This window comes from Dermacentor albipictus, unplaced genomic scaffold (assembly GCF_038994185.2).
Source record: "Dermacentor albipictus isolate Rhodes 1998 colony unplaced genomic scaffold, USDA_Dalb.pri_finalv2 scaffold_33, whole genome shotgun sequence".
In the NCBI taxonomy this organism is placed as follows: domain Eukaryota; kingdom Metazoa; phylum Arthropoda; class Arachnida; order Ixodida; family Ixodidae; genus Dermacentor; species Dermacentor albipictus.
Genome location: NW_027225587.1, coordinates 2347910 through 2492088, shown reverse-complemented (window position 1 = coordinate 2492088; position 144179 = coordinate 2347910). Strand labels below are relative to the sequence as shown.

At 45.7% G+C, this 144179-nt stretch overlaps 2 protein-coding genes and 1 long non-coding RNA gene across 4 annotated transcripts in view; 1 reads left to right on the top strand and 2 right to left on the bottom strand.

Moving 5' to 3' along the window:
* LOC139052758 (chromosome-associated kinesin KIF4A-like) overlaps window positions 1–12681 on the bottom strand; it is a 104673-nt gene extending 91992 nt beyond the window's left edge. Inside the window, exon 1 of one of the 2 annotated variants that reach the window (XM_070529822.1) lies at window positions 12559–12681. The gene's annotated coding sequence lies outside the window, so the exon portion shown is untranslated. The remainder of the gene's footprint in view (window positions 1–12558) is intronic. The other variant, XM_070529825.1, reaches the window with a different exon arrangement.
* Window positions 12682–53380: 40699 nt separating this feature from the next.
* Window positions 53381–105687, top strand: LOC139052761 (mitochondrial amidoxime reducing component 2-like). The gene is made up of 8 exons (XM_070529840.1): window positions 53381–53712; window positions 58303–58572; window positions 68073–68255; window positions 90517–90664; window positions 91773–91919; window positions 91993–92054; window positions 103222–103293; window positions 103361–105687. The coding sequence occupies exons 2-8, from the start codon at window positions 58328–58330 to the stop codon at window positions 103503–103505; spliced, it is 1002 nt and encodes a 333-aa protein (XP_070385941.1). The 5' UTR covers window positions 53381–53712; window positions 58303–58327; the 3' UTR covers window positions 103506–105687.
* Window positions 105688–125004: 19317 nt separating this feature from the next.
* Window positions 125005–132708, bottom strand: LOC139052772 (uncharacterized). The gene is made up of 3 exons (XR_011510052.1): window positions 132021–132708; window positions 130814–130906; window positions 125005–125273 (listed from the first exon to the last, which is right to left on the bottom strand). It is a non-coding gene; the product is annotated as an uncharacterized lncRNA (long non-coding RNA).
* Window positions 132709–144179: the final 11471 nt, after the last annotated feature.

The following is a 144179-nucleotide window of genomic DNA, read 5'->3' as shown; positions in this document are numbered from 1 at the left end:
TGGCTAGGTGGTCTTTTTTTCTTCTTTTGTTTTGCATGGAGCGGGGGCGCAAATTTTGAATTCGTGGTAAGCGTGGTAAACGTGCCGGCTTTGTCTGGATCTGGCGGTTTCCCTCGTTGGGCCTGGGTGCTAGGCGGGACCTGTTTGATAGGCCTATGTAACTATCTCAGCTAGCTCTTCGAAGTGATTTGGCGGACGTGCTCGTTGAGCCTGAGGAAGTAGGCCTAGCGATGAAACCAAACAAAGGGAAGGCCGCGGGGGATGCGGAGCAAGTGCAGTGCGACGAGTGCCTGCGCTGGTGCTCCCTCGACGAGACCAGTTTCCAGAGCTTAGCAGACGCGGAAGAGTCTAGCTTTACGTGCAGGCTGTGCGAAAAGGTCAGGGAAGCAGTCCAAAAACTGGAAGGAAATTGGACAGCCAAGTTCGAGGAGCTGAAAGCAGACCTGAAGGAGGAGCGGGAGAGGCGGTTAGCTTTGCAGGCGAAAGTCGCCGAGTTGGTCAAGGTGGAAGCGGTGCAGGCCACGCAATTAGTAAGAACCGTGGCCGAGCTTGGAGAAGAGAAGGAAAGGAGAGCAGAACTGCATAGGCGTCTCGATGCGCTTGAGACGCGCGCAGCGGAGAATGATGGGTCGGGACACCAAGCCGGAGGCAAAAGCACAGAAAGTAGGGTAGACCCTACATGCGAAGTCGGGGGCAGGGTGGCAGGGCAAGCGGTAGTCAGCTCGCCGCCGGTGAATCGGCGTAGTTATAGCGAAGCAGCGCAACACGCCCCGCGGGAGGCGACGCTGCAGCCACAGGAAGCCGGGAAGCAGGGAGAGGTAGGAGAGAGTGAAAGGGTGATCATCGCTGGCGACTCAAACATGGCTGGGTGCTCAAAAGCAATTGTGGAGAGGGTGAAAGGCGACAAAAGAGTGGCGGTAGGGACATTTCCAGGGCAGACACTGGGTTCTGTCATGGAGCGAGCAAAAGAAAAGCTCACGGAGAATGCCCACGTGCGCAACCTTGTCGTAGTAGCAGGTGGGCTAAATGACGTCCTGAACAGGAAAGGGCCAGGACTAGCCCAGCGCTTGGCGAAGGGGGTGGACGACTTGCGCGAGCTATCCCCTCAGGTGCAGATCGTGGTGTGCACGGTGCCGGAGGTGCCTGTGCGTGACAGTCACGTACAAAGAGCCGTAATGGCTGCCAATGAGGCAATATGGAAAATGAGCCGAGAGAAAGGCTTCGAGGTTGTCGAAGTAAACAGGGAAGTGAGAAGTTGTGGTGGTTTTAAACGAGATGGGATCCACTTCAATTACAGGCTAGCACGAGAAGTGGGCTGGCGACTTGGGGGTCGCGCTGTTGCTTTTTTAGGGGGCCCGCGGGCGCTCGGGAGGTCAGAGTAGGTAGTAATAAAGAAGGTCCCCTAGGGGAACAGCAGAAGAGCATCGCCGTCGATAAGAGGAAAAGGAGGAAAGCAAGAACAAGAGCTCGCCATGCAATAGGCTACATAAACATGCAGGGCGGCAGAAGAAAGGAAAAGTGGGCAGAGATTGAGGAGCAGTTACGTAGAGAACAAATAGGGGTATATGCGGTTACAGAAACGCACCTTACAGACTCAGAAGAGCCGCCACTTATTGAGAATTATGTATGGGAAGGGTGCAACAGAACTAAGTCGGAAAGAAAGGGAGGGGGAGTCGGAATGCTCATCCATCAGGGAGCCAAATGGAAAAGAGTAAATTCACAATGTCAAGAGCATCTTTGGTTATCAGGTACAATGAGTGGGAAAGAAACTTAGCTTGGAGTTACGTATTTGTGGACCGGAATAAATTGCACAGAGAAGAATAAAGAATTAGTAGAATGCATAAGCGCTGATATTAGGGGTTTCGGGAATGGTGCTGAGATAGTCCTATTAGGTGACATGAATGCCCACATAGAGGATTTAGACGGCTATACCGACAATAACGGGAAGTTAATGCTAGACCTTTGCGAGCAACATAACCTCGTGATCGTGAATACAGGGCCTAAGTGTGAAGGACAGATCACGTGGGAAGTGGGAAACCGGCAATCGACCATTGATTACTGTCTGATGACAGAAGGAATTCAGGATAAGTTGAGAGAAATGGTCATCGATGAGGAAGGGTTTAGCAGCATAGGGAGTGACCATAAACGCATCATTTTGAAAATGGGATATGTAGTTGGGAAAGAGAGCAACGAAAGCAAAATGGCCAGCCCAAATTTGAACGCTGAACAAATAGCAAATATAGTCACTAGAGTGGAGGAAGAAATTGGCAAGTCGCCAAGTAAGGGGTGGGAATATGGTGAGCTTCTAAGTGTAGTAACGACAGAAATACGGAAAGAGAAACAACACGTTCAATGGAAAGGAAAAAAGAAACCGAAAAGCTGGTGGAACAAGGAGATACGAGAAGCGATCGCCGAAAGACAGAAAGCATCTCGAGAGCACAGGCAGGCAAAGAAGGCGCAGTTGCCACAGGATGAAGTAACCGGTAAATGGGAAATATACCGGGAGAAAAAGTCTATGGTTCAAATACTGGTGCAAGCAAAATTAAAAGGTGAAAGTGAGAGTTGGTTGTCAGAAATACGTGAGAAAAAGAAGGCCGCACCTAGAATATTTTGGAATCACATAAAATTATTAGGCAGGAAATCAACAACAATACAACAACATATCCTAGACGAAGATGAAAACAGACTGGAAGGAGAAGCAGCAATAAATTACATCCAAAAAGTAACAGCTGAATCTTTCCAAGGCAAGGACGAGGTTGTATTTGAAGAGAAAAAGAGCATGAAAGAGACCCAAGGGGGAAAGGAGCTAGTGCTTACAAATTTAAACTGGAAGAAAGCGGAAGAGAAAATTCCTAAGCGCACAGCCACAGGGCTAGACGAGGTTCCCGTTAGGCTGATAAATGAACTGGGACCAAAAAGTAAGGAAGCTCTCGTGAAAGCAGTTGAAAAAACTTTAAAAGATAGACGAATACCAGACAGTTGGCGACAAAGTAGAATGAATTTAATTTATAAAGGTAAGGGGGAGAAAGACAGAATTCACTCGTATAGACCGTTGACCATTACATCGGTAATATACAGGCTAGCAATGCAGGCAATCAAATTAAAGCTTCAAGCATGGGCAGAAAATAATGACATTTTGGGAGAGCTTCAGAATGGCTTTAGAATAGGTAGGCGTTTGGATGATAACTTGTTTGTTCTTACTCAGTGTATTGAAATATCAAAAGCAGACCGTTGTATGTGGCCTTTTTGGACATTACAGGAGCATACGACAACGTAGACCGCAGCATTTTGTGGGATATTCTGGAAGGGGAAGGCTTAGGTAACGATTGTATACAGCTTTTGAGAGAGATTTACCTAGAAAATACTGTTTGCGTTGAATGGGAAGGGATGAGGAGCGCGGAGAAAGTTCATATCAACAAGGGACTGAGGCAGGGGTGCCCTTTATCCCCGCTGCTGTTTATGATGTACATGGTGAGGATGGAGAGGGCGCTAGAAGGAAGTAATATCGGGTTTAATCTCTCATACAAACAGGCAGGTACAGTAATAGAGCAGCAACTCCCAGGTTTATTTTATGCAGACGACATTGTGTTGCTCGCAAACAACCAAAGTGATTTGCAACGTCTGGCTAATATTTGTGGACAGGAAGGCAACAATTTAGGTTTGAAATTTAGTGTTAGAAAATCAGGTGTTATTGTATTCAATGAAAACAGTGAACAGACAGTGGAGATAGAGGGCCAAGAAATACCTCGGGTAACAGAATATAAATACCTTGGTATATGGATAAACGAAGGCAACGGATATATGGAAACACAGGAAAAAACCATAACAGTCAAGGGGAAGAGAAATGCAGCCATAATGAAGCACAGAGCGCTATGGGGATACAATAGGTACGAAGTCCTCCGAGGTATGTGGAAAGGGGTAATGGTTCCAGGACTTACTTTTGCAAATGCGGTTGTTTGCTTTAAATCAGGGGTACAATCAGGACTCGACGGGAACCAAAGGTCAGTGGGTCGCCTCGCATTGGGCGCTCACGGGAAGACTACAAATGAAGCTGTGCAAGGGGATATGGTCTGGACTAGTTTTGAAGTGAGGGAAGCTCGCAGTAAAATTGAGTATGAAGAACGGCTGAGGAATATGGAGGAAAGTAAATGGGCTGGGAGAGTGTTCAGGTATCTGTACAGGCAAAACATTGATTCACAGTGGAGGAAAAGAACTAGGAAGCTTACCAGCAAGTATGCGGCCTGTGGGGTGGGCAACACAGCAACAAAGAAGGTCAAGCGGAAAGTCAGAGAGGCTGAATTAATCTCATGGGTGGCGGCAATGGAAAAGAAACCTGCCATGAGTAACTACTTAAGGGGAAAAAACGAAATTAGGAAAGAAACCATTTATGATAACTCAAAGGGAAGCTCATCACTTTTCGAAGCGAGATCGGGATGCCTTAGAACACGCACGTATAAAGCGAGATATAAGAAGGAAGAAGAAGCATGTGCTTGCTGCGGTAAAGCTAGGGAAACGACGGAGCATATTTTATTAGAATGTGAAGACATCTATCCAGCGGTCGATTTAGGCACCACTGGCCTCCTTGAAGCCCTTGGGTTCAGCGGGAGCAGTGCAAAAGCAAACAGGTCCGCAATAGACATCAGTAAGAGGCGATTGGAGGATTGGTGGAAGAAAAGTAGGGAAACGGCAAAGGACGGAGACGTACAAAAGCACAGTTCGCAATAGGGTATCAGAAAATTTGGACGTGGTAGTTCATAGTGTTTTTTTTTTTTCTCATGGGTTAACCTAGGTAGGATATTAGGCAGCATAGTAGCAAGAGCTTGGGGGCGCAAGCCACCGCCCCGTTCCAAAGGGGACGCTCATAACATCCATCCATCCATCCATCCACCGGAACCGAGGAGTGTCCCCCCCCTGATACTGGCTTGGGTGAAAGCGGTCTTTTGCATGGCAGGTATACGCACGGCGGTCGGTTCTGGCGTTTGTTTTCGCGGTCGTGCGCTCTGTTTAGTATAACGTGCGTATCGTACGTGGGTAAACGGTTCTGTGAGACGTGCTGAAGTGGTTTAAGGCGTTATGGCCGGAATTTCTGCTGGCGTTGAGGTGGACGGAACACGCAGCGCGATGTGTGCGCGCATATTTGAGCTTGCAATCAGCCTCGGAGATCAATTGTGTATTTCTGAATGTTCTAGTCATTAATGTGACCTTATTGCAGTATTATCCTCTAATTCTAAGCTGCGGTTTACGAGCCATGAAACATACGCGATGATCGTAACAGCGTGGGTACCGTTCTGCTACGATAGGAGCTGTGATGTTAAACTTTGACAACCGTTCAAACTGTTCGCTGCAGGTTACATTGCGTGACTACTTGGTTCGATGGATGAGGTTTTTGCCCCTGAATAAAATAGTTTTGGCAAGTAATAGCCGCATACCTTACAGTCTGAATTAGGCTTGTCCAGCAAAGGGACTGTTTACGAACTGCGCGAGCATCCTAAGCAGTGGTAGGTGCTGGATTACATATATCTTTGTTCTATATACCGCATGGTCCAAGCATACGGCATCAACGGTTATATATTTATAAACGTTGTGCGGCGTGACTATGCGAGGTCCTATTGCGGCGTTAGCCCGTTTTCTCTTGCTCTTGAAAGATGATGATACCCGAAATATTTTTGTCGGTTGTGTTCGTTCCGTTCTCTACGACGCACTCACACGTATTACGAAAATTTTGTCCTCAAAAATAGGCATCGCATTCTTTTTATGCGATCCCTCTCATATATTATGGCGGTATACAGGCCAAGAAGGCAATGCCGGAGCGTACAGCTTACATATATGTATCGTGCTGGTTCACCAATCGCATTGATCGCTGTGTTGAGCAGCGCCATCGGCCTCATGCAGGACGGCTAGCGTAGACATATGGTAATTTGAAGCCTTGAAGACTTGAAATTGAAGCCTTGAAGACTTGAAATGCGCGAGAACGATGCCGGCGCATCACAAGTATTTGATAGCGCCTGCCGCTTAGATGTTTCGTGGTTGCTTTAGGTTGGCCGTACACGAGCATGCGCTCTTATGCTTTATGTTTTACTCCCTACGCCAAGCGATCAGATAGTGAGCAGATTTACCTTTTCATGCTGCTAATACAGAGACACCGCTTTCCTTTGTTGAATTAAAACCGATATAAGCAAAATAATTCACAACACATACACACACCGCGACTGATAATGTGCGTACACCGCGGCTGATAAAATGCGCCACATTTTTGCGTCCCCAAGAGATATTTCCGCCTACTGTAGTTACTGATGCACCGAAAGACTTCCCTGACGACCTTATATGAACGGACACGGCGTAAATTTCACAGAGTACGATCTAAAACATAAAGAAATCGTTCCGCAGCACGCGACAGCAATACTTTCTAGCAGCCCCGCGCCGGATCGCCCACGCCAGAGAGGAGGAAAGGCTCTCCGCGCGCCCTATCCTCCTCGCCCGATGAAACGGTGGGGCCTTCGATGACGTCACTGCACCGTATTAACGGGTGCACTTTCTTTTGCTTTCTGACAGTGACTGTCTTTTTAGCGGATTGTCGCTGTTATCGCTCTGTCGTTCGGCGCAACATACGCCTGTGGGGCAGTCATCCTATCATCTTTGTTTGCGTCTTATTTTGGCGGCCATGATGAAGTCAACGCAAACTATGTATATTCATGTTTTTTTCGAGTGCGTCTGTGAATCTGCCGAATGATCGTTTAAAAAGTAAATTATAGGGTTTTACGTGCCAAAACTACTATTTGATTATGGCGGGGCCTCCGGAAAATTTGGACCACCTGGGGTTCTTTAACTTGCATCTACATATAAGTACATGGTTGTTTTAGCATTTCGCCCTGATCGAAATGCGGCCGCCGTGGCCAGGATTCGACCTCGCGGCCTCGCGCTTAGCAGCCTAACACCTTAGCCACTAAGCAGCCATGGTAGGTACTGACCATTTCTGATAGGGCTAACGGTAAGCCTAATGTCAAGCCTAACGCTAAGCCTAATGCTAAGCATAACGCTAAGCGAACGTAACGCGCACATCACGGTGTGTGACCGCAGTTGCGCCTTCACTTGTGGGGATTGAGGAATGCGCCGGCGCCATTGCGAGGGCATTCACCTGTTCTGCCATCCCTACACCTCACCCCTTTCCCACTCGCGGCCGGTTGTCAGCGGTGGCGCTCCACTCGTGATGGTTTGCGGTGGCGGCGGGGCGCTGACGTCATGACGTGGTCGGCTGTCCGCGGCTCTCGGCGGGAGCGTTTCTCTTACCTCAGGGATCTCAGTGGGTACGTACATGCTTCCTCTCGTCCGCCGACACCTTTGTGACTAGGACTTGAGCTCTCGCGCACGGTGCCTTAGCGCATGCGGGGAGCGCGTACTTGTGTGTTGATCCTTATCGGACGCTAAGCCGAAGAACGGGTGCCTAGTGCTCCCGCGAGGTCTCACCACGCCGAGCCGCACTTATCGGAGCTCCAAGCGGAAGGAGATTGCCCGAGCTCTCGTAAGTTGGCCCACTAATTATCACGAGAGCGAGTGGCATGCAGCAAGTTAAGCCCTTGCGGCCTGAGGTTGCGCGCAGCGGCGTGCTAGAGGCTGACGGCCCTGTGGCTCGGTAAGCTCGAAACCACGGTGGTCGGTACTCCAGTGAGACCCTAAGATCCCATACACTGCACTTGCGTAATGACAGTAACACGCCTTCTTGGTTAACATTGTACTTATGTGTAATATCAAAACGAAATTGCTATTTAAGTTCGCAATAAACGCAACAGGCTGAACGGAAAGAAAAGTGTCTACGGTGAACTACCTCGAACGTCAGCTCAACGCAGAGTACAGACGCCGCTATTCTTCGTGGTCGACACCAACCGGATTTAAGCTGACTGTTCAGTGGTGGACGAAGTCATCTCCCTGAGATTACCAGTTACCCTTTACCCCGATTCCATTATACCTTGCCTGCGAACTTCCCAATATCATGACTATCTAATTCTCTGCCACTGTTGACACCTCTTTCTCTTTTGCACTCACAGTGGGTCTTTTAGATTTACTGACCCGAGACGCGTGCCAACATGCTGAGACTTGGACAGTCCCGGGAAGTACCAAAGCCACCTAGAAAAAAATGTAAGGCCTCCGCACGCCGGTGTGACGTCACGCTAGTCGGATGGGCCGGACAGTCGACGCCGTCGGCGTCTCCGCGCCTAGGTTCGTTGCGCTTGCAGTGTGCCTCTTTGCGCGTCGCGGATACTATGGCATGAGAAAATTAGTGCTGTCCTTAAAGTGACAGCAACATATAAATTCAGATGCTTCGTTTCCAAAGCAAGACACGTATAGCTGACGCAAAAAATAAGGGGGAGCCGCTGGTTCACTGCAGTCAACACCACCATAGAAAGCATCGTTCTTTCATACCTTCCTTAGATTACTTGATTGGCAACATTTTTGTTTTTTGCGTGTATCGCAACACGACCTGCCTTATTGTGCTTCTGATGTTTGGTCGGGACTAAAACAAGCAAACTGCATGCTGCTTAGTCACTCAACTTTAGACGGAACGAAAGAAAGAGGAAAACTGCATATTGAAGACACAGAATATACTTTATTCACAAATGATAAGAGCTGCATTCAGAAACAAACATTTTAAATCTTCCATATACAATTATCATTCTCACTCTTGCATTGCGTAAAACAGTCCTCGCTAGACACACGAATATCGAGGTTAATTTGATTGTGAACATTTTATCATTATAGGGTCACGCACAACTAATTCTCAAATAGAATAAGCTTCCGTCTTTGTTGTACCATTTCTTGTGGTTATTTTATTTCCACCCTCCTTGTTTGCTGGCCTTTTTAGTCTTCATAAAATACTGAGATAATGGTGAAAAGTAAGTAAAAAACGAGAGGCCTACTCTCAGTCCTAAAGGAAAACATTTAAATAATGAATTGCGGTAGCATGGAGAGTTCGAATCATAAACAGGTAGCACAATGCACTCAAATAACATTTGAATGGGCCAAAATGCTGGGTTTCAATTTTGATAATGTAGGCAAATAAGTCCTAGCTACGCGACAGGTTTCTTTTTACAAGGGTTCTGTGAACACAAACGTACGTAGATGTTCAACAAAACAGAGCTTCAAGAATAAAAAATAAATAATGCGAAACATCCTGGGCCTTCAAGGTCTGCAATTTTCGGTCGTTCTTGGCGTTGCGTAATTTGTCGTTTTCTGTGCGGCACAAGTAGATCAGCAGTGTATTCGCTGCAGCACTTACAACATGCCCCATTACCTCCTGTGCAGGATGACCGAAATCACACACATCGACATCCTCAAAGTCATGAAGGGTAGCGAACACAAGGCCGACAAGAGTATCTTTCTGCCTAGGAAAGCTGAAAAATTGTACCGCATATTCTGGTGTCCTGAGCTTGTCCAATATAACTTCAGTAAAGAGTACAGCATTAACTACAACTGCTCGTGGAAACTTCAGGCCACCCCTTGTTATCTTCGTGATTAATGCATTCTCAGGGTCATATAGATCGACGTCTTGCATCACAAGGCTTTCACTGCAAGATGCGCATGTCAGCTTTTCTAGAGCTGCATGGGCACAATAGCCGGCAACATAGGTTTGGTCTGGTAGCCTCGACGTTTTTTTCTCAATGTCGGAGTCGGTCACAGTGACTTGAAACTGGCCGTTTCCTGAATGTACACTTGTCTCCAACGTGCTCGCGCTCGGTGGTAGTAGCATGTCCAAATGTGGCAGGTCCAGAACCTTCTGCAAACGCAATTTGTTTTCAGATTCATATATCTGCCTTATAGACACACGGTAATTGGCACCAGACAATTGCCGATACTTTCCAAAGCGATTTTCCAAGCTATCAGTTTGAAATTTGCCCAAAAGGACATACTCGAAATGAAGCTCTTCGAGATAGTATATGGCAAGTTCGTGCAAGGCGTGGGTAGTGTGGCTGAAAGCTGTGTGCGTTTCACGTGTCAGGCGGCCATTGTCATGTTTGAGGCTTCCCCAGTGATCAAGCCATTGAACTGTTCTCACTAAGAATTCTAGAAGACATGACGGTGAAACTATTGGACCTTACAACTGATCTCGCAACCGCTGTCCCTTTTTTGGCGTCTTGACGTTAATAATGTTACACCAAGTCAAAATGGTGTCGACATATTGAGATGTTTCCTTTGCATGCTGAAACGTTGCGACACCCAGAGCAGCAACAGTAGATGAGTTAAAAATCTTTAAGGCCAGTTTAACGTTCTGCCGTTTTATGTTCGAGGGGTTCAGTGCCTTCAAAGTGAGCGTTGGTGCTAGCCTCAAGAGCTCATGCTTTTCAGCTTCGTGCAGCTGGCATAATACCTTGAAAAATGCTGTAAGTATCTTTGGTTCAGCCTCATCACTCTTCGGTTCAGGAAAGTACATGAATTTGCCAATGTTTCTTTGATTCAGCCAGTTACTTTTTATACACTTTAGTATGTGAACTAGGTCCACCACGAAAAACAGGGGTCGTGATGGGTCAGCAGGATGCTGGTAAACAATGCTGACACTTGCCGTCTTAGCGAAGTAGCACAAGGCTTTTCTGTTGACAGAAGTATTGTCCGAGATCACTGCGATTATTCTAAAACTAGATGCCTCTAGATCAAGAACAATCTTCCGAAGGAAGTAGTGCAGCGCCTTAGCAACGATTTGTGCCACAGGAAGAATGTGTACAACATCCTTGTTTGAAGAAAGCAGGCTCTGTATCATAAATACGTGGGCAGTTTTTCCTGCAGTCGATGAATTTACCGCAGCACCAGTAACAAAGCCAGCCTTGTAATAAAAAAATGATTGAAGGTGGATCTCATCAATCATTAACGTTACAGACTTTTCATGCTATTTATATGTTCTTACAATACGCTTTGCATAGGAAAGAAAGCTACATTCTTGCTGCTCCGTTTCGTACGATGAAGACAGTCTTCTGATCGTATCAGGATGCGGCATCTTAAGCTTCATCGAACTTCTCAGGAATCTATATTCATGAGGTGAAATTGTGAACAAAAGGCTAGCAAAAACTCATAAATCGGGGGGGTATCGGCCAGCATCATTCAAAAGAAGATCAACTTGACTCTTCAAGAATTTAAGCACTTCCAAATGCCATTCTTGCAACTCGCGTGCGAAATGTTTTCCACTTACTTCCTCTAGCAATGTCGAAACCAATGTCAGTAGATGACGGGCCTTTTCAGAACGCTCAGTGCTGATACCCTTACGTGTCTGTTCGATCATGTGTAACACTCTTTTCAAATCTCTCAAGTCGCACAGCTTTTCAGGAACTAACACATCACCACACTTCCTCACACCCGTTTCACCAAAAAATACTTCGACGCGCAGGTCTGTGGACACGATCACCGAAGTACGGACTGCGGGAGCAGATTGAAGTGACAAGTCCAAAAAGAAAACCTTGGAGCCCTTGTTCAAAACTGTCCAGAAGTCCGAACACCGAAAGCTTGGCAAGGCCTTCAGCAAGTCCGCAAAGCTACCAACCAGATTTTTGGCGTCCTCTTCTGCTTGGGTTGGCTGCAAAAGCATTATTGCTTTTTGCAAATATGTGGCTTCCAAGCGCGCTCTTCTGGCAGCCGGAGCTTCTCGAACGCAATCTTGCGGACGCGATAAATAGGCAGGGCAATTGGGAAACAAGCTCGGAACTGCAGTTTTCTTCAGACGGATGTTTTTCATGGCAACTTCGACCACTTTCCTGTCTTGACGTCCGTGTAAGATGTCGTCTTCAAGTAATCTGATGGCAAGAAATGCTTTTCACAGGGCTGAAACAAAAAAAAAACAAGCCGTTACAGGTATGACGCTCGACGAAAATGTTGAATTTACAAGCGCGTCGACAGGTGCAGAGACCCATCTATTGTGCACGCATGCACGAATGCATTGCGCACTATGCTGACGGATCCTATTCGTCCGGAAACCCAGAATAACAATAGAGGGAAGAAATACTTACCACTGTGTACTTCGTTGGCGAGAAGTCCTTCCGAGGAACTGCTCTCGTCCATGCTTCCCGAGTGGCTCGGTCAGATGGGAACTTGTGCACTCGGACACTTTGTCCTCCGTCATAATTGGACTTGCAGTTTGTTACGCAACAACAGCCAGGCATCGTTGCGCCTCCGTGTACGACGAACCACGCACAATTGAAGAAAAGCAATCGCGGTTACGGTGCAGCATTCCCCACCAAAGCCACCAAGCAATTGCTCCACGCGTTGCCGCTCTAGCGTTGCACCCACGGAGAACGCGCGCCGCGTTCTAGAAACGCAGCGCTCCCCCATCCACCGCTACCATCCGACTCTCGTGACGTATTGACAGGAGAGAGGAGGTGATGCGGTGGCCTTACATTTTTTTCTAGGTGGCTTTGGCAGTACGGGATGACAAATCAAAGAGACCTTTGTGACAGACCAGAGGATACCTGTCTGAGTGCTGTCGCATCAAGGCACAAAGACGTAAAGGGCGGGCTGCTGCTCTCGATAACCTCAGCTTTCGCTGTAGCAACGCGCCGAAGATTGTGTGCTACGATGACCTACCTCTCGGAAAGGTTAGAGGTGGGTTCTCGAGGCCAATGATGGCGAGGTTGAGAGCACTGACGGCGACCGAGACGATCGAGCTTGCTGCCGCGTTGCTGTCACTGCACGGACCTCGTGAGGCTCGTGACTCGCGTGCATCATGCACTGGTGCTGACTTCACAGGAAGTGGCACAAACCCACTACGGGCAATCGGCCGGCCTACACTGTAAAATAAGTTACGCCCTTAAAATTGAATAAGGGTGTGACTTCTTTTATAACTAACACTTTTACACCATTTTGGGCACAAGGAGGTGAGTTATATTCCCATTTACGCCCTTGTTCACTTTTCAATGGCGTAACTTATTTTACAGTGAATAGCGGCACTAGAAAAATGCGCTTGTCGTTTTATGGAGCTGACGTGTAGCGGTTTAGTCCAAGGCACTAATTTGGGCTAATTGGCCTGTCACTGTGAGATACTAAATAGCGCTAAAGATTTTACTTGGGGCAAACGCGATGTTGCCTGTATGGCCGGTGTGACGGCTGGCGTCTAGCACCTCGTGCAGAAAGGATTTTCACCCACCATGCCTCGTCGAAATGAAGCGTGACTTCCTAATTCGCCATGGTCATCTCGAGTGTGTGCCGGCCTGGCGGAAGCCCCGCAGTGTCTTCAGGCCTCTTTTGTGTGTGTGTGTGTGTTCGTTTACACTCCGCCGCTGGCTGCACGCGCTGAGGCAGTGGGCAGGGACGCCCATTTGGTGATCGCTTTGTCTGAAGGGGCAAGGTTCTGACTGGTGTTGTATAAGTCGCGGGTCGCTTTTTTGGTCGCGACGATAGACTGCATTCTTTACAAGCACTGCTCCAGGAGGGCACATGTAACCGACAAACGGAGGCCCCAGGAGAGCGCACCTGAGGCTATACTTATTGGGCAGCAGTTTCGCATGACAGGTAAGTAATTGGTGAAGGCGGGGAAGCAGAGTGTGCGCCTGGCCCTCAGTGTCCCTGTACGGCACCCAAAACTTTCTCGTCCGCTTTCTAGCACGTCGGCGTCGCACAAGTAAAGAACAAATAAGTATTAGTGTTCACAGTCACCAGTAGCTCCTCGTCCGTATCCGACATGCCTAAGCGTGGCCGGCAGTGGTACAAAGAAACACAGACACTTCCGATGGAACACGATATGGGCAGAACGGAGAGCACGTTGTCACGAGAAGTATTGAATGGAACGAGACAACGTGGGACTCTACGGGCCGTTGCCGCGTGTCGCAAAACGCGACGGTGGACTTGCCCGCGCGTGTCTGCCGCACGGGCACTTGCCGCGTGCGGCGTGTCGCGCGCGTTTTTGTCGCTAGTGTGGACGTATCTTTACAGAGCGCAACTGAATGCGTCGCAGTTACAGGAAAAAGCACGCGCGAAAAAACAGGTGCACGCTGGATTCTGCAACACATTGATTTTAAAGGTACTGCATCAAGACGGCAAGTTGGGTCAATGGTTCGTTGCAGTGCAACACAAGACAAGGACAAAGACACGGCGCTGTGTCGTCGTTTTATTTGTATGAGAAATATTTTCACGAGAAATTAGCACTAGAATATTAGAGTCATTATCGAACATACCACACGTTTCTGCGACGAAGAGCTATCTCCGATAATGAAACATGGGTGATTCGCAATAAAATGTTTCAGTTATTTCTTTTTCTGACCAAACTTTATATTGGTGGCAGACAGAAATTTACGTGACAATCTATAATACGATTAACCGCGAACAAACTTTGAGTCATGGACTTTTATTAAATTATGTGACTTTTAGGGAGATGTCGTAATCGTACAAATTGAAGTCAGCCAGGGGCCCTTTAACGTAAAACTATTCCAATATGTTTCTATTCCAATCTCCTGACGTCAAATTTGCGTAACCACCGACGCAAGCTCCGGGCGGTCACCCACAGGGTTGTCTGTACAGACCAAACACTATCCTCGTTCATAGGTGGTCACTTTTGTTTGCTTGAAAAACGAATAACATTGCCTACACTGAGCGGCTTGTCGTATCTAATTGGCTGACAAGAGGCGAGGAGAACGTTTAAGTGGAGAGGTTTCCGCTGGGGCAGAGCCAGTGCACTGAAAATCGGTAACCGGATAAAGGGGGTGGTGCCGGCGTCTGCGATTGGTCGGCTTTCCCTTACTTAGCGTGTGGTGGCTGGTCGAAAATCGCGGCGGCATGCAACGGAAGCTTAAGAATGACGCTAAAACTTACACTCAGCAAAGAAAAGTTGGCAGAATGAGGTGGTAAACGTGCCGAAAGTGCTCGAAAACGCTACACGGCCACGCAAGAAGTTTTATTATATGCAAATGCACCCATGCTCTCCGCCATGCAGGTGCAAGTAGCCAGCATCTCAGCGATCGGCGGTAGCCATCTTTTATTCCTTTCGGGACGGGGCACCCTGCGGCTATTCCGAAGAAAATTCAGCTTTGTTCGGCATATTAATGCATCTTTATCGCTTACACGTCACTTTGACGTGGTGAGTTTGTCCGGTTTTGTGACGTCGCGTGACAGGCAGGTGAAGTGGGTGGAGCCGGAAAACTTTTTACCCATAGTCGAGGGCTAATGGCGAAAAGGGGTCGAATCAGAAATAACTGTTTTTCTTTTTTCTGTCAAATCATGCATAATCAGTGTGTACACATATCAGATGGGGAGCTATCGCGGTTTTCGTGACGTCGCGTGACAGACAGGTGGAGTGGGGGTGGTCGAAAAAAGTGTTTGACCAATCGTGGATGGCTGATAGCAGAATTGGAATAGAAAAGTTTGGAGTAGTTTTACGTTATAGCGCCCCACAACTCAAAGCATTTTTTTTTTTTGCTAGAAACGTTCTATCTACATATAGAGCATTAGTTTCGAGAAATGCGGACTGAAAAATGTGCCCGTGAAATGACATATGCTGTCCCAGTTAACATTTTTTTTTTCGTACTGGACTTTCCTTATAGTGCGGAAACTTGAGAAAGCACAGACGCCGAAGTTGAAAGGGAGGGATACGAACTATTAACGCGCACGCGAAGCCACGCCCCTCCCGCGTTTTTTTTGGTTTTTTTTTTGCATTCGCAGAAGGGCTGAAATCCGGGCCAGTTAGTACATACTTGAAGGAAAAAAAAGAGTAAAAAAACACAGAGGACAAGAGGAGAGGTTCACACCACAACGACTGGAGTGAACCTTTTGCATTCGGCCCTCATCGGAATACGAACGAAGATCGAACCTTCATCTCGTGCTCGAAGCAGGAAGCTGTAGCCGTGGACTGAACTATACGTCTGCCGCTGCGAGCGGACATTCAAACAAACAAACAAACAATAACGTCTCAAGTGCAGCACCTGCATGATATAGTATGCCTAGTCGGCTAATGTCACGCGCAATCACTCGAAAGGGCACCCATGGGGCACCTGCCACGCAAAAGAGTGGCGAGAGACGCCCATGCAGTCGATAAGATACAATGCATGATATAACCCCGGGTCGACGCTTGGCCAGCGTCACGACTCGTTAAATCGTCGTTTGCCGGCACTTTATTAAAGTTGTCCCTATCCTATCCTATATAACGCATGACAGACACAAGCCGCAAGTGCACGCTGCTGCCTATTTCGAAGTATAAGAACAGGTTGGTGAGCTATAACGGTAGTAAATTGGATGAACGGTCCATATCCAAGCAGGACTGGTCGCGTTTGAGAGAGCTCAGTGCGCCATAATATAGGTATAATTTGTCAAGCTAATACTTCGTTCGACACGCATAGGGCCCACGAATGACGTGAAGAGACTCGGGCAGCAAGACAGAGAGATATCCGACCTATCCGACCCCTTTGACGTCGGCGGATTGGGTCCGTCGCAGGAAGTTGAGAGTGAACCCCAACGATCGTAGAGTGCGGCGAGCTCGGAGCAGTCTCGGGCGCCACCAGTAGGGGCAGTTGGGGGGGGGGGGGGGGGGGGGTCACTTCTGTACCTAACACCATTTGCAAAACAAACGGGCACACTTTTCAATAGTGAACGAGACGATTGCGAAAGTACACCGAACGCCTACTTGCTGTAATATACGTATAAGTTAGGCATGTAGGCTTTTTAATGCGTTAATAAATGTGACTTGCATATTTGGTTACGTCATTTCTGCACCTATATATATATATATATATATATATATATATATAGCAGAAACTACATATATATAAACGTCAGAAACAAAAATAACAGAAGAAATGAGGAGACAAGATATGTCGCTATAATTGGCGTTATTTTCATTTCTTTGTTTCTGTTGATCCGCACCTGACATCTCCAGGTAAGTACGCATATATATGCTGAACTGTCACCCGCAAAGCCAGGTCATTTCAAGGTCACTATCATATGGACCATGTGAAGATCATTTTTTAGCTATACGTGTGCTAAAGGCACGCCGAGTTAAAGAAGACGACGTTCAGTAAGTTACAGATTCCAATACAAAAGTGTGCAATGCAATACTGTAACGACACTCGAAAAGGGAATAGCTCTACAGTCGAACGCCTCTACAACGAAATAATGACATGACCTATAGAACGAAGGGTTCCTGCGTATGTCCCGCCGAAATTCCTATTCTTCATAATTATTGTGAAAGCGTCTAACAGCGAAGACCGCTTCAACGAATTGGCTTGTACAGCGAAGGAATTCAGGCATCCCCAACGGCTGATTTGGTGTTTCTATGCGAACACACAGTTGCCGCTGTCCTCCGCAGCCGCTATCTGAGCCCCGGTGCTCACAAGGAGAAACGGTCGACGCAACAAAGACGCGGGAGCATGCCGTGAGCCTCGGTGCCGTGTAAGGTAGGCTGCGGTCGCACATTTCGTCGGGCGAAGTGTAAAGAAAATTATCAACCTCTTTCACAAAGTATCGCTTGAATTCGTGTTAAATATAGATGCATTCTTTTGCTTACCATAATGCGCTTTTCCTGGCACTATTGCGAGTGGTACGGTACGTCCTCTTTACAACGAAGAGGCCTGCATAACGAAGGATTTTGGAGCTTCCAAGCGCTTTTCCATAATTGTGTCTGACTATATAGTGAATATTAGCGTTTTACTGCAATGACGCGAGGAAATCTGAGATGAAAGAATTGCGACAATTTTCGCATGCACGCCAGTGCAAGGACTGCAGGTCAAACGCTCAAGTTTATTTATATATTTATTTACAGACACTGCCAGCCCTTATACAGGGCTATAGCAGGAGGGAAATACGAACATTTACAAATCAAATATTTTGTACATGGAAAATTGTACATAGAAACACAAAAAGGGACAATAGATTAAAATTAATAACACCAAGAGGTTTTTTTTTTATTTGTTTCCACAAGCAAGGAGGTACATGGTTGTGGCGGAAAAACAAGGGGAAAAAAGCTGCGGAGAAGCAGCTTGACTGGCCCCAGGTTCCGTTTACAATGGCAGCAGCAGGGCAGGTGGGAAACGGTAAGGGAAAAAAAAGAGAAGAAAAAAAGGATAGAATAGAGAGAAGAGCAAAAGCACTAAGGGCAAAAAATCACTAAGTACAACGGTACACAGTCAAGATTGGAGGAACATATCACGCAGATTTTTTGCGGAACAAGTCAACACATCGATATTGCATCTGGTAAGATCATTGAGTAGACTGGGCAGCCAGTGGCATAACATTTGCTGGCCATAATTAGTCCGAAGTTGAGGAACACACCAAGTCTCAGGAGCTCGAGTTGTGTAGGGGGTTTCTCGTTTTGTGAGATTAGCGAGAGAGCTGAGGGCACCAATATTTTTCTCATATCTTCTGTAGGTTGACAACAAGCGCAGGTTTATTAGGGCAGGCAATTTAAGGGTTTTAAGCGCGCTGAAAAGAGGAGCAGAATGAAAATCACAAGGCTTATTACAAATGACACGAAGAAATTTCTTCTGGATTACAAACAGCTTTTGAATATTTGTGGCTGAAGTTGTCCCCCATACGTGGGAGCCGTAATTTAGATGACTGAAAAAAGGTGAGTTATAAATCAGCAATTTCACGGATTGCGGCAGGTATCTAAAGGAATAGACAACATCCAAAACCTGTGACAGTTTGCCGGTGAGAAAATCTACATGAGAGCGCCATGTCATATCATGATCAAAGTGAACACCCAGACATTTGATTGATTGGACAGCTTCAATAGTACTGCCCAGTTGAAAAACACAACAGGAAATTTTAAGAGTCTGTCGTATTTTGGGACGTTGTTTCTGTAGTTCTGTTGCCTGTAGTTCTGTTGCCTGTAGTTCTGTTGCCTGTAGTTCTGTTGCCTGTAGTTCTGTTGCCTGTAGTTCTGTTGCCTGTAGTTCTGTTGCCTGTAGTTCTGTTGTCTGTAGTGTGACGTCCTGTAGTAGAAAGTTGTGTAGTTCTTGATCAATATTTAATTAAAAATTGACAGAGACATCCGTAAGGTTATGTAAATTTGTTAGTACAAAAAAGAAAAACATAAAAGTAAAAAAAAATTTAAAAAAAAAACGTCTTCGCCTAGGATTCGAACATGCGACCTCACGATTCCGAGCCCGGCATCTTACCACTGCACCACCCCTGACATGCTTTTGGAGTGTACGTTTTGGCCATGTGAACAGTACGACGAGCCGATGCGCTGATGTTTACATTTGCATTTTGAGAGCCAAGATCCGCTATCACTCCACCGCGTCAAGTGCCGCATCTCTAGAAGAGCAAGAGTGTTCGTACCATCGACAGGTACCTCTTGCAGTGCTAGAACATCGATTTTGATGTACGATATCCTTATCAAATAAGAAATTCAGAAATAGACAACGTTGACTTTTAGGGTTATTACTGCTAGTTTCGACAGTTGTCTCTCGTTCTTTACACTTTTGAGCGCGCATATAATTCGTGTGTTCAATGCAAAATAGCTACATGAACATTCGTGGATGAGAGTTCTTTCTGACAGCATACTGGCTTCTCACGGCAGCACTGTACCAGATTAATGAGAACCGAGCGAGACAGCTTTTCACGCAACTTTGTGGAACAACCCAAATCTTCTTTTCCGCTTCGCATAAGCTTGTGAAATATTCCTGTGAAATTAACTAATGTGTCAGTGTAACAGCACATGGAAGTCCACAGGCCTGTGTGCCACATCTTACCAAAAAAAAAACGGATACGCAGCCATTCCCGCGGATGGTATGATTTTGATCAGCGGCCGATTTTGAGGAGGCCGGTAGGGCGTTGGTGGTGCCGCGTCGTCACGGTACAATTATAACTATTCGCCACGTCGACTTTATTACCGGTGTCGGTGCCATCAGCATTGCCGGCTTCAGAGAAGCGCGATTGAATACCGCGCAAGAGAAAAGTACAGTGTACACCACCGATGCGAAAACATACAATTTTAAAGGACAGCGACGGAAAGCGCTTCTGTTGCGACTTCGGAACTCTTGGCCGTCGCGACCGAATGTTTCTGCTGCGACGTCAGAATTGGTGTCGTAACGTCGGAGTCGCTGTCAGGATATAAAGCTGTTGTTCCGACTTCAGAACTCTTGTTGTCGCGACAGAATGCTTCTGTTGCGAAATCAGAATTTCTGTCGTAATGTCAGAAATGTCTCCCAATTAAGAAATGTCAACAACTTCTGTCGTACAACAGAATTTCTGTAGTTGCGACAGGAATTCCTTTTGCCTTTTTCAACCGGGCACTACAGAAGCTTGTCGCATCACACAATTTCAGTGCACTTCTGTTGTCATCATTGGGTACATGTTGCGGCGATAGGTTTCCGTTGTGAAACAGTTCTCTGTAGTACAACAGAACTTTGTCCATTACTTCAGGAACACTTCTGTTATGACAACTGGAGGCCTGTTGCAATGATAGGCTTCTGTCGTACAACAACATTTTTCTGTAGTACAACAGAAGTTGGTCGCATTACTTCAGGAACACTTCTGTTGTGACAATTGGGGGCCTGTTGCCACAATAGGTTTCTGTAGTATTTCAACAGCTCTCTGTAGCACTACAGAAGTTTTTCGGGTTACTTCAGGAACATTTCTGTTGGGACAACAGGGTGCCTGTAGTGATGACAATTTTTTCTGTAGTACTACAAAAATCTGTTGTAGAGCTTCAGCTTTCTGTTGCAACAACAGACATACGACAGACTGTACTTCTGTAGTAGCAACAACAAATGTCTGTTGTACATCAGAAAAGTCTGTCGCTCCATCAGGAATCTGTAGTTACTACAGAAAAATCCTGTTGTACAACAGAAATTTCTGTAGTACTACAAAAATCTGTTGTAGAGCTTCAGCTTTCTGTTGTAACAACAGACATACGACAGACTGTACTTCTGTAGTAGCAACAACAGATGTCTGTTGTACATCAGAAAAGTCTGTCGCTCCATCAGGAATCTGTAGTTACTACAGAAAAATCCTGTTGTACAACAGAAATTTCTGTAGTACTGAACACAACCTCTGTTGTCATTTTCAACTGGGTGGAGTTTAGGACAATATCTCCAGGTAGCACGACATTCATATTTCTTGGATGAAAGAGCAAGGCTTTGGTTCTTGCGGAGTTGATTGTGAGACCATTTTCAAGGGACCACTGGTGTACTTTCGAGAGCACGCTGTTAGCAAGTAAGACCAGGTCATCCAGACATTTGGATGAAAAAAGAAGTGTGGTGTCATCGGCATACATAATGTACGTTGTGGCAGAATCAATGTTAATAAAGTCATTTACGAAATTATTGAACAAGAGAGGGTCTAAGATGCTTCCTTGTGGGACACCCACATGAACAGGAAGGACACTGGATGATAATCCATTTACATGCACAAATTGCTTTCTGTCATTCAAGTAAGATTCAAGTAAGCTGAGAGCAATGCCGCGGATGCCATAATAAGTTTATGAACCAGAAGTTTATGATCAATAGAATCGAAGGCTTTAGATAGGTCGACAAAAACGCCTAACGTTAATAAACGTGCCTCAAAATTTTCAAGGATTAGTTCTTTCTGCTTAAGGAGTGCTAGTTCAGTCGACATGAACCTGCGGAAAGCGTGTTGATGTGGGGTTAATAAGTTATGTTTGTCAAGAAAACAGGATAAACTACAAAATATTATCTTCTCTAGTCCTTTGGAAAAAATCGGAAGTATGGAGATGGGTCTGTAGTTCGAAATAAGTGTTTTATCACCTTTTTTTAAAAATCGGAAGCACCTTTGCCACCTGCATTCTTTTTGGGAATTGGCCTTGGGAGAGACAGATATTGTAGATATGAGCAAGAACAGGTGAAATAATATCAAGTACGTAGCTAACAGGCCTGATTTGCAGGCCATCAGCATCACAGGCACTACTCTTACTCAGGTTACGGAAAAGCAGTGTTATTTCATGTTCATTAGTAGGGTTCAAAAATATTGATTCCGCGCAATGAGTATCTATAAATTGACAGGCACTCAGGCTGGCAGTCTGGTGACATGTACTGGTGAAATGATCATTAAAACAACCAGGAAGCGCATCACTACAGATTTCCTCACCGTTAATGACAATGTGCATCTCGGGTGTATGATACGGTTCTCTGTTTGTTATAGTGCTTAACTTCTGCCAAATATTACGGCCATCATTTTGGCATCTTAAAAAGTTCTTTTCAAAATATGAGGTACGAGCCGTACGTAGCTGTTTTGTACGGAAGGACCTAAATGTTTTCAAATCACCAGGATCTTTGGAAATGATAAACTGGTTAAAGAGCCTAGTTTTCTCTGTAATTTTTTTAAATAGGTCATTCGTGACCCACGGTTTGCGAATTCGGGAAGCGCGAGGCTTTCGTGGACGGAACGGAAAATGTTTCTGATAGCACATGCTAAAGATGTCAATGAACAGCTCATACGCGGTGTCAGCACATTGAGAATAATAAACACAACTCCAGTCAACTTTACACAGTTCTTCTCGAAAACGGTGAAGGTTATCGCTGGTGATGGTTTGAAATACAGGAAGACATTTGTTTTTATTTTTTGATTTACGTTTGCAGCTAAAAAAAATTGGCATGTGGTCGCTGATGTGATATGAAAGAACACCAGATTTGATATCAGCCTGACCGCAATTCGTGATGAACAAATCAAGGCATGTTGAAGTATCAGAAGCGACTAGTAGGGGAACGTATGACATTACGGCAGGCAAAAGAGTGCAACAATAGCTCAAAATCACGCCTCAGGACAGTGTTAACACAAAGATCAATATTAAAGTCACCACCAATGATGATATTGTACTGGAAATCGGAAGTGTGTTCAAGAAGCCTCTGAAGGAATAGCAAAAAAACAATCGGAATTTCCATTCGGTGGACGATAAAATACAGAGTAAATTGTACGCGCGTGAAGGATTGACAGCACTTCATAATCATTAGTGACGCAGGAAAATTCCTGAACACACTTCACGTTGAGGCTGTTTCGCACTAGCATGCAGACACCACCGCCACGTGAAGCAGTTCTAGATCGAATAAAATAATCATAGTTCGAGAGCTGCCAGGGAAACAAGCTATGGTGGTACCACGTCTCTGACAGCATAATAAAATCAAACTTCAGATCCAGGCTGCTAAACATGGCGTCAAGTTCAGCTGTTTTGTTTTTCGCCGACTGACAGTTTACATGAATACAACGAACAGATCCTTTGTGCGCAGGTCCTACGAACGCCTTTAATTCGGAAGGAAAAACATAAGGTTCGCATAAGGATGCCATTATGATATGAAAGAAAGAAAAAAGTGTGTGTTGCTTGGACCTAAAAGACCAGCTTATCAAGGTCTGCCGCGCACTTTATTAGGCAAGCATTCTGACCCTCTTCTTTCCTCCCGAGGACTTTGCCATTACGGTACCATGCGAAGCGGAATTTATTGAGACGCGCCCAGTCCTTCGCAGTCTTCAGAAGCATTCGGTCCTGTGTCGTCAGATTTTCCAGCATGAATGCATCGGGCACGATACCTGGAAGCTGTTTCTTTTTGGCAAGCCATTTGTCTTTTGTTGACTGGCGAGTAAAACGAATGATTATGCCCGGGGTCGTGTTTCTTGATTTTAGTCTATGGATGGCGGAGACAGTTTCCTCAGTTAGCGGAGCTAGTTCCAGTTTAGACGCCATGACGTTTAGCTTGTCCATGAGCGATTCGTCTTTGTCTTGCTTGATGCCATGAATTTCGAGGTTAAGCTTTCGACTATGATATTCCAGGTCGTTAACCGCGGCGCGGAAGGCCTGCACTTCGATGCTTGCGCACGATGCCTCAACTTTAGTCACTTTGGCAGCGAGCGTCTTTATTTCGCCATCATGCTTGGCAAGGTTCACAAGGACATCATCGTACTTCTCCGATAGCAGCTTTACTGATGCCTCGATTTCACTAACAGTTTGCTTGAGTGGGAGCAGCTCATCAAGTTTTTTGTTAATTTCCAGGAGCATGGTGGCGATCGAGGCATCCTGCCCCTTACAAACGGCGGAGCTGGCCTTACTACGGCGGCACGAAGGGCAGCGCCAGGACTTCCTAAATTCAACATCATTGGACCGAAATTTTTTCCTGGTTATTCCCGAACAATTATGACTGATGTGAAAATGTCCCGAGCATTCGCATCAAAGCAGATACTCATCATTTGCCTTAATGGCCACATCACATTCATCACAAACAGAATGAGACATTCTGACGGGCGTACTCGAGGGAGGTTGGTTCAAGTGATGCAGTAACAAGTGAACAATATAGACAGAGAACTAAAACAACGGGCAGCAGCAGTGGCAGACTATCCTTAGTCGGCTAACTAAAACAGCGACGGCAATCACCAACCTGTAACGACAGTAGAAAATGCTCGAGTGTCCGTTCGCCGCCACTGCTGCTGCCAAATGGGGAGGTCATTGCAGTGACGCCCGTATTTGTAGACGACGGTGGCGCCTTTCACTTCCGTTGTCGTGACGCGGCTATCTGCGGTGAGCAGATACCGGCAGCAGGATCAGTAGGTGGGGCGGGCCTTGTTGTGCTCGAAATCCAATCTGCACACGTGCAGTGTGCGGTGTAGTGGAGATCCGGGCAGCTGAATAACTTCAACACGATGCGACGACTGCGCACTGTAACGACAGTAGAAAATCCTCGATTAGACGAGTGTCCGTTCGCCGCCACTGCTGCTGCGGCCAAATGGGGTAATGGGTGGTGGGAAATGGGAAATGGGTGCTGCTGCCAAATGAGGTAACAGCATAAACCGCTGAAGATAACATAGATACAAAGTAAAGTATATTACGTACAAACTAGGATATCTCCAATGTGTTTTGCGAAGAAATCAATTGATGAGGATGAAACGGCTTCTTCCGACAGGGAGTTTCATTCTTTGATAGCTCTTGGAAAAAAGCTATTTTTGAAACAATCGTTATGAATAACAGGGGGACGAATAAACATTGAATGACGATGTCTAGTGGCTTCACCGGAATGAAATTAAAAAAAAGTTTGAATACCTAATATAAACATAATGATGAATTATTAGGTAAAGATGTTTAACTCTTTAATATTTAGTTCTAGCCTGTAATGTCGGTAGGTCTGCCTGTATACACAAAGTTAGAAGGGGAGTCCGTCCGCCGATATTTATTGAATATGAATCTGACTGCCAGAAGCTGTATTATTTCGATTTTTGATATATTTATAGCATTGTAAGGGTCCCAGACAACCTTAGCATATTCAATTATAGGTCTAATTAATGTTTTATAAGCTAGTCGTTTTGTTTCTTGAGTTGCGAATGGTGAATTACGCATCAGACACCAGAGCGTCTTGCTGGCCTTGGCACACACATAATGTATATGGCGGTTCCAGCGAAGATCACTTGTGAAAATCATGCCAAGATACTTATGCTGCTCAACTCTTATAAGTTCATGATTATTAATAAAATAAGAGTAGTTTAAGTAATTTAACTTTCTAGGCACTGTCATAACTACAGTCTTTAACGTATTTAGCACCATCTGCCATTCATCACACCATTTCTTTATCTTTTGTAAATTTGCGTGTAATTTAGCCTGCTCTCCTACTGTATCAATTTTATTGTATATAATGCAGTCATCTGCAAAGAGCCTGATGGAAACGTCTATTTCATTCGGGAGGTCATTTATAAATAAGAGAAATAAAAGGGGGCCCAAAACACTGCATTGGGGAACTCCCGACGTATCACCTGAAATCTGAGACCTTGTACCACTAATTACGACGTATTGCTCGCGAGAAAGAAAATGGTATGAGAACCATTGCGTAATAGCAGCATTTTTTAACATACCATCAATTTTTCTTAGTAGTTTACGGTGAGACACTTCATCAAATGCCTTCCCAAAGTCCATGAAGATCATATGCGTCTGACCCTGAGAGTTAATAGTTTCTGAAAGATCATGGGATAATTCGATGAGCTGAGATGTTGTGGATAGGCCTTGACAAAAGCCATGTTGGTGGATAGATAACAAGTTATATTCATTAATATAGTTTAACAGATGTTTCGAGATGATATGTTCAAGTATCTTTCAACAGGTACTAGAAATTGATAAATGGCGCTAATTTGCTAATTATACTATAGCGCTTTATTTAGTTGCAAATTATACATGAACGTGTGCTACCCACTTCGCGGCGCAAAGCGTACACATGCGAGTCAGTTGGTGGTGGTTAGAGCCGCACTATCGCTTCCTTTGCTAGTGTGTATACTTAAAGACATTTGCAATAATAAGGCACGCCCACTCAGTGACAGAATGAAGAGAATCCGCTTAATGATGTCGCGCAGTACTCGCAGCGTGAGGCTGGTGGCACGTACGTTTGTTACAGGATGCGACGTCCATCCGATAGTTCACGACGTCAGCCTGAGAACGCATAAGTGCGGAAGGTCAGCTGACCGGGAAAAAGGAACGACACGGCTGCGAACTTTAGGCGTTCAGAGTAGCAAAACCATTATAACAGGTGTTTATCCTTTTTTAACCCTAAAAAAAGACAAAAATTGCCGCTGGTATAGTAACGCGGCATAAATTTTCTTTTTGAGCTGGATTACTCGAAGAAGCGGACGTTACTTGCGCGAGAAATATAAATGCGTAATTGACGAATAATAATTTTTCTTTTAACAAGCTAGTTCTGTAAAAACTTCAGGGCGTATATATTGCAGTTTGGTCATTGAAGCTGATGGGCTTTGAAGACGCGTCCATTTGAAACGAATATCTAAACTGTGTCAGCTTCATAATTTCTTCTAAATATTGCGAAGTCCAATTCGTTAATTGCAATATATGCCCTAATATGATTAGTGAAGTGTTTATTAAAAAACAGTACATGTCGATTTCTCAAGCAAGTAATATGTCGCCCATTTAGAGCAATTCAGTCAAAAATAGTAGTAATAACCCTCTATGGCACAGTAAAAGCAGTATTCAGCACTATCCTCTTGTTTTTGCTACGAAGCCTCGACAATCGCTACATCCCAGTCGTACCATGCAGGCCAAACTACACCTACGCGTGCCAGCGCGCGACAGCTGGCGGCCACGCGCCTTGCGTTGGCCCCTCGTCGCGAGTAATGGCGGTTGGAACCGACAAGATGCGCGCAAAACGCGCGCCTAGCATTTGGTTGTCTATTTTCGCCTTGGTAGACATCGCTTCGTTTTACAGTGAAGCTGTTTATATGGACCCTGTGCCGTCGTTGTCGGACTTCGCTAAAAAGGGGCTACGTGACCTAGAGGGAGAGGAAAAGAAGAGCAGCTCAGCAGGAGAGAAAGGGGCTGGAGTGACCGCTTTCCCTCTGTGAGAATGCTATCTTATACGCGAATCTTGTACTTATCACATGGTGCATTCTTGGCGATCGAGCCAGGTCGGCATCGAATTTGTCGACGATTGACTCCACCCTGCCGTGAAAGAAATAAATGTTATTCTGGCAGTTTGCGGGCAACGAACAGTGTCCAGTGCCGGCAGCCACGTCTATAGACCTCTCCTGGGGTACGTCACACCACGCTGGCGACGTGACGTCACCGGCACACGTGCAGTGAACCTGGTTGGCAAAACATCGCCTCCGCCAGCGCGGTTTGTGCCTCGTGGACGCTTTTTTTTTAATTATTATTTTCGTGACCCCACTCTGGTCAGTCAGATTAGCCGTATTGTGTGCCGGAGAGCATCGGTGTGTGGTAAACGGCGTGATGTAAAACTGTCGACGCTGGCTTTTTAATTGCAGCAGTTAACAACATGATGGTTTATGGCGCTCAGCAACATCGCCTTTTCTTCCGAAATGCACCACGTTTGTTTTGACGTGATAAAGTGTGCGGGAAAAAAAAGCGACAGTATGGGCTCATCTTTGCATAAGGAAACGGAGCACATTGCTGTGTGGATGTATGTGTCCTGTAATGCGCGATTAGCAATGCGTCATGTTTGCGAAAATGTGGACGTGATGACATGTAATAGGGGCAGTCTTAGTGACCAGGCATCGGCAGAATTTCAGGGCCCGTCATTTTTGTACAAGTGGGAATGAACGAGACGCGATGACCAGGGAGCGCGTTTATCTCAGTGTCGTCTGCGCTGTGTGGAGAAAAAAAAATTGTTGCAGCATAATTTATCGGCCCTAAAGGTATGACTGTAAATGAGCTTCTCGCATTCACGGAACGTGCGTGCGCTATAAGCATGTTTTTTACCGTTGCCGCAGCTGCTGTGTACGCTTCGCCACGGGGATTGCACAAAAGGCGACCCACTAACCTAATCACGCTTTACAGCGGTTATCAGGGGTTTTAGCTAAAACAGTGAACTTTCTTGTTTTATTTCTTTTTTCCTATACTTCTCTTTACGACAGAAAATGTGCGCTGTGATGATGCGCATAAACACGCAAAACTGGGTCTTTTTGTCTTTCTTTCTAAGTTTCTCTCTCTCTCTCTCTCTCTCTCTCTCTATATATATATATATATATATATATATATATATATATATATATATATATATATATATATATATATATATATATATATATATATATATATATATATATAAGGTTTCTCTATTTGAAGCTCTGTTAGCTTCTGCTCGTCCGCCTTGCGCCTTCGGATCTCGTTCCACATTTCTACGATTTCCTCTCGCAAGATCCGTGCTCTCAATCGCTTCAATGATGCTTGCTTTCGTCATTTGAAGCTGAACTTCAACGCCTAGCTCTTCGAAAAGGGATATGAGCTGAGTTCTAAGCAACCATTTCAGATCCATCGCTTAAGACTGCTGTGACAATGCCTCGACCTCTACCCAGAAGTACCAAAACACACGCTTCTGCGGCAGGTCCCTACCAGCCACTAGGATTACACCTCTATCCAGTCATCCTGGTCACTCAAAAGAGCAAAGCCAACACTCACCAGCCCTGAGCTATTCGTCACTGTGATCTCGGTGTGCTGTCGTCCGTCATACTTCAGGCTCGATCCCACCGCTCGCCATCCAGTTGTTGCGTGTGCCGAGGTAAGCGTGGCCGGCAGGAGGTCTGGACCCCACTTCACGCAGAGTCAGAGACGAGGAGAGATTTTTTGGTGAAGAATTCTTTATACAGTGTTTACGTGTTGTCGTGGTTATCAGGAGAGAGCAACAGAGCAGCTGCAAGCTGCTTAAATAACACCTCCCAGTCCCCAAATTCCCCATACAGTCCCTAAGGACTGACAAGGTCGCGAGAGAGTGGGTCCGGGCAGCTTCCGTGGTCCCAACGCCGCTTTCAGTGGCCGGCGCCTCCGGGCACCGCGCTGCTATGCTAGCCACCATAGCGCTGCGTCGGCAGGCCCATCTGGCGGTCGGTCGGAATGGTGCGCCGGGCAAGTTTTATGGCCCGGCATAGGACATAGGTAAGCAGCTGCAAGCCACGGGGTCAAAACAACATAGCCCTCTTTGGGCGGTCGGTCAAAGTGGTGCCCCGGGCGCCGCCACGCGAAAGAGGGGGGCTGCATTGCTGCCGGCACGAGGAGGGGCCGAATAGCAGTCCGTGAGCCGGCGGCCGCTTCCGTCGTTGACGCCGTGCAGCCGCGAGAAAACGCGAGCTGTGCACGTAGTCGTCGTGTGCCCGAAGCGGGCACCATGCAGATGAATGCTGCCTCCACGGTCGACACACGACAGCACTGGCCTCCCGTCAGGCAAATCCCAGGGCACAAACACAACAACCGTTTAAGATTACAGTGTAAGTAACAGTAAGTACAGTAAGTAGACTCATGTCAACGCAATGCAATTTTTTTTCTTCCGACGGCCACGCATGTAAGCGAAGTGTCGTTTCGGCACAAGGAAAATGTTCATCTCCTGTGGTAATATATTCGCTTTCGAAGAGTAATGTAATTTTTGTGGCTGTTTGATCTACGGAAGAGGCATTCGTACGAAATCACCATATGCTGATTTAAAGGCGCCATGCACTTGGCGACAACGCTACGTTGTTGTACTAGTAAAATGAGGATGGTTACTTTCTGAGCGCAGTTCATAGATACCGCCACTTCAGAAAATAGCAATATGCAACATTTTGGATCGTAGCCGCTTAGATACAGGCAGCGTTCCCATGCAGAGAACCGGTCGGCTGAACATTTTTTGCCAACCAGCGCCAAGATGGGAAGACAAATCCCAGTGACGTCACGCTGAACCAATCCAACCAATTGTCAAAACGATTGCAGCGCCCGCATCTCCAGTGGCAAAACACAGAAAGAAACCTTACGCGCGCAAAAAAGAAGAAGAAAGAGCCGCTGGGAGAACCGCAAAAAAAAAAAAGCACAGCGTCCTCACCACGCGAAGCATGCAAAAGCGACAATGAGGTGAGGAATGGTGAAACAAAAGTTCTACAATATAGACTGCTTGCGAAGTTTGACTTGCATGGTGTAACACTCGGTGATTGGAAAGGACGGTGACTGTTTTTTTTTTTTTTTGTGAGGCAGCCGATACCGATATTTATCTGCGAAGACAGCTGTGCTCGCACCGCGCTTCTACGCGTTCGATCTGTCCTGCACCATCTGCGCATGCGTGAGCCACGAGCTTTCGCGTGCCGGCAAGCGAACGTGTAGTTTAGCCTTAGGACATCAATTAATAGCATACCCTCCGATTTGGTTCTGAAAAATACGTATGTTGTCAAAGGGATTACTGTGGCCGCCTTCATCGCGCAAGGCAGCTGAGTAGGGCGCAGTACCAATATGATTAAAGGTGCCCTCTGGACAGGCATACGTAACGCATCTTTTTCATTGTGCACGCAATGCCGAGTAGCGACCGTCAATATATATATATATATATATATATATATATATATATATATATATATATATATATATATATATATATATATATATATATATATATGCCAATTATCTATTGCATACTTTGTTTCCTAAGCGTGGACACGTGTCCCGACCTAACCTTTGTCAGGGGCGCTAAGCAAGTCGAATGGGAGAACTTGCAAGAAAACCTCGGCAGCGACCACTACATCATCAGGGTCAGCACAGAGGCAGAAATCACCAGGAGGAAGATTGGCAAGGCAAGTCTAACAGACTGGGATGCCTTTAGAGTCCACTGTAAACAGCTAAAAGGGGACATAACCTCGGCAGAGGATTGGAGCCATCAACTCAGACAAATAGGAGATCTCTACACAAAAGAAGTGGAACGAACAGAACAAGCACCAGAAGTGGACAAACGACTCCTCAGGTTATGGGAGGCACGACGAGGCCTAACCAAGCGGTGGAAGCGTCAGAAGCTAAATAGAAAGCTTAAGAAGAAAATTGCCGAAATAACTCAGCAAGCAGAGGAGTATGCAACGCAGCTGGCAAGGCAGCAGTTTAGTACCTCACTGAATGGCACCCTAAGCACAGCCAGAACATGGCATATCCTCAGAACACTCATGGATCCGAGCAAGAGCAAGGCGGAAAGCAGCAAATCCATTCAGAGGTTAATCCACCAGTATGAAGGAACAGAAGAACAACTGCTCCAAGCAGCACGGGAAAAATGCTACGGAAAGATCTCGATAGAAGGCTACCGAGGCGACTACCAGGGTGACGAAAACTCAACTACGGACCGACCCATCACAAGAGAAGAGGTCGTCGAGGCTGTAAGGGCTGCAACAAAGAACACAGCAGCAGGGGCGGACAAAATCCGAAACTCGCTAATTCGAAACCTCAGCGACGAAGCAATTGATCAGCTCACCCTCTACCTCAACAAACTATGGGAGGATGGCAAAGTACCAGCGGAGTGGAAACACGCCGTAGTGGTGATGATTCCCAAACCTGGCAAAAAACTCCAAATTGAAAATCTCAGACCAATTTCGCTTACATCATGCCTAGGCAAGCTGTACGAAAGAATAGTGACCCGAAGAATCCAAACGCATCTTGAAGACGGAGGATGGTACCCCAACACCATGTTCGGCTTCAGGGCAAACTTGTCTACCCAAGATATCTTGCTACAGCTAAAAGAAGAGGTACTCGAGACAATGCCGAAACACGGGGAAAACGTGGTCATGGCCATCGACATTAAGGGAGGATTAACACCACTAATTAAGGGGGGATTAACACCACTAATTGCGGGAAGAAAGTCCATGACTATATCAGAAGCTTCCTAACCGACAGAACAGCGACAGTAGGCCTAGGAGACCTACGGAGTGACGCCTTTCAAACGCCATGCAAGGGCACTCCGCAGGGCTCAGTAATCTCGCCAGTACTCTTCAACATAGCGATGGTCAACCTTACCAAGAAACTTAGCAAGATCCAAGGAATCAGTCACGCAATGTACGCGGACGACATAACGATCTGGACTAGTCAAGGCTCACTAGGGGATAAACAAGAGGCACTACAAGAAGCTGCCACCTGCATCGAAGAATACACAAAGCGAAGAGGCCTCAGATGCTCCACGGAGAAATCCGAACTCCTCAGGGTGGGCAGACACCCCACTGATGCCCCGCTCGAAGTAGGGCTAGAAGGACAGAACATCCCGGAACAAAAGATGATTAGAATCCTCGGCATGTGGTTGCAAGGAAGCCGGAAATGCAGCCACACAATTTGCCTGCTAAACAAAGCAGCAGGACAGGTGGGCCGAATGATTAGCAGAGTGACACACAAGCGCACAAGATTGCAGCGGTGGCGTAGAGGTAGAACACCCGCCTCGCGTGCAAGAGGTCCGTGGTTCGAATCCCGGTGCCGGCAATTTTCCACCGGATTACAAAAAAAAAACAAAATCCGCGTGTTGACGAAATTGCATAAACAGGCCTGGAGTGTGGCCTGATCCCGGTGACCAGAACCGGTAACGCACTCCCTCACCAGAGCAGGATTGGCCACCCTGGTGCAGTACTTGGCCACAACCTCCTATATGAACAACACAATCAAACCCCGGCCCTCAGTCCCCAGCAGCTGCGAAGCAACTGACCACGGCGGCGGTCAGACCTGCGACGCTGCAGAGGGTGCTAAGAATCACTGGCTCCGGACAGGCCGCCATTGGAATATGAACCTGGCAACGTTTAACGCTAGAACGTCATCTAGTGAGGCGAGTTTAGCAGTGCTATTGGAGGAATTAGAAGGCAGTAAATGGGATATAATAGGGCTCAGCGAAGTTAGGAGGCCAAAAGAAGCATATACAGTGCTACGAAGCGGGCACGTCCTGTGCTACCGGGGCTTAGCAGAGAGAAGGGAACTAGGCGTCGGATTCCTGATTAATAAGAATATAGCTGGTAACATACAGGAATTCTATAGCATTAACCAGAGGGTGGCAGGTCTAGTTGTGAAACTTAATAAGAGTTACAAAATGAAGATTGTACAGGTCTACGCCCCTACATCCAGTCATGATTACCAGGAAGTCGAAAGCTTCTATGAAGACGTGGAATCGGCGATGGGTAGAGTGAAAACTAAATACACTATACTAATGGGTGACTTTAATGCCAAGGTAGGCAAAAAGGAGGCTGGAGACAAGGCAGTGGGGGAATATGGCATAGGCACTAGGAATATCAGGGGGGAGTTATTGGTAGAGTTTGCGGAACAGAATAATATGAGGATAATGAATACCTTCTTCCGCAAACGGAATAGCCGAAAGTGGACGTGGAGGGGCCCGAACGGTGAGACTAGAAATGAAATAGACCTCATACTCTGCGCTAACCCTGGCATCATAAAAGATGTGGACGTGCTCGGCAAGGTGCGCTGCAGTGACCACAGGATGGTAAGAACTCGAATTAGCCTAGACCTGAGAAGGGAACGGAAGAAACTGGTACATAAGAAGCCGATCAATGAGTTAGCGGTAAGAGGGAAAATAGAGCAATTCCAGATCAAGCTACAGAACAGGTATTCGGCTTTAACTCAGGAAGAGGACCTTAGTGTTGAAGCAATGAACGACAATCTTGTGGACATCTTTAAGGAGTGTGCATTGGAAATCGGTGGTAACGCCGGTAGGCAGGATACCAGTAAACTATCGCAGGAGACGAAAGATCTGATCAAGAAACGCCAATGTATGAAAGCCTCTAACCCTACAGCTAGAATAGAACTGGCAGAACTTTCGAAGTTAATCAACAAGCGTAAGACAGCTGACATAAGGAAGTATAATATGGATACAATTGAGCATGCTCTCAGGAACGGAGGAAGCCTAAAAACAGTGAAAAAGAAACTAGGAATTGGCAAGAATCAGATGTATACGTTAAGAGACAAAGCCGGCAATATCATTACTAATATGGATGAGATAGTACAAGTGGCTGAGGAGTTCTACAGAGATTTGTACAGCACCAGTGCCACCCACGACGATAATGGAAGAGAAAGTAGCCTAGAGGAATTCGAAATCCCACAGGTAACGCCGGAAGAAGTAAAGAAAGCCTTGGGAGATATGCAAAGGGAGAAGGCAGCTGGGGAGGATCAGGTAACAGCAGATTTGTTGAAGGATGGTGGGCAGATTGTTCTAGAGAAACTTGCCACCCTGTATACGCAATGCCTCATAACGTCGAGCGTACCGGAATCTTGGAAAAACGCTAACATAATCCTAATCCATAAGAAAGGGGACGCCAAGACTTGAAAAATTATAGACCAATGAGCTTACTGTCCGTTGCCTACAAACTATTTACTAAGGTAATCGCAAATAGAATCAGGAACACCTTAGACGTCTGTCAAGCAAAGGACCAGGCAGGATTCCGTAAAGGCTACACAACAATAGATCATATTCACACTATCAATCAGGTGATAGAAAAATGTGCGGAATATAACCAACCCTTATATATAGCTTTCATTGATTACGAGAAAGCATTTGATTCAGTCGAAACCTCAGCAGTCATGGAGGCATTACGGAATCAGGGTGTAGATGAGCCATATGTAAAAATACTGGAAGATATCTATAGCGGCTCCGCAGCCACCGTAGTCCTCCATAAAGCAAGCAACAAAATCCCAATAAAGAAAGGCGTCAGGCAGGGAGATACGATATCTCCAATGCTATTCACAGCGTGTTTACAGGAGGTATTCAGAGACCTCGATTGGGAAGAATTGGGGATAAAGGTTAATGGAGAATACCTTAGTAACTTGCGATTCGCTGATGATATTGCCTTGCTTAGTAACTCAGGGGACCAATTGCAATGCATGCTCACTGACCTGGAGAGGCAAAGAGAAGAGTGGGTCTAAAAATTAATCTGCAGAAAACTAAAGTAATGTTTAACAGTCTCGGAAGAGAACAGCTGTTTACAATAGCCAGCGAGGCACTGGAAGTCGTAAGGGAATACACCTACTTAGGGCAGGTAGTGACTGCGGATCCGGATCATGAGACAGAAATAATCAGAAGAATAAGAATGGGCTGGGGTGCGTTTGGCAGGCATTCTCAGATCATGAACAGCAGGTTGCCATTATCCCTCAAAAGAAAAGTGTTTAATAGCTGTGTCTTACCAGTACTCACCTACGGGGCAAAAACCTGGAGGCTTACGAAAAGAGTTCTACTCAAATTGAGGACGACGCAACGAGCTATGGAAAGAAGAATGATAGGTGTAGCAGATTGGGTGAGGGAACAGAATGATAAGAAAAGAGCAGATTGGGTGAGGGAACAAACGCGAGTTAATGACATCTTAGTTGAAATCAAGAAAAAGAAATGGGCATGGGCAGGACATGTAACGAGGAGGGAAGATAACCGGTGGTCATTAAGGGTTACGAACTGGATTCCAAGGGAAGGGAAGCGTAGCAGGGGACGGCAGAAAGTTAGGTGGGCGGATGAGATTAAGAAGTTTGCAGGGACGGCATGGCCACAATTAGTACATGACCGGGGTTGTTGGAGAAATATGGGAGAGGCCTTTGCCCTGCAGTGGGCGTAACCAGGCTGATGATGATGATGACACAAGCGATATGGCATGAAAGAGCAGGACACACTCAGGTTGGTCAACAGCCTGATAGTCAGCCGGGTCACATACTCACTGCCGTACCATTCAATCACCAAAACCGAAAAAGAGCAAGTGAAGACCATCCTCCGGAAAGCGTATAAAACAGCTCTCCACCTCCCAAGGAACACATCCAACGACAAACTCATGCAACTTGGAATCAGCAACACTTTTGAAGAACTAAGGGAATGCCAGCTCAACGCACAAGTACGAAGACTCAGCAATACAACGACGGGAAGGGCGCTCCTGACAAAGCTAGGTCGGGAAGTAGAAACATCACAAAGTAGCAGGGCCACAATACTAGACCCACTAAGAAAGAAACTACGCATACAACCTATCCCTCGCAACATGGACCCAAACCTCCATGCGAGTAGGAGACAGGCTAGGGCAGAGTTTTACGAAAAGTCGATGGGACATCGGGACAATACAGTCTATACCGATGCGTCCCTACACGCACACAAAAACAACGCGGCAGCGGTAGTAGTAAATAATCAAGGAGAATTAATCACAGGACTCACGGCCGAGGTGGCTAACATAACCGAGGCAGAGGAAATTGCTGTCGCACTGGCAGCGGAAGAAGGTTATAGAACAGGAATATCGCTCAATATTCTAACAGATTCACAAGAGGCGTGCCGGAGCTATATAAGAGGCAGAATAAGTAACACGGCGCTCAAGATCCTCAGCAGAGTTCCAATCGCTGAGGGACAACCCACACATAACATTATCTGGATACCAAGCCACGCAGGGATCAGGGGCAACGAAGGGGCGGACTGCCTAGCTCGAGGGATGACCAGCCGAGCAGGAACGTCAACCGCCCCAGAGGGGCCACAGATCAACTGCGCGAACAGCTATTCAGAGCTATTAAACCTCTATAAGGGTCTAAGATATCAATATCCGCCACCACATAAAGCATTAACAAAGGAGGAGGCCGCAGGATGGCGGAGACTGCAAACGGGCACCTTTCCAAACTTACACCTACTAAGTAGGATGTTCCCCACGCAGTATAGCGCGACCTGTCCGTGGTGTGGAGCTAAGCCAACATTATACCACATTACATGGGAGTGTACAAGAAACCAGGCATTCCACAAACACAAAACACCAAGTGCGGAGCAATGGGAGAGCTGGCTCACCAGCCGCGAGCTAGAGACTCAAAGAGCTCTAATAGCGCACGCGTGCGAGGCGGCCCGGCTCAGTGGAGCCCTGGACTAGGGGCCCATCCATGGCTGAAGAGGACTCAAGCTTCAAGAATGAAGACTTCGGCCTCGACCCGCTAAAACCTTTAAAGAGTGAATAAAGTTTTCCATTCCATTCCATTCCTCGAAGCTAGGAAGAAAAGGAAAACATCGTCACGTGTCAGTGCTCATTTGCGGAAAGTGCAGTTTTTAATACGAAGACAACAGGGAGAGTACATTTTGCTTCTGTCACGTGTTCCATTCTTCTCTGTGCCCTTAGCCTTCTAAACGTTTGAAAGGTTGTGACAGCAAGTTATCACTTACGATATTGCCTAAGCTGATCGATGTATATGTAATTACTGTATGCTCTGTTTGATACCATTTGTATTCTATGGACCTTTACAGCACCATGTTACAGTGGACTGTGACCATATCTATGGGTGCCGCCATATTTGTTCACGTGACAGCGCCCACCATTGAGCGCCTTCTGACCGCGGCGTCTGCACGCTTGTTTACAATAGCCATGAAGGCCGCAGGCACGGCTCATTCACTATCCGCAGCACGGCAGACAGTCACTATCCCGGCCACTACGATCAGTAATGAGTGGATAGACGGCACAAGCCATTGGCCAAAGCTGTATAGACCCGCCGTGTGGGCTTAGCAGTTATGGTGTTGCGCTGCTAGGCACAAGGTCACGGGATGAAATCCCGGCCGCAGAGGCCGAATTTCGATGGGGGCGAAATTCAAAAATGCCCATGTCCCGTGAATGGGCACGTTAAATATCCTCACGTGGTCAAAATTAATCTGGAGTCCTCCACTACGGTGTGCCTAACATTCAGTTAGCGGTTTTGGCTCATAAAACCTCAGAATTTCAAAGGGCCCTTCGCCAGGTCTGGTCACGTGTTCGTGCTGTGACGTCGATCGTGGTGACACGTAACTTCGAGAATTATCTAAGGTACTTCGAGAATTATCTAAGGCAGCATCTGTTATTTGTGTAATATGTTACTTGAATAGATAAAATAGACGGGAATAGAAAGAGAGATGTACTTCCGTTTCGGCTGCTTGTTCCCACGTCGTGCAGTCGCGCGTGCAGAGAGCGAAACTGTCATTTTCTTCGGTGTTCTAGCGCGGGATCATGCTCTGTGGTCCGCTTGTGTCTGCCTCAGTATTCGTGTAGCACTGACTTAGACCGCTAGTAGCTGTCCTCGTGCACTGCGCGAAGCGAGACAGCAACTCGCGCGCGACGCCGTCAGCGAAAGTGCGCCGCGCCGCGAAAATAAAAGAAAAGCGAGGAGAAAAAAAATGAAGGCGGGGCCCGTGACGTAGGCGTCACGCGATCCTTTGAGGTCCGGTGTGAGAGAACGCATGGAAGGAATTTCGCTTGCGGAAGCTAGACGGGGCAAGTGGAGAGTGCATCTCGTTGGGCAGTGGAGCTCACCTCCTGGAATCCTGGGTTCGCGGCACTGAAATATTTCTATCTCGGCTATTAATGAGCCGATCTGAAATTTTTTTGTGGCAGAACGCTCCCTAGAAGACACGTAACAACTTCCAGCGTATAGCCGAAGTTTGCTGTGTGGCTTGGTGAGGGGCCCTTTAAAGCTGCAGAGGCAGTGTAAGTGTACTTCTCATTTATCCGTTTCGTCTGCACTGCAACCTTAATATGCAAGCTTGTCGGTTCAAGGCGGTGAATACCCAACGTGGTTGCTCAGTGGCTATGGTGTTAGGCTGCTGAACACAAGGTCGCGGGATCGAATCCCGGCCGCGGCTGCCGCATTTGGATGGGGGCGAAATGCGAAAACACCCGTGTACTTAGATTTAGGTGCACGTTAAAGAACCCCAGGTGGTCGAAATTACCGGAGTCCTCCACTACGGCGTGCCTCATAATCAGAAAGTGGTTTTGGCACGTAAAGCCCCATAATATAATTTAAGGCGACGAATCTACCAGCCTGTTTGCTTTTATCCTTTACATTCTATCATTTAAAGCTGCATATTTATAAGGCTCTTATGGTACGTCTTACGCCTGTTGTCGTTAGCTGTATGCAGAAAACCTGCGCTCAGAAATAAGCGTGTGCGTGCGCGCTCAGAAAATATATGTTTACGACCTTCTCCGACGGCGCTGCATGGTTGGTTCCGGCCGCATAATTCTTGTCGCCGGAGTTGATCAGGTAACTTCGGAATGGTTTTCTGATTATCTACAGTGCAGATTAAAATGTACCCGTGAACAAAAATGCGTTGCAAGTGACCGAGCGATTGCTCGCCAGTCTGTTTGATTTCCAGCGCAGAAAGAAAACTCGCGGTGCACCCGCCTATATTGCACTTTTGACTTCCTTGTGATGTAAAGTAGAAGTTGCTCGAGTATATCAGTCGCGCTTGCGTGGGGAGGACATAGCGCTGGCTTGCATGCTTATCGAAGTTCAACATCGCGTGATTTTTTTCGTGCGGTGACGATGACATTGGGCCTCTTCGATTTTCGGAGTTCTGGCAGCTCGCTGGCAGCCAGCTAGTTCCGGTTCTGACAGGAAGTCACGTGGACTGGGATCCCAAGATAACCCGAGCCTGCCCGAAGTTTGCTAAATCGAACGCCGGTACAGCTGGCCAAATGTAAACATGCTACCAGCATGGCAGCGCCCGGCGAGGCCGACGCGCGCTCGGCGTAGTCGGCCTACTTATGCGTTGCCAGCTTGAAAATATATAGTTGCATTCAGGGATACGATCACTCTCGCGCGATTTCGCGCGACTCGGCGCTGGACGCGCACTGAGCCAACCTCGCCTTGCGCAACGCAACAGATGGCCTCCGACGCGGCGGATGACAAGACGCGAAATCGTAACTGTATCCTCGAACTCAATAGCTGGAGGATCCCTGCTCGCAGCGATCCCGTCGCCCACCGGCGACATTGATGAGTTGGCGTTGTGTCATCACAAGACATGAAAAAGCAGGTTATCGGGTACGTTTCATACGCATAATATTTCGCGCCGACCTGCTTAGGCTTCGATTTCAGAAAGTTTGTTGTGGCTGATTGTGCTTCTCATTTTGACCCTAAGGAGCTGGGGACGCGGCTGGCGCATGAAAATACACGCCGCCTGTGACCAGCGAAACGTTTCACACGAAAAACAACATTGGTCGCGATGATGAGAGCAATAAGCCAATGTACGTGTGTCTAATGTACCGAGTGCAATCAGTGTATTCTTAGATCAACAGCCTGCGGTTCGAAAACATATCGGTTTCGAGCTGCCACCTAAGCATACGACGAATAGACGGAGCGAGCTGCAAAGCCTTCGCTAACTGCAGAGAAAGGAGATATATACATACGTGAGATATGTGAAAAGGAACGCCACCAGAGAAAGACGAACCCAAAATGTACCGCAATGTGTGAATGAGCGTCTACAACTTGCGTGGAACACGATGCAGATAACATGCACGCACGAGAGCGCGGCGCGCTGTTCACCGCCGCGAAGAAGCGATCAGGGGACCCACACACAAAAGCTTCAAACGGTTCACCACGGCTCGTATCACACCGCTTCGCGATGCGGAACGGAGCGTCAGCGCCTAAAAAGATGACGCTAGAAGTAAGGAAATCCGAAAATGACCGTATACACAGTTGGCTGAGCGAGGTAAATTTAAGTCCTCAAGCGCCCGCGTTGCAATCCGGGAAGTCCCCGCAAAGATGGCGGCGAGAGCCCATCTCCTCTTTTAGTCGTCTGCTAGCCAGAGAACTTCCGGACAGCAGCCAGGCCAAAATCGTCCTGGCAGGTTCTGGCAGCCCGCGGGTAGCCAGAAGTGGGAAATCGAAGAAGCCCATTGTGTATTGATGCAGGTGGCGACCCTGGCAGTCACTGCCGGCACTTTGCAATCCAGCGCTGGTGCTCACCTTGTGCAAAGGTGTGCATGACGAAAGGTCGTAAATACGGTCACTTCGATCGTTGTGCATCTGACGCGGATGAAGCTCGCACGCAGTATCATCCCCCACATTCAAGTCTGTGTCGCAGTTCTTCCTGTTCACGAGCAAGAGACTACAATGATGTCCTTTTGACACGTCCACTGCCAGGACATAGATATCCTATAGGGATGTGTGGAATATGTCTTGCGGACGTCCCTCGCATGACCATTTGGCCACACTTTCCGTGCCCTGCGGGCATCCTTTGCATGTCCACAACGGGCATTACGGGACTCGCTGCGTACATATGCGAGGGCCTTTTGCACAGTACTTGCCATAATCAGTGTCGATCACGGTCGAAGCACATGCTGCATAGCAGGTGCAACGGGCAGACCGCTCACGCACCAAGAATACGTACATGCGCGCTGACGTTTTGCACACTCGCACATATGCGGAAGTGCAGTATACTCCTCATTCTTCTAGGCCTTCCGCCAAGCGCTAGTGACTTATTGAAATAACTGAAGTTTGCAAAGTAAATTGCGTTAAAAACTTCGTAAACTACCGCGTTCACACGAGCTGCAGACACAATATCTTCGGATTGTAATTCGTACACGCACAAAACATAATTCTGCTTATGAGGAAACTTCAAGAAGAAGTATCAATTTAAGGACAAATATTCACGTATATGCCGAAAAATGTCCACATGGGATAATCTTGGCACATCCATGGTAGAATATCCGAAGCAGGTTCATGTGCGATATCCTTAATTGGGGCATCCATAATAGGATACCCAAAACGGAACGTCCCGTGGATGTCCTATATTTATCTAGAATGGTGCATGGAAATGGGGACATGATTCGGAGGTGCTGTGGACGTTTTTATTGGGCGACGGAGCACGCCTTCTCTCTGCTCTTCCACATTAAAAAAGAGTACTGAGCGATTTCCGGCCTCTCGCCAGAACGTTTCTGGAGCGACGAACGGTGACTGGTGCCTGCTGACTCTCGATTCCGAAGGCGTTCAATGGAGGCGGGCTTGAGGCTGCCCCTGGTGCGCACACTACTCGCTGTAAAAGGTCTATAGCGTTAGAAACGCTTAAATTTCATTAAAAAACAAACAAACAGACTGTGGGATTTTACGCGCCAAAACTACGATATGATTATGAGGCACGCCGTAGTGAGGGACTCCGGATGAATTTTTACGACCTGGGGTTCTTTAACGCACGCCAAATGCACGGTGTACGGGCGTTCTTGTTTTTCACCCCCAAAGTCAACACGTTCTTCGCTAAACAATGCGTAATTTTTTAGCTCGAAGTAAAGCGTAATATGCAGCCATATTTCGTTTCATTCCTTTTCTCGCAGAGAGGAGCTAGACGATGTGCTGTAATTGTTGGGGCGCATTGTGCAGTGGTGACACGTGACCTTTCGCTCCTGACGAGTGATGGATCGTACGCCACCTTTCGGCCATGACCACGCACGATACTACTTCGTCATGTAGTATCGAGCGATAACAAGCAGATGGTCCATGCTGTGGTCTCTGTCTCGCGCGGGGCTCCATCGCGGGAGTCACCCGTACCACCTTCGTGGGTCCGAGGATCCGCGCCCTCAGGGAGACAGCACGCTCAGCCGCGTGTGTCTTGTGTGCCCGAGGCGAACGCTCGTTCGGTCTCCACTGGGATCCAGACAGAGCGCCGCAAGAAGGCCCATAGTACAAGGAAGGTGCTTATTGGACGACTAAATTGGCGTCGTCTAACCGTTGCACCCTGTAGACGCGGGGCGCCTGAGCCGGAGCTGCCGCAATTCAAGGGTGGCACAACAGTGTCAGAAAATGCTGTAACACGCCGCCATACGGCAGGATCACTTCCAACGACTGCGTTACCAGGGCAGTGTTCCTTCAGCTCAGTATATCTCCTCCGAGGGTGACCCGGCGCAGAGACAACGCGCGTGAAGTGAGCCCTGTCTCTTTGACGTAGCCTCCACAACGGGAGCAGCGAATATATGTGCACCCGCCTCGGTTTGAGCATGCACTCGGCAGGGCCGGCCAACAAATAGGGTTGGCCGGGAGAATCGTGTCGCCGTTCGAGAGCTTCTCGCCGCTCCCCCGGTCGACTCGAGCGGCCAGGAAAGAGGGACGTGAGTTCCCGCCCAAACAGACCAATCGGATGAGCCCCACGTCTGTTTTTTAGGGACGGACAGCAGCAAGTGCTTTAAGGCGCGAATACACTCCGACGTAACGCGCGCGCGCGCTCGTCATGGCGACGTTACGTTGGCGAAAACACGACCCTTCACAGTCCGGCGGCATCTGGCACCGACGCGACCGGCGGCATTCAGCGCGCTCGGAAGTCGTCGACGTCGTCCGGCGCCGAATGCAACCGACTGCATTTCGCGCCGACCGCGCCGAGCAAGTTAGCGCCTAGCGCCCTCTCTCGTCGAGGTAGAGACTCACTACTCGGCAGGCTGAGCCAGAACGAGATGGCCTCTTCCAAGAATACATGCCCGACCTGTGCGGCTCCGAAATCGAAAAGTTTCTGGACGCCGTCAAGCAACATCCTTGTCTCTACGACACCAAAAGTATGGACTACCGCGATGCGGAGCGGGAAAACAACGTGTGGGAGCAGATACGCATGTACTCTGGCCTCTCAACAGGAGCGTCAATGCTACGGACGTGTGCCGGACATGCATATTTGTTTTCTCTGTTTCAGTCGAAGAGTGCCTGAAACTATGGAAGCGGCTGAGGGACCTGAAAGCTATTGAAGCGACGAAAAGGAGTGGCAGCGGCTACGTGGGTGTTTTATGTAGAGAGACCTGTTCCTCATGCGACGCAGACGAAGCGGGAGACACACGGTCCGATTCGGTGTCCGATCCAGCGTCCGACGCGCCGGAATCGAGGTGTTTTGCCGTGCCGAAGCGCCGGATCGGACGTACCGTTGTCTGGCCGCAGCCAATGACAGCGCGGCTGGCATGTGACGTTCTCCGACGTTCCCTCCACGGAGGCGGCGCTGGCTGGCCGGTTTCTCGCAGTGTTTTTTTTTTTCCTTGCCTGCTGCAGTTTGTTTTCGACAAGAAATAGTTACCAGTTCAGTAAAATTATCTCGAACGTGTGCCTGTCATGCAAAGCAGCGCCTAGTACACTAGCACTAAGCTAGGGTAGCCACCCTAACTAAGCTGCTGGCGAGATCGGGAGCCGCGACGCGCGAGAATTTCGCGGGCAGACATCCCACACCGACCGTCTGAGCGAGGCTGCTCGCTTCGCTTGAACGTTTGCCCTTCGCAACGACTGCGTCGAGTAAACCAATTGTATTTAATTACGGGCGACCTAAGTGTACGGTGTTAATTGTTTTGGCAAACATAAGAGCTCTTCGACGAGCTCGGGTTGGATCCTAAGCGCCGTCTGCCTAGCTAGGCCTACCGGCCCTATCGCTGGCTTTAGCGGAGTCGTCAGTGGACAACGCGCCTTCGTGAAGTGTTTTGTCACTCGCAGGGGCATAATTTTATTGACACTGCAGGGTTCGCGTAAAGGCCTGAATACATGGAGCGAACTTTCACGACGATGTTCGGGCGGCGGAAAATCAGCCGCGGCGCGACACCGTATGTTCGTCAGGCTGCGCTACATGGAGCGAAGACACGGCGGCCGCCGCCGGCGAGCCGCTGCGTTGTTATCAGTGTGGCCAGGCCCCGTACACTCTCAAGTTCAACTAATGGCCACAGAGGGCGAAAAAATCGACCGCGCGCCGCTGCTAACAAAGCCGACCTAGTAGCATCACCTCGGGATTCGTTCGTTAGTTCCAACATTTCCCGGTAGAGGCGTCGTAATAAGCGCAATTTTATCTTACAAACTTTCTCTTACAATTACCGAAGCATTTTCTTTTACATAAAAACAGGGCAAAATTATCATTGCTAATTAGATATTGTACTCTTTGTTAGTAAGTTTATTGTTTCTTCGCCATTATGAACGCAAATAGCGTTCAGCATCATCGATCTTTCACGTGACCTCTGGCCTGGATTTAAAATTTTTACCGGTATTTCCGAGTGCACGGCGGCACGGATTCATTCGTTCGTACACTCAAGACTGGTTGCTTCTTTGTTTCTAAAACTAGTTTCTTGCGCTTCTATGTAACTTGGGGTGAAGTTACGTGTTTGCAAGCGGACATGTAAGCCCGGCAGTTGGGTTTCGGTCGTGAGCCATTCGGAACAGGTCTGCATCGAAACGGGAGCTGGATTTTGCTGCGGCTGACAACGGCAATAACGGTGAGTCGTTTAACACCGCTGCTTCAATCGTTATATAATATCTGTCTCATTACCTTCCAGGCGGGCACAAGTTAACGAACTAGATCCTGCATTACATATGGGCAGTGAGGATCTCAGTTGCTGTTTCCTAAATAAACCTTTACTTGCGAGGCTGTCATTTGGTTTACACACACAACCAGGAAAGAAAGAGCGATATCGGAACGCGCGTCTCATTTTTCATGTTATTGTAGCCGTGGTTGTAGGTGACTGAGTAGCCTTATCAATATACAGATTAAACTTTTTTTCGAGTCGGCCGGCAACGTCTTTCGTCCACAAAACCGAATAATCCTTTGGTAAAATGAAGTGAAAGTACAGAATTTAATGTATTAAACAGTTGCAAGCATGATACCCATATTTCGTACTTGTTGGTTCCAAATGTTCTTGCTGTTCAGATTGGTTTACCGTAGGGAATTTATTTTTGCAGTAGTGAAGCGGTGCATCACGTTCGTGGAGAAAAATAATGCATCAGTTCTAATAGCTTCATGACTTTCATGCATTTGCTTGAGTAACTAGCAGTGTGATCACTTCTAGAGCATAAATGAACCCACAAATGTTCTCATTTGTGATCTTAATAGTACTTGCGCTGTTGACATGCATTGTAGTTAGGCAGACATCAATTTTATGGGCAATAGCAATATTTATTTAACATGCTGCTTAAGCACCCTAGAATAGACAGTGTACATTTGCATGTGTTCTGCAGTCGCAAATCATTACAACATATATGTCACACCTTTTTGCATTTCATATTGCAAAACTTTGCTTTTTCAATTTCTGATTCAGTCAAAATTTCTGTTCCAGACATGCAGTAATGAGGACGGCACCAGTATAAAGCAACACACTCCACGCACTAAACAGAAGCTGCTGCCTGCTACGACAAGGTCATTGTGTGGACATTGGCTACTACTACAAGGTAAACAACATATGGTTCAGAAATAAATATGTTTGATCTATGCTGTATTGGCTTGCCGTTTGCAGCAGATATGAATGTTTGTTCATATATATGGTTCAGTATAATTGGTTCGAACATATAAAACCCACATAAATTTGGCTAATCTGTGCTATATCTCACGTGTCACCGTTTTGCCCCAACAGAGTCTATGCCAAGCACATCTTGGTCATCACAGGAGCTCCTATCTGCACTAACAGGAAGGGGCTGGAGCCGAATTTGCAAGGCTTTTACACCAAGAACAAAGAAGCACATGCACAAGAATATGGATGAGATATCAAGTCTGCAAAGGACTGTGTTAAGACTGCAAAGAGCTTCAGCCACCATTCCACCAGCACGGACATTTGGCTGAGTCATCCAAGTAACTCAAAAAGGACTTTCTAGAAATTCTTCGTCTTCAGATGCACCTGCAACATCTGACCAAGCACGGACGACGCTGGCCAAAAGATTGAGTTTCATCAGTTCGTCCTTAATCAGCTTCCAAGCCATGTTAATTCCGTTTGTGCGAAGTGTAATTTTTCTTCTATAAATGCAAGCTTTCTCATTGCCCATTTTTGTTAGAGGTTATTCATCCTCATCCAAATATAAAGGTCAACCTTTATATTTGGATATTTCGCTGATACTTAATACCAGTCACTGTCTAGCAGCCTAACATATCTGTAGCAGTATCTTCTAGTGTATGTTGTCATGCGCAATTACTCTCCTGAAATAGCTGATGCAGCATCGGCATGCGTCTTGCATTAACCTATGCACATGTGCTATGCACCATTTTACTTTTCTTGGTGTTTTTAGCCTTCAATGCTTGCAGAGCAGAGTGGCTTCTCTCTTGAATGCAAGCTTTCTCATTTTCCATATTCCTAGTCTCGTTGATGATTGCTCCTCTTCCTTGATAGCCTGGGTCTTTGTGCAAGCTACAGTGAAGTGATTGATTGCAGAATCTGGTTTTGCTGCCACACTTGGTTGTGGTAACTGTGTTACAGATGTGGGGGCCTGGTCAGTTGCATTGGTAAGCAGTCCCTCGAGGTAAGCATTTGCTCCTGCAGTCCGCAAAGCGACATAGACTCCCAGTATACACACACCGTAACTGGTGCGCCCCGTTCGTTCTGGCCTGCTGCAGCCATGGGCAAATTGTGCTTGTGGCCTACCTCGGCCATGATTTGCTCAAAACGGAGACCAGCATATGTGCTTACATGGTTCGAAGTGTATGAAGTTGATAGCCGTATGGGTGGAAAGGCCCGCAAGAATGGCTGCCGAAGGTGATGCCCACAAAAGCGACTTGTCCACATTGCGACAAAGTGGGACACAAAGTGTGAGCCACACATAGCGGCCCCCGAAAGAAAATAAATGTGCAGGTTGGAAAGGAGTTAACGCTAAAATGCCGGGTGGTCCATGTCGCTGTGTTGGTTGCGGCAGCAGATGCCTGCGTCACCTGATTGCTTCGCAATGGAAGTTGCTCATCTTCAACGGCAACTGTTGGTTCAAACAGGTGCAAGGCTCTGTCCAATCTGTTTGTACCGCAGGTTGTCGCTCGTTACCAGACCACCACATGTGACAAAGGCAAGCATTATGCCTGTAAGATGGTTCGTAGCCAATGTATAATGTATTGTCAACCTCAAGCGGTGACTGATTGCCGTTTAATTTTGCTGTTATGTCACTTGGTTACGGTCGCAGTTTTATGTTTTTCGAATATTGCTGCCTGGTCGGTTGCACTGGGAAGCAGCCTCTCGAAGTAAGAATTTGATCCTGCAGTCTGCACAGCGACATAGACTCCCAATTTACGCACACCGTGATTCGTGCTCCCCGTTCACCCTTTCCTGCTGCAGCCATGGGCAAATTGTGCCTCTGGCCTTTCTCGGCCGCGATTAGGCATGAACGGAGACCAGCATAAGTGCTTACATGGTCGGACGTGTATGAAGTTGGGTGGAAAGGCCCGCAAAAGTGGCCGATGAAGGTGATGCCCACGAAAGCGACTTGTCCATATTGAGACAATGTGGGACACCAAGTGTGAGCCACATGTCGCTGTGTAGGCTGCGGCAGCAGATGCCTGCGTCACCCGACTGCTTTGCACTGCAAGTTGCTCATCTTTAACAGCGACTGTCGCCGCAAACAGGTGGGACACTCTGTCCAATCTGTTTCTGCTGCTGGTTGTTGCTCGTTAGTAGACCACCACGTGCGACGAAGTCGGGCACTACGCCTGTAGGTAGGCAGCTCAATGTACCCTAAGAGACCCGTGTATGTGAATGCTCACTGTTGCCATATAGTTCGTCGCCAATGTATAACGTATTGTCTGAACCTCATGCGGTGACTGATTGCTGTTTAATTTTGCTGTTATGTCACTTGGTTATGGTCGCAGTGTTATGTTTTTAGAATATTGCGGCCTGGTCGGTTGCACTGGGAAGCAGTCTCTCGAAGTAAGCATTCGCTCCTGCAGCCTGCACAGCGACATAGACTCCCAATTTTCATGCACCGTGATTCGTGCTCCCCGTTCGCGCTTTCCTGCTGCAGCAATGGGCATATTGTGCCTCTGGCCTTTCTCGGCCGCGATTAGGCATGAACGGAGACCAGCATACGTGCTTACATAGTCCGATGCGTATGAAGTTGATAGCTACATGGGTGGAAAGGCCCGCAAAAGTAGCTGATGGAGGCGATGCCCACGAAAGCGACTTGTCCATAGCGAGACAATGTGAGACACCAAGTGTGAGCCACACATTAGCGGCCCCCGAAAGAAAAGAAACGTGCAGGTTGGAAAGGAGTGAACGGCTAAAATCTGGGGTAGCCCATGTCGCTGTGTAGGCTGCGGCAGCAGATGCCTGCGTCTCCCGATTGCTTCGCAATGCAATTTGGGCATTTTTAACGGCGACTGTCGTTGCAAATAAGTGGCACACTCTGTCCAATATGTTTCCGCTGCTGGTTCTTGCTCGTTAACCTGACCACCACGTGCGACGACGACGGTGAGCCGTTTACGAGCTCGCGTCAATGATTCCAGCGTATCTCGACATGCAAGTTTTATTTCTGCTATTGCACGAGGATGTACACTGCTTGTCTTCTGCCAATAAAGTCGCGCGTTCTGTTCACTCACTTGTGGCTTGTTTGTATGGGCGTCAGTAGAGGCTCTTGGCAATTAGAACGCACCAGCTAAGCGGCAGCGAAGGCATTGAGGCATGCCGCATAGCCTGCAGGGCAAGCACGGCACGTACCAGCGTACGCGACCGGCAAAAAACGGCCATATTGAATTTTGCGCTAAAAAAAAAAAAGTTTGCACTTCCGCTTCCGGATTGAGCAACGTCATCTGGCGTCCCCGAAAGTTAGTTCTATGCGCTGCCGCTGCTTATTTTCGAACCACTGCCAAAGGTACAGTTTCCCTTCTCTAAAGTTGTTCTTTATTCTATGGTGTGGCTAGATGAGGCAAAAGCGCTGTAGTGAAACACATGACAAAAAAAAAAAACTTTAACGACAACTATTCTTGCTTTTGAATTGCGGAACACTCTAAAAACGCGTAAAATTTTGTTTAGAAATGTCCCACAGGATGGCACGCTTCTGAACAACCGAAATTAATTTGTCGTTAAATTCCAGCCGCGCCTCTTTGAATACCACGAACACGAAAAGCGGGAGACCACCGTGAACGATAGAGCGGGATCGGCATACACGGACAAGCGGGGAAGCCAGGTCGGAAGTCGGGGCGGATAGTGAGACCTGATTGGCTCGCTTTGGGGCGCCGCTCGTTTGCCGCTTCCGGTATCGCCGACGCCCGACGAACTTTTCTGCGCCAGCTGGATCGGCGGCGAACGACGATTTCTCCGCCGCCGCGCGTCGCGCGTACGCCGCCGGGCGTCGAACGCCGACTATTCGTCGCATATTCGCTCCATGTATTCTGGCCTTAAAGCGAAGCCGTGTTGTGCAGAGTTTATATTGCGTTTCTGGACGTGGCTATGCAGTCAGCTGGGGGGGCTGGATCTGGGCGGAGCTTACGCGCCGTTCGGATGCACGCACCGTGTGCCCGAATCGTCATATGCCGCATGCCGGAGCATGCGGCGCCACACGTTCGATCGGACGCCGAAATGTTTCGTCTTGCGGAATGTGTCTGCGTCCGTGCGATCGCCGAGCAACAGTCCGGTCCGCGGTGGTAATCGCTACCGACAGAAAAAGCGCGCTAAAAGATTTGTTTCGATGCTCCACGACAGGCGGCACGGAGCGGCGCGGTGTTCTGCGCATGCGCTACTCCAGCTGCAGGTGCGCGGTGTTGTACTGTGTACTGTAGGGGGACGGATTTACGCCCCGTCAGGCGTCAGGCGCGCGCGGGCTACCGTCAGGCGGTAGCCCGCGCGCGCGAACTTCGAAAGCTACTTCGCCGAGATTCGGCCCCTATGGTTAAATCGTGCTGGGCTATGGCGCAGCAACGAAGTGAGAGAACGCAATCCCCACAATGCGTAAAATGAAATTGGCCATACACCTTTATCCTGCAATTTCTGTATTTTCCAAATAGTTGGTCGTGGTGTCGCAAGCTTAAAACTTGAAAAATAAAGAAAGAAAAAGAGAAGGAAAAAGGAGGCCGCAAGTAATTTCCTCACTTAACGCTCCGCATACTCTAGAGCAGAAAATGATAACAGGCCCCAGCTTTGGAAGCGCTTGGGAAACACATTTCTGAAGGACGGCGCAGTCGTGATACACACATGCACACACACTTGCGCCGCAGCGGCAGCAGCTCGAACCCCCCATAACCGCAGGCAAATTGTTTTTTTTTTTAAAGAACAGGAAATAACTGTTCCAAGTGTTATACTAAACGAAGTCGACGCCAAGATGCGATCGTTTTGCCAAATGTGAGCAAGGACTGTGCCGCGGTGAACGCGAAATCTTCTTTTCGACCACGCTCAGCGAAATATTCAGGACCCCCCCTCTCTCTCGTACACACACACACACACACACACACACACACACACACACACACACACACACACACACACACACACACACACACACACACACACACACACACACACACATATATATATATATATATATATATATATATATATATATATATATATATATATATATATATATATATATATACGAGAGGAAGTCTAAATGTAAAGGGACTTTTGATGAGAAAAGGTACATTTATTCTAATTATAGAAAACTGATACATACGTTATTTTTTACATAACCTCCCTGCACTTCAATGCACTTTGCCCAACATTTGAAAAGCTTTTTTGATTCCGTCGCAAAAAAAAGTTCATTGGTTGCACTTCTAACCAATTTTGCACCGCAATAATGACTTCTGCATCGGTTGCAAGTCTTCTTCCCCAGAGCGCTTCCTTCAATGGTCCAAACAAATTAAAATCGCTTGGAGCCAGGTCTGGACTGTATGGCGGGTGTTCCAGCAATTCGAATCCCAACTCCTTTATTGTTTCGGCCGTCCGTTTGGGAGAATGTGGCCGAGCGTTATCTTGCTGCAGGATGACACCTTTTTACAGTTTTCCACGACGTTTGGATCTGATTGCATGCAGGTTTCAGTTTTGTTCCCAACACATCACAATATATAGTTCTCACTGTTCACAATTTCGCCTCATGGGGTGAAATGAACGGCTACCACACCTTCCATCTCCCAGAATAGTGTTAGCATAATATGTTACCAGCTTATGGATAACGTTTCGATTTCTCAACTTCTGGCTATGATGAGTGTTTCCAAACCATGCTCGCAGCCTTACTTTCCGGTTCGTGATTATGTACCCAAGTTTCATCTACAGTTACAATTTGCTGTGAAAATCCATCTCCTTCGCGACGATAACGGGCCAAATGTTTACGAGAGATGTCCAAGTCTTCTGCCTTATGCTGCTCTGACAATTCTTTCGGGACCCGCCTTGCACACACTTTCCGAAAATTGAACCTGTCGTGTAAAATGGAATACGCTGAACCATGGCTGATATGTAAAGTATTGACGATTTAGTCCACTGTGATTCGTCTGTTTTCCATCACCATACCCTCAACGACTTTCAAATTGTTCTCAGTCGTTGACGCCGATGGGCCTGCCCGATCTTTCCTCGTCAAATAAAGTTCTTCCCTGTTTGAAACGCTCTATCCATTCGCAGATCTTGCTTCGCGATAAACAACTGTCACCATACTGCCCTTGCATTCGACAAATATTTCCGCAGGTTCAACACCTGCGCAAACAAGAAGCGAATCGCTGCTCTAATTTCTTCCTTGGTGCAGATCGACAATGGAGCTGTCATGTTTTACAGTCTACTACACTCTCACGACTAACGCGGGAATAAGAGTGACACGTTCTATAGAAGTGTTGCAGGCGACTCTAATTCAGCGCTGGATACTAGCAGGGTTACCAAACCCTAGTGCGAGAAATTTCAAAATTCCTTTACTTTTTCACTTCCCCTCGTGTGTATATATATATATATATATATATATATATATATATATATATATATATATATAATTTATTTCTTTGAGCGCGCAGTATTTTTCTTTCAGATTGATACCAAATGACGTATTCAAATACGAGCGAAAGCATCGCATTGACTTCTATGCAGAAGCGCGCGACCGCCCACCAACAGAAAGAGCTCTTCCGTATGCTCGATCCGGCTTGACGTGGAAATGACACGGGGAGAGGCTATATCTCACTAATGTTGCACTTATATCACTTGAACGCGGCAGCGAGGTGTTAGCGCTCGTAGATGCTTCTGATACGTTTGTTGCACGCACCTAGCCCGCGCCAAATTCGCAAAGTTCGCCTGATAAGTGATGCATTGCTGCAAGATTTACTTAACCAGAATTTTTTGCAAGAAGTACAGTGGCCAGAAATATTAGTTACAGGCGATTACCGGAGGCGATTTGATTTGAACAGTTTCTTTTTTTAAGGGTATTAAATTTCCACCGCTACTTGAATAAGGGGATGCTTGGCTCCTTGCGACCACTTCGTTGCTGGAATCTTCGTACGCGAACTCCTTAGAGGAGTCGACTACATGAATGGGGGTGAGCGCCAGCTCATGAAAGAAATAAATAAACTGATCTTTCCAAGAAATTACGGAAGTATGCGGAAGAACGCACGCAGCAAATTTCATTGATATCCGCTGACCTCGAAAAATTGCCGGAGTTGCGATGCCGTCAATTAGGTGCAGGAATTACTCAAATAGTCGAAGCTTGCCACAAGTGAAAAGTTCAATGATGATGGCATGCCTTGCGCCCAGAGCAAGTCCTTGTATTTCTCTAAATTCAAAGCAAAGAAAAAAAATCCTGTTTGGTTGGCGAAGACCAGTTAGAAAACGAAAGCGAAACTGATAAGTCGAGCATTTGACAGAAGCGCCACAGTACCGCGGGGCTGCGGCAGCATCGGCGCAGCGGCGACAGGGGCGGGATCTGTTGGATGCTGACTGACGTCGTTTACGCGCGCTTTCGTGTTGTCATTCTGCTGCGAAACTCGAAGCCGCCGAAACGTTTGAAGCGACAGGTTATTTAGAGCATGAGCCGAGACATGGGGAGGGGAGGGCACTCCACAAGATCCCATGCTTATCACAGAGGTCCCACTCCTGTTGTAGGTCTTCGAGCTATCGTCCACTCGCTCTGAGCTGCACCCCGGCGCGCGAAGGAACGACAGCGTTTTTTATCCCTGTATCGCAAGGACAACTTGTTTACGCGAGTGGTGTTGAAGGATTGCGGTGAGTTCAGATTCCTCCTTGTGTCACTCCTGCGACTTTACTTGTCGTAACATGCTACATGTGGCCAAGTGTACGCGATTGTGTCAGCTTGCTTCCTTCGCCTCTTGGCATACGTAACCGTCGCCAACTGTGTCCCTGTCCAGTACCTCGTAATTTATAACGGCTGTCCTCATTTCTGGTTTCCATTAGTTGTAACTGGTAGCAAATAGCTGTGATGGGGGGGGGGGGGGGGAGGGTGGTAATGAGGTCAGTTGCGCGGTTTAAATTGACCCTGACCAAGGAGGCACGCAGCTAGCTTGTAGACGTCTACCTTCCAGCTTGATTTAGTTTAGGTCACAGCTAGTAGCCGTCTTCTGTAAGCTGTGCTCTATATCTAGAACTCTACAAGCCAGCTGGTAGCTTAGCTAATGCTCCCTCCCCTTACGGCTAGTAGCCACCTTGGGAAGCACTGCTGTAGCTGCGGTGTAGACATTCAATGTCCAGGCTTGGTCAGCCAGCTTCGCAGGTGCTATAGTTAGCTCTACGTACCATGTTTACGATCCTGTGAGGCTGAATTCATATTTTACATGTCACTACAAACGCACAAGAAAAGCAACTACAGTAAAATTTTCACTTTAATTGTGGTCAGTGTCTTTCTTGTACCAAGTTAATTTCCAACCAGATGAGCTGTTGTCAAGCCCTTGATTTCATGCCACTAATATTGCACAAATACCAAACTGATAATCATTTATTAAAGTAATAAATACAGTGCAACAAAATGCTGAAATCGTTATTCCAAAATTCACAAAGAAATGTATTTGTGCTCTCTGTATTGTTCTCCCTCACCTTGTAAACTGCTCCTTGTAAGCTGCAATACTACAGTTCTTACCTAGCTCGAGCAAGTATAGGCATTTCTAGTCGTCAAATGGTGTCGGCACTCACCAACTTTAATGTGTACCAAACTTGGTAATGTAACATTATTGGAGGTTTTCATACAAAGTATGACATATCTGCCACCATGCATGTGCAGCAGAGAAAGGGGGATTTCATTATGCCTCTTTATTTTTAAGAATTTAAGATACAGCTTAAATAAGTTTAGCAGTTCAGCCTAAGCACGCGCTGAGTGCACATAGTACATTGCAGTCCAGTCATTTTGTACAGCCATTCTCAAAATTTCAGCACCATGCTTGTAAACAGTTCTACATTTTGATAATCTGAAAGGATCATTGTTTTGATAGTAGGGGGTGAGTATTGCCTGACATTACGCCATACCATGCATGTCGGCTGTAGCAATTCGCTTAATAAGCGTGTCTGTGTGAAATAGTGCCACAAATGTACGATTCTATTTCCCTTTTTCCACAAGCCATCAGTAGGTTGAACTGCGTGTGCATCTTGTGTACCAGTAGACTTTCACTGGTATGAAAATACATGGATCCATATGCAGGAGCCACATATGCCATTTCCACGAACGAATACAGCCAATAAATACCGCTATCATTTCAGGTAAACTGTACTCTAAACAAATGGTTGCATGCAGTATTAATGGCAGATGAACATATTGAGTGAACATTTTTTGGAGAGCGCATATTAAGGAGGATAAAACAGCATGCATAAAGGCTGTTTCCTGTCTCTACACAGACACAGCCTTGCATAATGGCTTATATATGCTTAAGGGAAGCAGTAAACACTGCAGTTTATTTCATAAATGCAAGTGTGACTCAGTGTGGCTACTATGCATGTGACTAATAGAGTGGGTCCTTAGTAATTGCAACTTCTTTACAGAGAACTTAGAAATCTGAATTGTCATTGTAACAGAAAATAACATTGTCTTAGTTAAAATGGTAATAGAAATGTTTATAAAACAGGTACAGGGACCAATTACCTTTTTTGAGAGCATCACTAAATATAGTAGGCTTCATTTTCAAATAAAGGGGGGGGGGGGGGGCAAGCAGTGCAGGAATAGAACAAACTGAGACTTGACGGAATCGTAAGCTTAAAAGGCAGTAAAGGCACATTCACAATTCTCTCTTGAATATATCTGCCCAGTAACCAATGTTATAAAAGACTTACTTGGCTTAAATAATGGCTGAAAAAACTATACTATTGTCTCTCACACACACACATGCATGCACACGTACTTATACAGACACAAAAATAAACTAATAAAACTGATTTGGGGTGCTTTCAAAAATTACTACTTAGAGTGGCAACTGAATTGTGGCTGGCCTACCACAAAGAGCTCATTGTGGGCCCTGGAGCCATATTTTGATTAGGAGGCCCACCATTTACACTAACCAGAAAGACTTGATTTGCATGCTGGAATACTTTGTTGCAATCTTCTGTGGACAACTGTGACTACCACACAGAAAGTTGGTTGATGAAATCACAGCTACAGAATGTCCTTTGTGCCACCTCAGGGAAAGATGCAGCTGCTTACACAGGGATTGGCAGGCTCAGTGGTTTCTAGTATGCTGCACGAGTTAAAACAAGACATCAACAGTGCAAAACAAATTGTGCATCAAAATTATTAGTCTTTTAAAATCGGTTACTGCACCTAGAGAAATTCATTAAGGGTGTACTGACACAAAAACATTGTGCCCCGGCCCTACATTTATGATGTGCAGCCTCAATTCCCTGAGTAACACAAATAATTATTATATCACATTTTATACAGCTAGTTTAATATGTGCTTCAAGTGCAGCACTATTTTATCAGGAGACTAATCTCATCACCGAAACTATAGTTGAAATTCATGTGGTGTCACAAACAACTCAAGCATGTGACAGTCGACTCAGTGCAATAGTTGATGGTGATATACACTAAGTTCTTTGTTGTACTAACGTCAGTTCAACGAACATTTATGAATAACAAACTCTTAGAAAATCTCCGCCGGTTTTCTCATGCATTCTAAGCAAAAATCTTTCACTTAAATGAATTTCTGAATAGTGGAAATTGCACTTGAACAAACTTGAGGCTCCTGGTGGACAGTAACACCAACTACAAACGGAAACTGCTGGCATAAATCCAGCCTTTCGTTCCTGTGCGAGTGCAAGCCGAACAGCAGGATGAGGTGATCGACCCAGGGATGTGGACAGAGGTCTGTCGCCAGCTGTATGGTGACAGCAACACTTCGATTGAAGAATATGGACAGTGACAGTGAGCTCATTACCTGTGCTGAACTGTGCTATTTCCAGTCTTCGTGCACTTTCTGTGCCAGCACATCTGTGTCAGCATCAGCCACTTGAATATTTTTCAGAATCCTTTAACTTGTATCACTGGACAATATTGCTCTGTGACTAACGCGGGCTACCGTGTCTTCAAGAAGATCCCATGACTGTGGTATTGGCCTTCGCAGGCTTATATTCTGCATTCTGCCATGTACAGCAAGAACGACTGGACGGGTCTGTTCCATCCTCTCGCTTTCTGAAAAAGAAGTTCAAGCTAATTCTTCCTCTTCGTTTATTGTTGCACAAAAGCTTGCACAAGCCAGCTTACATTCTACGTGCTGTAGGTAAATAGTGCATGCACATTTGCAAACTGCCATTCCATGCATCTGTTGTAAAACATTTAGTAGATTTGCTGCGTAGTACTTTAAGATGTGCACAGGTTTATGACCATAGCTTTAAACGATTTTGAAAGAGCAAAGAATACTTTGCCTAATGTATGTTTATTGCGAGGCTCAAATACGACCTATAAAGAAACATCCCCAGTCACATTTCTCTCACTATGATCATTGTTCCCACCATGTGTATGGTTGTTATGCCTCTCCAATGCATGGTTGTCACATATAGATTCATTGGTATGGGTAGCGCAAGAGATTGAGACGAAGAAAGCCAGAACAACAAGCACTGCATTGTCACCTCGATGCTTATGAGTCGGTTGCAGTCCAAGTGGTACTATAGATAGCTTGCATGTCACATCATGGACACAGCTTCTCACCATGCTGGTCCTCCAACGTGGCAGCCAGGATAATGTCAGCCATCAGTGTATTGTATTCACTGCCACAAATAAACTGCTTCAATGTCATAGAGACGTGTTTGGAATGCTGACGCCGTCTGTGCCAGAACCATGGCAAAACTGGCAGAACCATGACATGAGATGCCAACAGATGCAGCTTCTCGCAGTTCTGGTGCTCCATTGTGGTGGCTAGGATGACGTCAGTGCAAACTCATATATATGCAAGCTTCTTTCTCTTCTCAAGCGAAGTGAAAGTGAAGTGTCTTCCTACCACTGCTGCACTTAGTGATAATGTACTGATTGTGCTTTTAGACAGTGGTGCAAATGGAAATTGCAAGAAGGGTCTGAAGGAGATGAAAGCATGCAGTAGCAGCAAGGTCACTCCCTACAGAAAGCTTCAAGACTTCACTCTCCTGAGTGGAGCCTTGAGCTCTTGCACTGATTTGACTGTTGGATTTCAAATCCCTTCTTACCTACTACTTTTGAAGCCAGCTATCTTTGCTGGGTAAGAGTGTTTCATAGTGCAGCACCCAAAGCTGTCTGGGTACCATAGTGTGCTTATGTTGAGAGCCACGGTTGCAGTATTTTGCATGTAGTAAAGTATCCCAATGAGATTTCACGCAACCGTTTGTGCTGACATGAAGGTGTGTGCAGGTTCTGCGTTTGAAGAAACTTGGTCATGGCATCTTCAATCCTGAGAGCACCCCATCTTGGCACAGTTGCCTTCACAGCCACAGTTGTGGGTGGGGCGGTCGCAGCGGCGTCTTACATTTGGCTCAAGCGCAAGGCTGCCGCCAGCAACTTTGTGCCTGTGGCTCGTTTGGTCAACATCACCATCTACCCTATCAAGTCCCTTGCTGGCATAGAGGTGCCATATGCTGACTGCACTGTGGCTGGGCCAGTCTACAAGGGGCTCAAGGACAGGTGATTATTCCATGCATTGCAGCTCTGTTGCTGAGCTGTTGCCGATCTGTTGGTGGCTGTACTCGGCAAAAGCAACTTCAAGTGACACATAACACACTTCAATTACATACAACTGGCAAACAAACATGCTGATCTTGGGTGATAACACCAGTCACATTATTGTATACGCCTCGTGCACCGCCCATAGAGGCGCCACTGATAGCCACCTATTGGGTGCTCCCAACAGTACCAGCGGGAGCAGTAGCAGACAACCCTTTGCCGCAAGGATGGCTGAAGTTCGCGGTTGCGATTTCTCTTTTATTCAGGTGCCAGACTGATTCTTCTGTGGTAACAGCTGTAGGGAAGACGCAGACCTCTGTGGAAGCGGGTATGGACACAATGTTACTGGCGTTTGGGACAACATGGTCCACATATGTGCCAGGTGCATCCCGCAGACAAACGCCAGGAATCCCATTTACACGAAGTGCAGCTAATGTTAACTAGCAGGTAAATTTTGTTGAGTAATGCGATGTATTGATTGTTTTTCTTAAAATTCTACCCTTACCGTAATGCTCCTTCTGTACATTAATAATAAGCACCCGTCGTTAGCGCAGACTTCTGTCAAACAAATCCGCACAGTGCAATGTCTGCATATGCCGTTGTGATTTTTCTGCTGATTAATACATGTGACATCGCCGAATAAGTGCAGTCAAAGTCGCCTCAAGAAGAGTAATTGCAAATTTATTGATGGAAACGCGTACACTAGTCAACAAAGTCACCAAACGCACGGGTTAATAAAAGCGCGTGTTAGCGCTGTACTGCCGCTGCAGTTCTTGCAAATTTAAATTCCCCAAGGGAGCTGCTTGGAAACGTACAAAGCTAAAGTCCGATTAACTTTCCAGTACTTTTTTCAAAATGTTACTAGATAGAGGTGCCAGACAATATATTTAAAGGCAGAGCAGCACCAGTAAAAGTAGATGAGCGCTGGCGGCAAGGCCGGGTTTAGTGTTCTGTGGTGTAAGCGTAATAAAAAAGAATTAAGTTGAGTACAAAGTTCACATGCAAGAAGGGACTACGTTCTGAAACAAACAAATCAGTCGGCTTGCTAAGTTTGCTCAGACAGTGTCGAGGTGTGATGACTTCCCAAACGTGACGCGAACTTTGCAGCGAAAAATGGAACAAAAATACCATATGCAGCAACTATTAGCAATTCTCGCCCTGAAATACCTATTTTCTGAACACATTTTCCAAAAAACCACAATATCTGAGACACCTTTGGGTGAAAAGAATAAAGCTCTTAAAGAAGCACTTGCTTGGTATCATTCTGATAAGACACAGCCTGATTTATACCCTTTACAAACGAGGCAGGGTGAAAACCTCGAAGCTGAAATGAATCAACAAGAGTTATTCATGAAGCAACTAGCAACAGTTAAACATGTGTGAAGCCACGCATAAAATATATGTGAAACATTAAGTGCGGGACAGCTGGTGCGAGGATTTATCGAGTCACATAAAAACAACAATTTCAGTTCTTGCAAACTGCAGTAGCTTTAATGTACAACACAATGCACTAGTGCAGTCGTGCTGCCTAGCTAGCGCAACGCGGTAAAGAAGCGGAAAACAATATAAGCAGCAAACGGCATTCCGAACTTTAGCAAAATGCCTTTAAACCACATGCTGCACTGCAGACGAACTTCGCCGCTTACGCGTCTATGATCGAGTGGCACGACACTGGCAACAAACACTGGCAAGACAAAGGAAAAGATGCGAACAAGAAATTTCTCGCCGAAGCGACGATCCATTGCTACCGTTGCTCTCGCCGATGAGGCCTGGGGGCGCGGGGGTTATTAGAAGCGTATCGCTGGCACGTTTTTGCCGGTATTTGAGCCCCCCACCCTGCAACAATTCTTCGACATTCCTTGAAGCTTTGGCCACCCCACACATATGAAGGGGGTTGCCTATTTTGCTCCGAAAACGTGAATAAGGCAGAGAAGCACTATCAACTGCACAACAAACTACGGCGCGTGGCTGGCTCGTCCCCCGTGTGTTTGGCGCAAAGCCGCCACCAATGGCGCGTCCATCGGCGTGCACTACGCGTATATTAGTGATGACTCGAAGCCAGTGCATGTAATTTTTTGTTGTACTGGTGCCACGTATTGACATGGCAAGTCACTGATGAGCCATCAAAATCCTTAGGAGACCTTTGCTTGTCTATTAGAGCCATATTACACTTGCGTTTACTTTGGAAAGACCTGATAGTAAATTTTATTAAAGCCGATCTAAGTGTGGGAGCTTATAGCAAATATTGGATATAACAAAAATATCTTTGTGTTGAATGGGACTTTGTTTTAACGAGATTCGACTGTAACCTACTTCATTTTGTTCATAAGTATTGTGAGGGCTCATAAATAGCATGTGGGCATGATTTTCAATGTGCACTGACAACAGTATCATAATGTATCGGTGTGTACAAGGTGAAGTATGACGTTCATGTATTGTGAAGACGATTGAATGATGGTGAGGTATGTAGATTAAAGTGCATGACATATTGTTGCTTGGAAGTTGTCTGGCCTTAGAAGTACCCAGCTGCAAACTGAATCCCATATCTTTCTCAGGGTCTTAGTAATTTGTTTAGTTGTGTGTGTGTAAACCTGTGTGTATAGTTTGGGTATAGCTTTTCAATTTATTACAAAAGCAGTTTCTTTAGAGTGGAATTGCTCGATGCAGAAATTTTACAAGTGTAATCCAACGGCTAAAAACATCTCAGTAAATGGTTGAACAGTAACATTGCTTTGTGTATTCGTAGCTTCCTAAAAATTAATGGAACTACTCATTCATGGAGGAAGAAAAGGAAAGAGCCATTATAATAAATTATTTAGGGTACTTTGACGTTTTCCAGTACATTTTCTAAGGTTTCTAGGTCTAGGGTCTTTATTTAAAGAAAAATAAAATGGAGAGTTGAAAATGTCATGCGAGTACTCCTTTGATGTCTTAATGTTTTCGTACAAAGCTTGTTAAAAAATATGAAGTGCAACCTAGGTTTTCACTGTTTTGTATTTTTTGTCTGTGTGAATGTACTGCTTATGTGTTGCCCATTGCTTGCAGTGCTTAATTTTGTGCAATTTTTGTGCAAGCACTGAAACAGCCAGGAGGCACAGCTTTTGTGTTTTGTGGAATGTGTATATTAGCTCATGATGACTGTGTGAACTGTCCAGTGTGTGTTGCTCCATTGTCTACAGTGTACATTCACTGCCTATAGAGATTCTTCCCAAGACTGAGAGCTTCTCGAGAGGGTATTTTTATGGCTGCTGAGCTGTCAGCTCATCCTGCAGACATTTATAGGCCTTTGTTCATGGACGATAAGTTTGTTAACCTGCTATTGCATTTTATACATGAAAAGGGTCTCCATGCTTTTATTTAAATACAGATCTATGCTGCAGGGCAGGCTGCTAGAGAAAGCATTAAAAGCTTAATAAATAGGACAGAGTGGAATAATGTGCAGTGCAATAAATTTTGGTCATATTGGCGTACTATTTCATATAGTCATATTGACAGTTCCTTTTACATTACCGCTTTGGTCTTTTTCTTTCCTTACTATACTATACATTTTTTTACAGGTCGTTATTCTTAACTTACATGCCTGAATACTGGTCTTTTAATTTTTTGCTTGTGTACATCTTTCAGAAAAAGTAATTACTCTTTTGTTGATATGATAATTTGGTTATGCAATTTGGCTAGAGTGTACCTTGAAAAGAAAGTGCAGCGTTTTACTTGCACATATTCCTGTTTTCTCCTATTATAGGTTTTCTTTACAAGTATCTTACTGGAAACAATGTTGTGGTGGGCGTAATTAAACTGTTATTGTCTGAACTCATTTAAGGTATAAACATGGTTGTATGCAAGTTACGTGACTAAATTTTTCGTGTTGCTCATCAGTAGTAGTTTAAGGCCAAGGTAACATCCTCTTTTTTGTTTTAACAATCTCCTGCAAGCTGCGGCATTTGTCGGGGAAACCACACCATGCAGTGGTAAGCTGAATGTAGGAAGAAGCGTCGAAGTAGAGTTAACCACACCCACACTACTGTAAATGCCACTGTTTCTGTTCAATAAACAAGTCCTTCGTGACAGTGACTGAAAGATAAGTGCAGCGCGGTTGGGAAAAGTGGAGTAAGCAGTGGCCACTCATTTCTTTTTATTTTAATAGATTTGATATTTGGGTTTATCAATGTTGCACATACATACCTGTTGTGGTGGGCAGCTTCTGTTGAATAGTGTTTTTGTAATAGAGGAACAGGGCCACATGTTTGAGCATTTTATGTCAGTAAAAGGATTATGGTCGCTTTTCTCGTCAGTGTGGGTATGACCCTAAAGAAAATTGTGCACTTTCGTATGTGCTTCGAGTAAAACAACTCTGACAAGGCAAACAAGGCCAACAAGTTTGAAGGCAGATCCACTTGGAACAAATTCTCAGGCTGACGCCAGTTTTGAGATATTATTACCTGAACTTTGTAGAGAAATGCATTGGCATTCCAGTTCATTTTGTGCTTCAATGCATAAAACATTTTGTTAAAGGACCCTTGAAACTGTTTGGACAAATTTTCTAGATGCACAGGGTACAGGTAATGTTAATCATTCGCACCATAATTTGTGTGAAGTGTCTCATTAAGAGAGCTACAGGCGATTACAAGTTATCCTCCTCCATAGCCATGCATCCTCCATAGCCACGCCTTCACTGGGTCTGCGTCGTGATGGCACATCATGTCATCTACTTCCAGTTCTCTACGAGCGCGTGCAAAGTCTCTTCAAGCTCTCCGCCAGCTGCTTGGCTGTTGACCCTAAGCGAGAGTTATCGAAGCAGCGTGTGTTGCGAGCATTCTGTCGCAGCGCTGAACATGCCTGGTATTCCGGTAACCGCAGGCGAGCTTTGCATTTTGACGGATGGGTATTTTAGCGTAGACATACGTGAGCGGCCTGATCGGTCTGTACGGTCCAGCCAGATTTTAGCGCAGAGCTTAACCAGCCAAACAAAGAGCTAATATTGCTCTAACCAAGTGTAACACATTTTAAACGTTTACAAAAACAATGTGTTAATGATTACACTCCAGTGAAAAGTTCACACCAGCAGCAGAGGAGAATACATTTCGTTACTGCTACGGTGTTGTTTGGTTGAGCTCTGTGCCACCAGGTGGCTGCATGGTACAGACCATTAACATTTACGTTTCTGCTCATCTCGTGAAATGGCACGGTCAAATGGCCAAGCCCTGTCCCCTTTTGCTTGCGTTTACCCGAATACCGGGCTCATGAAACTCTATTGTAGTAATCCTCCGGTGTAAAGTGACGGCCGCAAACGCGCAAATCCTGGCGCCGATCACATAGCGACAATCCGATGCGCTGCAGCCACTCCGCTTGTCTGTGGCCTTGCAGAGGGACACGATGTCATAGCTTGACATATTTCCAGTCGCTATGTTTGAAGCCCACAATGCAATAAAGGCGAATCATGGTGCTCACAAAAAGACTGACTGACACTAACCGCGGAGCTCTCGTCAAAGACAGAGCATGTTGTAACACAAGCAAACAACGCTTGCTGTGTGCCGGAAGTGCTCAGTTGTAGGGAGAAATTGTTCTTGTGCATTCTCTTTCGGTTACTTTCTTTTCATAGAAACAAATTAACTAACATTTAAACTATTATGAACAACATTTGTTCACCATAAAGTTGGAAAAATTATCCATGATTCGCTCTGGACATATACGTAATCGGATAGCGCGCCCTACTAACGTCATTAGGGAAATTTACGTAAAATGGATAGGGACGGCTTACAATTTTGCCGAGTGATGTGCTGTGAGCGGCAGCGATGTACATTTTTAAAACCTTGTAATAAATTACACGCTTTACGCGGAACACTTACATGCATCAATTGATGATCAGAAGTACCTACTCGAATGACTCAGTATATTTGTACCAAATCATCAAAATTGTTTTGAGGGTCCCTTTAAGCAAGTGGAACAACAGTGCATTTTTACCGCAAGTTTGATGGTCCATATTTTGTAAATAGTGTCAGCCGCACAATTCTTTTTCAAGTGCATACGCCGTGCAGTCCCACCCTCTAGAATTTGTAAGTTGTAATATGAGCCATAAGGTAATTAGTTAACTTCATTAGTGATTTTTGGTAATTGATTATGCATTTTAATTTGTTTTGCTAGTAGTCTCTGTGTCTTTGAGTAGACCAGCTCATAGACTAGAATTGTGATATCTGCCACAGGCAACTTTAAATATTTTGAGTGTTGGCTGAAACACCGTGTAGTATAGTATATATGTATGTGTGTATACACACACACTCACACACCTTTCCTGGCCTATGCATGATCTGTGAGATGCCTTTCAAGGATAATGCTCCTGTATTATTTGAAGATTGTAATTGTAGTCTGTTGGTCACCTTGTTGGGGTCGTCATATGAATCGGCATATATTTTTATTTTCTCTAGAAAAAGGACTTGAAGAGCAAATGAATAATATTCTGGCAGGTCGTTCAAAGTACAGGGTGGGTGAGGCATTTGAGGACACTGCTTCGTATGCTATGGACATTTAAGTTCTAAGTCTCTCCATCTAGGCAATTCTTATTCATTGACCCCTCTGTTACATACTTACATTTTTTCGAGCATTGCAGCCTCTAGTTTGACACAAGATATGAAGCCGCATGCAATCTTAGTTACCTTACATGCTGACCGCAGCAATTGGGTAATGCCACATTCTCAGCTGTGGAGAAATCTCCTGCTTTTTGAAGTTTCAAATATGGCTTCAAACATGGCGAAAAAAATATGCCTATCAAGAAAAAGACCGCATCTGGAATCTGCCGCTTCACCAAGATAACTTCCTGCGGTACATTTACCCAGAAATGCGACGGAAAATTCCACGACCACTTCGTCGACACTTAGAGACGTACCATTGTCTTCAGCTGAACGTGGCATACACAAACAATTATCTTTACGGCATAGGGCTTACCACTAACCCCTACTGTAATAACTATGGCAACTTAGAGACAATGGAGCACATATTGCTAGAATTCCCCGCATACTGTGACGAGAGACAATTTTTTGAGCAACAAATGGACATGATTTGCCACGATCCTTTGACATTACCCAGTATTTAAGTCCAAAACCCAGCCCTTCAAAACAGTGGCGGGTTTTGGATTTATTGTTCAAATACCTGTCAGAAATAGGTGTAATAGGATAGCTTTAAAGATTCTACATTTCATAGACAAAAGTCCAAATTTACCCGCCATGTCACCTGTAACTATCAGTATCAAGTCCACTTGCATATTTAATATTTATTTTTATTCTCTTCCACTCTCTTCTGAAATTTTTTAATCCGATTCCCCATCCCTATACAGAGTAGCATGCCAGTGGTTGTATACGCACCGGCGAAATTCTATTTTTCTAAGAGTCTCTCTCTCTCTCTCTCCTGCTTTTTGGAGTGAGACAGGAGGGCATGCTCAATTGTCATCTGCGACAAGAGAAACAAGCACTGCCTGTGATACAATTTCATTCAGGCTGTTTAGTTTCTCCAGCAGGTGGAGGTCATCATAAGTGAGAGCCCTTATATTATTGATATTCTTGGCAGATCGGCTTCATGTGGCGAAGACATCAGTCAGGTCTTGTGCGCATACAATCATTAGGGGTTGCTCCTAAGTAGTGGATTTTATTCCTCCCACATCACCTGCACAGCTCAAAAGTGGCTGGCTATGAACTTCTATGGCCACATCACCCTCACTGTGGCATCTTAGTTCCCGATAATTTAGACCTGCTATGCTGCTTTATATGGGGGAGGGCATCAATGAGAGGGCATCGAATAAACAGCCATGCAGTTTTAAAAGCTGGCTAAAGGCTGCTATTGTGGAAGCGCTGGCGGACGTGAAAACACAGCACTTGATCCAAGCATGCAGTCGTTATTGAAGCCAAAGTCGGTCACTTGTTGAGGCTGAAGACGATCTTATTGAGCAGTCTTAGGAAACAGCAGTGAAAGAACCAATGTAAAAAATGTAACTAATAAATTTTTTTAGTTTTATATAGTATATAATAGTTTTAACCGGGAGAACACACTGTCTGAACTCGCAAAAAAATTCAACGCTCAACTGTAGTTGATACCTACGCAATGTAAAGTGTTGCGAGAATCATTTAGCATGAGATACCAATGCATGCCAAGCTAGTGGGGCCCAAGTTGCCTGTTGTCGTTTTCGTGCTTCAGCAGGCTTACGTTTGCACTGCTCAAATTCAGTCTGGGTCAGCAGCTTCTTCGAGACGAGCAGGGCATTTTGGCGGGAAGTTTTAACATGCCCACTTGGTGCATATCTTTGGGGCAAGAGATGTCTGCTTGCGTGGAGCTTTTGGGCCCGACCAACCCGAGATGCAAGCTGTCGTTTTCCTGTGACGTAGTGCTTTAAAACAGCGACAGAAAAATTGAAATGAGATTGAGCTGGGAGGCGCCTATGATGCTGGTGCCTACAATGCAAATATGGTGCCTACGATGCCACTAGGGCAAAACGTGATGCTCACTTCGCGCTGCTTGCAGGTTAGAATGCCGGCGAGTTTGGGTTATTGCCTATTAAGTGTGTGCAGTGCACTTTCCAATGGCACTACGCCCCACATGCTGTGAACAGATAGGTGAAGATGCTTATTGCAATACGGTTAGCAGTGATAGTTGTGAATGTGGTGTGCAACCACCCGGCAGTTTTGCTGGTACCGGAACAGGAAACTCAGTGCGTGCCAGCATTTTTATGCTCGACTGGTGGGCGAGTATGATGGGAAAGCTGTTGCGGCAGGCAGCTACTATTGCTGATCATACGTGCCTTGTGCCTTTTCTTGTTTACAGGTGATTTAGCTGCCTGAAAACATATCGTACGACTTCAGTTTGTGGGTGTACTCAAAGTTGGTACCGAAGGATCATGTTTTCCGGGAATGTATGAACTAGTAAAAGTAAGCATAACTGTATTGGGTCACTTTTGTGTTATCAGTCGCGAACGTTGGCACCGAGAAATTGTATAAGTGAGATTCTAGATTAACAAATGTTTTCTGAAATGCTGTTGCCATTCCTGAATTCTTCAGCATGCACTCAAATACCTCTTGCATACTGTAAATGTCCATAAAATGAAATTTCCAAACATATTATGCATTGACCGCAGTAAGCTTGGAACTCTGTAGGAGGCTGAAGTGTTTTTTTTCTTTATATTTTAAAGCATGGACACTTAAGGAAGGTGGCTTGGAGGACTTATTTGAGTTCTTTTCTTCGTGGGTTAAGCACCACTGGTTTCTGTGCCAATGGATATCAGTGCTGTTAACATTGTGTTGGACATGTTTCCACTACTTATGATGTGTCTTGAATTATATCATTTGACATAGCCTCGGCACCGCTGATTGTTCTGTCAAGAAAGGTGCCTTGGTACTCGGTCTTTGCTTACAAGATGATGTGCAATGCCGCAAAAGGTTATTCCTGTAGCTTCCTTTTGAAATGGTGACTTTTACTTTCAGGCAAATGCTCCTTGTAAAAGATGACTACTTTGTTTCAATGCGCGAAGAGCCCCGTCTTGGCATGATCAGAGTCGTCTTTGATGAAAACAATTTGATGTTGACACTGACTGTGAACGGGTATCCACCACTGGTAGTTCATCTCCATGACTCAGAGGAACAGAATGTGCCTTCATTCACTGTCAGGCAAGTGTCTTTCATGTTGCATATTAGTGCTGAATAGTGGGCTAGTGTTTATCCATATGTCACATGTGCTCCTTTCAGCTGCCAGTGACCACATTTAGTTATGTCAACTGTCTCATTTTTATATGGGACTGCAGTTCTTTATCAACTGCATTTCAGTAATGCTGGGAATGGTGGGGAAAAAAGAAAAGTCAATTCTGTGTTGCAAGCTGTGGCATATCACTTATCCTAAGTGATTTAAATGTAATGAAATTATATTTCATGTCTTTTTTTTATTTAGGGTTTGCCTTAAAAAATATGCCACCTTGACCATGTGTGTCATTGTTCACATTCAGCTCCTGCTGCACTAATCTCGCACAATGGGCAAAACAGCTGCAGCAATACAGAATACGTGGAAAGTTCTAAGCTTTGCTTAGCCAACTGTGCAAGGCCACCTAAGATGCCTTAAATGCCTTAAAACAGCGTTTTAAGGCATTTGAGGCCTACAGAAGAGTTTAAATTCCAGCAAGTTAGTAAGGGTTTTTTTAGAAAAGCATGAAGAATGAAGGGGAAAGGCGACACAAGACAGCAATGTCTCGCAATTTTTTTGTCTACGCTTCTGTTCTTGGTTTTTCTAAAGATGCATTTGAAGTCTGGTTATGATTTTTGACTACAGCCCAGGTAGCACAAAAGGGGTACATGACATTTTTTTCACCGTTTATCCAAGACTATGAAAACGTCCGAAAGAAGACGTGGGATAGAAGCTCATACTGCAGAAACCATTGCATATCTAGTCTAATGTCCGGCTTGAACGCATTTTATAGCAGCTTCAAGTCTGGTATTAGAAACATTGCAAAAAATTATGTGTAGAAAAGAGATGCAGAAATTCCTAAGGCATCTCATCGAAACCATTGTGGAAATCAATTTTAAGACTTACAAGGTGTCGTGGAGAATTCGGTTCGTTATTTTGCGCTTGCTTTTGCAGCTTAGCTTTACTTTTTGTACAGTCGCAACAGAAAGGTCAGCGTGACTAACCAGTGATTTGAGCAGCAAAATTACGACACCTGGCACTGCAGCTAATGAGTGAGAGTACTGGGCCGTTCCCACTCTTCACACTCGAGGGTAGTTCGACGTACAACTTGCGATTTGGAAGTAACAATTTGGTTTTGACGACTGGTCAAACTAATGAGCCTAAACTAATGAGATAAGGATCCATAATTGCGCTGTTGCCATGGTCGATAAGTGCTGACTTTGACATGTAAAAAATATAAGAAAGAGCCCAGCACCCGCTACCTGCATGTGCTGGCACAACATCGCATATCACAATTTCGCTAGCCCGGTAGGCAGTGATTTCCCTAACTGTTCGTACAGCACATGCAAAAGGAAGTTCTTGGACTGTACTGAGTAGACTCCCAGACAGATATTGATGAAGTATGATTATATTTTGAAATTCGCAACACTTGCAGTACACCAGTTTATAAGTGCAGTACCACTGACAATGTAAAAATGAACAGCCATTCATGAACACAGCAGAATGGAAACGTAGAACAGGGTAACAAAACTCCGATGGTAATCATATTAGCAGAAATTTATTGTAACATGGTGTGGCAAACTACAACCGAGTAAAAGAATGCCTCCAAGTTTTCACGGAACACGTCAAAGGTTTATCAATAACAAAGACCTTTGATAGCTTTTCAATAGGCTTTTTTAGTACTACTAGCACATAACAGGTGCAGCGGTGGTGTAGAGGTAGAGCATCCGCCTCGCGTGCAAGAGGACCGTGGTTCGAATCCTGATGCTGCGCAATTTTCCACCCGATGAAAAAAAAAATGCATGTTGATAAAATTGCATAAACAGGCCTGGAGTGCGGCCTGATCCTGGTGACCAGAACCGGTAGCGCACTCCCTCACCGGAGCAGGATTGGCCACCCTGTTGCAGTACTTAGCCACAACCTCCTATATGAACAACACAATCAAACCCCGGCCCTCAGTCCCCAGCAGCTGCGAAGCAACTGACCATGGCGGTGGTCAAACCTGTGACGCAGCAGAGGGTGCTAAGAATACCTGGGTCCAAACAGGTCGCCATTGGAATCTGAACCTGGCAACGTTTAACGCTAGAACGTTATCTAGTGAGGCGAGTCTAGCAGTGCTATTGTAGCAGTTAGAGGGCAGTAAATGGGATATAAGAGGGCTCAGTGAAGTTAGGAGGACAAAAGAAGCATATACAGTGCTAAAAAGCGGGCACCTCCTGTGCTACCGGGGCTTAGCGGAGAAACGAGAACTAGGAGTCGGATTCCTGATTAGTAAGGACATAGCTGGTAACATAAAGGAATTCTATAGCATTAACGAGAGGGTGGCAGGTCTTGTTGTGAAACTTGGAAGGGAAGAGAGAATATGGAAGAGAAGAGAATATGGAATGGAAGAGAGAATAGTCTAGAGGAATTTAAAATCCCACAAGTAATGCCAGAAGAAGTAAAGAAAGCCTTGGGAGATATGCAAAGGGGGAAGGCAGCTGGGGAGGATCAGGTAACAGCAGATTTCTTGAAGGATGGTGGGCAGATTGTTCTAGAAAAACTGGCCACCCTGTATACGCAATGCCTCATGACTTTGAGCGCACCGGAATCTTTGAAGAACGCTAACATAATCCTAATCCATAAAAAAGGGGACGCCAAGGACTTGAAAAATTATAGACCGATCAGCTTACTGTCCATTGCCTACAAAGTATTTACTAAGGTAATCGCAAATAGAATCAGTAACACCTTAGACTTCTGTAAACCAAAGGACCAGGCAGGATTCCGTAAAGGCTCAACAATAGACCACATTCACACTATCAATCAGGTGACAAAGAAATGTGCGGAATATAACCTTTCAATATATAGCTTTCATTGATTACGAGAAAGCGTTTGATTGAGTCGAAACCTCAGCAGTCATGGAGGCATTACCGAATCGGGGTGTAGACCAGCTGTATGTAAAAATACTGAAAGATATCTACAGCGGCTCCACAGCCACTGTAGTCCTCCATAAAGAAAGCAATGAAATCCTAATAAAGAAAGGCATCAGGCAGGGAGATACGGTCTCTCCAATGTGTCTTCACAGTGTGAAGACCATGTATATGGTCTTCACAGTGTGTTTACAGGAGGTATTCAGAGACCTCGATTGGGAAGAATTGGGGATAAGAGTTCATGGATGATACCTTAGTAGCTTGCGATTCGCTGATGATATTGCCTTGCTTAGTAACTCAGGGGACCAATTGCAATGCATGCTCACTGACCTGGAGAGGCAAAGCAGAAGGATGGGTTTAAAAAAAAAATGGGTCGGAAGAAAACAGCAGTTTACAACAGGTAGCGAGGCACTGGAAATGTTAAGGGAATACATCTACTTAGGGGAGGTAGCGACTGCAGATCCAGATCATGAGACTGAAATAATCAGAAGAATAAGAATGGGCTAGGGTGTGTTTGGCATGCATTCTTAGATCATGAACAGCAGGTTTACATTATCCCTCAAGAGAAAGGTGTATAACAGCTGTGTCTTACCAGTACTCACGTACGGGGCAGAAACCTGGAGTCTTACGAAAAGGGTTCTACTTAAATTGTGGATGACGTAGCGAGCTGTGGAAAGAATAATGGGTGCAACATTAAGGAAGTCTTTGCAAACAGCACTACTAGCACAGAACTTGTAATGCATTCTTTCAAGTGACCAGAACCTGAAGGTGGGTGCCAAACCTTTTTCTCAATTAGGGAAAATTGAAGAAAGAGCCAAACTTGGCCAACGTACTGTTTTCTTAAGTGACAATAAAAAGAATTATTCTTTATTGTCCTGCCGTGGTGGCTTAGCAGCTGTAGTGTTGTGCTGCTAAGCATGAGGTTTCAGATTGAAATGCGGCTGCTACGGCTGCTACGGCTGCATTTTGATTGAGGCAAAATGTAAAAGTGCCTGTGACCCGTGCATTGGGGGTGTGTTAAAGATCCCCAGGTGATCAAAATTAATCCGGAGTCCCACACTACGGTGTGCCTCGTAATCAAATCATGGTATTGGCATGTAAAATCCCAGAATTCTTTCTTTGTTACTGTACAAGTAAATTTCTAAGAATATGAAACCAACAGAAGCCAATAAAAGCATCTGAGAATTCAATTGTACCTAATAAATTGCGATGAATAAACATTAGTTCTGAATCACTGCTGCGTCCGTGTCTTTCTTCGTCCGGGCTCTCGTTGTTTTGCATTGTGTTAAAATCTCGGGATATGATTACCTAACAGGAAATAAATATGGACAAGACAACAACTTAGTGCAGGTGGAATATGAACCCACAACTTTTGCACTATGTGTGGGTTTCATTACCAATTTTACAGCGGTGGTGGCTGTTCCCACATTCTCATTCCTGACAAAGACAACTTTCCTTGTCAAAATTGTTCATCACTTCAAGTCTCCGTCTTCCTGTGAAAACTTTTTCTTGTTTGAGTCTTGTTAGAGGTTGACAAGTACAGTGAAAGCTCATTAATTCGAACTTCAATAATTCGAATTTATAGATAATTCGAACTGTACGATTTGGTCTGGCCAAGCTCCACAGAAGTCTATGCATAAAAAAGCTAGTTAATTTGAACCCGAGAAGGTTCCGCCACGGATAATTCGAACTATGCGCCATAGTGCCGCCGGCTTGGCACCTGGCACACGGCCAGAGAAACGCGCATACTGCCTACACACAAGGCTGCGTCGCCTCCGGAATGGAGAGAACGGCGAGAGAAGGCAAAATCGGGAAAAATCTAACCGGCGCGGTGTTGGCCAGAAGGCAGCGGCAGCTGCCTTCTCTCCGTTCTACGTTGACCTCTGAGACTTCTTGCCCGTCGCGAATCTTGGGGGCTTTGCACTTCTCCTTTGCTGACTATGTCAACGTGGACGAGGGTGCAGTGGTGTGTGGTGGGCTGAAAGATTAGGACATAATTTCTCAGGTTAGAAGCGCTGAACCTGTCGCTGCCAGTGACGACGAGGAAGAGGAAAACGAAGCACCAGTTCGGCCCTCCGCTGTGGAGGTCATGGCTGGATTGAAGCTGCCCGTCTCTTCTTCAGTTTTGAAGAAGGCGAAGAGGAGGCCTTCCGCCACATTCGCTCAATAGAGCAGAAACTGGCAGAGGCTTAGCCTGGCTAAGCCTAGTGGATTGCGAAAGCAATCTTCTGTTCAGGTTGTAGAGTTCCTCCTGCTCATCGAACGTGTAGATGCAGTCTCGTCGCCATTTAAAGCATCCATAAGGCTTGCTTTTGAATGATCAGGTACCGCCAAAGTCGTGTCAGCATTGAGAGCATGCATGATACTTGTAGATGCACCCAGATCAAGAGATGTTGAACGCATTCGCCTGGCTGCATAATATGCACGCCGTTTACCTAAACGTTGTTCCCGCTCTTCATCCGTTTCTTCCGCACGCCGCCGCCTCTTAGCTGCAGCACATTGTTGCAGCTTCACCTTATACACATCATCCGACATACCATGGAGGATTCGCTGGGAAGACTGCTACGAGCCGAGTTGGGGGCCGCTTTTCCACAGCTGGCATGACGTCACATAGAACGAGCGCCTCCCCCACGGCAGCGGCGCGTGGAGGATTCGCTAAGACGATCGCGACGAGCCGAGTTGGGGGGCTGCTTTTCCACAGCTGGCATGACGTCACGTACAGCGAGTGCCCCTCGTGGCAGCGGCGCGCAGCTGTAGCATGGAGGATTCGCTGGGACGATCGCGGCGAGCCAAGTTGGGGCCCCGCTTTTCCACAGCTGGTATGACGTCACATATAGGTCACGCTAAAGGTCAATGGTGGATTCTCCAGGATGACGGCCAAGAGTGGAAACCTCGAGCAGTATTGCTTTCGCAATAAAAAGTGCTAGCTATCACCTTCAAGGAAAAAAGGCAGACTACGATCTTGGACGTTTTCAAGCATTAAATTTCTGACATGCCCTACTGCTTCCAAATCGCAGTGTACTGTTGTTCTCTTTCACTTTCGTTAGTTCAAACTTTCATTAATTTGAAATGAAGCGGCTTTCCTTTGCGGTTCAAATTAATGAGCTTTTACTTTATATCTATGAAGCCAGTGTTTTTCTAGGGTGGCCATCTGCCTTCAGATGCCCTTTGCCAAAGCAACTCAGAGACATGGATGGCAGCAAAACTGCTCGAAAAGACTATGTCCTATTGATTCTCGCTTTGTTGCATAAGAAAGAAGTGCCATCTTTGTTCTTAGCATTGCATCAACTGAAATTGAAGTGGAGGGTTTTTCTGTGGTATGACTCGTTCTTCTTGCTTCTGTCAGGTCAGTGCTCCCACAGCACCGTGAATGCGGCGTAATCCATGGTCAGGAGAATGTAACGATTCTTTTCCAATGTCATTCCTTGTCGTGCTTTGTCAGTGGTCAAAGCAGCACTCCACCTGCATTATCACTGGTGTCAGCTAGCCAGAAATATTGGATGATAAAAGGGGCATAGAATTCAATAGAACGAATCCCTACATTATATCCGCCCATGTTGTGGAGCCACACATACAGGAGGAATCTACTGTGCAGGACTGGTGGAGCCCGTCGATTCATATTCCGTAGATGTAAGAACGTTTCTAATCGAGGTGTGGTAGCTGTAGGTGCTTCATTTTTCCATTCATGCGTTGTACTGATGAGACTCACAACCACAAGTTTCACCGATATGGTGAACTTTTTTTGGGTAACAATAAACAAGCATGAGCCCTGGCTGATCTGGCACCAGCTCATTCTGCACTTTTCATTAGTGCTAAGGCGAAGGCTATACTTCCTACATATGAGAGACGGTCTCAACAGGGGTGGTATTCTCGGGCAGTCACCTTCAGAGATAGTTTCACTTTTGCAGGACATAGCGAGACTCTGCACTGGACGTGTCAAAGTGTACATCCGACAGTGCTCTTGGCACATTGTGAAGATAGCATGCTTGCAACAGATCAAATACGTTGACCTTATCTGGTGACCTACACATCTGGTGCTGTGTCATGATAAATCTCGCAATAGTGAAGCTATCTCCAAAGCTATCTTTTGATTGTAGGCCAATGAATACTGCAGGCCAATGAATTGGCCTGCAGTATTCATTGGCCTACAATCAAAATGCAGCCGCAGCAGCCTCATTTCAATGCCAAACCTCCATGCTTAGCAGCGCAACACTAAAGCTGCTAAGCCACCACGGCGGGACAATAACAAAGGATAATTATTTTTTTGTCGCAAGGATCTATCTCTAATTCAACCCTAGTCAAGTTAACAAGAAAAAGTACCAGAACACAAAAGTTAGAAGGGCAAAAGTGCAAATAGGCTTACAAATAGATTACCAGAAAAAAAAAAAACATGAAGACAGACTACCATTTCAACTCTAATCTTTTATCGCAAAGGAAGTTCACAAATCAAGAACACATTGCAGCTCAAGGCCCATTTGCTTGCAAAAAATATATTCCAGTTCAGTGGTGAAGTCTTTTGATTCGAAAGTGGTTAGTGGTAATTTCAATAATTTGTTCGATTCTTTCACTGTTTTAGGGAAAAAACTGTTCTTAGAGGAGTTTGTTTTTACAAAAATTGGAGCCAATGTGTGTTGCGTTGTATGCCTTGTCTGCCTGGTAGTAGCCTGCTGTGTGCCATTCTGAAACTTTACCGGGATTTTTCGTGAAAGAAGTTTTTGAAGGAAGAGAAGGCGACTTATTTTCCAGCGTATTTGTAACGTTGAAATCGGGTGTTCTTGAATGAGCAAGGAAGGAGAATCTAGTCTTTTGTATTTACCGTATATAAATCTTACTGCTTTTCTTTGAATATGTTCCAATTTTTCAGTGTCCTTCTTTATGTAGGGATCCCACAGTACCAATGCATATTCCAACTTGGACCTTACACATACATCATATGCTAAAAGCTTTGTATTCACAGGGGAATTTTTAACCTTTCTTTTAAGGAAACATAACTTTTGAAAAGCAGAACTACAAATGTCCATGATATGTATGGACCATAATAGATTCCATAATACTATGATAGTCACCCATAATGGTGACTCCTAAGTACTTATACTTGTCAAGTTTGCAAATCGCACTCCTGCCGAGGTGATACATAAATATGCTGGGATTTTCTTTCTTGTGATGCGTAGAACAGTTTTTTGTCCCTGTTTAGCTCCACACTCCACTCCACTCTGCACACTAATCAATTGCCTGGAGAGCTGCCTGTAAACAATTATGGTCGTCTGTGCACAAGATCTTTTTAAAAACTCAGTCATCTGCAAATAATCTGATTGAAACATCATCTGGTAACACATCTATTAAATCATTTATATAAATTAAGAACAACAACGGCCCCAGTACATTTCCCTGGGGAACACTGGAGGTGACTGATAGCATGCTGGATGAATAATTTTGCGCTTGAACAAATTGCTGTCTGTCTTTAAAACTTTAAAATATGCAGCAATCCATCCTATGATGTTGGACGGTAGACCAATGTACCGCAATTTCAACAATAATTTACCATGAGGCACCTTGTCAAAGGCCTTACAAAAATTCAAGAAGAAAACATCCACTTGGCCAGACATGTCAAGAACACTAAAATATTCATGAACTGTTGCGACTAACTGCATGACTGTAGACAGACCTTTTCTAAAACCATGCTGGTAAACGGAGAGTATCTTATGTTCAACAAGGGATTTCTGCTGGGAACTTAGAACATGCTCCAACAGCTTCCAACATTGACTGGTGATAGAAACTGGATGACAGTAACGAGCAGGCGCCTCCCAGCAGCAACTCCATTTTTTATGTATTGAAACAATATGTGCCTTTCGCCAATCACATGGTATTTCATATGATCTCAGTGATAAGTTAAAGATATCCTTAAAAAATCCAGAAATCTGTGCAGCATAGCGCCTTAAGAATAAATTAGAGATGCCATCTGGTCCACTAGCCTTCCTTACATTGATATTCAAAACCATCGCCAGAACACCTTCGCGTATGATTAAAATTTCATGTGCACAATCACATGTGGGTGCCCTATGCTCAGTTTCATCTAGCTTCGAAAATACACTTTGAAAGTAGTGATTAAAATTTTCCTATATGCTACAAGGGTCTGTCACTGTACAGTTGCCAACCTTTATTTTTGATAATCCTATTCTAGTTTGGCCAAGAAATGGCCAGAATTTGGAAGGGTCATTTTTAGTAAACTTTTCCACACTGTTGCTAAAAAAGTTATGTCTAGCTTGCTTAATCTGAGTCAAGAAATTATTTTTAAGATGAGTAAAACATTCTGTTCCTGTTAGCTTTCTTTTTTTATTTTGCACTTACGAGGGGTTCTCTCTGGTAATCCATGGATTTGAATGACGTTTGCAAACGTATTTCAACGATATGAAATTTTCAACATAGTATGCGGCAGTATTATGAAACATCTGCCATGGTGCTTTCAACAATATGCCTTGGACCGCAAAGTAGTCTGTTATTGCCACATCATCTGCTTGATCGAAATCCTTAACTGCATTTTTTACAGAAGTTTCTTTCTTGCTATCAAGAGCTCTAGCCCACGTGAAAAAAATAAATTCATGGTCAGAGATTCCGATCTCAACTGTCACATGTGCACTACCAAAGATTTCACTAACGAACATAAGGTCAAGAATCGAATTCCCTCTTGTGTTCACTTTCATTAGTTGTTCGAGGTTAAGAGAAAGAATAATGTCAAGAATCGAGTCTTCAGAAGCGGAACAACTTTAACTGAGATTGTTCCAATTAATATTTGGCAGATTAAAGTCACCTGTGAGTATTAAGTTTCTGCTTTGTAGCTTTACAATTTCATCATATAGTAATTGAATCGTGTAATCTTCATTAGCATCAGGGCATCGATAGACTGTGACAAGGCAAAACGTTATTTCTGACAATGCCACTATTGGGAATAAGCTCTCGTGATTGTGGATTTGAATAGAAACTTCTACTTCTATTCACTTTTTGGCAATGACTGCTACACTGCCATGAGCGCCTCTGTCTCTTCTATACAATTGATAAGCTGGAGGAACTATTTCGTCGTCATGAATCGACTTGTTCGACCAAGTTTTGGTGATTACGCAAAGATGAGGTGCATGTAGCAGCAGAAGATCGTCAAGCTTATCTTATGTACGATGCTGTGAGCGTTCAGACACAGCAAACATAACTGGCGAGGCTTTGTTTGCTAGCTAGAAGAAGATAATCTGTTTGAATTTGGCACTTCTTTTCGAGTGTTCAACGTGTCATCCCACAGGAAAATTTTGTCACTTGTTGGAAGTTTATTGTATGCCAGCAATACCTTTTTCTTGGCATCTCTTTTGCATTTAGCACTAGCACAAAGCAACCTGAGTTTCCTTAATGTGTCTGCCCAGTAATTATGCTGAATTTGCGTATCCGTTCCTTTTAATATTTTGTTTGCCAAGACAGCTTGCTTTTCGCGGAAATCCTGAAAAGAAAGAATAATTGGTCGATTTGACTTCGGCCTTCCTAGTCTATGCATTTGCACAACCGATGAACAGGTAGCCTAGTTTATCGTGAAAAATGCCCTTTATAACTTTTATTCTTAGGGTTGTTTCTGTTTCGTCAGTTGTGTCTGGGATTCCAAAAACGATGAAGTTCGATTTGCGGCTTCTGTCCTCCAAATCTAATAATATTTCGTGCTGCGAGTGCAGATTCTTCTGCCGTGACAGCTGGGCTTACAACTTAAATCAAGGTAATCTTTCCCTGCATCTCATTTACTTTGCCTTCGAGGTCTGTTAAACGTGCACCAAAACTCCATATGAGTCTTTCTGTGTTCTCAAGGCGTGTTCTTAAGTCTGATATATCTGACCTAATTTATTGTTGACTCACAGGGTGTCTACCAACCGGGAAAACCGGGAAAACCGGGAATTCTCAGGGAATTTGAACAGTCTGGAAAAACTCAGGGAAAACTCAGGGAATTTGTGCTTCCATCAGGGAAAATTAGCTGTAACTTTATTGAAAGGGAACGAAGGTCGTGTTAATGCTGGCTCCAATAACAGAGGAATCGCAACGAATCATTATTGACGCCGTGTCATCGGCACGATGTATTGCCAGAGTAGTTAACGACCGATTTTCTAGACGCCCGATTTTTCGGACATGCCCGATAATTTGCACGGTTTTGCGGCACCACCACGTACTCCATATAGTCAATGTATATTGCCCCGACTGCAGGTCTGAAATGGCATTAATCAAAGCCGCCACCGCCGCTATTTTGATTATCTCGCCGCCTCGAACCGGCACTCTCGCAGGCAAATCCGTAACCACCACCGCGGCAACGTTCGTCAGGCCTAGCTGCTTCTATGTTCGCTATTAAGCTTCTTGCCGTGCGGTGCCGTGTTTTTCATTGAAAGAATTCGCCGCTATCACCAATGGCACCGACTCCGCCTTTGTAATCCTAGCGATTGGCTTTGAAGCTCGCAGAGCAGAGCGCGTTGCGTAATGCCAGTCTGCGAAAGTTGGCTTCGCCTTGGTACACCAGTGTTAGGCGGTGAAGCATAACAAGCGTGGGAAGGGGGCAATCGTCGCGGGACACAGTATACATTACTTAATTACACATGCGTGCACGTCGTCTTCTGTCACAGTACAAGCCCTGATATGCCTAAAAAGCGTACTGGCAGGCCTTCAGAGCTTTTTGAGACGTGCCTGTGGTAATTTTAGCCCTTAAAGGCAGTTAAAGACATGCATTAATTTTTTTCAGACTGCCCGTTTTTTTCAATTTTTTTTGCGGCCCCAAGAAATCAAATCCAAGAAATCAAATGTTGACTGTACAACTGACCAAGAGGATGCTTCAGATGATCCATGTGGTGAAAGCGTGGTAGAAGGAGGATGAGAACAGAAAGGACCGACGCACTGAGGAATTAATGGGAAAGGAAGGGTGCCGCCACCTCTTTGAAGGAGCTTGAGCTAAAAAAACTAAGTGATGGCTGATGCTGAGACACAGGTGTCCCTCATCCAAACCAAAATAAATTGTTTACGCAGTAAAACCCAACACTGAGATGTTGTGTACGGGCTGAGAGTATGTCAGGACAGTTGACGTTGACTTCCCAGCTGCTGAGAGAGAACCTTAGTTGTGACAAAGTTCAGGACCTCATACAGATGAGCTTGCTATCAGTTGATAGAAATAGCTGATATTAAAAAAATAGTTACTTATGTATGCATCTCCTTTTCATTCGTATTTGAAAATGTTCGACTCAATTTGGAATGGGCTCTACCATTTCTTTCGCTGTGCATTTTACTAACACCTTCCTTCTGTTTTCTTTTTAAATAAAATATATATTACTCCTTACTATTCAAACTGGATTAAGCCATTTTTTTGTTTCAACATGCTTACTAGAGAGTGACAGCATCGGGCAACGTGGTGTCAGCCTGTCTTGACATAAAACAAAGATCTGACTCATTCAGGGAATTTCGCAAAGGTGCTCAGGGAAAACCTGGAAAACTCAGGGAATTTGGAAATGTCAACTTGGTAGACACCCTGATTGACCTTCTACAAGAGTGTGCAGCATTACCTTTACAGTAGGTCAGAGGTTTCCTTACACATCCCCATAAAGCAGCAATTTACAAATGCAATAACAATCATCTGCAATATGCAAGCACTTCCATGGGCATGGCACAACAATGAGAAATCGGTTGTCACTATGTAGACAGGAGCCATAACTAACCTGAAGCATGAAAGCAAAACGCATGGTAAGCGACCTTTGCTCAGCCGTTTCACTGTGCCCATTGAAGAAGGTCCAGAACGGTACAGTCTGTATAGCAGGGCCTTCTGTGACATCACAGAGCAATGGATTGAAGCAAAGAACAGAGCAGCGTCGATGATGTAGATTTGTCCTTGGTCCGCATCCATTCTTGTAGCCGTAGACGCTGGTAGCAGCGAAGCTGAAGCAGAAGCAGGGAACAGTGCCCCGCCAATTGACAGTAGTAACGCCTGAAGGGTGAAAGCAAAATGCATGGTAATTGATCTGTGCTCAGCCGTTTTGCCCTGCCCACTACCCCAGCAAGATTTGGTTTCCATGCCCCAAGATTTGCTTTACATACTGTTGTGGAGCTGGCCACTTTCATAGCCATACTGTGATTCACCCGCCATGGTCTTCCAGTGGCTATGGCATTGCGGTTTTGATCCTGGGCACAGCGGCCACATTTTGATGGGGGCGAAATGCAAAAGCACTTGTGCACTTAGATTTAGGTGCACATTAAAGAATCCCAGATGGTAAAATGGTAAAAATTAATCTGCAGTCCCTCACCATGGTGTGCCTTACAATCAGATTGTGGTTTTGGCATTTAAAACCATTGATACCTAGGCGTTATTATCGACAGGGACCTTTCATGGAGCCCCCACATCTCATACTTCAAGAAGAGGCTTACCTCTATCGCCCATATACTAAGGTTTCTTGCTGGTAAATTGTGGGGCACAGCCGTGGCATCTATGCTTCCACTATACAGGACACTCTTCCTAGGATACTTGCGATGTAGCACACAAGTGCTGTCTAATGCTAACAAAACAAACATTTGTGCCGTACAGAGCATTCAAGGCCAAGCCCTTCAAACATGTTCGGGGCTACCTCGATGTGCTTCAAGCGTAGCAACAATTGCCACTGCGAGAGACCACCCAATAACGACTTGCATAGCTGTCCATGCACTCTGGGCGCATGTTTGCCATATATCCAGATCCCTGACCACCATCTCGCTCGCTTGCCTGAGAAAAGATCCAAGGCAGCGTTTTCCAGATTAGTTGCAGCTATTCAGCACTCTTTGTCATTGAGCTGCTCGTCCGCAACAAGAACGCCATCCCCTTTGTGGTGCTTAACAAAGCCTCCTGTGTACCTTGCTTTTCCAGGAATTGCGAAGAAGGCTAGTGTGACCACCGCAGCTCTCAAGCAGATCGCATTGGAACTTTTGCATCGTTCGTACACTAACCGAATCCATGTTTACATGGACGGTTCGGTCTTGGAAAGTTTGGCAGGTGCCATTGTTATACCATCTGAATCGGTCATCAAGTTTGACTTCGCACATAACGACATCTACAGGTTCCAAACTGGCCCCCCTTTCTTGCTGCTGTTGAATACATTGAAAAAGAGCTACCTAGCAAATGGGCAATACTTTGTGATTCGAAAGCAGCCCTCCAGAGCTTGTGAGGTTTACGATGTGGTAATTACAAACAGCTGGTGTTCCAAATCTATGAAATTCGCCATTGCGCTTCTGAACGAGGACATGATATAATCTTTCAGTGGCTGCCAGGACATTGTGGCATTGTTGGTTATCATCTCGTCGATGATGCTGCCCAACGTGCCCAGGTTGGAGCACCGACACTCCTTACACCTTTATTGAGAGTAGACGCTGCAAGAGAGCTTCACAGTCTCGCTCGTACCATCATGTTCAGTTACTGGCATACACCACAGAACTCTAACCGTCGTTTGTACAGCCTCGACCCATCACTGAAACTGAAATTACCAGCAAACCTTTCACGGTGTGATGCAACACTGCTGTGTTGGCTGTGGGTAGGAGTAGCATTCACCAACTCCTACAGCTATCGTATTGGAATGGCGGACTCACCAATGTGCGCTAAGTGCAAGTGTGAAGAGACCATCAGTTGTCATCTGTGCCACTGTTCTTACTTCGATAACCAATGTCAGACTCTCCAGTGTGCCTTGAATAGACTAAACGATAGGCCATTCACAGAAGCAAAAGTCTTGGGAGCCTGGCCTCACAGTTCATTAGCCCAGACAGCCATTCGAGTGCTTCTTTAGTACCTGAAGGCAACAGACTTGAGTGCCCGACTGTAGACATCCTGTACCTGACTTAGTGCATGTGAAAGTGTGATGTAGACATGGCTTCTCTCTCTCTCTTTCACTCCCCCTCCCACATGTAGGGTAGCAAACTGGACTCAGTCTGGTTTATCTCCCTGCCTTTTCTTCCTCCTTTTCTCTCTCTCTCTCTGGCATTTAGAATCGAAGAATTTAATAATGTTTTTTAGCCATACTGTGGCTCAACAAAAGCCACAAGCTGTAGAATTCCTCAAAGGAAGTTCTACAGTAGCTGGACTTCCTTCCAACTACAGAGTTCATCACTGTAAGCAGGCAGAAACACCAGAGAAGAATCAAAAGAATCTTTGAAACATAGACAGCTGAAGCTAAATCTTGTCATTGCAGTATAGCAAAAAAATCCTGGCCGAAGGAAAAAGCTCGCAAGTGTTCTGAGGGCACCACCTACACAGGAGAATTTCGAAGTTTTACACTTCTCGAAAGACTGGTCTGCATTCTTGCCAAATTTCTTTAAAACTATCTGCAATGCTAATACGCATGTTTTCAAACTTTCAACTTATTTTTCTCTTCTTTCAATTTAGCGATGCTTCACTGCTTGTGCCCGAAAATTCTTGTACATAATTTGGTTTAACCACTGCCAAATTTTGCATGCACGTGCATATAGATGTGTACAACGCAAGTGTCTACCGTAATATCCTGATAGATTCCCCGCCCCTGTTTTTCGCATGATTTGGTGTTTTTACCAAAGCACCAAAAGATAGCCCAGTTCTTATGATACCATTGCCCTAGAGTGGCACCACTGCTGTTGCCACCAATGGTGATCGTGGTAAAAACGGGGTCAGTTAGCTACTGCCGGAAATAAGGAACAACGCTTACTGTGAAGGACAGCGATCTTCAGCTGATCCCCCTTTGATAAAATGCTGACCTTGGTAGAAGCTAGGTACATGGAAGATAGCGAACAATGCTGAAAAATACCCGAGCTTGTAAAACTTGGTCACTTCGTCTTTTGTCACGGAGTAGCAAGGAGGTCGTGCCGCAATAGTGCTTCACGATTGAAGAGAAAGCCGAGGCGGTTCAATGGCACCGGAACACCAGCAACAATGTAAGACTGCCCATCAATTTGGGGTGGACTGCAAGGAAGTGATGCTATGGAACTTGAGTGACACAATAGAACAGGGATAGTTACTGTTCTTTTAAAGGTTTTGAGGAAGACTGAACAAGGGCATATGAACAAACCTTCACAACCTTTGGCTAAGATTAATTATTTTTTTCCAGCTTTTCTTGATTGTTCATTGGAAGTTAGCCCACTCCCTCATTTCGCTCGATTTGTGGAATATTACGGTAGGCTTTATTGTAATTTGAAGCATTTTTGGTCACATGCATTTTAGGAAAGCAGCCATCAATGTTCTCGATCACTGAAGTCTAGATTAAAAATAGTATGTTTAAATAATAAAATTAGTATAAAAGTTTTTCAGCTTATTTACATTTATATTTGCTTAAAAGGGGGAAATATAGGCTATTTTATAACTCTTCTAGGCCTGGTATGAAGCCCAAACATTGCACAAGAGATCCTACTTTTCTTACTTCCAGGGGACACAGAAAGATAACCAAATATGATATTGAGTAACTAAAATTGTATTCAGAACTTGATTAAGGTCTATACTGTAAATAAATTATATCCAATGAACTTTATTAATGATGAAAACTGATCACATAGGTGCACCTTCCCTTAAAAGACCTGTAGTACTTCTCCCCTCTAATAGTCAGTATTGCAGTTTCACTGAGCAATGCTCAGCAGTATATGGATGTTTTAAGTTAACATTCAGCATTTGTCAATTTTCACAAAATGTATAAGCGCAGTAAATTGTAAGTTCAACTGTAGCAAATATTCGACAGCCTGTGGTTTCTTATGGTTTTTCTTGTGTTATTTAACATCTTAGTATATATCGGCAGCCTCTATCAGCACAGGAAAGTTGTCTTATAAAGAAATCACTTTGGTTGAATTATTGCTACATTCAGTTTTTCTTGGCTTCTATGGCAGTGTATGCATTCTAGGTTGCATTATTCATATGAGGGTGCTGCCAGGCTGCACTCAGTTTGAAGCCAGAAATTTTTATGGAACCATTTGATGCAGCATAGAACAGGCTGTACAGCATTTTCTTTTCATAACGTTAATGTGGAAAGTTGAGAAAGCAGCAAAGGCCACTACACAACATGACAGCAGCTTCTCAAGCTGTCTGTCATGCATTGATAATCCACAAATGAGGGGCAGCTGCTCGTGGGCAGCAGCAAAATTCGACAAATGCTAACTGCTTTGTACGTATATGTTGGGTTCTGTCTATTAAGTGTCTCCCATCAGTGGCTGAAACCTGCAGCTGTAAGGAGCTGTGCAAGCTGTACAAACCAGATCGTTGGCAAATACTGGAAGGATGAATTTCAATTTGTACTCTCTGACCAACATGTTTTTTCTGCTCCTGCCACAGATGCAGGAATTGTTGCATTGTGTTGTGCTCCAAAGATCTTCCTTTGTTACCAAATGCTATGAACTAGGGCAGACAAGGGGCTCGAGCTTTGTTCAACACAACTGCACAAAGTCAGCAAGCAAAGGAAGCTAAGGAAAGCACTGGGGGAAACTTACCTGGGGTTTTAATAGAAATTTATTTATTTTATTTTTATTGGCTTGTACATACTGCAGTCTATACAGACCAAGCAGGTGGGCAAATTTCTGGTGGGCATAGTCAACATAACATCAAAATAACAAGTTCTCATCAGAACAAAATGCACTTGCATATGCGATAGTAAAAATAACATGAATAAAAGAGGGGAAAAAATAACATTCCATAACATTGTGCAAAATGCATGAGTAGTGCCTGCTCAAAATTATCAGCAGAGGAAATTTCTGAGGGTAGATCATTCCACTGAACAACAGTACGAGGAGAGAATGAATTTTTAGACAGGTTAGTGCGGGCACGGAAAGGGAGCAAGTTGTGAGCGGGACGGTGTCGGGACACGCGTGACAGGTAAGGTTGAATGTATATTCGTCCATTAAATTCAAGCGACTTGTCGTACATCGTGAAAAGAAATTTTAGTCGTGCCACAATTCTTCATGCTTCTAAGGTAGGGATATGGTTTTCGGTCATTAGTTGTGATGGCGAATCAGTGGACCTAAACTTGTTCAAAATGAACCTTACTGCTCGCCTCTGAACCATTTCAAGCTTATGCTTATCCTTTATGTAATAGGGGTCCCATACTATTAGGGCGTTTTCTAGTTTTGGCAATATATAAATTCTGTGTGCTAGAAGTTTTAAATTTGAAGGTGCTGTTTTCAGTTTATGATGCAGAAATCCAAGCTATTGAGAGACGGATGCACAAATGTTCGCAATGTGTTTCGACCACGATAGAGTGTTGGTAATTGTTATGCCTAGATATTTATATTCCGAGACTTCCTTTATTTGTGTACTATTGATGCAATATGGAAATGCCATAAGTTGCTTTTTGTTCGGGACACGAAGTAAGACAGTTTTGTCAGCATTTAGGGTCATAGACCAGGTGGTGCACCATTCATTAAGTCTGGCTAAGCTAGTGGTTAACTGAACTTGATCATCACTGCAAGTAATCTCTTTAAAGACAAGACAATCATCTGCGAACAATCTCATGTTAACATGTGGATGAATTGTGCTAGTTATATCATTAACATAGATTAGGAAAAGGAAAAGTACGCTTCCTTGAGGTACTCCGGACGGAACTGGTAATGCAGTAGAAGCATGGCCGTTAACGTCTATGAACTGGCTATGGTTTGAAAGGTAGGCTCTTATCCAATTTATGATAAATGTAGGAAGGCAAAGCTTAGTAAGTTTTCCAAGAAGTTTACCATGAGGGACGCGATCGAACGCTTTACTTAAATCAAGGAAGATAAGATTAACTTGTCCGGAAGAATCAAGCGTTAGAGCGATTTTGTGAACAGTTGTTAAAACTTGCATAGATGTCGACAGTTTCTTTCGAAAGCCATGCTGAAATAGAGAGAGCAAGCTGTTACTTTCAAGAAAATTAGTTATATAATGAGCGATGAGGTGTTCCAGTGTTTTACAGCACGTGGATGTCAACGAAATGGGACGATAGTTTTCAATGCTTAGGCGATCACCCTTCTTGTGGACTGCAATAACACGAGCCACACGCCAGTCATCAGGTAAAGTCGCTGTGCTCATAGATACAGAAAAGACAGCTGTTAAGATGTGTGCAACAGGCTCAGCGTAACGGCGAAGAAAAGAATTTGGTATGCCATCCAGTCCCCCAGAAGATTTTTCTTTAACATTAAGCAATAAGGAAAACACGCCTTCAAAAGATATGAAGTCTGACACTTGGCACGGAGTAGGAGCCTCCATGGCTCTATCACTGCAGGTGAACACAGAATGGAAATATTCATTCATTATGTTAGATATTTCCTGAGCATCGGTGATCACAACATCGCCGACGTTGCCTTATTTCTTGCAAATGTGTGTTTCCACTGCCAAGATATCGCCAAAATTTATCGGGACTGGTTTTTATGTAATTCGGCAAAGTATTGGAAAAATATTTTTGACGGGCAAAAGACAATGCGTCTGGAAGCTGGACTTGCAGGTGGCTAATAACTTCAGGATTTTTGTTCCAGCGTTTTTTTGGCACGTTTTAACCTGTGTTTTATATGTATAATTTTTCTGTCAATCCATGGGTTTCTTCGTTGTGGTTTAATAAATTTAGTCGGCACGAAGGCATCAAAACAGTAGTTAATGCAGGTCACAAACGCACGCCACAGTGAAGTAACATCAGCTTTTGGTAGGCTGTCAACCAGCTTTCAAAGTTCATCAAGGATAGATTGATCGTTGGCATTAATAAAGTCTTTGACAGTTTTGCAGGGCTTAACGTGCTTCCTTTCACAACTATCAAGCCTACTACTGACCAGTACAAGCCTGTGGTCCGATATGCCCTCTTCCACTCGGAAATCGAGCTCTGTCATATTTTTGCTAAGAAATACAAGATCCAAAATTGAAGCAGTATCAGCATTGTCACGTGTTTTCAAGCACAACCTGTTCCATGTCACATGCAAACATTGTCAAGAAGAGGGCTATCGGCCAGCTGCATCTGGGGCCTGTGCAGCCAATTAACTGCGGGTAGGTTGAAATCGCCTGCCATGATAATTTTCCGGGGTTTCAGCACAGTCATATAGTCATGCAGCAAGGACAAGAACTCGGGAGGGGGATGATGGTGACCTATAAACCGCACATACCACAACTACATTACCCCAACAATTAACTTTCAAAAACATTCTCATGGTTTTCGATCTGAGGAAGTATTTCTGCGGAAAACATGCTCTTTAGAATAATCGCAATACCTCCTCCCCTCGATCCACGGTCCCGACGGAAAATCTTATGTGATGGTGATACCAGTATTTCGTTGCTATAACACCATCATGCAGCCAGGTTTCTGTGACAATTGCAATATGGGGGTCGTATCTGAAGAGGCATTCAAGTTGTTCTGCCTTATTTATTATACTTCTGGCATTGAAATTTAGCACTCGCAGGGTTTTAGAAATGGTGCACGTGTTCTGTCACGCATTACTAGAAGTTTTGTTTTCGCGGCTCACGACAACTCGTTGAGCTATACTGTCATCCCAAGCATAAACGCAGCCATCAAATTTCACTTTGTCATTGATAAGAAAAGCACGTTTTCCATTGTCGACATCCTGTTTGACAGTTTCCCAAAGAAGTTTTCGTTTTCTCAGTTTCTTTCTGTAATCATTCTGGATATATACCACTACCCTTAAGCTTACGCACGTTGCAAAAAACGGCCTCTTTTTCCAAAAAGTCGTGGAAATATACGATAACTAGTCTTTTTCCTGGCTGTCTTCCAAGACTATGAATACGCGCGATAGATTTGCATGATTGCTGCAGTTTTTTTTAAAAGATGTCATCAATGACTGATTTTCGTAACGTTTTATCATCTTCATCGCCTTGCTCTTTGACGCCAAAAACAACTAAGTTTGATCGGCGACTGCGGTCTTCAGGGTCAGCTATTTTTTCGTTCTGTATCATAACTACTTGATCTAAAGACCGAATTTTGTCTTCTAGTGTTTAAATTTGGAAGGTTTTTTGGCTAATTTCTAGCAGAAGCTTATTGATTGCATTCAATCGTGTATTAAGAGTGGCGACAGCTTGTTCATTCGATGTAAGACACTTCCGAATACCAGTTAGCTCAGTTAATATGCTTGCTTGCCCTAACTGAAGGCTCTCGAACGTTTGTTCAACTGTGGGGCCTGGGTTTTCTTCAATGTCTCCACAGACAAGCAATTTACACACACAGAAACAGTCGTAAGCAATTGACAAGCATGTCCATGGGCACGGTAAAACCACCAATGTAATATCATTACTGCGGAATGTAGAAACAGACAAACTAACCTGGGGAAGGAACATAAATCGTTTGATGAGCAGCATGATCCCTTCGGTTTTGCCGTGCCCACTGACGAAGAAAAGGTGCAGACTGTCTTTTATATCCCAATCCGATGTGGTCACAGGCGGTGATTTGGCGTGCGCAGTATGGAACATGTGCACATGTAGGTCGGCGGATGATAGGAAGTGAGGAGAAGGGGAGTGGCTGTCGTCCACGTCACACACTGAGAGCACTGTCGACAAATTTGCTGTAGTCGATGAAACGGCGCTGACAAACAGCAAAACCTGGGGAAGGAACATAAATCGTTTGGTGAGCGGCATGATCCCTTCGGTTTCGCCGCGCCCACTGTAGAAATAAGGTAAAGGGAAATGAATTTGGGCGAAAATACAACCTGACGAATCGTCTTTAGCATTACGTGTGTGAAGCTCTACCACTTGAGCAACAGCAACTGTTCTCCAATCTAATGTGAAAGGTATTTGCTTATGTACAAGACCTGACCCTGAGAGTGTTAGCTAATGCCCCTCATCGCTGTGCTGCTAGATATAGAAAATTAATTTCGCATCCCAATGACTTTGTTGTAAGGAGGGTTTATTAAAGTTTAGCTTTGTTAGTGAACCCTCCCAGGCTTTTCCTATTGTGGCTACTGGCTGGCTGGGTGGGTGCTGCTGCTGTTCTGCCAAATAACGCACCCCCCCCCCCCACCCCCCAGAAAAAGTTGAATTGTTAAAATAATGCGTAAGGAATGCAAACCAATATAAGAAGTCTCATTACATAGCATGCGTGCATGAGTGCACATGCTTTAGTTTCCTTTACACCAGTGACTCGGGAATGAAATGGGCAAATTTATGGCATTTTATAAGCTACTTCATGCACGCTTTGCTTCACATATATTCCAAAATGTGCATTGGACCTACATCATTTTTGTACTTAGCGGAGAGTATTGCTCTTAAGCACATTTCAGAGCATGACTTTGGCAGTTCTGAAGCTGCGCTTCCAAACTTGCTCGTGAATTTTCACTTTGGTACCTTTCTTTCTATTCAAGCGTATTCTAGGCCGTCTGTTTTACTTTACCCGGTAGCTAATCCATGTGAATGGTTTCCTTTTAGGGTCAGAAAAAACAGTTACAAGGCTGTGGAAGTGTCGGAAGAAGCTTCCCGGTGGTTCAGGAACTTCCTCAATTGTGACAGCGTTCGACTCGTCAGAATTGTTTTGGACAAGGAGACCATTGATCGAGGAAGAGATGGTAGTGCTTCGGTAATGTATTTATTTATGCTGGTATGACAAAAAAAAAAGTAGAATCATGCAAAAATCCTGCATTTTGTTGCACCTTGCTATGTTAGGTAGAGTGACTGCAAAAACCACACTTATTTAAAAAATATTTGCTAATACTTTTTTTATGTAGCATTTAATGTCCCGAAACTGGGGGGCACAATGAGTCACAATAGATGTTATAGTGGAGGGCTCCATGTTAATTTAGACCATCTATAGTTCCTTAAGATGCACACAATTCAAATTACAGAAGTGTTTTGGCATTTTTTCCTTTGTCAAAATGCGGCCGCTGCAGTCGGGAATCCAACCCACGACCTTGTGCTCAGCAGCAAAATGCACTGTGTGGGTACCACACTTTCAGATGTGCTTGTTGTTCATCCTCCATGTCCTTGAGGGACACCTTCATAATTGGACACCTTTCCAGGTTTTCCTACAGTGCATTAAAGGGACACTAATGTGCACCACCAAATATGTTTATGGGGATCAAATGTGTGTTCAAGGCTCTGTTTGAAATTATTTGACAGAAAGGTTCGTTACTAGTGGAGGAAATGAAGGCCAAATGTTCCCTTTCTGAATTTCGTGCTTAAACAGCACCACAGATATGTTGTTGTGGCATCATGGATTTCAATTTATTTTGCCTGTTAGAGTAATTTGGATAGAATGAGCGGTGCTTCTAGCCCAAAGCTCTGCTGCTTTGGCACAATTTTTTGGGTAGTTGCTATAAAATATGATGTACTTAATTACTTGTGCTCTCATTGAATTGAGGCATCACACCGTGGGTTGACCATTAAAGAAAAAAATAACTTTGTGTCAGTATTGCTCTATTAAGCTGTTATAATGATACTCGAATATACTACACTTTTTCTTCACTTGATGTTAAGCTTTTGCTGCACTTTTTCTTCAGCTGATGTTAAGCTGTTGCCGTAGCAGTTACCATTGCTCCTTGCACATACTTGGAGCTCTTTGCGATACTTTCTATCATGTTAGGCACTTAACTGGTCATTGTTGCATCAGTTTCAACTTTGCGTGATTTGAGTCTCCTTCTTCCTGAGCAGTAATTTTTTAGCAGAAATTTTTATTGTCTTGATTTCAGGTTGCCTTCCAAGATAAGTCGTCATTTCAAGTCCTCTCAAAGGCATCACTGGATGAGCTAGTATCGAGGCTGCCTCCAGGTAGCAACATCAGGCAGCGCAATTTTCGGCCCTCACTCTTTGTTGAAGGCTGTAAAGCCCATTCAGAGGTAATTGTGAAGTCAAGGGCTAGGGTGTTTGCCACCACACGACAAATGGCCCTCTCGTTTTGCCTCTTTGTAGGACCACTGGTTGCGCTACAGGATTGGAGAGGCAGAGATGGCTTTCTTGGAGCGCACAAGAAGGTAATGCACTGTTTCTGGAAAAAAAGACATTGGAAACTTCAACTGCACCGCCAAAATGATGAATTAGCTCAGATGTGAAGTAGACTCTTTTTATGTGAGGCGGTTCATATAATTGCGAGCATACCTTGTTGTGCACTTGTTTCCATTAATTGGGTATCTTCCACAAAAATGTTTGCCGAGTGGGAGCAGCTCTGAAGAAAACCTGCATAACAAAACAGTAGACTGCATTATGGATTTACGCATCTGGAGTGTAGAGACCTCAAGCATTTTCCGAGGTATGAAGCCTGCCTTCAGGTTTTACAAGAAAGCTTGTGGCACTGTCATTCAGCATGTAGGCCAGACAGCCATGTCAGCTTCATTGTTTTGAACATGGTGCGCCACACTTGCAACTGATCACGAACACGATGCTGAAATGACTGACTGAATAAACTTTATTGAAACCAGCAAGAGATGGTGGCTGGGCCTAGGCCTCCCACGTGGGGACGTCGAGGTGTTGCCTCTTCGCCGCCTCGCAGGCCTGCTGGGTCGCCCAGAGTTGGTCGTCAAGGTTGGGGCTACGCAGGGCAGCGTGTCATCTCGACGAGAGGGTCGTGGGGTTAGTGTCGGGGTATTGGTGTGTACAGTCCCAAAGCATGTGTGGAAGTGTGGCTGGCTGTGTCTTGCAGATATGGCACGTGGGATTGGGGTAAATGTCTGGGTAGATCTTGTTGTAAAGTTGTAACGAGGGGTAAGTATTGGTTTGTAGCAAGCGGAAAGTTGTAGCCTCCGCTTGGGATAGTTTGTTGTGTGGGCCGGGGAAGGTTCTACGCTCTAAGTAGAAGGACTTCACAAGATCATTGTAGCGTGTCAGGCGATCCCTACCGGTGGGGGCAGCCTCCCCTTCTCCCGCGTGGTTAACTAGGCCTCGCGCTAGGGAGTGGGTAACCTCGTTGAGGTTGGGGAGGTGCGGGTGGACGGTGCCTACATGAGCTGGGAACCAGACGAGTGTAGCCTGATGGTCGGTTGAGCGGGGCACTTGGTGCAAGATGCGCAAGGCTTGGTGTGAAATACGGCCGTTGATATAGTTGATAACGGCGGAGCAGGAGTCAGAGACGATGGTATGGCATGTTGGGTCTAGTGTGGCTAGCGCGATGGCCACTTCTTCAGCTTCCTCAGCGTGTGGGGTTACTAGGCTGATAGCATGGTGGAGAGAGCCTTCACGCGTGGTGACAGCTGCAAAGCGGGTACCGTGGGGATACTCGGCGGCGTTGACGAAACTCGCACTGTCGTGCCGAGTAAGGGATTTGGTGAGAACCGTGGCACGTGCTGTGCGACGTGCGTGGTTGTATTCGGGGTGCATATTTCTGGGGATAGGATCGGCGTGAATCCAAGCTCGTATGGTGGAGGGGATCTGGTGCTTATGGCCGTGTTGATGGTGGTAGGCGATACCGTGCGAGGTGAGGATATGGCGACCCGTCGCTGTGGGAGTGAGTCTCTCCAGCTGAGAGCGACGTTGGGCCTCGATGAGCTTGTCCAGTGTGTTGTGGATGCCTAGTTGAAGGAGGAGGTCAGTGCTGGTGCAACTGGGGAGGCCGAGGGCTTGTTTATAGACACCGCGTATAAGTATGTTGATCTTGGTGTGTTCAGCCTTGTACCTGTTTAGATACGCAGCAACGTAGGTGATGTGGCAAATTACGAATGACTGGATTAATCGGAGCAGATTCTCCTCTTTCATACCCCCACGGCGGTTGGAGACCTGCTTCAAAAGTCTCATGGTGTTGGCTGTATTCATCGTGATTTTGGCGAGGGCCATGCCATTCGCTTCGTTCGCCTCTATAGCAAGCCGAGCACACGGATATTGGTGACTAGGGGTATGGGGCTCCCATCCATGAGATGAAGCGCGATGTCTTCGTAATGGCGTTTAGCGGTGGAGTATTTCGGACGGCGGCCACGGAGAGTAGGCCTGTAGAGAAGGAGTTCGGACTTCGCAGGGGAACAGCGAAGCCCCGTGCCTTGGATATAGGTCTCGACTGTTTCAATGGCGGATTGTAGTGCCGTTTCTATTTCGCCGTCACTGCCTTTGTGGGCCCAGATGGTTATATCGTCAGCGTATATGGTGTGGGTGACACCGTCCACTTGCTGCAACTCCTTGGCAAGATCGATCGTGACAAGATTAAAAAGCATTGGGGAGATAACGGAGCCCTGGGGAGTTCTTGCGCTGCCCAAAGTCTGGGCGTCGGAGCGGAGATCCCCCACCGAAAGGAAGGCTGTGCGATTAGACGGAAAGTCTCTGACGTAATTATAAGCGCGCGCACCGAGATTAAGGTGTGAGATGCGGTCAAAAATGGTGGAATGGTCTATGCTGTCAAATGCTTTTTCGAGGTCGAGGCCGAGTATAGCTTTAGTAGTACGTGTTCTATCTTCTAGTATATGGTGCTTAAGTTGTAGCATGACGTCTTGGGTCGACAGGTGGGCCCGGAAGCCAATGACAGAGTGAGGATACGCTGCAGTGTCTTCCAGATGGGTGTTAATTCGCGTGAGGAAGGCATGCTCCATAACCTTTCCCACACATGAGGTTAGTGAGATGGGGCGAAGATGATCGAGGCTAGAAGACTTGCCAGGTTTTGGAATAAGGATGACCTTTGCTGTTTTCCAGGCCGGCGGAATGGCACCATTACGCCAGCAGTCATTGATATAGTCTGTCAGGTGGGTGACGGAGGCATCATCCAGATTACGGAGGGCTTTGTTAGTGACCCCATCGGGCCCAGGGCCAGAACGGCTGTTTAATTTATGCAGGGCGGCTTGGATCTCAGCAACACTAAAGTCTTCGTCCAGTGGGGGGTTGGGGGCCCCGGTGGAGGAGCCGTGAGATTGCACTGGGCCCACGGGGAGATACTTGTTGGTGAGGTAGTCTGACTTGGGCGTGGCCCTGTTTCTTTCTTTCCGTATAGAGAAGTTTGGTGAGGCGATCTTGTTGGGAAGAGCGGGTGGCTTGACTATCGAGGAGGTGTTTGAGAAGCTTCCAAGAAGAGGGACAATGGATCTGTCCGTCAGCAGTATTGCACAGTTCAGTCCACTGCTGACGGCTCAGAGTGAGGCAATGGGCTTCAATTTCCCTATTAAGGAGGGCTATTTTAGCGTGGAGGTGCCTGTTGAGACGTTGCCCTTTCCAGCGGGATAGGATGGATGTTTTAGCCGCGAGGAGGTGGGCCAGTCTACTGTCTATGCGCTCGACAGGGGAATCGGTGGTAATGGTGTGCGTGGCTGCATTGGTATCGGAGTGGAGATTTTGGGTCCATGCATCAATGTCCGCTGTGCGTTCTGCGTGCTGGTCAGCGGATTGATGCTTGCGAAATGCATCCCAGTCAACCCACGTGAACTCGCGGGGTTTGGCAGTAACTGCAGCTATCCGAGGGAGAAGTATGGCAATGATGCAATGGTCACTACCGAGATCATGTTGTGTGTTGCTCCATTGGGCGTTGGTGACGTTCTTGGTAAATGTCAGGTCGGGGGTCGTGTCGCGGGAAGTGGAGCTACCGAGGCGTGTGGGGAACGTGGGGTCTGTAATGAAAGTGAGGCCGAGGTCTTGGGAGTCTTTGCAGAGGTTTTGAGCCGCCGTCGTCGAGTAGCCATATCCCCATACTGTGTGGGGGAGATTGAAGTCTCCACCGATGACGAGGGGGTTGGTGCCAGCTACGTTAAGGGCCTTCTTGAAGAGGGTGAGAAAACGGCTTCGAACTTTGGCAGAGGGATGGCTGTGCACTTTAAGGAGAAAAATACTTTCCTTACGTCTCCTGGTGGGGATAAGTTCAACGAGAAGGTGTTCGATGTTTCGGTCGTGGATATTGTGTTCGATGGCGGTGATTCTCTTGTGGACGAAAGTGCAGAGGCGGCGAGAAGCATGTGGCGGGATGAAAGGTTGGTAACCTGGGAGGGTGACCGAATCGATATGGGTTTCCTGAATCATGACGACATCCGGTTGCCGGGTGACGGTACGAAGGTGTTGACAGATGACTGGCTGTTTGCGGAGATAGCCTCGGCAGTTGCACTGCCAGATAAGTGTATCTCTGTTATTGTGGGCCATGATGGGGATTGGGGGATGCCGTCAGGGGCACTGCTGGGGTTTGGAGGGTAGGAGGAGCGGGCATGGGGAGCGCTTGTAGGTGGGTTTCAATGTTTGTGATGCACTGTGCCAGTGCGAGAACGGCGTGTTGCATGGATTTGACTGCGTTCTGGAGTGTGGTCATCATGCTTTGAAGTGCAACTAGCATGTCCTTAACCTCTGAGCGCACTTGGCCCGTGGCTTCCTCTTGGAGGGCCCGCTTTTTGGGGGCTGGTGTCAGTGGAGCATCGTGGCTAGAGGAGTGGGACGCTTCGGCAAGTGGTGTAGGAGCGGATGTCTTGGATTGTTTAAGATCGCGAACCTCTTGCGAGAGCTTGTGTATTAGGTCGCGCATAATGGCATCTTCTTTTTTGAGGTGAGCTATTTCTGCGTTATCATTGGTGTTCATGGACTGTGGAGAAGGTGTGCTGCGACCCTCTCGCGAGGCGCCCTTAAGGGCTTCTGCGAAGCTCACCTTGGTAGGAGACTTGGCGGGTGGGGCAGAAGTAGATCTGGATCGGGAACGGCGCTGTCTCGAACGTGAAGGGGTCCGGGAACAATGTTGCCTCGAGCGTGATGGAGTCCGGGATCTGGAGCGGGGCCTGGAGTTCAAGGGCGGGAAGTCGCTTTCTTGAAGGGTGGCTTGCATTGCAGCTCGGCGTTCCCCAATGCGCTTGCGAATAACGTATGGTGTCTTGTAGCGAGCCGTACACGATTTGTCCGCTGTAAGATGAGGGCTGCTGCACAGTGAGCATTTGGGGTTACAAGTGTGATCGGGAGGTGGGTTGCGGACTCCGCAACCTCTGCAGATCTTGTTATTGGGAAAAGGGCAGACATCCATCCGGTGTCCGAGGCGGCCGCATTGGTAGCAAATTTCTATTTGCTTGCGGAATAATGAGCATGGGATTCAGGTAGCTCCGTAACGGACCAGATATGGCACGTCGGGGCCACTGAAGGCGATAACAACGGTGGTTGTCGTTCCAATTCGTTTTGCAGCTAGTGCGAGGGGGTTGCGAGTATTGACGATATTGGCGTTGACTTGCTGTGGGGTATCGGAGAGGGGGATTCCACGGATGACTCCCTTCGTGGTGTCCTCGGCGGCCGTCTCATACGCGTTAACATCGTGCGTTACCCCATTGACTTGAATGGATTTTATGCAGACATACCTGTCGGCCTTCTGCAGACTTGGCATACTAACAACGACAATGGTTTGTTGGGTGTTGGGGCACACTGTGTCTTGTTGAATGTCAGCTGGGCTGAGCTGTGCGGCTTGGAGAACGGCTGTAGTCACGGTAGGACTACCAATTTTGGCGATGTTGAGGGCTCCCTTGGGGCGAATGACAAACTTGATTTGGTTGGAAGGTAGCGGAGGCATGCGTCCAGCCTTGAGAACTTGTGCTTTGACTGGTGGCCTGGTCTTGGAATGAGAACGAGTGCTTGAGGTTTGTGTGGAGACAGTTTGGGGTGAAGAGTCGTCCCTCAGCTTCACCGGTTGGTGAAGGCGAGTTGTTCGCCAGCCCGTCTCGGCGGCCACTTCGAGGTCCATGCTCGTTGCTGGGGCAGAGAAACTTGATCGGTGATACGGAGCTCGCTCGAATGCGCGTCGCGCATCTGGCGCCTGACGTGCACGCGCGGGGGCGGCGTAGGCGATTCACAAAAACGTTCGCAGCACAGGAAAATGTCCGTAGCACAGGAAAATGTCCGTAGCACAGGGAAATGGAGTATGGAGTAGGGAAATGTGCTTGAAATTTTTTTGTCGCTTCCTTTTTGGCCGGCATATGGGTGCCATTCATTAAAAGTACACTTTAGATGTACAGTGTACTACAGATGTGCAAACGCATCGTGGCCTCCTTTTTACATACGTCAGGGACTTGCCACCAAGTCTAGAAAAAGAAAAGTGCACAATGAATAACTCCCCGTAAACAACTGCATTGAGCATTTCCGGAAATTCCCTGCAACCCTCATGAATATAACTTGTGCCTTAAAATGAGCATTTAGCATATTACTTGGTTGAGTCTAACTATCTAAATTTACTACAAAAATTACCGTTTCCCCATACAAGAAAGTGGATGGGGAAACGGCGCTGCAGTAGCTCAATTGGTTAGAGCAGCACAAGTGTAATGCGAAGATGTGGGATCATTCCCTACCTGTGGCAAGTTGTTTTTTCATCCACTTTCATTGCCATTAATTTCCCATTTCTTTAATTCAGTTGGTAAGTACAAGTAATCTCCCCTATGTTGTCCTTGGTGTCTTCGCTCGTTGGCTTCTCGTGATACGATTAATAAGAATGACTGAGTAGCTTGAGAAACCTGCTAGCAATATGCAGTTTGGCTGATCTGTCAACAGTGCACCATGTCTATGTTAAAGTTTGGTTTTAGTTGCATAGAACACCCTGTATGGGACTAAAGGAGATTAAAAGTGCTACAGGCCTAGAAACTGTTTACCCTTTCAATGCCCGGTTCTTTCAGAAGTGATGTACCCTCAGGCATCAATATTTTTTCTTGGATACTATAAGACAAACACAACAGTTTATTTTTGGTTATGCAGTAGGGAAAGAATGACATGGATGATGGCAAATAGTCTCTTGAGATAGTCCTCACATTCCTATATGACGAAAGGAATAAAAACCCACAGCATAAAATAAAAACTGCAGAAGACTGAAAAGCACTATTGTTTTTAGTACTTTTTCATGGTGTTGGGGTCAGACTCTGATGCAGTTGAAGTGTCTTCGGATGCCAAGCTGTCATCTGAGTTTGAGCTTGGCTCACATTCGGAGTCTGAAGAGTCGCTGCTCCAATCAACAGTTGAAGGTGCTGCGCAAGCAGCCATCTTAAAACAATTGTGTGGTCCTTTTAAAAAGAGGAGCGCTTTCATTTATTCGAACTTGACCAGACAAACCAAAGAGAGCAACAAGTGTAAGAGATACAACAGAGGGCAGAGCTTCCTGGAGAAAGCTTACCAACAAAAGGAGCACCCTCGTCGCTGAAAAGGTGTGCTGTAGTGATAATAGTAGGAGACTAAAGAAAAAAAAAAAAACTTCTATAAACATAGTACAGGTGGCAGGCACATGCAAGAGTGGTGGCCTTGTGCTATGGTGCCAATATATGAATGGAGAATCGCCACCGTAGCGATGTACAAAGTCTGGGGGCCAGCGCTCCCATCTTCAGACATGTGAGCTGCGCACTTTATTCTATGCATATTACGAAGTAAAAGAAGCCCACACTAATCAGCGTCGCTGCCTTCAGGTTAACAAGTGGAGCGGCAGAGCAGGCAGAGCTGTTCAGTGCATCGCGGCATGCATGAGGGCTGTTGTAATGCGCGTGAGTTTGCGACTTAGTACCCCGAGAACTGTGGTCTCCGAGATGCAAAATGCCGTCGACGAATTGTGTCATGAATGGGTGCCAGCACTGCAGTAATAGCACTACTGGCATATCCTTCCACTTAGCTTGGCTTAGTCTAAACAAAAAAAAAAAAAAAAACAAGCCTGGCGCATGCAGCCAGCAAAAGCACAGCCTTTGAGATCAGTTTGTTACTTGGAGGGGTTGCTCACTGGGGTGTAGCTTCAAACTCCACCTATTGTTGTAAAAATAATTAAGCGCTTCAGGAAATATTAACAGCAGGAACATTGGCTTGATACACAAAATATTACTTTATTACAGTCGGCGTATAATCTTGATTGCACTCACCTATAACTGCTTCCAGCATGTTTCTTGAGCATGACTCCATCCTCAGTGCAGACCAGAGAATTCTGATAAAAAATGTTCCACAGGGTTTAATGCGTTAGCACTGTTTGATTGGACACTCACCAGTAAGCTTTCTGTTGCACTAAAAAAACGGGTACCATAAAAATTAGCTGTCAGTCCCTCTAAATAAATGGATGCAGTCCTTCTTCGTGAAGAAGCTGCACAAGTGGCCTGTGTAACTTATTGTTCATAATTGCCTGTGCATACTCTGTAGTCTGTATCCCGGCACCTCCAAGCACATTCTTTTTTGTGGCCTTTGTCTTTGGACACAGCCACATCTCTCTGTAATTATTTGAAGTACCAAAAATGTAGGTTTTTCTCAAGAATTCAACCTTAATTCCAAACACTTGAGTGCATTAGAGTGGAGCCACAAACTTTGCTGTGTACTGTGCAAAAGCACACAAGTTTTTTCTAAGCAGCTTGTTGGGTGTTGGCTAGAGGGCATTGTGTGCTTAAGACAGGAGATTGTCTCGATGTAGCTGGCAGAAAATATTCTGGAGAGAAATGGAACACTTCCAGAGGTGTTTTGTACGATGTTCATAGGAGAGCAGACACAGTGGACCTTGGAAAGCTTTAAAATGGTGTTCATTTGTGCTGGTCATGATTACTTTACACATGTCAGGGGAAAGCATGGCAGAAATGGTGTTAACAATAACCAGAAAAAAGAATGTCATACAGTCGAACCCACTTATAACGATACCGGTTTTAACAATATATAGGTTATAACAATGAGAAGCTGCTGCTCCATCAACTTTTGTATGCTTTCTATGGTGAAATAACCTGCTTACTACAATGCTCCCATGCTGCATTATCGGTTATAATGATGAAGTCTGGCTGTTAGGTGTCCGTGCCAAAAGGTAATGGAATGCAAAATCCTTGAGAAGAGAAATTAAAGCCGTCGCACCCTCACTGGCTGCTCCAACGGCTGCTGTATTGTCATACTGCATAACCTGTTTTCCAGCCTTCTCTGCATCGCCGCCCTCGTGCACCTCTCTCCAGTCGCCCTTTGCCCCTCCGAACATGAGTGGGCTGTGCCCGTAGCTCTATGCCGCGCGCCAACCTCCGAAACACGAATGGGCCACGTCAACTGTGTTGACAGTGCTGCTCCCAGATTGCTCGCTGGCCCCTCATGCTGCGTAGTTCTGCCAATGGATTAAGTCGCTTGTGCTCGTCTTTGTTGGTTGCGCTGAAGTTGTTCCTGGCCACATGGTTTCTCCACCTCATTTGACTTGCCGCCAAAACAGAAGGTACCTTATCTGCCCACTGATCATCGGCAGTGCACAATATTGCCAGTGAAAAGAAAGGGCACTGCTATAGATTTGGAAACGAAGTGCAGTATTATGAAGGACTACAAATAAAGTAAAAAAGTATGCAACTTGGTGAAGGAGTACGGACTGTCGCAACCGACAGTGTTGACAATCATCCACTTGGCAGAGAAGTTGGGCAAAGAAAACTGGTCAGCAGACAACGGGTGCAAATATGTTCGAGGTGCTTATAGGGAGGTGGAAGAGTGGTTCCTTGATGCTCGTGCTATGAACTTGCCCATCACCGGGCCAATTCTGGCCACAAAGGCGAAGCAGTTTGCCCTACTCATAAAAAATCTGGACTTCCAGCCAGGTGGCAGCTGGGCACAACGCTTCAAGGAGAGGCACGGCATTGTTTACAAAGCCGTCATCAGCAAGGGAGCTTCGCTTGACATGGAGGGGAAGCAGAAGTGGGTGGAGGAAATGCTGCCCCGCATCCTTGACAACTGCTTTGACACAGACATATATAATGGCGACGAAACAGGACTGTTTTGCGAGATGCTGCCATCCAAGACGCATGCACTCAGAGGAGACACGTGTAAGGGCAGTAAAAACAGCAAGCTGTGTCTCGCTGTATTTTTTGCGTGCCAAGATGGGTGGGAGAGACAGGTGCCCCACACTTGTCATTAAGGATTGAAAAAATCCCCACTTCTTCCGCGGTGCTGCCAGGATACCTGTACACTACTGTCACAACCGCATGGCATGGATGACACGAGAACTTTTTTGCGAGTGGCTCTTCGAGTTTGATCACCATATCGAGCATTCTAAGAGGAAGATAGTGCTCATCCTAGATAATTGTGGTACCCACCACTCCATGCCTACACTGTACACTGTACAATGTACACCCTTTGCATCTATCTTTCCACAAAACAATAATCGTCATCTGTCTTGCTTGCATTCCCTTTCTTGAAAATGCTGCACTCGCTACTTCCCTGTCAAGAATGCTCCGACATGCTGATAATGCGCATGCCGTTTGTGACTTGGAAATACCGAGCTCGCAGCATTAAAGAAATCAAATGCGGACAAGGCAGATGGCAATTATTGTTGTGTTGCAAGAGACTTCCCAAAAAGTGTAATTTTGTTTAAGGGTGTAAGCTCTCAAGGGTGGAAATTTTTTTCCTGCTGCCGAATACAACGGATGTCGGCAAGCTTCACGGAAAGCAAGTAAGGCTGATGGACATAGGGTTTTCTCATGCAAGCCAGTGAGAAGTACGTGGCGAGATGCTTGTGGCGATTTCTCCCAGTGTGTTTTTTCTGGATTTCTCAAGCTGAGGGGCTGCCACGCCAACCTTCTCACACTTCTTAATAAGCCCTTTTGGGGCCACCAACGCGATGCCTCAGCGGAGCTCGCATGTCACTTGCCGCCCGTGATCTCTCTTTGCAGTTGTTATATAGCATTGCCATTCTTGAACGCCGACAGCCATGGCTTGTTACATGCAATTGGAGTGTGCAGGAAACAGGGTTAAACAGTTAAATGAGTCAACACGATCAGCAGCTGGGTGGAGGAAAGTGGTGGGGAGGGGCACTGGTCTCCCCGCCATTATATAGCTCTGCCATCCCCCTATTTTGCTTTTTTTTAGGTGCAATCTGGTTATAACAGTTATCGGTTATAACCATAACAGTTTCGTGGCACTTGCATATTCTTATAAGTGGGTTCAACTTAAACCTTGTTTCTTTAATTGACTTGAGCAAAAGGTGTTGGTACCAAGTGACAGCTTGCCCATAATTAGGGTTGTAATAAGTGGGTGTGACTGTAAAGGAGTATGACGATTGAGGATATACAAATCTTGATGGCTTGTTTCCCTGTAACATTCCGTATAAGAGTTTCAATACATTTACTGCCTTGGTAACCTCAGTAGAACTGAATGAATCATCAGGGTATATGCCAATATCTGATCGGTAAACATGTCTAGCACTTGTGGTTGCCAAATAAATTATGTTTGGTGAATCACAAATCTGATAGTTTATTCTACCGTCCTGTTGCACATTCAGGTTTTTTGTGTGAAATAGCATTACTAATAATGGTGCACCATTACCAGATGTGTAATGACTACAGTTGACCAAGACACTGGTATCAAGACGGGCAAGGAACCACTTGTGACATTGAGAAAGTAAGTGCAAGAAGTGATGTGCTTTATCTAAATGTGGCCTTCATGTGACCATGGTCTCACTTTGCAGGTACAGAGTTGACAGGTCCAAGCTAGGGCTTGAAAGGTACGAGTCGCACCCATTGCTTGGCATCGGCTCAATTCACATTAAAGATGGCAGAATTGCACCTGGAGATGAGATCTGCGCTATAATAGCCCCAAATCCACTTCTGTAAGAAGAGTATACTTGTGGACCAGTTGATGATACATATTTCACTACAGTGAAGCTTGACAGACAGGACGAAGCAAGGGTGAGACAGGTGGGACAAGCGCTTGTATCATCTGTGTCGCCTTCCTTTGTCCCATCTATTGCGCTTCACTTCAAGAAGAGATGGGTACATTATGCCTGTGTTAAAGATATACTGGCAGCCAACGCAATTTTTGGTGCAGGCCGTTCACTTGTATTTGAGCTTTTCTTGACATTAACCGAATCGTTATATATGCCTTGTCTGTGTCAGGAATTCGTGCTCAACTGTGTTGTCATGGCAGTTTATCAGGTTCCCTGTAAGTAAAGTAAATAACTTTTATGTTCTGTGGTTGCTGTCAGCATTTCAATTTTATCAGCCTGGTTACCTATCACTGCATTATTATGAAGCCACACAATAAGGGTTGGCTGTAACTGAAAAACATGAGTGCATTTTGGTACCATGTAAGTGTTCAACTGATTATCAGACAGGATAGTTTGGATATTGTTACTGTGTTTGTAAGAGAGTTCCCTTGCACATTATATAAGAGACGTTTCTGTTCTCTAACTGGGCATAGTTAGGCTTTGCCAAACTTCTCCAAGCACAACCTTTGTCACTGATTTTCACATTCTTCTGTAACAAAAGTATAACTTGGCAGTTTACAAATGCTGTTATGAGAAAGATTTGTGACTGTTATCTCTGTATTCAAAGCAAGACATTCCGCTGATTTATGCACAGGTTTCTGTCAGTGCCCATTCACACTTTGGGTATGCCGATACAGTGACTGTTTTAAGTAATGGTTCACGCTGTTTGTATAACTCCTAGAATTAATATGCGAGTGTAAAATCAACACTGGTATGCATTGTGCTCAGGCAATCTGTTTGCTTATGTGCAGCCCCATGTGCTATAAACGAGATGCGATGTAGCAGCGTGTGATCAGAGGCTGGCAGCATGATGTCAAATAGGCAGCGAGTCAGGTTCGGAGGTCCAATTTGTCCTCGCGGTACTGGTAGTCGCTGCATGTAGCCATGAAGGGGCTTGCTCCAGTTGAAGATATAGTAGCCCACTGTGTTCACCGTGAGCAGTGTGATAGCTATAGAGGTTGCCTTGGTCATCAGGCCAGCTGCCGTCTGCATTATGCAATGAAGATTGTTGAAGCTGTTCCACACATGCACAATAGAGGATTTTTTTAGAAAAGCTTCCTCCAGATTAAATTGCCACTGCCATAGATCATTCTGAAATTGCGACGAATTGTTTTGAAGGTACGGCTCACACAACCATTACTCGGCAGCTGTTGTGAATAACAAGAGACCTACACTGTTAAGTTCAGTCACTTTATGTTGAGACGTTTCAAGTATGGGCTCTTTCATAGTCATGTATATCAGCCATTCAAAGAATGGATGCTTTACTGTGACATAAGATTCCCCGAGGTTCAGGTGACAGTATACTAAAATTTTGGGTTGCTTTTTTGCACAAGGGTTTGATATATGGCAAGCATTTCTTTTAAACATGGATCAATAAGTTACAGTGATAGCATGTACAAGGTGTGGATGATTTTTACCCTAACTTAAGGACAATGGTGGCTTGTATAGTCTGGCATATATTGCAGTTTTGTGCTTTTACTAGAGAATACAAGAAGAAAATAGCAATATGTGCCAGCCTACCTTTTCTGCTCCATATGTTCATGATAGCTTTATTGAGCATGTTGAGCCTATTGATACTGGTTTTATATATTGAACCACCTGACATTTACATGTACATACATTGTACTCAAGCTTATTTTGGAAATGCTTACATTGAAGGACTTACAAGATGTTGCATTTTACAAGAGCAATTTGTTGTTTACCAGGCTCTTACAGAACAATATCTTTTTTTCATTTTTTTATTGAGACCATTATGTTATTGTTCTGCATTTATGATGTAACCATTGAAGCAGGTGTTGCTGTTTGTGCTTGTTATTTCTAGAAATACTTTTGAATGCTTACCAAATGTATTTTGTGTGGTAAGTGTCAATCGTTAATACTAGAATTTGGAAACACTCGACAGTGTAATATCAATGTATGATACCAAGATGTATGAAGGCATTTATATTTTTGTCTTGATGTGTAGGGATACTACAGCACTTGTTTTATGCATTGATGTGTGTAACCAATAAAGTTTACCCCCCATTTAACCAGCATAATTATCTACTCCTTTAGCTGTCCACTAGTATTTTAGATCTCTTCTTCATACTGCATGTACTCCTTTAAACATGCCATTGCAGCACAGAGCATTCAGGAGTGCTCTGGGCTTGTTTACACTATCCACAAAACCCGCCCCGATTGCTCAGTGGCTATGGTGTTGGGCTGCTGAGCACGAGGTCGCGGGATTGAATCCCGGCCACGGCGGCTGCATTTCGATGGAGATGAAATGCGAAAACACCTGTGGTACTTAGATTTAGGTGCACATTAAAGAACCCCAGGTCGTCAAAATTTCCAGAGCCCTCCACTACAGCGTGCCTCATAATCAGAAAGTGGTTTTGGCACGTAAAACCCCATAATTTAGTTTAACTATCCACAAACATTTTAGCACAGTTCTCCTCTTGCATGCTAATTTAGCTTGGTGGATTGGAATTGTTATACAGATAAGAAAATATAGCTTTCATGTTTCTCTTTGTGGAACACATGATTGTTAAAGGGGCTTTGCAATGCACTTTAACATACTTAAATTTTCTGGTATTAAGAAACCTCACCTCATGAATTTTTTCCTACAGAAGATTTTTCCGTATGAGTGGGGCGATCAGCGATGCAATTTCATTAGGCCATGCCTGCATGGCATTCCCGTTGTTTTTGTCATTCTTGCTGGGCTTGTACATGTGTTGCTTTTCCGACATGGAGTGACTACTGTATTGCTCTCCGCACTAGGCTTTGAAACTGGCACGGCTTTGAAGGTTTTCCCTTCATCCCCTCTAATCTTGGAGGCCATAGTATATGGCACTGTCGTGTGGTTCACCGCAACCATATGAAACCACTGTCTTCTCGGTCATGCGATTTTTAAATATTTTGGCCCTGCCAGAGGCATTGCCATGTCATAGCATCTAAAGAAATTGAACGAGTAGCTGAGGGGCTTAGTAGTTAATTGCAGTAAGCTGCACAAAAAAGTGACAGATTTTGAGGGGCTGATGGAAAGGGCAAAATTGTAGGCTTCCTGGTCCATGTTTGGATTGAGATGCCTTCTTGCACCTCATCCTGAGCTCACATCCGTGGACTATCTGCCATGCTTAGTCTATGGGAACCACCACCCTGGTGGGAATGTGGCAGACAGGGCTAGCAAGCAGGAGCTACTTTTCTGCACATACCATGGTTATCATTCCCAGGCTCAAATCGTGCAATCGCACTTCACCAAGATGCACCCTGATTGGTCTCCACGTGATCACCCTCCGGGCACCCTTTCAACCCTGAGCTTGGAACCACTGAGTGCCTGAGCAGTTTGAGCCTCCCGAGCTCTTCCATGCCACAACAGAATCTCTGCAGGCCTGCTGCGAGTTGGATGTGGGACCTTTGCTCCTGCGACTTCTTCAGTTTGAGCTCCTATCTGGTCAGCCTAGTGCAGTGGCTGCATGAACTCAATCAAGCTTGATAGAGCCTTTTCTCATATGCTGCAACTGTTGTACTGTGGCGAACCTTAAGTTACTGAATCCCACATTTTTTCACAATCAGACTCTGCAGCTTTGTTTGTAACCTGTAGCGGAGTTGATGGACCCAGCAGTAACATACTTTGTGTGCTGTGAAGTGCAGGAGCATTGTCCTTTTCTGACCATTACACAGCGCAACCATGGCGGTGCCTGTAGCAATGTGAAGATTGGCTTCTATGAGGCTTACCTAGCAAGCAACAATCAGACAAGGGCATGATGCTCCTCTACTCTGCAGTGTATAAAGGATGATATGTCTAAGTTCTTAGGCTTTCTGACGCACTGCAGAGATGACTTCATAATGAGATCACCAACAAACCTGTTTATTGACTGAAGACACCAGAGTATGACAGCTGCAGTTCAGACTCTTGCAATATTGATTGAGGCTGCTATGCCAGGGTGGCCAGGTAGCATTTCAGAGCTCAAAAAGTCGTGTGTGTGAAGGTCCAGCATCCAACTCTCAGCGGATTTCTGGGGAATCTGCCACAGCAAGGAAGCATTCAAGAGTATAGGACCGGTCAGGCACTCAGTGGTTCTGGGTGGGAATGTGCCTGAAGGGGGATCATAAGGTGGCCAATCAGAGTGCGTCCTGGTAATGTATGCCTGCACATGTGACTCTGCCCTGGCAAGAACCATCGTTTGTCAGGAAAAATAACTGGTGTGCTATACAGTAGATTTCCATTAATTCGCCTCCAGTCAATTCAAATTTTTGGTTAATTCGACACTGGCCGAAAGTCCCGGCTGGCGCCCATGAATTTCTATGGACCCAAACTCTCGTTATTTTGATCCTACAATTGGCCTTCGCTGTACATTTTGAACTTGACCAATCAATATTTATGTGCTTGACTCCTATGGGGACCCCTTTAGTCGCAGCATCTGTCTCGATAGAGCCTAAAGGGCAACTCTGGCAATTTTTCGGTGTCATTCAACGCATCGACTGTCCCTTAAAGGGCAACTCGAGCATTTTTTCTTACCATATTAGGATGCTGTCATTTTCAAAGGCATTGACAGTCCTGTCACTGACAGAGTGGTTCAGTTTGCTTAGAAGTTCATCAATAATTTTAAATAACCAATAATCGAGATACCAAAACCAAAATGGGTAGCTGTTTTGTGTGACATCACGAGTCGATGTCAGACCGTACACTACCATAATCTAAACATGCAGAACACGGGCTAAACGCGCAGTACACGTGGCGCTAACGCCAAAGAACTGAAGCTGATGATGTCTCCGAAAGACACAGGGAGCTTTTACAGATTTTCCGAACTATAAAGTGTTGACTTCAGCAAGTGGCGGCGTAGTGTCTGACATCGCAAACACAGGATGGCCAGTAAGAAGTCTCGAGTCGGGAATGCAACCATTCTCTAAAATTCAGTTTCAGGAAAACTAAATTACTTGCAGCCATATTGTTTGGTACAAATAATTGTAGTGCAAAAGAGAATGTATATTCAGTTTTATTAAGATAAGTGCCCATATGAAAATGGGCTGTGAATTTCCAGCTGGAAAATGGTCTTTTCAGCGAGGTTTCTAACTGGAATTGGTCCCTCCAGCTGGAAATTGCTGGAAATGGAATCCACCTCAGCTGGTCTTCAAGCTGGAAGTTTTCAAAGTCCAGCTGGTAACAACTGGATTGAGTGTTTTCCAGCTGGAAATAGAATCCACCGGCTGGAAAGTCAGGTACAAAATAGCAGGAGCTTCATGCTTGCATTAAGACATTTTTTATAGCTGCTACATGCCCGTGCTTAGTCCCAGTTCATGTTTGTATCAGAACGAACAACTTTCACTCTTGCAGCAGCAAAAGATAATTTTCTTCATTTGTTTTGTGACAGAAATCCTAATTGCATATTCCACAGGAAATGCCTGACACTCGTGCGATGGGTTGGCTTGCCTTGGTTTCATTTTTGTTGCCTCTTGTGGTCGTGTGTTGGTTCGGGGCTTGGAATCTGACGTGGCAGCGCTTGGGTGCCCTTATTTGATGCCGCTTTGGCAGAGCCGCGCTCTGTCGTTTGTTTTTTGAGTTTGTGCGATGGGTTTCATTTTCGTTGCTCAGTGTGGCCGTGAGAGCGGCAATTTTGGCGATGATTTCAGTGACAGTGGCATTGTAGCCTCTGATGTCATAAACACAGGGTGGCCAGTGAAAAGTCATGTCGAGAACACGCAACCAATCTTCAAAATTCATTTTCAGAAAAACTGAATTACTTGCCGTCATATTGTTTGGCACAGGTAGATTGCAAAATAGAACGTATATTCAATATTTCATTAGGATCCGTGAACATCGTAAAATGATTGGAGTTGCCGTTGAAGCTTTTCTGCAGTGGCTGCTCTCCCTTCAACTGTCGTGGGCTCTTATGCATGTGTACAGGTGCTCCCAGAATAATTCGGAACGCTAGACGCGCAGCTGCTCGTCGGCGGAGCGCGCCGGCGGATAAATACAGGCAAGATTTGCGCATGCGCGGTCTCCCTAGCGAGCAAGTTTCGCTCCCTAGTCCATCTAGATTGGCGTTGCCTTGCTCTAAAAAGGTAGCGCTAGGTGCCCTTTAGCATTGTGCCATGGGGGCTGGCGAATGAATGTCTGTAGCACAGCATGCATGCACCGTAATCTACAAATAAAGGCTCCTGCATTCCTTGCAGCGCATTCTCGCCATGGTCTGCATCCCGTCTGGGAGATAGCAATGCTTTGCGTGATTACGAGCTAGTGGGGCGGCTTGGCTACAATGGCAACGCTGCCTTATTTTCCCACCGTGTTAGCCTGTCCTGCGAAGTATTAGCTCTTAGTAAAATGTCTCCCTATCCGTGTTACTACTAGCTTCGCAATACGAGGACAATTTCCACTATTACATGACTCCTCTTAACGGGTGTGTCTGCGATAGTGGCAATAAAAGAGTTCACAAAATGAAATAACTCGACACGTTCATCAAAGCCAGTTTCACGCACAGGAAGTCGCATCATGCAAAGGGCACTCTAATGAACTCTTCACGACTCTAGTCATTTATTGGCGCACCGCGTTACGGGGTTCGTATATATTGTGCTCCAATCAATCACGGAATCTGGACCATTGGTAGCGAGTATCCTTACGTATTGATCGCGAGTCGGCGTTTTTTGATACTCATTTTCTTTTGCGCAGAGGAAATATACAATGATAGGCTGTGTGAGCTGAATGCAAAAAAGTAGAAAGGAGAACATAGGAAATTTAAATAACAGGAAGAACATGGTGTTTTTTTATTTCATAGTAAAAAAAAGAAAAAAAATCCAAACGTAACTGTTTCGTCTAAAGCGATTGGCGTGTTCCGCTATCAATGTCTCCCGAATGCGCCGTCCACGCGAAGCGCAGCTTGTACGCGGCGTGGAATTGACTCGTAGAGCGCATCGACGAAGTCCGTCCTCTCACCAAGACGCTTCCACTCGCGCGTTATGGCGAGCCAGAGCTCGTCGGCGCTGGCCCCTCCCAGATTCAGCTTGGATAAGCTTTCCTTCATCATGCGCCACACGTTCTCCATGACATTGAAGTCTGCACCTTTCGGAGGCCAGTCAAGAACGCGAACCCTACGTTCTTGAAGAAGTTTTTCCACAGCTTTGGCGGTGTGCACCGGGCTCTGGTCTTGCTGGAACAAGTAGCAGCCATCTTTAAATGGCCCGTCCAGAGCGTATGGCAATAGGTGGTAGTCCAGAATGTCGCAGTAAGCTTCAGCTGTGAACGATGGGGACAGTCGGATTAGCGGACCGAGGCCCTCTTTCCTAATTGCTCCCCAAACGTTGACAGTACAGCGGCCGCTGCTGTAGATCTCAGAAACATACCCAGGCTCGTATCTGCACGAAAAGAAGGGAATAGATAATGGTCTTTTCAGATGAAATACCTTTGGCGCGTCCGAAGAATTTGTGCTTAAAAGACCAGAAAGAAAATGAAAATAGCTGCTGCTATTTGGTCTCCATACGCGGCGCTCTTGGTCCCATCTAGATGAAAATGTCGATTCATCTGAAAATATGACTTCCTTCCATTCTGCAGTTGTCCAGCGCTCATATGCCCTGCAAAACTCAAGGCGCCGGCGTTTTTGGTGCTCCGTAAGGTGTGGCTTTTGTGCCGCGACAAATCCACGAAGACCAGCCTCTCGCATGCGCCTTGTAATTGTTTCCTCACTGGCTTGCAGGTTGAGAGCTGTCTTGGTCTGGCGGGCGCTCTGATAAGGATCAGCAACGGCTGCACTAACTATAAAATCGGACTCTTCCGATGTGCATCGGTGTCGTCCCGATCGTGCTGCATCTTTGAGTCGGCCATCTTCATCCCTGTAGGCTTGGATTATTCGGTTGACCGCGCTTATAGACTTTCCATGGAGGCGGCATATCTCACGTTGAGGTATACCTTGTGAACTGAGCTTAATTATATTTCTCCGCACATTCATCGGCCCTCTTTTCGGCATGTTGCCTCGATTGGAATAGGGCGGAATCGGCGTAACTGTCGTTGTTTAAATATGTTCGTATCCCTTTATCAATCGGGCCGCCGATATCATCACGGTTGCATCAGACGAAAACGCCGCCCTTTGCCAGCGCTTGTCACGGTAACCTACCATAAATATTTTTAGCAAATGATAAATACGGCCCACACGAAAAATGAAAAAAAAAGAGCCAAGCACGCGAACATGCAGACACGAGCGCTTATGTTCCAAGGCGAGTGCATGCGCAGACACAGCTTGTCACAGACACCACCGGCCCAGCCCCCCTTGACAAAACGTTAAGGGGCATCTAGGGCTACCGTTCTGAAGCAACGCAACACAAACTAGATGCACTAGGGAGCCAACCTTGCTCGCTAGGGAGACCGCGCACGCGCAGACCATGGTACTACTTCTTCCACGGGTGCGCTCCGGCGGCGAGCGGCCGCGTGTGTGGCGTTCCAAATTATTCTGGGAGCGCCTGTACAATCTTAGCCCTGGTAGTGTTAGCCTGCGCCCGTTACGGTCATGTCCTGTCAACTGCAGGCGGCACGTAGTACTTGAACTTGGGAGCAGGCAACTAATAAACTCTTGATGCCATGAGGTAGCATATGAGGGTTTATTGGTCAGTTGCCAGCTTATAAGTTCAGACACTAAGTGTGGTTGAAAGGATATTTCCAGAGCTGCGATTGTTGGTAGCTAACACCACCAGTGCTAATATTGTACTCGTACATGAATGCCAATGAAAATTCATCCACTCCATCATTGATAGATGAATGAACGCTGTAGGACAAGAGGAAATCCCTGGCAGAAGTGACGGCAAATGTTCTGCCTGATCTACGTGTTCTGTATTAACATATGAATATCCTATTTGTAGTTCTACCAGGGTAGCATCCTGAAGGAAGGCAATGAGTTAACACTACTAGCCTTAGACATGTAAATCCTTGAGGAAACAGTAGTCGGTTGAAATGGTTTTACACGATGTGATGGTCTTAAACCAACCCAGAATATTAAAAGGCTACACCAAACAGTTGGTAAATGCAGAATAGACGGTCCCCTGGGTCTTCGAAGATATGTACCTAGCTCCAAGTAGAACTGGCTTCAAGAATCACTGAGACAGCCGGATACAAAACGCTGAAAAGCATTCGTACGCCAGAAGGCGCTTGTTAGGTATTGCTACATCTAGGAACACTGCCAGGTTCGAGAAATTGTCATTACGAAGATGCTTCACATGGCGAATCAAGCCTAGGATGTTCTATTATTCGTAAAGTCGAGAAGAAAAAGTGGCTCCTGCACGTGAGAAAAGCCTTTAATCTCGAGGTGTTGAAGATGGTATGCACGAGTTCAGCCTCGCACATTCTCCATGCAACTCCAAGCAGCGTGGTAGGAGTCGAACTCCATTGGGTCCATTCCAGATATATGGACAATGAGGACTCGGGTAAAGCTCCAAGTGCTTGGGTAAGCCGCAGTGGTCCTCGAAAGGTTAAGAATTCGCAACAAATCGTGCAGTCGCACTCAGTGGCGTAGCTAGGTCGTCTGGCACCCGGGGCCCATAGGTCTTCTGTCACCCCCCTCCCGGATGTAGTCAAGGAAGGCGAGGATATCGAGAATTTCCGGGTTTCAGCACCAATAAAGCCGCCTTGGATACCGCGCACGTTCCCCGCGTCCCCCTCTCCTTCGCTTTCTTTCCCAGAGATCGCGAATGCAGCAGGTATTGGCGGCGAGGAGTTACGGAGTCGCCATCTATCGGAAGCGCCTCGCTGGCGTAGTATGAGGGATCTCGCGGCGCGCTCCTCATAGGTTTTGCTGTCAGCGCTCACTGAAAACACCACGCGTCAGCCCTCCCGGACATTTCTGTAAGTACTTTCGAAACGAGAGAAGTTTTTTAATGTCTCAATAATAATCATGGGCAAACTGAAAGCACAGAATCGTTTACAAACGCTATCTCTTTACCGAATACGTACAGTGAACGCCACTGCGCGCGGTCGCCGCAATGGTGTCTCCCGAACCAGCTTCTTGCGTGAAAGGTAGTCAAACGCTGAGAGCAAACTATGTGAAATATGTTCTTATTGTGTTTGTATTACTAAAAGGAGCGTAATAGAATGAAGCCTCAATGCAGCGATCGCACGTACAGCTTCGCAGCGACCGACTGCGTGTCTGCATGCATGCCTGTCCGCGCACTGCTTCGCTTTCGGCGCGTGCGCGTTTTCTCACCGTGCCATGAGCTTTAGGCCCCAGAATATGAGCATTTGACAGTATACAAGCAACATTGTTGCGTGGGCGCTATGAGAGCTGTTCAAAAATGATTTCATTGTAGAGACTTCGACGCCTACTCCCCGTTGCGACGATTCAATATTCTTTTTTTTCTAAATTCTTGTACGCTTCAATATTATTTCTCGAGTTGCGTCGCACTATATGTTTATCGGCGTTCTCAGCGTGCGATTTCCCGCTGCTTCCTTTTTTGTAATCCAGTGCATTAATTCATAAGGCAAACATGACCATATGCCATGCTTTTTTTTAATGTGCTTCTTACCACTCCCTTTCCACTCCAGTGAACTTGCCAGTATCAAGTTCATAGACCAAACCGTCATGACGTTAGTCGGGCAGCGGACTCGGGCGAGCGTCTCAGTGCGCGTTTTCCGAAGATCGCAGACTCGGCGCCGCAGCAGAAATCTTCGCGCCTGTGCTTGCTGCATACCCGAGTTGTGGCTGATGACTGTTTGCCGGTTTTATGTTTCGCGAGCCAAGCTTCACGCGGCTTGTCCTGCGGCTACGTGTGAATAAGGCTGACACCGGGCTCCGTTGCGTACGTCCGGCATTGCGGCACCGAGCAGTAGCCTACCATGTTGCGCGCCTTCAAAGGGAGCCACTACCTATTGTAGTGCTTTCAAGCGTTGTAAAGGAGACACTCGAAGCGGGAAAATCTCTCCACTAAATGAGGACCGCAGCCGTACGAGGGAACTTAACCTCTCGTTTTCAGCTCGCTTCGGCGCTCCCGAATGTTGCGTACTCCAGGGTAGCGTATCGTGCTGCTGGCGAGTAGTAGCGGCGCCTGCCTATCGAAGCTCGAGCGACGTTACTTATTGGGGAGCGTGGCGTTGTCGGCGGGCTGCAGGCATCCGGTAGACCATGGCGACCAAGCAAGGGCGAGACGATTTTCTAGTGCGAAACTTGCACGGTTTATTCAAAGGTAGATGAAAGAAAATGAGAAGAGCATGAAGTGATCAAAAGTACATTTCGGAGCCCCTTAAATAGGCTCTCTACAATCGTGAGCGGGATCTTGCTTCCGTCGATGTCACGTGACCGGCACGGAAAGAGGGCCCCTCCTCCTCTGGTTATACCGAGCCTGCTGAAGGAAGAAGTTGTCCCGCCTCCCGGAATTACACACACACACACACGCACACAAAAAGGCTGTACACTGCGGGGCTTCCGGCAGACAGGCACACTCGAAACGGTCATGGCGAATTAGAAGTCACGCCTCATTTCGGCGAAGATGGTCGGATGAAATTCCTTTTGCTACGTGGTGTCAGACGCCAACCCTAACACGAAGCAGCCGACGCGGCCGCTGTCCACGCGATCCCTAATAGGACGTCACGCCGACGGTGGCGCCGGCTTTTCCAGTGGTGGAGCTCGAGGCCAATACACGCTGTTTTTTCTGCACCAAATAACACAGGGTGCTGCACTGATAACTTGTGATAAGCGCATGTGCACATCTTCTGTGGGACTGTAAGGCTTGGCAACCAATACAAATGCGGCATCGTGGCAAATACGGCTCACGTCACAAGTAAAAAACATTTTATAAAGTTTTAATTACCAATTTTTCCAATGGCGGCCTGTCCGGAGCCAGTGATTCTTAGCACCCTCTGCAGCGTCGCAGGTCTGACCGCCGCCGTGGTCAGTTGCTTCGCAGCTGCTGGGGACTGAGGGCCGGGGTTTGATTGTGTGATTGTCGTTTGCACCAGGGTGGCCAATCCTGCTCTGGTGAGGGAGTGCGTTACCGGTTCTGGTCACCGGGATCAGGCCACACTCCAGGCCTGTTTATGCAATTTTATGAACACGCGGATTTTTTTTTTATCCGGTGAAATATTGCCGGCACCGGGATTCGAACCACGGACCTCTTGCACGCGAGGCGGGTGTTCTACCTCTACGCCACCGTTGCACCCACGACAATAATGAAAGAGAAAATAGTCTAGAGGAATTCGAAATCCCACAGGTAACGCCGGAAGAAGTAAAGAAAGCCTTGGGAGATATGCGAAGGGGGAAGGCAGCTGGGGAGGATCAGGTAACAGCAGATTTACTGAAGGATGGTGGGCAGATTGTTCTAGAGAAACTGGCCGCCCTGTATACGCAATGCCTCATAACGTCGACCATACCGGAATCTTGGAAAAACGCTAACATAATCCTAATCCATAAGAAAGGGGACGCCAAAGACTTGAAAAATTATAGACCGATCAGCTTACTGTCCGTTGCCTACAAACTATTTACTAAGGTAATCGCAAATAGAATCAGGAACACCTTAAACTTCTGTCAAGCAAAGGACCAGGCAGGATTCCGTAAAGGCTACTCAACAATAGATCATATTCACACTATCAATCAGGTGATAGAGAAATGTGCGGAATACAACCAACCCTTATATATAGCTTTCATTGATTACGAGAAAGCATTTGGTTCTGTCGAAACCTCAGCAGTCATGGAGGCATTACGGAATCAGGGTGTAGACGAGCCATATGTAAAAATACTGAAAAATATCTATAGCGGCTCCACAGCCACCGTAGTCCTCCATAAAGAAAGCAACAAAATCCCAATAAAGAAAGGCGTCAGGCAGGGAGATACGATCTCTCCAATGCTATTCACAGCGTGTTTACAGGAGGTATTCAGAGACCTGGATTGGAAAGAAATGGGGATAAAAGTTAATGGAGAATACCTTAGTAACTTGCGATTCGCTGATGATATTGCCTTGCTTAGTAACTCAGGGGACCAACTGCAATGCATGCTCACTGACCTGGAGAGGCAAAGCAGAAGAGTGGGTCTAAAAATTAATCTGCAGAAAACTAAAGTAATGTTTAACAGTCTCGAGAACAGCAGTTTACAATAGGTGGCGAGGTACTGGAACTGGTAAGGGAATACATCTACTTAGGGCAGGTATGACTGCGGATCCGGATCATGAGACAGAAATAATCAGAAGAATAAGAATGGGCTGGGGTGCGTTTGGCAGGCATTCTCAGATCATGAACAGCAGGTTGCCATTATCCCTCAAAAGAAAAGTGTTTAATAGCTGTGTCTTACCAGTACTCACGTATACGGGGCAGAAACCTGGAGGCTTACGAAAAGGGTTCTACTCAAATTGAGGACGACGCAACGAGCTATGGAAAGAAGAATGATAGGTGTAACGTTAAGGGATAAGAAAAGAGCAGATTGGGTGAGAGAACAAACGCGAGTTAATGACATCTTAGTTGAAATCAAGAAAAAGAAATGGGCATGGGCAGGACATGTAATGAGGAGGGAAGATAACCGATGGTCATTAAGGGTTACGGACTGGATTCCAAGGGAAGGGAAGCGTAGCAGGGGACGGCAGAAAGTTAGGTGGGCGGATGAGATTAAGAAATTTGCAGGGACGGCATGGCCACAATTAGTACATGACCGGGGTTGTTGGAGAAATATGGGAGAGGCCTTTGCCCTGCAGTGGGCGTAACCAGGCTGATGCTGATGAATTACCAATTTTAGCGGCAACATTGCATTTGCAAAATTGAAGGCCGACATTCATATCTTGCCCAACAAGAACTTCACAAAAATCGTCGCAAGTACTATGGCCCGCAGTATTTTGCCTGTGGGCAGCCCTGAACGGAAACGAAAATTAAATTGTGTCTCATTGACGCTGATGTACCCACCATATTAGAAAAACGGAAAACGCCACCTGCCTCCCTGCTGCGCGGGCGCCAATGTTATGGCAATTACGAGTTCTCTTCATTGTGATCAATAAAGACCTGTGTTTTTATTTGCTGGTATACGGACAAACGTGATTATCCGAGTTTCGGTACCACCAAAAGATTGGGAACAGAATACAGCACGCTTCGCGTCGATTCTTGGCGTCACAATAATAAAAAAAGAAGACCGCGATGAAGCCCGTGCCAGCGAAACATGTTGGTCTGCGCTAGCAATGGAGAGGGTTGAGGGATCAACCTCACTGGTCCACTATTTCATATTTCTTTCGCTACTGCCATACTGGGCGCCGCCCGCAGTGCCAAAGTATGCTGTCGGTTGTAGCACCCAAAACGATTTTGTTTAAGAAGTTTTTGTTGAGTTAATAATATGACCTCGAGTCCTCAATTCTGTAATTGAAGTGCTTCCTCTATAAGTACTAATTAAGGAATTATTAAGGATATGGTTATTATCTGCCATATTTTTCACGCGACCAAGTTCCTAGTATAATCACAAAGACGCATAACTTCATAGAATACCGGGAAATATCCTTACAAAATTCACGTTTCTTTTTGTAAGATTCTGTGCAGCTGACGCAGACACTGTACTTGTGACATGAAGTCACACAAGAACAACAACTTTCTGAAACTTTCGAGGGTAAGAAGGAAAGCGTGAAACATAGCGGCAGGTTTCGCGGCGGCTTCTCTGAGCCCTCGTAAGTCTGCAACGCAGATACAAACACAAGCTCAATCGAATGCTCAGGAAACGTATTAGTACTCTCACCCTTCACATCGAAGACTACGCACAACAACTTACTCGTCAAAATTGGCACAGCACATGCGACAGCATGGAGCGGCAACCAAACCTTCCCAAAACGTGGAATATTCTCCGTTGCCTCCTCGATCCGGCCAACAGCAAGAACACACAACAGCACAACTTGCAAAAAATTATTCACACCCATCCGGGCACGGACGCACAAGTTCTTCAAGAATTGATAGACCGATACATAGGACCTCAACCTTCTACACCCGCTGCGGCCAGCATCCACAGGCACCGCTAACGACCACCTGGACGCGCCCATACAAGCAGCAGAAGTACGTGAAGCCATCCTCGCACTTCGCCCTAACTCAGCCCCGGGACCTGATGGCATTACTAATAAAATGCTTCGCAACCTAGATGAAGATTTCATACTAGCCCTCACAGCTTATTTTAACGCATACTGGGAAACTGGAAACCTCCCCTCACAATGGAAAGAAGCCAAAATTATTATGATTCCCAAACCCGGGAAGCGCCTCCTACTCGAAAACCTCCGCCCTATCTCCCTGACTTCATGTGTCGGAAAGGTCTTCGAACACGTCATCCTCACACGCTTGCACAGACATATGAACGACAACGACTTCTTCCCCAATACCATGGTTGGCTTCCGCCCGAAACTTTCTGCTCAAGATATCATGCTTCAGCTCAAGCACCAAATTATCGATGGCGACAAAAGCTCCAGGCTGGACACCGGAGCCACCTTGGGGCTAGACCTAACCAAGGCCTTTGATAACGTCACTCATGAGGCCGTACTGTACCAACTGGCACAACTCCAGGTTGGACATCGAACATATAACTACGTGAAAAATTTTCTTACAGGTCGCACGGCCACCATTGCCATCGGAGGGTTGCAGTCCCCAATTATTCACTTCGGCAGCAGAGGCACGCCGCAAGGATCGGTTCTATCCCCTTTTCTGTTTAACGTGGCCTTGCTCGGACTACCGCCTGCATTAGCTAGCATCCCCAACCTCAAGCATAGCCTCTACGCAGACGATATCACCCTGTGGGTCACCGGGGGCAGCGACGGGGACATCCAAGACACACTGCAGCAAGCCATCAACGAGGTCGTTGCATACGTAGAACCGCGCGGCCTTGCGTGTTCCCCACAGAAATCGGAGCTCCTTCTGTACAAGCCTAATTGGGGAGGTCGACGTCCAGACCCTCACCCACCCGAGATAGAACTCCACGTGCACCAGCAACGCATACCTACAGTACCTAGCATTCGTATCCTTGGCTTCCGCATCCAACAAAATGGCAGAAACACGGAGATATACTCAAGCAATTAGATAATCATGTACACCAAACCACTCGCCTCATTGCACGCATCGGAAATCGACATCACGGCATGAAAGAAAGCAACCTGATACGCCTGGTAACCGCCTACGCCCTGAGCAGGATCACCTATGTCGCCCCGTGCCTTAGCCTCAATGCAACTGACAAGCTCAAACTCAATACCATGATCAAGAGGGCCTATAAACAAGCCCTACATCTTCCCATCACCACCTCTAACGAGAAACTGGACGCCCTAGGAATTCATAACACAATAGACGAGCTTATTGAAGCGCACCGTATTAGCCAATACGAACGACTCGCCAATTCCACCACGGGCAGGCACATTCTAGGCACCCTAGGCATAACCTACACCACCGAATTCGGACCAAAAGTACCCATCCCTCCAAACATTCGTGCTCAGCTAGTTATCCCGCCCATAACTCCCAATATGCACCCTGAACACAATACGGAGCGACGTGCAGAAAGAGCTAAGCAACTACAAAAGCGCTACGACCAGGCCGCTGACGTAACCTACGTGGAGGCGGCAGAGTACCCTGTAGCGGCGCGGCGATGGAGCTGCGCACCACCCCCGCAGCCATAAACAACTCCGCGGGGCGTCCCGCGGGCCTCCCGTAAGCGGACCTTCGCGAGTGTTGGACACCAGGCACACGGACACATGATCCGACTCATTGTGCCGAACGTCGTGCGCGAGCTCCCTTTTCTTGTTACTGTGTTTACTGCCTTCCTTTCGCACTAGGTCCGTGCACCGCACTTCTCTATGCTCCTTTTCCCTCTTTTCTCCTCTCGCTATCTAAAGCCCTCGCCACTTCCGGCGCGCTGCGCGCGCCCGCTCAATTCTCTCTTTTGACAGAATAAACTAGACCTTGTTACCGAAAAGACGTGTGTCCGTCTCGTTTACCACGGCTCTACAACCCCAACCAAAACGCCATGGCGGTCGTCGCAGTCGCGGGTTCGCAGTATCGCCTCTCCGCGGCCGCATCAATATTCGCCACGCAACCCGAAGTAGGAGAAGCAACGGCCATCGCTTTGGCCTACGCGGCTACCAATGCACACTGCATCATCAGCGATTCAAAAACGGCCATTCGTAACTACGCAAGAGGACTGATAGCACCCCAAGCGCAGAAGATTCTCTCTGGCACTCCTCCCCCAAGGCAACGCCGCGTGCAGATCATCTGGGCCCCTGGTCACTCGTGTCTGGCTGGAAACGAAGCCGCCCACGATGCCACCCGAGCTCTCGCACACCGGGCGCATCATCCTTCACCTGCGTCTTCCGATCCCGACCAGCCCTCTGTTCTGCATCGTGGTCACGCGCGGGACCGAATGATTACGTTCAGAGAAATTCTCCTGCACTACCGTTAAAAGCGTTTCCCCAAAAGAAATTAGTCGCCGTATGGCTTCCGTGTACGTTGAACATTGGATTTCATTGGCCACTGTGAAGCGTTGGAGCAAACTCGTCAAAGAAGGACGTGAAAATTGCGAATACGATCCAAGACCGGGACAAAGCCACCGTGCAGTCACCCCCAACGTAATTGCAAAGCTTGATGAGCCTATTAGACAGTAACGGAGGATAAGCATCGATGAATTGGCAGGGCGTGTGAACATCCCCTTACAAATTTTTTTATAGAAAGTCTATAAACAGTCTACAGACGTCTACAGACTGTCTATAGACTTTCTATAAAAAAACTTTGTAGGGGTCAGTCACGGTTCGGTTCACACCATAACTCATGAACATCTCGGTTATCGGCTCTTGTGTGCGCAATGGATGCCCAAGATTTTGAGCCACCGCCAGAAGACGGAGAGGTTCGGCGCTTCCTTGACTGATACGATCCGGTATCATGCACGATGAGGGTGACGACTTCTTGCCTGCAATTGTCACCGGGGACGAATCATGGGGCCACTATTACGAGCCTGAAACACGACGGCAATGCATACAGTGGAAACATTCGAATTCATCCCCCCCAAAGAAAGCAAAGGGCGTCATTTCCGCCGGAAAGGTGTTGTTGAGTTTCTTTTCGATCGTCAGGGGACAGTACCGATCGAATTCGGTAAACCGGGAGAGACTATCAATCGTTTCCGATATTGTGAAACGCCGCATCGGCTACGTGCAAGAACAAACGGCGTGGAAAATGGACGAATGGGGTCATCTTGCTCCACGATAACGACCGTCGCCACGTCGCTGATGTGGTTAATACAAAACTGGCAAAGTTCAAGTGGGAAACGCTGCAACATCCGCCATACAGCTCCCTGGCGACTTCCATATTATGGAGCATTTGAAGAAACAGCTCACGGAAACCAGATTCGTGTCAGACGATGAAGTGAAAGAGTCAGTTACAGACTTTTTGAAGCAGCAACCTAAGGAGTTTTATGAGACGGGAATCAGGCGACTCGACTCTATCAAGGCAAGTCAGTGGGACAAATGTCTAAATGCTCATGGAAACTACTTTTACATAAAGTGCCCCGTTTGTCATACATTCGCATTGACTCACTTTCATTTTACTCGCCCTTGTATATTTTGCAGAACTGCTTTTTAAATGCGCTCTCTGTTGCCACTATAAATTCGGTGCAATTACAATACGCGACCGGTGACAGCTGCTCCTGCACAATACATTGGAACGAAGAACAACGTCATTGAGATTTTTCCCTGGCCGTTGCATATGCACAAAAATGGAAACAGGGTTCTTGAATGACAATGTTTCATTAAAATATTTGTCTTGGACTTCTTCATTTCACGGTCTTTATATACATTTTTCATATCGGCGGCATGTACTGCTTTGCTGGTTTCGAACTGATATAGTTCTAAAGTTCGTGTGATATTTTCTTTACCTATTAAATATACAAAAAACATCGAAGCATTGATAACAGTTATTTCGGGCACAATTTTTGGGACATACGAGTATGTTCTTTTATGAAAAAAATACGTATTTTACTTCTCTTGACAATGCGTAGTGTTTAAAAATTCGTTTGCTGCCTCTTTTGCAATTGCAATGCAGTTATTATTCAGTATTTGATCCCTCGACAAATTCTATAAGGAGGAGGCCGAGTGTGTGTGTGTGTGTGTGTGTGTGTGTGTGTGTGTGTGTGTGTGTCTGCGTGCGTGTGTGTGTGTGTTTATGTGTGTGTGTCAGTGAGGCGTTGAATCACAGTAACAGGATGTGAAACAGGTTAAAGAATAGAAGCACGTAGGAAAACTACCGGGAGATTGCTGAAATTTTGGCCAGGGACTTTCCACAGGCCACATCAGTTGTGTTTGGGACCTTAACTTTTTGATTACTGTATTAGCGCAGAAAAACTAGTTTAGTGAAGCCAACGTACGTTCTCTAGAATTTAAAAAAAATTTAATGCGTAAGTATTTCTGTGCCTACCCAACGAGAAATTTGCCGCTCATACTGACTCGCTCATGAATAGCTGATACCCCCGTAAGGAAGCAAAAAATGGAATGGCTCATTCCCACGTTAAGGCAGAGGCGACAAGCGCTCAGCAAAGTGAAGCAGTGCATACATTCATTGAAATCACCCATACAGCACACAGGACAGCATACCTTTCAACAAAGAACAAGCTCAGAACAACTATCCGAAACGTCAGTAAAACATTACATACCCCCTATACCCCCTTAGCAAACGTAGCGGTGGTTTTGCAACAGCTTCGTTACATTAATCTTAATTCAACTTAACACCAAAGGTCGTGGGTTCGACTACCACCAAAGGTCGCGGGTCCGAGTGCCTTAGTAAAATATGTCTTAAGTAACTGTGGCTAATTATCTTCACCGTAACTAACACAAACAGACTTGGGTTCAAGAACTGTAATGAACTCTAAATTAATTAAAGCTGCCTTATCATGGTTGCTATCGAACATGGTAAGGGAACAATCGATGAAGGTTGATAAGAGTTTATACTGGTCCGATCAAGTTTCATAACATTGATAATGACTCCGGGCTGCGTGGAAATGAGCAAGTAGCACAATGCTTGCGCATATACTTGGACAACTACCAGAGGAGTTCCTGCGTGAACTTTTTCATGGGCGTTCTGTATATAACTACATTATTCTTATTGTGTTTCGGACATTTACTTACATTAGCACGATACACATACAAGCTGTTTGCTTCGGCATTACCTTTTTGGCCTGTGTACAGCAATAATATATGGAAGGGTTCGCATAAAAAGAATGCGATGGCTAGTTCTGAGCGCAAATTTTCCGTAATACGTGTGAGTGTGTTCATTTCGATGGGCGCGAAATGCGAAAACACCCGTGTGCTTAGATTTAGGTGCACGTTAAAGAACCCCAGGTGGTCAAAATTTCCGGAGTCCTCCACTACGGCGTGCCTCATAATCAGAAAGTGGTTTTGGCACGTAAAACCCCAAATAATAATAATAAAAACGTGCGAGTGTGTCGTAGAGAACTGAACGAACACAACCGAAAAAAAAAATCGGTTATCATCCTCTTTCTCTAAAAAGCAAGAGAAAACGGGCTAACGCCGCACAACGTTTATAAATATATAACCGCTGATGCCGTATGCTTGGACCATGCGCTATATAGAACAAGAATATCTGTAATCCAGCACCTACTACTGCTTAGGACGCTCGCGTAGTTCGTAAACGGTCGCTTTGCTGGACAAGCTTAATTCAGACTGTAAGGTATGCTGCTATTACTAGCCAAAACTGTTTTATTCATGGGTGGAAACCTCATCCATCCAACCAAGTAGTCACGGAATGTAACCTGTAGCGCAGCGCAACAAGACAGGGTGACTAACGCAAACCCGCCCACAGAGCGCCTTTGCCACGGCACGAAACCTACCAGAGCAACACGTGTGAGCGCTCAAAAAATCAGAACAACGCCGCCATTGTGGCCCAAAAGACGTGGCCACGCAGCAAAAAATAAATAAAAAAGCAGCAAAAAATGAGAACCTATACATCATTTCCGCCACACTTTTCTCCTAGCGCGCGGAGGGGGTACACTGTAAAATAATTTACACCCCTAAGGGTTTTTTTCGGTGTCTATAACTAACCCCCTAGCACCCTTGAAAATGGTGGGTTCTATAGGGCATTACACCCTTATGATGGTTATTCTATATTCCAATAACACCCTATCCCTTGAGGGTGTTTTGAACAACATATTACCCTTCGACCCAAGGGGTGTAAGGGTGTGGTCAGGAATATATTACCCCTTCACCTATCGGGTGTAATGAGCAATATAATAACCCTTGAAGTATGGCATGTGGATGCGGGTTCATATGCACTTCATTGTTTGTTTCGTAACTCCACAGTCAGGCTAGCACACAGAAATGTTATGTATGGTGTGCATACAATAGGTAATGTGTTTCCAAATGCACGGCATAGCAACTTTGAGAGAAAACACATAATCATGTGCGATGGTCCCATTTACCATGGACACAGAGTGACTGCATGGAGGGTCATTTATTCTAGCCTCCTGTACAATATTTAGAGCTTGCACTATGCCTTGTATGTGGTGACAAGTCTTGTGGCCGTTCTACGTTGAAGAACAGTCGCATTCAAACCAAAGTTCCAGGGCAGAGGCGAGGATGATGATGCCTTTGTGTAGCTGCATTCTAATGTCCTAAGGCGAGCCATCATAGATGAAGCCTTTTCTTCACTGATCGCTGTTGCCATCTGTTTCTTTTCTACCTGCAAAATGATTTGTTGCAATTTAATGTCAGGAAAAGTACACGAAACATGACAAGCTGTGCTTCCCTGCATCATTCACTTTAATATTTCAAGATCACATGAAGAGCAGGTTAAAGAAACAAGCACAGATAGTGCTTACTTCCAAGAAATTGTTATTTCGAAAGAATAAGGCATTCAATCTGCCACATCATGAATGTAGGAGAGACAGGCTACAGAATTACGAGGGCAATTCAGAAATTATTGCCTCCAAGCCCACTACTTTGCCAATATTACAGCAAACATTTTTAACTCTATCATTTATGCACTTATGTTTAAGCTATCGAATGTCACTTGCCTCGCCTTCCTATCTCTTCTCGTTCCAGAGTAATCGAGCAATTCACGGCATCCAGTAGTGACGTCCAGTTGAAACAACAGGCTGTAATTGAATTTCTGACTGTGGAAGGTTGTGTGCATATCAACATTCATGGCCATCTGACTGCAGTTTACAGGAATGCCTGTGTTGACATCAGCACTGTGCGGAGGTGGGCAAGGACTGTGAAAGACCAAAATCCTGCCTCATCAGATCTCCCGGATCAGCACCGAAATAGACGGCCCACAATGGCTTCTGATGAGGGTCATGAACATCAGGCAGATGAGTTGACTCGGGGCAATCGCAGGATCAAGCAACACCAGATTGCAACAACACTCGCCATTTCCGTTGGCTCAGTGAACCACATCATTAACGACCTGCGTTACAAGAAGACTTGCGCTTGTTGGGTGTCACGGTAACTGACAACTGACATGAAAAAGTCGAAGCATAGCCAACAAGTTCAATTCTTCTTGTAACCCAGGAGGTTTTTAATTATGTGGTTCACTGAACCAATGGAAATAGCGAGTGTTGTAGCAATCTGGTGTTGCTTGATCCTACGATTGACCTGATTCAACTCGTTTGCCAGATGTTGATGATCCTCATAAGAAGCCGTAGTGGGCCGTCCAGTTCGGTGCTGATCCTGGACATTTGATGCGGCTGAATTTTGATGTTTCTCAGTACTTGCCCACCTACGCACAATGCTGACTTCAAGACCGGCATCCCCGTAAACTGCTTTCAGATGGCAATGAATGTTGAAGGGTGCAGAACGTTACGCAGTGAGAAATGCAATTCAATTACAGCCCACTGTTTCAACCGCACATCACCACTGGATGTGATGCATTGCTCGATTACTTTGGAACGCGAAGAGATAGGAAGATGGGTCAAGTGACATTCTATAGCTTAAACATCAGTGCATTAATGATAAAGAGCCAAAATGTTTGCAGTACTGCTGGTAAAGTAGTGGGTTTGGAGGCATTACTTTCTTAACCGCCCTCATATTACAGCAATAACGCTGTGCAGTTTGTTTTTGTGTGTGACATTTGACCCAAAACTAGAATTTAGTGATCTTAGGCTTCTAAATTCGCCTCACTGGTGTGCTCTTGATTCCTAATTGCCATGGTGGTTGCTCTGCAAATGTTTATCAAGCATGGTTCCTCTAAAATATTTGACACAATTATTTGTAATATATTCAACGAAAATTTTAAAATGTTAGTTGAGAGCATTACTTGTTTCGTTTTCCTGTTGTTCTCTTTATACTAAGCATCACTAAGCTGACCTTTATTTTTTTTTAATCTCCGACTTACACAATGGCTGGTAACAACCCCTATGTCAGAACTATTTGGCATCTCTACTACAAACAAGCCCTACCTACACCTTCTGACATCATCTTAGCCATCTCCACTAAGGAAGCACATAATCCTGCTGGTATTTTTTTACAGAGGTTTTCCCTAAAGATCTTCCATGGAAGAACACTTAGCATTTGATCATTTAGATGCTTTTAACTGAAACAACACAGTGAATCTATCATGCTTAACAGAAGTTTAGCTATTTTAATCAAAGCACAGTTAAAGCCTTTCATGTATGAAGTTTGTGATCTGCTTTCAATTGATCTTGCTGGTTATATGATTGTGATTTACACTGAGATCAAACATTCTAATGGCCAACATCTTTCATCTGTGAAGCGCAGAAAACTTTAGTGCACTTGTCAGTGTTGTTACGGCATTCTTATTTGTGATGATTAGGATTATATGTGATGATGATTATATGTGATGATGTTTAGCACTGTAGTAGGATTGTACAGGGTGATCATTTTTAAGTTTTATGGAATTTTAAGAAATGTCCTGCGGCAGATGGCATAATTCTTGTCCTTGAGCTAGATTATTTGAAGAGGTGGACATTACTAGCATGAGAAATCGAAACACATGCTCAACTAAATAAAAAAAATCACTAATTAACTTCGTAACTAATTATATTACTGCACATATTGCAATTTATTAATTGTAGCCAGTGAGCTTGGAAGACATATGCATTTGAACTTCCAGAATGACACCAGTTTAGGAATATTTCCCTTATAAAGATCAATACACAAGGGTGCACGTTTTGTTAAAAAAGTAAGTGGAACAACAGTGCATTTTTACAGCAAGTTTGATGGTGCATATCTCCAAACTGACGCCATTCTGGAAATGAATTCCAAGTAGATACACCTTGTAATGTCACTGCCTATGATTCGTAAATTACAATATGTACCCCAGATATGTGGTGGCGCTGGCAAACACTCCCAGGGTTCTACTAGGAAACATAAATACCCAAGAAAGTGATGGGGAAACGGCGCCCGCAGTAGCTCAATTGGTAAAGCATCTAACACGTAATGCGAACACATGGGTTCGTTCCCCACCTGCGGCAAGTTGTTTTTTCATCCACTTTCATTTCCATTTATTTATCATTTCTTTATTTCATTTGTTAATAACAAGTAATTTACCCTAACTTGTCCTTGGTGTCAGTGTATGCTGGCTTCTTAGGATATGATTAATAAACATCAGGTTCATTGGTTAAGCCGCTTTCTTTTCGTTTATATTAGCTATAATGTAATTCATTCGACAGATAATAAAATTTTCTAATTAGCTTGATATGTTTCGATTTCTCGTGCAAGATATATCTGCCTGTTTGAATATTCCTGCTCAAGGACTAGAATTATGCAATATGCAACAGGGCTATATTTAAAAATTCCACAAAACTGAAAATCATCACCTTGTATAAAAACAGTGTGAATTTAAAAACAAGCTTCAGTGAACCTTACTGAATCAGCAAATGGCCAGTGTAACTAGTCTGATCATCCTCGAAATCTTTTGTAGCTTATAAGCATAGTGCACTTCAATTCCACATTTAGGAGTGCAAATTTTTCTTGAAGTCAGCTTTTTCTTTTTAACAGCTAGCATCCCTGCCAGTTTGCTTAAACATAATGTTGCATGACTTCAACAGTACTGCACAATCAGACTTTTTTCTGCTCACGGTGTCTAGCGATGTGTCTTTAGCAGCTGAGATAATTAATGTTCATGCAAATAAACATCAGAAAACATTGCAATAACTGCTTAGAAAATGCAATCATGCGTTTTGTTTACAAAAGAGCATGTGCTCTATCTTCTGCAAGGTTTGTTCTCCATGTCAGGCTAGCACGGAACTTGCACAAGAGGCACCTTTTGCATCCATGAAGATATTTTATGAGGTTATGGTGGTGTCGAAACATGATATAAATTATAACACTTTAAACGATTTTATGAAACAGTTATTTGTACAAAGATAGAAAAGGCACCAATTTTGAATTTATCACATTTGGTTTAGAGTACCATAGTATAAATGGCCCAACTAGTACAGGTACGCAAACGGGCTAGTTGGGACTGGTCGATGACGTTAGACAATGTGAACACGACAAAGGATGGAGAAAGAGGCGATAGCATTTGTTCCATTTCTCGCCACTTTTGACGTCCCTTGTACAAGTCTGCGCTGTCGAACATTGTGGATCAACTAGTACAGTCTGAAAAAAATGTCATGAAAGAAAACTTGGATTTCAACCTCGACAATTCTGCCTGTTAGGTATTATGGTTTTTTTAGAACTTATTACTTTATACAAAGTCAGACCCATCAAGTAAAGCTCGCTGGGAAAGAAATGAAGAACAGCATCAACACCTCTCAAGGCACATGCATCAAAGGAGTCAGAGCATCATACACATTACCTTTAAGTGCAAGAATATTCTCTTTCTTAGGCAAACTGCATTTCTAGTTTCTTAAAGCCTATATATTTATTTGCCGCAGCTATGGGAAGATCACAAGGTGGAAAAGATGTGTTGTTGCAATTTCAACTATTATGTACAACAACAAAAGGTAAAGCACATGAAGTCTCACTGCTCCTCTGTCTAAATGACATTCAGTTTCATTTGTCATGTCCACTCCTATCCTGATGGCAGCAGAAACAGGAAGACAGCAGCGTGGTTCAGAAAGCAGACGAAGGAGCTGATATCCTAGCTGACAAAGAGTAAAGAAGGGAGCTGGTCAGGCCATGTAGTGCAGACTTGAGACATCATTAACTAGCGCGAAAAAGACAACGGACGACAGCTAGAAGCACGCAGGACAGAACTCTAGGCTTTAACTGAAATTTTGGCTACACAAAAACATAGGATTCAGGGGATGCGACCTCGACGCATGGAAGCAACATTTATCTTTCCTTTTCCCTGCCTGACACAGGAGGTATCGGAGCAAATCGATGGGCAGGTTCATTTCGAGATATGAACACTCCTTTTTGGCGAGAGCCAGGGAAGGGGTGCTTACACACCTATCACCCGCTTTTCGATGCGAAGTGCTTCGAATATTTTTATGTCGACCTGCACCTAGAGCCGCCTGGGCAGATGAGTGCTTTGAAACTGCTCAGTGCATGAGCACTTACAGCAATGATTGGCCAGATGGCCACCAGCCATGACAGCGGCCCTATCTTTGTTCCCCCAAGCGGTCGTTTAAACACCGACCTGTTTGGCTTGAAGAAACATAGGGCAGCTTTGAGTGCCTTGGTGGCTGGTGGCCACATGGCCAATCATCGCCATACGTGCTAATGCACCGAGCAGTTTCAACGCAATCGTGTGCTCAGACAGCTCCAGAAGCAGGTACATAGGGAAATATATGAACCACTTTGCAACAAAAAAGCGGGGAATAGGTGTGTAAGCACCCATCTCTGGCTCTTACCAAGAATGGTCGTAAGTGAAATTAACCTGTTCATAAATTTGTTCCGGTAGCTCCTTTGTTGTTTCTGTCCGTCGGCATTCTGTGCATTCCATGTTTCTGTGTAGCAAAAATTTCAGTTGAAGTTTAGAGTTCTTCCTTATGTGCTTCTTGATGTTGTCTTTTTCACGCTAGTTATTGATGTCTCAAGTCTGCAATGAGCACCAACTAGCCAAAGTGCCTTCTTCAACCATGTAATACATAGGGCATATAACCGGTGGCACATTCGAGTTACAAAATGGATGCCAAGAGATGAGAAGGGTAGTCAAGGACGGTAGAGAAGTAGACTATGATGAAGTCAAAAAATTTTGCAGGCTTCACTTTGAATCAGCTAGCGCAAGACAGGGGTAATTGGAGCTCACTGGGCGAGGTCTCCATCCTCCTGTAAAAAAAAAGTAGGCCAATTGTTATGAAAAAAGTATACCTGTCAGCTCAGACGTCTTCACTGTCTTTTCAGCAATGTGTAGGCCCAAGACAGCCAGTCGGTTCCCATGCAATAGCTTCATGCTGACTGTCACTGCATGGGCACAAGAAAACAACCCACCATTATTACCATCCGAGATTGACCACTCAATAAAAGAACCTCTCAAAACAGCAAATACAATTAAGCATTTACCAGCATAACAAATACATATCTAAAGGCCAAGAATAGTCACAATAACCATACCCTTTATAACTAGACATTAAAATAAGGTAGTGAAACGTACTCTAACCGTAGGACGCTCAGTGCAATTCATTTCAGAAATACTGTTGACAACTGACAGAACGCCTTAGGCAGGGTTCAGTCACACAACAAGAAAACAAATAGTAGTAGTAATAAGCACGCCTGCGTGAAACCAAAAAACGAGTTCAAGGACGAGAAAAAAATTGATTAGGCTCGGTGTGCTTATTTATACAAAAAGATAAAATTATAAACAAATAGCGCAACCATGCGTTCATCCGCAACAGCACAAGTGCTTCTAGAACGAACGAGCACAACTTAAAGCGAAGGATAAGTACACAGCCGGGACGGTCGTGGTTCTTTTGTTTTGCATTAGTTCTAGTCATGAAAGCACTAGCATTGCAAGCTGCCTGCGCCATTACCTACCACGGCACCTCCGACACACAAAAAAGAACAATAACAATTGAGCGAAAGTACGCAAGCGACATTTAATACGGTTGTCACACTGCATACTTTTGGCCGCGATCGATCCTGACTGGAATCGAATTTCTGGAGGCGTTTGGCCTCGTTGCACAATCTACGGACGGGAGCCAATCACGGTTGAAAATTTCGACCCAGAACAGGCTCAATCGAGATCGAAAGTGGCCGTGTGACACCGGTATAAGTATGCGCCCATCTTTAGTAACAGAATGAACTAATTAGCCAAACCAAAGTATTATTTACCTGCCTGCGCCGGATACTGACGCGTAGCAGTACTTAATTCTCTACAACTCTAGTTGAGGACACGTGAACAATGAAACATTCATTTTTTTTTCTTTTTCACATTCGGTGCCCATAGGCTACGCCTGGAGTACATATACTACACTCGCATCCAACACACCTTGCGCTGTCCTTTAAATAAATTGCGCGAAGATTACTACCACAATGACGCACCATAAAAACGCGACGCTGAACGTGGCTACGTACGTACCTTTTATATGAGCAGTTCATGCGCCTTGCAAAAGGCCCTCGGTTTGAAGGCGGAGCGCTGCCACGATGTGTACTGTGGGCACACCAATTCGATTACGTAGTGGATGGACGATGTTGACGTTGGATTCCGCCGAAAAACAAAACGTCCACTTCATCACTGTACAGGCCGAATGGAAGATGTTTTCTTCGTCGCCACGAATGACGGCCGTCGTAGGCGTAGTAAACACACTGTCACAAAGAAACACCGATGTCGTAGGCCGCTGCTGCCCTTCTTTCTCACGCACAATCGCGTCGTCTTCACTCTGGACGCTCACTTCGCGTCGATGAGCACAAAAGTACGCGAGAACAACGAGGTGGTACAACCTAAACGCAGCAAAAAACAATATAATCACTCACAACTTCAAGAATGTCACGAAGAACACACGGATGGATGGATGGATGTTATGAGCGTCCCCTTTGGAACGGGGCGGTGGCTTGCGCCACCAAGCTCTTGCCTAATATCCTACCTAGGTTAACCCATGAGAACAAAAAAACACACTATGAACTACCACGTCCAAATTTTCTGATACCCTATTGCGAACTGTGCTTTTGTACGTCTCCGTCCTTTGTCGTTTCCCTACTTTTCTTCCACCAATCCTCCAATCGCCTCTTACTTATGTCTATTGCGGACCTGTTTGCTTTTCCACTGCTCCCGCTGAACCCAAGGGCTTCAAGGAGGCCAGTGGTGCCTAAATCGACCGCTGGATAGATGTCTTCACATTCTAATAAAATATGCTCCGTCGTGCACCCGACGGCCCGCCGCGAGACGTAGAAAATGACGTAGCGGCGATAGCGGCGACACCCGTCGGGGGAAGTTATTTCAATTTCGGTTTCGTTTTCAAGGCATAAAAACAAATATTCTTTTAAACTACGTGTGTGTATTACTTTCAAAGCTATTTATTTTACGCTACCTCTAAGCCATTTTCTGTGTTTACGGGTAGTTTCACTGGAAATTTATTCTCAGATACATGAGCTGATATCAAATCAAATGGGGCAAAGGTGGGCTGGTAACTGCGTGTAAGTGAATTTATTTCTCGATGCTTTTTTTTTGTTTGTTTGCTTGGACGTTCATTTGTAAAGAGACGTGGCTCTTCCTGATTTTATAAGATACAGAGGTACTTGCGAGTCTGTCTTTTCTTTTATGCGCAGAGAATGAGAGAGAGAAAAAAAAAGCTTTAATTGGCATTTTCAACAAGTTCACAATGCTCATATTTCTGAATTGGTGTGCTCACGCAAATTTTAAATAGCTTGGACGAACAGCAGATATAAAAGTACTTGCATACTAGCTTTCTAAACATATAGGCGACACCACGAAATTTCACGTGTGCAGAACTACACCCTTAAGTTTCCAAGTACGAAGTCTTTGCGTGGTGTCGTGAAAGTGCAACCGATGCGAATCCAGATCTCGGAATTTTTTTTCTTTCTTTTTTTTAAGAGCGGGTGAGCAAGTGCGGCCGATGACTGCTCAAAAGAAAGAACAAATATAACAACGACTCCCCTTTGGTGGACAGCCCCGTGAGTTGTCGCTTACAATCTGATGTCGGTCTTTGTCTTACTGCAGTTGCTTATAATAGCAGTTTGACGGGTAATGAGGAAGATATATTCACAATCGAGGTATTTTGTGCATGCGGTAGACAAGTCATTTTCAACCCAACTACTCTCGCCCTCAAACTACCACGAGCAGGGCAATTTAGTATTGTTCCTATTCAATAGCTGTGCCTATACCATCGCCGAACCCCTTTGCTCGGCGAGGGTGCAGCTGTGGTAAAGGCTATTGAATGACAACAACAATTTTTAGGTAAAGTGTGGGAACTGTGATGACATTTCGTCTGGGTGTTGGCTTTAAGCATTCTCTTGTCTCCCCTTAGTATCATACTGTCTTTCCTCTGCGCTGTTGCATGTGAGTACAAAAAAGTAAGTGCTGCACCTTCTGCACTACTTTTGCGGTGGGTTGGGGTGGGCAGAAGGGGGCTAACGCGTAATTAGTCTTCCAGAGGGCATTGTGTCGATGACTAGGGTGTTTCAGTGGGCATTGTGACGGCCAAAGAGGTCCAAGAAGTATTGTAGCGATGCCCACAAAGTTCTCGCTAAAAGGACTCGCAGACGCCTTCCCCGCGTCCCTCTCATGTTCATTATGCACGCCCTCAAACTACCCACCGACGCGGCTGGCAAGCCAGTGACAGCAGCAGCAGCAGCAGCAGCAGCAGCAGCAGCAGAATTGGAAAGAGTGAGGGAGTAGGCATAGAAAGCTTCGTTTTAAAATCTGGCAGAACGCCCCTGTGCACGCTGTAACCTGCAATCCGGAGCTCTGGTGTTTTGACAAAATTCAATTTCATTCTGCAAAGTGTTTCTTTCCCGTATTCAGCATGTGCATCTGTCCTACCCGTCTAGTGAGGGGAGACGGGCGAGTCTCGCGAGACGGGTCTGCATATGCGAAGACATCGCGAACGTACTTGGCAGGTGGGCAGTAGCGCGCACACTTGAAAAATGGCTCACCACTGTTCCGTGAACAAAGATGGGTCTGCAAATGCCCCTGCAATTTCTGGAATCTCGTTATATCTGCAATGATTGGCTTAATATCCTATTCATGCATGCAATAATACTGTCGCCAGTTTGGGAGGGGAAATATTTGAATAAATACCGCTGTGAGTCGGTGTTGTAAATACTTTATGCATCGCAAGTTGTACGTTCGTTCTCTATACTTTCTTAGATTATTCTCCCTTTCTTTTTGAGCACTCCGTTCAGGCAGCTGTTTGTAAGCCAGTAGAACTTTCCCTTACTATACAACTACAAACTTAACAGTTTCTTTTTGTACAGCCAGCATCGTAAATTGACGCAGACGCGAAGCCATGAGCGTTTTGCACGGCTCTTTCCGCAGATGCTGCTTAAGCAAAGCATTGTGGTGGGTGAGAAGGTTCAAGTTTGCCAACGAACCTATCTTGTTTATAAACTTGAGAGAAGCAGAACGAATTGGGGTTATTGATTCGGCGAAAGAAGGTCAGGTGGGGTCAAAGCTTCTCGAATCGGCGTATCTTTTGTCCGCGTATGGTTCGTCGCACCCTTTTCTGCCTGTTTTGTCATGCTTGAAAGAAACCTAGACGACCGCACTGCTTTAGAGCAATTGTGGCGCGTCCAGCTGCATGCTGTCACGTGGCCTATTCATTTTGGTAGATTCCTGGCGTCCCAAAAGCAAGAGCTCCACTAGTTCTGCCGTGCTGAAAACATTTTGAACATTTTTCTTTTTGGTTAAATACTCAATACTAGAAAAAGTAGGTGCGCGCTTTTGGATTCCTCGGAATTTGTGCGTGACGACATTCAAGAACTGTGTGCCACCTGGAACACTGTTACATAGTAGATAGTAGTGCTTCAGCAACAGGTTTTTCGCAGGACATATTTAAAAAGGGCTTATCAAAACAGACAGTGAAACGGAGGGGGACTCTCTTCAGGAGTTTTGTCGGCACTGAAAGCCCGACATGTCTCGGGGGGAAGCGGTTGGGGTAGGGGAGGGCACATTTCTGGATCCCCCACTGGTTTTTAGTGCCGCGGGACACGCCGTCTCTTCGTGCAACTGTATGTTTGTGAAGGTGATAAAAACAAACAAAAACACCCTTGCACCCACCCCCAATATTCTTAGTCAGTGCACCCTTTCGGTCGGTAAAAGGGTGTTATGGCACCTAGAACTTCCCTATGCTTCGCAAAAAGTCATGATGATGGGATGTTTCTTGAATGAAAACACCCTTCAAGGGTGTTATGATTCGCAATTCTCACCATCAAGGGTGTACATTATTTTAATAGGGCCTCTCCTTAGTTTCCCTCCTCCGTGGTGTCCGGTATTCGGGTAAACGCAGGCGGGGGGGGGGGGAGTAAACGGGAGCGTCCTGCAGGGTGCATCCACCTGGTGGTGCAAAGCTCAAACGGACAAAAATAGCTAATATTGCCGTAACCAAGTCTATTCTACTTAGCTGCTGGTGTAAATTTTCGGCACTGGCGTAATCGTGTTGCTGCCAAAAATTTACATCCGCAGCAGAGTAAAATTACCTTTGGTTACTGCACCAGGTGCAGTAGCTTTGCGCCACCAGGTGGCTGCACCATGCAGGCAGCTCCTGTTTACGGCTCCGCCCCAACCTGCTCCGCCTGCGTTTAACCGAATACCGGACACGCTAAACCCCTCTATTAACTGCTTTTAATAAGAATAGTTTTATATGCTTATTCATATGCTCGATTGCAGTTTTAAGAAATGATAACGTAGCAAAGATCAGACGTTGATGGCGCTGCGAGCGCATGCGACATCACTGCGGCTTGCGTTTGGGGCCGCTAACCTATAGCGTGTTTCCGCTTGCGTACGGAAACGCAAACGCACCCAAGTGCTAGGGGCCCCAACGCCTTGCGTCCCCCTAAACTAAAGCTCTCTATTGTGTGCGCACATTCGTCAGGCGTGCACACACGTGTGCGGAACTGCAGCATATGTCCTCGTCCTTGCAGACCATCTACCTAGCGCAAGTGCGTTGTCGAACTAATTGAATGCCTCAAAGTGAAATGCGTCAGAAAATTTGCAATGTGTGGCTAGCACACAACCTGCAGACATGATATCACTGAATTGTAATTTGAGTATACGAGAGAAGATAATTCGTAATTCGAATACACGAGAAAACATAACTCAAACACCAAAGCACTTTTTCATCTGCCCTTTCAGGTCTGTTTGAGCGGCCGCGGCCGCTATGTGGCGGTATTGTCTTTTGGGTGAGCAGTCCACGCAACATCCCGATCAACTAGAGGCTAACAGCTTCGATGTAAATTAAAAAGTCGCAGTTCCGCCCTGCAGGCGAGCATTGCTTGCAATAGGAAATATTAGACAGCTACACAAAATAAGTATAGTACTATTATCAGCTGCACAAACTGCTGTAAACATTCGCTTGCTAACTAAATTAAGAAGCACGTAGTCACGCACGCACAGTCAAACAAGAACACCTGTCACTTGATGGCCGCGGACGCTCGCTGTCACCTACAGAATACGGAGCGTGGCCGCCATCTTATCACACTCGGACTTAGTAGGGAACATCACGGCGACGCCGATGGCAGAAATTCGCCTGGATTGTTCATATAATTGCTATGACAATAAGAAAAGTCGCAGTTTCCCCCGGAAGGCGAATCATCGATTGCGATAGCAAAGTTGTAGGCAGCTACACGAAGTAAGGATAGTAGTTTCATCGGCTGTAGAAACTTGTGAAAATGGACATACTAACTAAATTAACAAGCATGGTGTCACGTGCGCGCAAGCAAACATGAACACATCTCACTCGATGATTCCGAAAATTCGCCGTGAAAACGCTGGAGCGAGGAAGCGCGGCAGCAGCAGCGAGCGAATTCGCCTTTGTGCTGCGTCTCGCATCAGCGCATAGTAAGCTGCGGAAACACAGCACGCGGCCGATTTTGAACCCTTCGCAGATGACATTCAAGATACAGCGGCCCAGGTGGGCGCGCGCTGCTGCCCGGAGTAAAACGCTCCCCCCCCCCCACTTTTTCCCTACACTCCACCCGGAGCCTTGCGCGATGATGACGGTGCACTTCCTCCTCGCTTGCCTGCGTTACGTTCGGAAGATTGAGCCGCGATCGCCGGCTTACCATCGCACGCTTTCAATCACACATGTGGCATACGGCGCGCGGTGACGATTTTATCACCCTTGGACTTTGTACTGAATCTTGCGGTGACTCCGACGGCAGAAATGCGCCTGAACTGTCCGTTTAATTGCTATCGCAATAAGAACATAGCCAAGCGCAGTGTCCTTGCAAGAATATTACTAACACACGTTTTCTCCCAATGCAATAAGCGACACATATGCTTTACTGACCTCGACCACACACTAGTGAAATTTGGCTTTTTCTTATGTCATGTCAGAGAGGGGCCACTTCACCAAATAGAGAGCGACATCGCGACTCCCGAAGACCTTTTAGTGAGATCCAAAAAAAAAAAAGACGCATCAGCTGAACAGCACTTGAATGCAAATATCTGTCGCTTTCTCTTTGGGAGAACAGGCTGTTTTCATCGAGTGACTCGCGATTCGTTGCGAACAGGATACAGCCTAGCACATTTGTCTGGTATAGCCATTATGCAGGGTGTTTTAGACGACACGTATTCTGTAGAAAGAGGTGTTTCTGTATAGGAGTTTGCGATATGGATATACTTTGCTACATACAACGTAAGTTTCAGAATATTAATTACACAAAAACCTTTAATTAATTTTGATTAGAAGCTTCAGGGTGGTTGTTTATATGGAAAATCTGGAGGCAGTCACATTTTAATGCACTTTCATTAAGAAGGCTTGGAAATTGCAGCTAATTCGAGATATTCATCATCGAATTTCAACGCTCAATCGAGGCATTATTGAAACCAAGCGTGCCGGGAGCGTAGAAGAGGGAGATCTGTCATGTTAAACATAAACGGACCCGCGACGGAAAGCGCGACGAAGTTAAACGTGAACGTCGGTCGCGGCAATACTGATGCGGCACATTTTGCCCGGCAAGCATCTGCCCCAAGCATCCGTATTAGCATTTGCCGCGACACGCCATCGTTCAATATTCATCAAACAATTCGTCACGTTGCGCTTCCGTCTGTCATAACCGCGGGGCTACGCCTTTTCTGCGCTGCTGGAGCACTCGGTTTCGATATTGCCTGGACTGAGCGTTGAAATTTGTGTTTGACTATCTCGAAGTAGGAGTAACGTTCAAGATTAAAAAATAATAATGAAATAAGGGGAAGCCTTAAATAGTTACAATCGCCCAAACATTTGCCCTTAAGCATCTAATATTATTTTGTATCCAGATAAATGTTGGCCGTCTCGGCTGTAACAAGGTGGACACAGCAAATTTGCACATAGCACTGAAAAATAAAGCAGGTGAATAAATGAATGAATTCTGCAATTTACGTGCGAGAACCATGATTTTATTCTGAGGCACGCCGTAGTGGGGGACTCTGGATTAATTATGACCACCAGGACATTTTTAACGTGCCCCTAATGCGCGGGACATGGGCGCTTTTGCATTTCGCCCGCCATCGCAATGCGGCCGCCACAGCCGGGATTCCATCCCGCGACCTCATACTTAGCAGCGCAATACCATGTAAAGTAAGAGTGAACAGAGCATGCATAAAGAAAATATGAAAGATTGGACACTATTTCGGATAACATACATATTTGTGACACTATGACAATGAAAATGTGTGTAACATGACATAAAAACACTGCAGGATATATTTTAGAATTACGGGAATGTCCGCATGCTAGTTACAAAATGCTTATTTTATGAAAGGTTTTTTAAGATGTTCTCTATAAGTTTCAATATAACTGGAATATAGAACAGACAGTGGTAAACAGTTGAATTCTTTTATTTTTCGCGGAAGAAAATGAATGCGCGTATACATCAAGAAATGCGCAAGTAATTGCAAACATGCAAATTTTGCTTGATTTGACATTTCTAGTTTGCCTGGAAACGAGGTAGGGTGTGGTAGCACTATTGAAGTAACCTTTTGACAAGACAAGTAATTTAGGTCTACTTCGTAATAACAATTAAATTAAATTTTTTTAATTAGTCTGCCGAAATACGTTATTTGCGGTAAAGTATTTCCGTATCGCCTTACAACTCCTCTATAACATCGCCGCGTTGACTGTGCTCATAGGCGTTTTATAAATAATCGATATAAACTAAAAAAAAAACCAGACAGGCAGACAGCCTTAAACAGGAGGAAAAAATAAAGAAGGCCGTTTTGAAATGTTATTGACCGTGGAACTCTATTAAGCTTCTGGCTATGCCGATCAATGAAATGACCAGCTTTCCATTTGAACCACGTTGGCCTGTTGTAATACTCGGCAATGAGTTCACATTGCCATCCGAAATTGGTCTGACCTTTTCCAGTGGCGCACGTGTAGTTAATTAAAGTGCCAGTTTTATTTATCGATCAGCTTACACGCCCCACCAACGCGAACCAGGGGCCAGATTTTGGAACGTTTCATTTAATTTTCTGTTCTCTCTCTTTCTCCCTTTTCATGATCCTTCACGCCGAGTGGCGGATCAGAGCGATAACGGCGAAGTTTCAGTGTCTGATCCAGTGACGAAGGGCCAAAAGAATGGAAAAATGAAATGCATCTTTAGAAAACTCGGCTCGAAGGAGCCAGTTTTTTTACTAACGTTTTATTTAATTTTCTATTATTTCCGCCTTTGGTCATTGACTCGCACTCTACTGTAGCCGTACTACCATTATCACCGGCGTGGACCACTCGTCGCGCAAGGTCGTAAGGAAAGAATGCAAAAATTGCTGGCTCTCCCGTAATCGAGGGTAGATGTAAGCATGAAATTGCAACCGGCAAAGCAGATTGATTGGCGGTGATGCAGGCCACATTCTTAAAATAGTTCTAGTGCATGTTCGCAACGGCGCACGCCACCACACCGCACCGCACTACGCCTGCACTGGTCACTGGTGCACTGGTCCATATGGACGCTGCCCAGCTCGGGTGCTCCTATCTGAATACATGTAAGAGGAGAATTAGTTTTTCTCGGCAACCACTGCACCGAATTTGGAGAGGTTTGTTGTATTTATAAGATAAGCTTAAAATCTAGCGAGTGTTGGTTTCAGATTCTTTGATTTAGGTCGTCAATTCTTTATTAAAAATTGGCAAAAATCGAAAATGTTAAGAAAACGAAACTATCAAGTTTACAACTATGTGATTCAGCAATGAAAATTCATATCAAATGTCTGTGAATTGCACCTCATAGTGCATCTAAAGTGGACAAATTTGATTGTTACACATAAATTTGAAAGAAATGTAGTACTATGGAAATACAGCTTTTGCAGAAACCTTGTACACAACGCAACAAATTCGCGTAAGATATAAATTGACATAAAGAATTGGTCCGCTTTGAATGATCTAGTGGATGCCGTTTACAGAACCGCGATATCTGTTTTTGATACGGAGCTATTAATTTGTAAACTTCGTGCTTCTATTTTTTTTCTAACTATCGAACTTCTAAAAATATTTTGTACAGAATGCAGGCCCTAAATTGAAATTCCGCTTGCAACAGTCACTAGAATTTAACTTTGTCTCTCAAATGCAACAAAAAATCATTGAAATCGGTCCTGGGGTTACCCCAGAAAAGCGTTTTTGCGTTTTATACGTATTTGAATAGGCCGGGTCGGAGTTGGGCCCGTGCTAAAGCTTCTTCTTAAGGCGGCATCACAGGCAGCGAAAGACGCCAGGGAGACAGAGCGTATACTGCCCAACTAGAAGAAGAAAATCGCCACGCAGCATGGGGTCATCTCTGTCGAGGTGACGCAAAACCCGCGCCTCGGTGCTCACGGACCGCTGCCCTTCAAATGAGTACAGGCAACTCTATCAGCGCCAAAAGTTGAAGATGAAGTGTATGCCATATGCGGAAAATTTTCATTTTTGTGGGGATGGAGGAGGGGGGGGGGGCTGGGGCCCGACCATCGTTGTGACTGCCACACACACACACACACACACACACACACACACACACACACACACACACACACACACACACACACACACACACACACACGCACACACACACACACACACGCGCACACGCGCACAAACACACACGCACACACACACACACACACACACACACACACACACACACACACACACACATATATATATATATATATATATATATATATATATATAAAGCTAACTAACAATGAAACCAAGAAAAGCATCGGGGAAACTAGCTGTAGTTGAAATTGAAATGTAGAAAATAATGAGGAAAGGGAATTGAAAGTGGACGAAAAGATTACTTCTCGCCGGTAGAAGCCAGAACCCAGAATCTTCGCATAACGCCTGAGTTGCACTAGCAATTGTGCTACGGTGGCGGCTATCAAACCGCCCACTAACTTGGGTATTTATGTTTACTAAGTCTAGCCTTAGAAGTGCTAGAAGGTGAGCGAATGTGGAACATCCTTTTTTGCCCGATGGCGTCACGTAACTCGTGATCTTAGGAGAGCGAGCGCGTGGTGTCAGGATTGCGGGCTCAATCCCATCGTCCGTGGTCCTTTGCCAAGATTGGAGTACGGCATGAATTCGAAGGTAGCTGGCCCATGCCGTCGTCCAACTTATTTACGCTGAGATCGTTGATGAAGTGAAGAACTGTTTCTCATCGAGAACGAGGAAAAGGGTTTATTTACAGAAACTAAAACAGTCTAACATGACTGCTTGAGAAAAAGAGTATTAGTCCAACAGGACTGCATGAGAGAAGTGACTCAGTCTAACATGACTGCTCAAGAGAAGTGTCCTCAGCATTCGCACAACCACAGTTTTTATACACTCGATCCGCCGGTCCTACGACGCGGCGACTGTTCGTCTACTCATCACCAACTCGCCGCGGCTCTGCAGATCAGTTTACAGACACAAAGGCAACCGCGCTCTGCTGCCCGACGACGGCGTTGGCGGGGTGCCGAAGCGTGAGACGCACCAAAATACGTTGTCCCCACGGCAGTTTGTCCATGCGTGTCAAATCAGCTCCGCGTTGGGGGACTCCGGAATCTTTGTTCACACACGCCGAACTAGTTCCGTCACAATGTCGATGGGGCGGGTGGAAGGCGGCGGATTCCAGCGCAAAGGCCGCTTCTTTGAACGCCTCCCAGCTGCAGCGACGGAGAGGGAGAGGTGCGCGTCGTGTCGCCCTGTCGTAACTGTGTGGCAATCTTGTTTCGCAGCTCGCCATTCTTGACAGCGCCTCCATGGCCCGGAAAGTCTCGACTGTCTAGCGCTGACAACCGCTAGGCAGGAAGAGAACGGCTGCTGGTCAGGGCGGGATTGATGTCTTGGCTCGCAGCGACCACTTGTGCATTGATGTCACCGCCCCAAAACATCCAACAAGGACAGGCAACTGCAAAATGAACCCCACAACACGGCTCTGCGCCGAGATGACGTGCATTGGCTCTCACTTTAGACTCGCTAGGCTAAAAAAAACAACAACATAAGTGCAGAAACAAAAAAAATGCTACATTTCACTATGCCAATTTCTGAAGCAAATTCCTGCTGACAAATTCAGCAATTAATGGAGGGAATTTTGCTGAATGAGAGGGGATTTTCTTCGCCTAAAGAAAAGCTAACACTAGTAATCCCAAAATTTAGGCGGGACCCTCAAACGCAGAATTCAAATTAGCCTGCTCAAACCATCTGCATTGCTATGCAACTTTCCCTTCTTATATCTAACGGAGAAGTTGTACTCTTGGAGAGTGAGGCTCCATCGGAGCAAGCGGCCGTTTTTGTGTGACATTTGATTGAGCCACGTCAGAGGACAGTGGTCGGTCTCGAAGATGAACTTCGCTCCGTACAAGTAACACGACAACTTCTGGGCGGCCCAAACCAAACAAGCGCATTCCTTCTCTGAAGCGCTGTAGGCTTCCTCACTTACATTTAGTTTACGGCTGGCGTAGAGGATAGGATGCTCCTCGTTATCGTCGCCGACTTGACTAAGTACCACGCCCATACCTCTGTCGCTTGCGTCGCATTGAACTATGAATTCCTTTGTGTAGTCTGGCGCGCGAAGCACCTGCAGGGCGAGAAACCAATAGAGTTTTCAAACTTTGGAAAGCGTTCTCTTTGTCCTTATCCCAGTGTACGTTACTCGGTGCTCCCTTTCGGAGGGCGTCTGTTAATGGACTTGCCAATTGCGAGTAATTCGGAATGTACCGTTGATAGTACCCCACAAGTCCCGAAAATGAACGAACGTCCGTTTTCGTGCGCGGCTGAGAAAATTCTCCAATCGTAGCTATTTTCAGCTCAGCCGGCCGTCTCATGTCCTGACCGACAACATGGCCCAGATAAGTAACCTGCGAACAACCAAACCTACACTTTTCCGCTTTCATCGTTAAGTCAACTTTAAACGTACGAAGCCTCGCATTCTTGTCGTAATAGACTTTGGCGTTCATTTGAGCTATTGCCATGTTCTTTCCGACTAGTTCTTGGGTTGCGCTTAGCCGTTTCAGTAAATTTAGCACGTATTCAACCACTGTTGAGCTCTCCCCTCTTTCGTCCCACATTTCTCTTAACATTCTCAGTGGAGAACGGAGTGTCCTCCCATACACTAGTTCTGCTGGTGA

Excerpts from the sequence above, each read along its gene's own strand:
- LOC139052761 (XM_070529840.1), top strand. The coding sequence starts at position 58,328 with ATGGCATCTTCAATCCTGAGAGCACCCCATCTTGGCACAGTTGCCTTC. Across the intron at positions 90,665-91,772 it reads GAAGAGATGGTAGTGCTTCG|GTTGCCTTCCAAGATAAGTC; the intron begins GTAATGTATTTA and ends TCTTGATTTCAG. Across the intron at positions 92,055-103,221 it reads TTCTTGGAGCGCACAAGAAG|ATGTGTAATGACTACAGTTG; the intron begins GTAATGCACTGT and ends CACCATTACCAG.